Here is a 144,179-nt window from a genome sequence, read left to right as displayed (position 1 = left end):
CACAATTTTAAGTGAATTCTATGCCATCTGCCCGATGGACTGACAGTGAAAGTCACAATTTTAATTTACTAATACATAACAAATACATAAAATATGGGAATAGAAGCGATTGGTGATGCACAAAAGAACCCGGTTTTAAATATTCTACTAGAATAACAAATTCAGGAGACAATGCTTAATTACGTTGCTCTTTAAGTCTAAGTTTTCCACAGTTTTTTTTATCCAATCCCAAGGAAAACTACAGTGGAATCTATCTAGATTTCATGCTGATTTATCTCTAAGTATTGGATTGGATATCTAACTTTTACAAAATAGCGTTTTCCTGCGCTGGCAAAACTATCAGACATTGTGTAGACTTTTCTCTCAGAAGAAGTATTCACAATGATGTAAATAAACTGCAAATCATTAAACGTCTGAAAAGGACTATCTTATATATGTAATCGACTGCACTAATTTCTACTCGGGCAGACTCATTTGGCCTGAATTTTACTCGATATTGCTTGAGCCCTATGGAAATCTTAAAACATATACTCGACTGATTTGTACTTGATCCAATGCTACGTAGCTGCTAGCAATATCTATGTAACAACTAGTTTATAGCTACACGTTCAATAGTCAAAATCTACGTAGCATTACGTAGCTGCTACGATATTGACCGCGGCCCTGATGTCTTTTTCAAACATATATATAATGTCGGGTATAGCAAAGGGTGCCTTGTTTCTATATTCCAGTCAACATTTATTGTTCACTGTCAAATTATATATGTTTTGTATCTTTATTTTTATACTTTGATTGTAGAATAGAATTACATCAAATTGATATTAAATTATATCAAAATTGAATTTATTGTCAGCATAGTGTTAATTCGCAAATTGAACCAAGCTTGCTTCTATTTCGTGGTGACATATAACCCAAGTTATACGTTTCATACCCATGCGCACTGACGTCTTAGAATATAGCAGCGTAGTTGGTTATTCGTTGTACAGATGTCGTGTAGAGGCTCTGTATGGATTCAGTTTGAACATGATATTTTGGAAAGTTGGTATACCACATTGGAGATCCGTCTGCCATTCTCCATTCTCCGTTTATATATTTTGCTACTATATACCACCCATCTCCAGTCTTCTCTAAAATAAAAAGTTTAAATAGTGACTGTGTGGTATGGGCTTTGCTCATTGTTGAAGGCTGCAAGTGACCTATAGTTGTTTATTTCTGTGTCATTTGGTCTATTGTACAGAGTTGTCTCATTGGCAATCATACCACATCTTCTTATTTTTTCAATATAAAAAAGAAGATTTGGTATGATTGCCAATGAGACAACTACCAACCAGAGACCATAGAAGTTATCAACTATAAGTCACCGTACGGCCTTCAACAATGAGTAAAACTGAAATCGCATAGTCAGCTATAAATGACCCCGAAATAACAAATGTAAAACAATTCCAACGAGAAAACTAACGGTCTGATTTATGTGGCAAACATACAATGAAAGAATTACAAATAATATATACAGCAACACACGAATACCACTGAATTAAAGGTTCCTGATCTGGAATAGGCACATACGCAATATATTTGTATATTTTATAAACTTTAAGTTGGTCTGAAATTCCATTTCACAAATTCCTTAATTTTTGTAAGCTCTTAGAAGTTAATGTATTCATCTTGTTTTGACCAATTTAACGTGGATTCATGCTATAGGGATCCGAAATAAACTATTTATTTAAAAAAAAATGTATATGTTGCCTTTTAAAAATTTCTTTATTATTTTGATGATTCGTTTTAATAATTAGATAAACAAATGTGCATGTTTTACAACTAGGCTACATCCGTCAGTAGTGCAAACACCAGTATTGTTAAAAAAAATTAGGCTGGTATATAATTAATGTTATGTTGATGTTTGTTTAAATTGATTTGTTATTGAGACACATAAAACAAATGACAAAGTGTCATTGAAAGTCTAAAGATGCATATCGACGGTAATAACATTAACGGTACCAATGTTCCTGCACCAGATGCGCATTTCGACAATACATGTCTCTTCAGTGATACTCGTGGCCAAAATATTTGAAATCCGAAGCTTATATAAAATATGAAGAGCTACAATCCAAAAGGTCCAAAAAGTAAAGCCAAATTCGTGAACAAATAATTTCTAACAGTTTGCAAATTTGAATAACACAAAAAAAATCCGTATTTTCATGCCAGTACTACTAGGCGAGTGACTGTAACCATAAAATTAAATTTTTAATGCACCTACCTAACATACGGCTAAATTATATATCATTTGAAAGCTACCGATCTGTACTTTCTGTTTTGCCCGGTCGTAAAAATATCGTACGGTGCAATATCCGTCAAATCAAGATCAATGGCCAAGGACGAATAAGTGCATATTTTCTAAGATTTCAGCCTGATTGCATAATATGACTTTTATATACTAAATTCACATATGCAAACAATTTAAACTTTTAGCAGAGAGATTAACAGTCATTATTCAAATGCATTTTTTAATATTTAAAGCGTGTTTTTGACAGAGAGCACATGTTTCCTGAAATTCGAGTTAAAGTTAACAAAATGTGTGAAAACCCAAATTTTTCTTTCTGGTGCAACTGCTAATCACTTAATACTTAGTAAAACCCTGATATGACTATCAAAGAAGTTTTTGACATCCTAAAATTTCCTAAAATTATGCTTACTTCTAATCAAACAGCAAATCATAACAACTCATACAGTTGCCCAAAATACCGCCATCTGCGAAAAAACAGCTTTTAAGCATTTCTTCCTATTTAAACATTGTATGTGGTCAATATAAGATTTAATAAACAAATTCTTAAGAATCTGAAACATTTAGAGTAAAAAATTATGTGCGCGAATCATCTTATTGCTTGAAATAAAGGGGGTGAAACTAAGAGATTGCAATCTGCATTGTAACTATCAGACTGAAATAAACATATTTCGACTTTTCTAGTTGTTTGATTTGTGGCTTCATTATAAATATTAATGTAGTGAAAAGACCTTTTATTTATTTAATCTGAATTGAAAATTTAGACCAAAAAATAAATTGATGAAAATTGAACTTTCAAAGAATTTCAAAAACTAGTAAACACATTATAAAACTTGACTTCTTGGTTGCTTAAACTGCGTTGTTCATTGATTACATGCATTAATTCATCAAATATGAAAAATAATGAAGAAAAATTATCCATTAATGCGCAACAATTCTAGTTACAACTAGAATTCCTGAATAGCTTCATTTTTCATACGAGGATGACTTCATGCAAGAGTTTCTGATGACGACTGAAAAGAAGCTATCATTATCTTGAAACTTAATCTTCCATTATATAGATGATGTCATCTCACTGAATAGTGAAAAATTTGTGACAATGTTGGACTCGTATTTTCCTTTTAAATTGAAAAAAAAGACTCAACAGATATAGTTTACACTATCACGTATCTTGAAATCGACGATGAGGGTTGGTTGAGAACAAGTTTTACGACAAAAGAGATGAGCATAAAACAACCCATAAAACATCCCTTACTACCAAATTATAAACTTTTCATTTCTATGTAACAACATTATAGCAACGCCTGCATATCTATACTACTAAAGGAGGAGACCGATTGCATTGAGCCTAAACTCCTCTGAAACATAGGCACCTATAGTATACCGCTATTCAATAGTTATCAATCGATTTACTAGTAACTGAAATAAATACGGGTCACAAAGCAAAAACTAGGAAAACGCATGAACTATAAGAGGAACACAACGATATAACAGAAACACTGAACTGCTACAAAAACAAACGCCAACATACAAAGAAACAGTGTATTCGATACCAACTGCCATATGCCTGACTTGGTACAGAACATTTGACGAAAAATGGTGGTTTAAACATGGTTTTAAACCAGAGTTCAAATGCAAAGTTGATATCATCCCTTTGAAAATTTTATGGACGCCACTACGAGTTGGTTGAAAATTATTAGATATCTGTTTCGCAAGATGACCCGATAAGTTCCATCGACGTAACCAAATTGCCGTGATCTCTGCCGTGAATGTCACCAACCGAACAAGGCTTGGCATCGAGTTAGGAAATACATGAGCCACAAGACGGGTAAAAGAGAGCCGTGGTGTAGTTGTAAGTGCATCGGACTACTAACACAAAGGCTCCTGGTTCGATTCCCGTTCCGTGATGAAAATTTCAGGGACTGAATTTTCGGCTTTTTCTTGGCACCATTTGTGAGTATGGTCTTGAGGAAACGATGAAAGTCCGTCGGAAGGGGACGATAAATGGCTGACCCGTGTTAAGAGAGAGCCATATCTCTTGCACGTTAAACACACCTTTGTAGATTTCGAAAAAGAGCAGGCTAATTCCGCTACAAGGCAGCACTCGCACCCGCAAAGTGAAAAGAGATTAATTTAAGTTGCAAAACTTGTTTCCCAAACCACTATAGATAAATGTTTAAACTAAGACGGGTCATATGTGGAACATGATCTGCCTACCCTTTGGGAGCTACTGAGTTCACTCCAAAAAAAGTTTGGGGGTTTGTGTTAATCAATCTGTAGTTTTATATGTTGTGTTTTGTATACTGTTGCTTGTCTTGTTCGTTTTTTGCCTGGCTTTGTCAGTTCGTTTTTAATTATGAGTTTGATGTCCCTTTGATATATTTCGTCACTATTCAAGTAGTCAAAGGTTTTAAAATTGTAGATCATTGTAGCTAAATGTATCATGATAACGATTTGGTTCTATATATACATCACCGTGAGCAAATTAAGTTATTTTAGCGGGTATTTGTCTAATTGCGTTAATCTTCTTCACTTTACTTTGAGGTGATTTTTTGGCCGATTTTCATTACTGCAAGTTAATGTCTTTAAAGTAAAATAATACCAAAGGGACAATCAAAACTCAAACCATGAATCAAATAATATTAAAGTTCAAGAGACGAAAAGCAATCCACAAAACACAGCATACCATCTTAAAACAGCGAATGATCTTATGAGGTCAGGAAGGGTATTTAACTTTTTCATTTTGTTATTTCACAACTGCTTATAGTGTTTTACATACACAATGACATGCATTTGTATTTTAAAAGCTTATGTAGAAAATACTGAAAGCATCTTTTATTCAAATAATTAAAGCGATTAAACTTCTAAATACATTTAATATGACTTAATATAACACGATTTTAAACTAAATAAGAAGCAGCCACATTTTAGTTCGTTTACATCCCGCTTTAGACAACCAAGTGTTTCTAAACAAGGTTACTTATTTCAATGTTGCCTACGATTTAGTCGCAAAGTCATGTTTGCATTTAAACATGATTACGAAAACTAATAAAGTTTGACTTCGTAAAAAACATATTTTAACCTCAATTACCTCGCATATATTCTTTTCTAACTTTAAATACCTCTTCTTTTATTGTTGAAAATCATTCTCCTCCCTAATATTCACAATTAGCGATGTGCTATTTTAACATAGATTAACAAAATGATCGCTATTTGCATATGGCAGATTTTTGGGCAACTGCACACACTTCAATAGAAGGCTGTTCCATGAACAATAATTAATAATTGCATCTTAAAATTACAAAACAAATATTCCTTGACCTAAAACATATACATTTATATATTTTTTTAGCATACAAATATCGATTCCACAAGGTCTATTTTGCTTTTTGAATCATTTTTCATTTTTTTAGGATTTGTGATAAATTTCAATTTTCGGGAAATTTTGCGGATCGAATCTCTTATTTTTTGTTTGATTTTGGAAATTAATATGATCTTTAGAAAAATTTTATGGTACAATAATTTAAAAATGGCGTTTTATTTAGTAATCGCAAAAATTGGAATGTTTTTTCATGACCTTTGACCTTGATTTAACCAAAAATGCACCGCACGATTTTTTTACGACCGGGCAAAACAGAAAGTACAGATTAACAGCTGTGATGATTTGGTATCTAAGGCTAGATTGTTTATATTGGTTACAGTTCGGTAGAAGCCTTATTTTATGCATTGTATATATACTTTAATAAAACATAGAACAGAGTAAGATGTTTCGCGGGTAAACTTTGGGTCAGGTCAAATGTGAAGGGGTGTTCTGAAAGAAACTGTCAGTACGAGTAATGAGACACTTTGGAAAAACACCCCTCCTATAATAATAGTACGGCTACCATTGGGGTATATGAGCAGGAGAGAATCCTAGCTCAGGGTCGATTGTCATAAGTCTTCGGAGACATAAGACCAAGGTACGGTACGTTTATATTCGAGATCGCTGTCTCTTATATATTAAATATTGTGTTAATATTACTAAGTGTAATAAAGAACAGGTTGGTGCCTGTTAGAAATACGGACTTGTACGTTTACAAGTTGAACCGTATTGTACTGTATAGGACAAGTGTGAGTCTGTGTGACCACCTTGTAAAGTACATAATTGTACCAGAGGAACAAAGACGAAGTGTGTAAACTTGTAGGGTACATTATTGTACCAGGAGGACAAGTTTGTTCCTGACCCAGGACAAATTTGTAAGAGTACAAATTTGTACTAGTGTATATATTTTGAGTAGAATAGTTTATAGATAGTTTATTAAAGATTGCAAAGAGCAGTTGTACATATTTTGGTTCATTGGCGTTTATTTATGATAAGGACTGTTTGTTATATATTTTGTAAAAAGAGCAATTTTGGATCCAGTATCAAACTGGTAACGGACTCATTCTAAAATAGAAACAGACACGCTTACCCTGTGTACACGTTACATAATTTGGTGGCTAGCGCTGGGATCCAAATTGTTCATTTTTAAATCCACAGTGAAAGATTATATCCAAATTTGATCATCTAATAAACTTATATCCAAACTGTCTTGTGGAGAATTTACTGTTCACTTTTGCACAGATCGTTTTTGTTCAAACTGTTCACTTTTGCACAGATCAAAATTGTCCTGTTAACGTTTTAAATTTCCCACGGTTAAGTTACGATTATTATTTACATTAGTGATTAACGATCGATAGTGGTACAGGCAATATTTTTTGATTGACATTTATTACACTGTACATTTATGACATTGTGTTGACATTATTATATTGTATGCATGGTTAAACCGCAAATTAAAGTACAAACATGTCTTTTGATGATACAATCGACGAGTACACAAAACAAATTTATGATATGGAAGAAGGAACAACTTATAGAAACAGTTTTGTTTCGTCAACACCAAAAGATCAGGGTGTTCGTCCAAAATATAATATTGTATCAAGAAATGATTCGGGTTTGGAACCAAGAGGGTCATCATTGTCAAGAACGGAAGATAATGAAAAGGTTGATTTACCAACATTCAACAACCCGAATACGTACAAAACTGTAAAATTTTCCCAAATTGATTTGAGGGAAGGGGATACTTTGCCTTTACCCATAGACAATAGGAAAAAGACAAAACTGACAAATCAAAGTACCGACATACTGGTAACACAGATAATTCTGGTGTAAAAATCAAACCATGTCAATATGATGGTAGCACATCATGGACGGACTATTTGTCCCATTTTGAAATGTGTGCACTTGTAAATAATTGGTCGGAAAATAGAAAAGGGTTATACTTAGCGGTATCGTTAATGGGACAGGCACAAGCTGTACTTGGAGATTTACCAAGTGAGAAAAGATAAAACTATTCCGATTTAGTCAGCGCACTTGAAGAGCGATTCGCGCCATCTAGTCAAACTGAGTTGTACAGAGTTCAGTTTAAAGAGAGACGTCAGAGAGCCAGCGAATCACTTCCCGAATTGGGTCAGTCAATTCGAAGATTGTCCAACTTGGCATATCCTACTGCCCCATTGGACGTACGTGAAACTCTCGGAAAAGAGCAGTTTATTGACGCGCTCGTTGATTTGGAAATGCGACTCAGAATAAAACAATCGCGACCGAAAGGTTTAAATGATGCCGTAAGACTTGCTGTTGAACTAGAGGCGTACAATAAAGCCGAAAATAAAGTAAGAGAGGGACGAGGTTATTTACGGCAAACTATGAACGATGACGAGTTAGGTAGGGAAGAAAAGAATACAAGTAGTGACTCACCAACGAAAGACATTGCATCATGGATGCAAACAATGGAGAAAAGTCTAAGTACTCTTACGACTGAAATGGCAAAATTAAAAACTAGTGGTACAAATGTGGGGTCTTCTTATGCTAAAACTAGATATACCCAAAGTAAGAGGACAAATAAGGGTTGTTACAATTGTGGCAAATTTGGTCATTTAGCAAGGGACTGTCGCCTACCCCGAAAAAATCAGCACAATTATAATGGAAATAAGGGGGATGAGTCTGTAAAAACATTAATGAAAACTAGGAAACAAAATAACCGTAAGACAAATGAAGGTGCGGTTACAACAGCATCTGAAGATGTTGGTATGCATGTCAAACTAAATGTAGGAGACATTGAAGCCAAGTTTGTGGTCGATACAGGAGCAACTTTGACATTGGTATCTTCCAAGTTATACGATATGTTGACTCCATTAGATAAATCATATCTGAGTGAAGTAAAGACAAGTGTTAGGTCAGTATGTGGCACTAAGCTAGAGCTTCGAGGAAAAGGCAGGTTCAATCTGCACTTCGGTCCAAATATGTTGCAATCTGAAGCTGTTGTGACTGATCTGCAAGTTGATGGTATACTTGGTTTGGACTTCATGAAACGACATAATTGTTTAATTGATGTTAAGAATGGGCACTTTTGTATTGGGGATTTTAAGGTAGATTTGTGTTTTCAGGGATCAATAGGCTGTTACCGAGTGGTTTCTTCAGAAGCGGTTGTCATACCGCCAAGGTCAGAAATTGTCATTAATGGCACGGTTTGCTTAGCAGAAGGTCAGAAATTACCTGCTGACAATGCTTTGTTAGAAGCAAACGAGCATGCATGGAAAGACTACATTTTGACTGCTAGAACGTTGGTAAGGTCAGGCGAAAAAGTCCCTGTTAGATTAATGAACACAGAACTAGATCCTAAGACAATCTATCCTGGTACAACTATAGCCCAAATGTCTGGTGTTGAACAAGTAATAGATAGTAATATTAGTTCAACTGAACAGAAACATGACGGACTTAGACCAGATTTACAAGATCTGTTAGACAGGACATCAGATGAATTGACTTCGAAAGACAAACAAAAAGTAAAATCTTTGTTGATAGAAAATCAGAACTTGTTTGCTTCTTCTGATGTTGACTTAGGAAGGACCAATCTTGTAAAACACGAAATCAATACGGGAAATGCAAGGCCGTTTAAAGAACCGCCTCGTCGTACACCATATCATTTGAACAAGGTAGTAAATGACAACCTTGACAAAATGTTACAAAAAGAGATTATTAAAGATATACCTGCACACAAGTTGGCTTGGGAGCTTAAAGAGAAGTTAGAACACTCCCACAGTTTTGTCAGAGGTAAAATAAAAGGGCAATTGCGAAGACAGAAACACTATCACGACCTCAAATTGTCATATCAAAATTTCAGAAAAGATGATGAGGTATACGTCTATTTCCCAGTAAAGAAACCTGGGATGTCTTCAAAATTGACTAGTTTCTGGAAAGGTCCTTTCAAAATTCTCGACAAATATGGTGACCTTACATATAAAGTTGACTGTGGATACAGAGGGAAACCACGAGTCATGCATGTCGACAGACTTAAGAAAAAGAACAAACAGACATTAAGGACAGAATCAGATAATAACACTTTTGTTCCATTAGACACTGAAAATGATACAGCTGAAAACGACCCTATAGAAACTCCTTATGTTCAAGACGTTACTGTTCATGAGTCAACGTTGCTTGATGAAGATGTACAAGAAAGTAGTCACGAAGGGCGCCGCACAAGGCGAAAACCAGCTTGGATGGCAGATTACATTGTTAAGTAGATTTTGTACATTTATTTGAATTCATATGTGTATATAGTACTTCAATGTTTTATCCGTTTTAAAAGTTAGTTTTAGACATGCGGGACGCATGTGTTTTTGAGGCGTGGGTTGTGTGATGATTTGGTATCTAAGGCTAGATTGTTTATATTGGTTACAGTTCGGTAGAAGCCTTATTTTATGCATTGTATATATACTTTAATAAAACATAGAACAGAGTAAGATGTTTCGCGGGTAAACTTTGGGTCAGGTCAAATGTGAAGGGGTGTTCTGAAAGAAACTGTCAGTACGAGTAATGAGACACTTTGGAAAAACACCCCTCCTATAATAATGGTACGGCTACCATTGGGGTATATGAGCAGGAGAGAATCCTAGCTCAGGGTCGATTGTCATAAGTCTTCGGAGACATAAGACCAAGGTACGGTACGTTTATATTCGAGATCGCTGTCTCTTATATATTAAATATTGTGTTAATATTACTAAGTGTAATAAAGAACAGGTTGGTGCCTGTTAGAAATACGGACTTGTACGTTTACAAGTTGAACCGTATTGTACTGTATAGGACAAGTGTGAGTCTGTGTGACCACCTTGTAAAGTACATAATTGTACCAGAGGAACAAAGACGAAGTGTGTAAACTTGTAGGGTACATTATTGTACCAGGAGGACAAGTTTGTTCCTGACCCAGGACAAATTTGTAAGAGTACAAATTTGTACTAGTGTATATATTTTGAGTAGAATAGTTTATAGATAGTTTATTAAAGATTGCAAAGAGCAGTTGTACATATTTTGGTTCATTGGCGTTTATTTATGATAAGGACTGTTTGTTATATATTTTGTAAAAAGAGCAATTTTGGATCCAGTATCAAACTGGTAACGGACTCATTCTAAAATAGAAACAGACACGCTTACCCTGTGTACACGTTACACAGCTTTCGAATGATATATAATACAGCCGTGTGTTAGGTGGGTGCATTAAAGTCGTTAACTAAGCGTCTTTTTGAAATAAGTCACTCGCCTATACTGAAATGACGAAGTAAGATAGAATTATACACTTTATTTTGTTAGTTTAAAAAAGGGTCAAATCTGATTAAAATACATATCATGTGTCCAAGCTTTTCTTACGAGTATCTGAGAACGCTCCGGCCATTCAACTTTCTGTTTTAAATACCCATCCGGGATTGTCTTGTTTTGTTGAATTGATACACACTTTCAAAAATTGAAATCTGAAATTGCATTGGCTGATGTAATAACAACCAGAATAAAAAGTAAAACGGAGTGTTGTCATATCACTGTAAGCAAAGCTCGAACACGTGGTCTGTTTTTTTTAACAAGATAGAAAATGATCTTCAGTTAGAGAAAAAATAATTGCCTCCACACTGTTTTTCACATCCTCCAGAAACAGAAACTTTTGGATACGATGATCCTCTCTTGGGTTGTCTATCATGACCAAGTCACCGCCATTTGATTGACAGTACTCTCGGGCTTTTTCCCATGTGTCGCGAGAAGAAGAATACTCAACTACATCGTAAAAATGACAAGGACTCTTGGCGTATACCTCCACTGAAAAGATGACATAGTTTATTATTCATCCATGTTTTATATGATGCTTTAGTTAGAGCATTTTATTCAGTCATAACTAAACAAAAAAAAAACTTAATAAATTAACAAAACACGAGTTTTGTAATTGCTTTAAAAAAAAAAATCTAAAATATGTTCAATTTTATAAATAAAAATTAACATTCATTGTCTTTTGATAATAAGTTATCTTACACAAGTTTTTGTAATGTGTTTTAATTGGCTGTAAGAGGTCGAAATTAAGCTATCAACTTCACAAATCAATCTGGCATTGCTTACAATATATATACTATCTTAAAAGTGAATAAAACAATCGGTTTAAAGGACTTGCACCACATAGCCTTAACATCCAGGATAGTAATATATTCATTTATTTATGACACCGTGTTAATAAAAAAAAATGAAATAGTGCAAAAAGGGTGTTGGCTATTGGTGTAGAAATTCTCCGGTGAGCCAATTTGAAAGTTTGTGTGACGCCATATGTTGGCAGCTTTTTCAACGAATCTTTTGTAGTGAAAACCCAGAACCCAAAAAGTGTACTGTATTCGCACATTTAAATGATAAAACTATTTTTACAAATACGACTTACCATATAGCAATCCCGCAAATAGAAATACAAAAAACTGAAGATTCATAGTCTTTCGTCTGTAAAATCTAAATAAAAACAAACAAACAAACAAATATTTTATTTGCCAATCACGGCGCCCAAAATGAGCAGAATAATTACAATATAATTTTAAAACATAATGTAAAGTAAATTAAAAAAAAGTACATAATATGAAAAATATGTATAAAAAAGGTAAAATATGAATAGCAAGTTATTTGGTCGACACAACTGGTATCACTAGTAAAACAGAAGCTGTTGACCCTTCGGAAAGCTTCTGAGTTTTAGTTCCAGATTTTAGTGGGGACAGTATTGTTCAACTTTCACTTTACTGTACAGATTCGTTTTTTCTTCTTTTTTCTTCTTTTTTTATTGTTGACCCTTTTTGGTATTTTTTCTTTTTCTTTCACGATGTACGGAAGGTTCAAAGTGTCCGATTGAATTAAAGTGTGTACATACTAATTATTCAAAATATCATTGACACTTATTTCTTCTTTACCAAATAAGTACCTATGTACCCGTGTGTAGGTATTCGATATATTTAAACAAAACCAAAGTTATTACTAATAAAAATGATATAAATACGTGTAATAAAAATTATAACAATTACCTACATGCAATATTCACCATATATATGCATACCTGGTTATTTGCTTGTTGAATGGTCTATACTAGCTGTCTATTTATATATATTGGTATCCGATTGTCATTAAATTTTCAACAAATATAATGTAATTTGGTGTCACTTGCAGCTGTTTATATCTTGTGCAATGGAAAACTCCCTTCAGCGGTTTTTTTCCCAATAATATGAAATAGAGTATTAAATACGCTAGTATGGTAATTGGTTAAGAGTGGCGTATTTGGTATAACAAGATTTAGTATCTACAAAAGAAGAAATTTCACATTGTGGATTCTTCAAATTTAAACTTAATTTAGTACTAGACTATTTTAAGACATTGTTAGAAAAATACATCTCTCACTATTTTTATCTTTTAAATCAGAGAAAAGAACATTTCTTATTAGAAAAATATTTTATATCGGACAATCCCGTTATCAAAGTAACAGATAACCATGCAGATATATTACAATAATTACAAACATATCTGAACTTACATATGCATAGACTTTCTATTTGTTTTAACTGACTATATGTAACTGTTTGTTTGTGACAACATGTACTGTCTGGTAAATTTTTCATTGTACATATTTGAATAAAATTTAATCAAGAGAAAAAAAAGCGCATCGGACTACTAACGCAAAGATTCCTGGTTCGATCCCCGTTCCATGAAGACAATTTCAGGGACTGAATTTTCGGCTATCCCTTGGCACCATTTGCGACTATAGTATTGATGATAGTCCATCGGAAGGGGACGATAAATGGCTGACCCGTATTAAGAGAAGGCAATGTCTCTTTTAAGTACATGTAAAAGACACCCAGCATGTATAATTCGGAACAGGAGCAGGCTATAATGCCGCTATAAGACAGCATTAGTCGCACTAGCAAAGTGGAAAGGGATTGATATAATTTGTGATAACGTGTTTCCTAATTCACTACAATTAAAAATAAATAAAAAACAAACTTTACTTACGTATACGAGGATCCAGTGCATTTGATTGCTTTCTCGTTGACGTATGCACCCACTCTCATTTGATTGTAGTCTCGTTGACGTTTACATCAAATCTCGTTTGATTGCTGTCTTGTTGGCGTTTACACCAAATCCTATTTGATTGTTGAATTTTTGAATCTACATCAAATCCCATTTGATTGCTATCTCTTTGATGTATAAACCAAATCTCATTTGATTGCTGTCTTGTTGACGTATACACCAAATATCATGTAATTGCTTCCTCGTCGAAGTATAAACCAACTCTCATTTGATTGCTGTCTCGTTGACGTTTACATCAAATCTCGTTTGATTGCTGTCTTGTTGGCGTTTACACCAAATCCTATTTGATTGTTGAATTTTTGAATCTACATCAAATCCCATTTGATTGCTATCTCTTTGATGTATAAACCAAATCTCATTTGATTGCTGTCTTGTTGACGTATACACCAAATATCATGTAATTGCTTCCTCGTCGAAGTATAAACCAACTCTCATTTGATTGCTGTCTCGTTGACGTTTACATCAAATCTCGTTTGATTGCTGTCTTGTTGGCGTTTACACCAAATCCTATTTGATTGTTGAATTTTTGAATCTACATCAAATCCCATTTGATTGCTATCTCTTTGATGTATAAACCAAATCTCATTTGATTGCTGTCTTGTTGACGTATACACCAAATATCATGTAATTGCTTCCTCGTCGAAGTATAAACCAACTCTCATTTGATTGCTGTCTCGTTGACGTTTACACCAAATCTCATTTGATTGCTGTCTTGTTGGCGTTTACACCAAATCTCATTTGATTGTTGAATTGTTGACCTATACACCAAATCTCATTTGATTGCTTTCTCGTTGACGTATACACCAAATCTCATTTGATTGCTTACTCGTTGATGTATTCCCCGACTCTCATTTGATTGCATTCTTTTTGACGTATACACCTAATCTTATCTGATTGCTTTCTCGTTGATGTATTTCCCCGACTCTCATTTGAATGCTTTCTTGTTGACGTATACACCTAATCTCATTTGATTGCTTTCTTGTTGATGTATTCATCGACTTTCATTTGATTGCTGTCTTGTTGGCGTATACACCAAATCGTATCTGATTGCTTTCTCATTGATGTATTTCCCCGACTCTCATTTGATTGCATGCTTTCTTGTTGACGTATACACCTAATTTCATTTGATTGCTTTCTTGTTGTCTTGTTGGCGTTTACACCAAATCTCATTTGATTGTTGTCTCATTGACGTATACACCAACTCTCGTTTGATTGCTTTTTCGTTGACTTATACACCAAATCTCATTTGATTGCTGTCTCATTTACGTACATACCACATCTCATTCATTGCTTCCTCGTTGACGTATTTATCAAATCTCATTTGATTGCTTCCTCGTTGACGTATACACCACACCTTCTTTTATTGCCGTCTCGTTGACATATACACCACACCTTCTTTTATTGCTGTCTCGTTGACATATACATATCACCTTCTTTCATTGCTGGTTCGTTGACATATACCTCACACCTTCTTTTATTGCTGTCTCGTTGACATATACATCACACCTTCTTTTATTACTGTCTCGTTGACATATACACCACACCTTCTTTTATTGCTGTCTCGTTGACGTGTACACCACACCTTCTTGTATTGCCGTCTCGTTGACGCATCCACCGCACCTTCTTTTATTGCCGTCTCGTTGACGTATACTCCAGACCTTCTTTTATTGCTGTCTCGTTGAAGTATACACCACACCTTGTTTTGAAGATACTTTGAACGACAAAATTTCTTCCTATCTGACTTTAACATTTTCTGACGCCAAACACGCGAAACAATGAATGTGTTTTTTAATTTGATAGATGCTTTTTGTGCTTTTTTTGTAAATGTTTGTTTGTTTTGAGATTGTAACATAGTGATGATTGTTGTAACCATATTTTGACTTTTTTAACGGATTATGTCTGTTTTGTTCACGCATCGATGTAAAAATAACGGGTACATTAAATCATATCATAAACAATGTTTTCACTATTTTTCAAGTTGCGTTAATCTATTTGACCGGTCAATAGTTTCTATTTGCTCTCGATGAAATTATTTCAACTAAAACTAAACTAAAACATCACATACACTGTATCATGAAAACTATGCCAGAAATGGTGATAAAAGATGATTTTTTTACATAGGGAGTCAATTTGGAATAACATCTTTACTGTCGCAGGAAAAATGGGACACCAATATATTGTCGACCTGGGTGAAGAATAAGTCACCATACAGCACAAAGACTAGTCGTGGCAATATGTGTGGGCCATTTCTGTATTAACTGAGTCGAGTCGTCCAATTTTAATATACTTTATTATATAAATCTGCAGCGGTGACTTTAGTCTTCCGCCCTCCTGCGTGTAATATTCACCAGTGACGAACTCGAATAGTCAAGTTATATTAGTATATATGGTTAATATTGCTGCGCTTTCAGTTCATGCATAACTCATGCCATTTGAATATAAATATATATCATTTAGATAATTATCAAGAATAGCTTTAACTTTCTATTGTACTAACTTAAATATTCCGGTCCTACTCAAAAGCGCCCGAGAGCGCCCGGGGAAGAAAAATGATCAAAAATAGTCAGTACGTAAAGCAAAACATAGCGTTCATAGCTATATGTATATATAGATTTTTTCAAAATACGCAGCGCAAAACTATTGGACGTCAAACGTCAAGAAACATGAATATGAAATATGAATATGATATGAATGTGGAACATATAACACTGAAAACACAACTAACATAAAATTCTTAATAATGAAACAAAATAGATATATATCCGGTGACATTACGAATATAGTAGTTTTCATTGAAATCCTAGCACAAAGACAAGTTTTCCTAACCTTAGATTTGAAAAATAAATTACTTTTTTTCTAATTGGACACTGGCGATGTGGGAATGAATTAGAAATAGCATAATATATCTTTACATCAAATTTCATTGCAAAACTAGTAAAGGAAAACGTCAGTGATTCGTTAAAAAATTATAAGGTCTAACAGCAATTTCCGGACAAACTTTCACCGCATAATTCGATTTTTTGACACCATGACTTATGCAGTTTGGATTAAAGAATTTTGCCATCAAATCAGTCATTATAATATTTGCACTGAGTGCACACACAGTTGTTTCTTTATTTTCTTAAATTGTTTTACAAATAAAACTATAATTCTTTTCTCTACCGAAGTTAATAAGGAAATTGATCTATTTTCAACTTGAATTTGTTTGCACATATTCAAATTATGCACACCAACTACCAACTGTACATTTTTTTCAAAAATTAATGAGCCAATTTTCACACTAGAATTTAATATGCATATATATATATAGATGTATACATATATTAGGTGCACAACAACTGCGTGTGTAAAAAATAATTGGGTTCCTTCATATAATTTTGGAGTTTTTGCTTTTCAGTCAAAAATCGGGAAGTGACAGACGGGCGGACGGAAACTGTTATCAACGCGGGCGCTAATAAGATGTAATTTTTCAGTAAATTCGAGAAGGTCTACTCTCAGATGGATGTTTTTTGTCTTAAAAGTCTTTTGGTATTTTTTGTGTTTTCATGTGTTTTGTGTTTTTCATAGTTTTGTGATTTTCATAGTTTTTCCGAAGTATGTTGTGCTGTTACATTCTATGTGTGTCTGTCCTACGTTGTGAGTCTGTTATTCCTTGTCTTATCTTATCATCATATAATTTCAACCACCTTAGTTGCATGTAAGAAGAAGAACGATTTCATTTTACAAAAGGTTTTATAAAAAAAAAAATCAAAACTGAGACATATCTGAAAAATCAACCAGACTCAAGCTGGCAGCCACTTTTATCGGCCAATCAAGATAGCAGCCACTTTTTTCCAGCAGCCAATTTTGACGATATGTCTAAAAACCAAAAATCTGCGTGAGACTCAAACGTTCCAAAAATCGCTAAATCTTAGTTAAATGCAATCTAACAGTGTAAATCGACAATTTCACGGTTTCTGCTAATTTCTAAAGCATTTCATTCCGTTTTAAATATGTATGTAAGCGGTCTGTCCTTTATTTAACATTCGATAATTGATATTCAATATCCAACCAACTGCTAGCCTGCACACACAAAATTCATGAAATATATATTCTAGGGCCCTGGAGGGGTTAACAGACAAACAAGTACTTTTCCAGTGATCTGTTTGGAGTGGGAACAGTATATCGGTATATCTAAGATAACCAGAGACATATATGTCTCTGTCTCTGATAGGCTAATTAATTATATGTTCCGAGTCTGGATTAGAAAGATTTATACTAAGATTCTAAAATATGCTCAGCCGGCATTAGTTACTGCATGTTTATAGAGATCACAAAAGACGGTTTATTATATATGATGCATATGTTTGTAATGAAAGGTTACTGAACAGATATTTCATGTTAAGGAGGGGTATTTGCGAAAAATACCAATCGAGAGAATGTTAAATTTCGCGAGCCGTAAGGCGAGGGAAATTTGTTCTCAAGACTGGTATTTTTACCCCTCAAGAACATGCTATACATCTGTTTAATTACACCGAATGTTAACGTTCAAAAACGCAATGATGATCTTGACGTTACAAATACCACGGCAGAGAGGGTAAAAAAGGCATATATGAGGCTTGTAATTAGGGTATATTGGGATACGGGATATTTGCCATTTTAATTTTAGGGATACGGGATATTTGTCCTAAAAGTAAATGGGATATGGGATATTGATGCATTTATAAGGATATTGAATTTTTAACATGACAAAAAATAAGTGGAATTTAAAAGTTAAGTACAGAAATATTTACATCTCACTTGATAAAATTGCCCCAAAAAGTTTAATATTAAAGGTCATTTCAGTGCTTTGTTGATTTTAATTGAGTTAATGGTCGTTTTATTTAAAAGTCATCCAGACCCAAGCGAAAAGTATTGATCTATTTTCGATATTTATATGCTCATATGTACTGGTAATTTTAAAAGTATTTGTTTTGCTTTCCATACTTTGTTCCTTATTGTTAATTTTCCTTTTTTGGATGGTGATGTTCCTTTGACACTATCGTACGGTGCTTGTATCACAACACCTCCGCTATGCCGTGTCTGTTGTAACGTTTTGGATTTTAATGAACGAAATCAATGTATTACTGGTAAATAATATTAAGTCAGGGATTTAGTTACCACAAATCACTTAAAATCTTTACTAAATTCTAGATTTGGTTTTGAAGTTTGGTTCTACCTGTAAAAAATTTATTTCAAACGGGATAGCACATCCTCATTTTTACGGAGATGTTGTTTACCGTGCCATTGGATGTTGGATGTGTAATGATTGATAATTTAGTCTCAGATGCATTACTTTTTATTAGTTGTAATTGGCTTTGAACTAGCTGTCAGTAACTGCAAGTACTCTCAGATCTGAACTTAGTGTATTTTTGTTGATGGGATGTACAAGTACTCGGTCTCGTCCACTCTCTGTTTTTGTTAGATGTATTTCTAGTTGTATCCATCTGATGAGTTAAGCCTTTTTCAACTGATTTGTATAGTTCGTTCTTATGTTGTACTGTTACACCACTGTCCCAGGTAAGGGGAGGGTTTGGATCCCGCTAACATGTTTAGCCTCGCCACATTCTGTATATATGTGCCTGTCCAAAGTCAGGAGTCTTTAATTTAGTGGTTGTCGTTTGTTGCTCTGTTACATATTTGTTTTTGTTCATTTTTTTATACATAAATAAGGCCGTTAGTTTTCTCGTTTGAATTGTTCTACATTTGTCATTTCAGGTCTTTTTATAGCTAACTATGAGGTATGAGCTTTGCTCATTGTTGAAGGTCGTATGGTGACCTATAGTTGTAAATTTATGTGTCACGTGGTCTCTTGTGAAGAGTTGTCTCATTGGCAATCATACCACATCTTTTTTTTTTTATATTATATGCTCATATCCATTGATAATTTTCTTGAAATAATCATAGATTTTTGTTAGATGTATCCATCTTATGAGTTAAGCCTTATTGTTGTCAATGTTTTCATTTGTTTTGATGCTTTATAATTATGATTACAGGATATTTTATAGTGTTTTATCTTATTTTTTACGTGGCGTGGCGAGGATCTTCAGAAGTCTCCACGTTTCACAGATTATTCTGATGTGCAACGGCTGTTTTTCCAGACAAGCTGGGGCCGAGGGACGTCAGAGCACGTCCCATATCAAATCAAAAAGTAGATATTTCGCTGTATAAACTATGTTAATAACGAATAATTACTAAATAATCAATGTAAATTAATATATTTTCTTTCTATTACTGGTGTTGTGAGGAAGGAAATTAAAAAAAAGTAACAAAAATATTGGGATCTATGTAATTCATAAAGTTCAAGATCACAGAGTCAAATGTTGTGTTATTTCTTTGCAAAACAAGGGCTGTGCAAATTTTGCCTGCTGTAAAAAATATTGCAACAGTTAAGTGTAATGTAGGTACATTAGCAGACAGCTTTCTTGTGTTAAATTTTGAGTTATTGAACTTGAATGCTAAATATCCACTTTTTGATATGGACGTGCTCTGACGTCCAACAGTCTCAGCTTGTCTGGCAAAACAGCCGTTGGATGTCAGAGCAATCTTGGACAAGAGACAGGGTTGCGTCCTTCTGTTCTTTCCAACATAGGTTAACGTGTACGATGAAGTTTCTTATCAATGAAAGAAGAATGCTATCAAAATTATATGTTACAGTCATATGCATCACGGTTTGAACAATTAAAAAAAAAAGTCTGAAATTAGACCCCTTACACTAAATTTATCGTTTAACATCACATAAAAGAGATTGTTATACAAGGCTCTAAGATGGAACACTTCTTCTTTTGGACACATACATTGTATATTCTATTTAACACTAGAAGCATGCACTAAATTTTCTTTAACACAGTTTGAAAATCAAAATTGACGACGTTGTGATGATGAGGGAAAAAATGGGCTTGGGAATGAATTCATAATGATTTTTTGGGATATTTCAAAATAGTTTTAGGGATATGGGATATTTGTAAAAAATATTTATTGGGATATTAGGGGTAAACATTATAGGGATACGGGATATTGGGATAAAAACTTAATGGGATATGGGATATTGATACCCTCCCCCCCCCCTAAACAAGCCTCATATATATATATCTTTTTGCGTTAAAAAATGAACGATATTCATTCAAATGATAACTGTAAATTGGTGAAAAATACACTGGCTATCAACCAATCAAAATCTAGGATTCTTACATAAGGTGTAATTAATGTAAATTTTATTCCAAAATATTCAGTTTTACAAAAAGAAGCTTAGATCAATGCAAAGGAAACTTGAGGCAAGTTTAAGAATTAACAAATATCAGAAAATTATGGAACTTCACGAGGGAAATGATGCTGGTTTTTATTCTTTAGTAAGGAAACCAAGAAATCCAGCAAATACCACAACTTCTTCGCTTACTTTTAATGACATTTCTTTAAATAACGATAACTTGATTCGTGATGCATGGATGGATTACTTTCAAGATTTGGCATCTCCTATGGATTCTGAAAATTTTGATAAAGAACATTTTAGTCTAGTGGAAAATGATATAAAACATTTAACTAAAACTTTTACTGAAAATAAGATAGAAAATATTTCACCTGTAACAGAAGTTGAAATGAAAAGTATTTTAGCATCTATGAAAAATAATAAATCTGCTGATGAAGAAAACATAGCAGCTGAACATTTGAAATATGGTGGACCTATTATGATAACTATAATGACTTTTCTTATAAATGCTATTTTTAAACATTTACATATTCCAACTTTATTAAAAGGTGGGATAGCCTGTCCTGTTTTGAAAAATGGAAAACCAAAAATTGATCCGAACTCATATCGGAAAATAACTATTACAAGTACAGTAGGAAAAGTTGTTGAGAAAGCTCATTTATCTCAAAATAAAAACTCTGTAATTAAAAACCAAAATAAATTACAAAAAGGATTTACCTCTGGAGAAATGCCTATTATTGCTGCTTTAATTTTAACTGAACTTATAATTCAAGCAATTAAGACAAAATCACCACTTTATGTGGCTTTAATGGATGCAAGGAAAGCTTTTGACATTGTGTGGCATCTTGGCCTGATGAGAGAAATGCACAAGTTTGGATTAACGGGGAACAATTGGTTATTCTTTAAAAGATGGTATGAAAATCTTAAATCAAAAATTAAATGGAAAGGGTTGCTTTCAAACTCAATAGAGGAACAACAAGGTGTACGGCAGGGCGGTATCTGGTCACCGACAGCCTATAAAATATTTATAACTTCACTTTTACAAACTTTTGAAAGAAATCAATTAGGAGCATGTATTGGACCCATTTATTGTGGTATCCCAACAGTAGCTGACGATGTTGCTTTAATCTCAACAGATCCATATGAATTACAAACAATGTTAAATGTACAGGCAGATCATGCAAACAAATTGAGATATCTACTCAGTGAGCAAAAATCTACTATATTAGTATATAACGATAAATTGCCAAAATCTTGGTCTTTGAATGGAAAATCAGTAACACTTTCTGAATCTGCAGTTCACCTTGGAATAGATAGAAATATAACTAAAAATGCTGGGGTTAAAGATGTTGTGAACAAGCGTATTACTACGGCAAGGAAAACTGTATACTCTCTTATGGGTGCTGGGTTACACGGTTTGAATGGAGTAAATCCAAAAGTTTCTGTACACTTGATTCAAATATATGTTATACCTAGACTACTATATGGTTTAGATGTCATATCGCTCTCAAATACAGATATACAAAAGATGGAACTATTCTTTAGACAATTATTAAAGCAAATTCAGCACTTGCCTAAACGCACATCAATAGCTGCAACTTTACTATTATTAGGGCGTATTCCTATAGAGGGAGAAATTCATAAGAAAATTCTGAAAACATTTGGAAATATAATTAGAAATGATAAGTCTGTTGAAAGAGAAATTGCTTTTAGACAATTGGCTATGAAAGATGAAAAATCTGGAAGTTGGTTTACAAAACTACACAATTTAACTGTAATTTATGGATTGCCATCGCCTTATGATATCATTGAGAATCCACCATCAAAAATAAGCTGGAATAGACTTGTGAATAACTGTATAAATAATCATTTTTTACAAAATTTAAAGAAGGAAGCTAAAGAAAAGTCATCCTTGAAATATATTAATTTTAATGATTCCAACATAGGAACTGTGCATAATATTTGGAAAAGCAGTGGGACTGACCCGTACTCTATTAATATGGCTGCAATTAAAGTTAAAATTGCCACCGGAATAATGATTCTTCAGTATCAGAGTCTAGATTTTCAAAAAACTGTATTTCAGCAATCTGTCCATTATGTAACATTGAACCAGAAGATATGACTCACTTTATACTTAAATGTGAAAAACTGTCAAGCATAAGAAATCGCTTTATGCAAGAGTTGAAATCTCTTCTCGTAGATTGTAATAAGCCACCTTTGCTAATTCAAGAACTATTTGATGACAAGGAGAATCTTTTACATCTAATTATAGACTGTACATCATATCATTTTCTTACCTACAAGGAACAGGTCCGTATAGAGACATTAACCAGAGGTCTGTGTTACAAACTATATCACAAACGTTTACTTTTAATGTCTGAGTAAATTTGATTCGCACTTACTGGATTGTGTCAGGATTTATTCTGCAATATTGAGAGATGGATAGTGTTTGAACTGAAAACTCGTATCCAAGGCTTGTAAAATATCAAGTGGTTTTAGATTTTAAATATTTTATTAGCGTGTTTTATATGGAATAATTGCTTACCAAATGAACAGTGAAACGTTTTTTAGATTTTAAAGATGTACCAAGGACAGTGTTTTGAACAGTAAATGCTATTGCGAGGGCAGGAGTGTTTTAATTATAGACTATAACACTATGTTATATGGAGATATAATAGTGATCCGGCTATGAACGATTGGACTGTGTAATATATATAGTTAACTACGTTTACATGGTGATGGATTAGTCCGCATGCTGTATATATGTTACTGTTATATAAATTATTAGGCAGTGGCTATTTGACCGGCAACGGCAAAATAGCAAATTTGCTATTTGACCGGCACCATTTTGCTATTTAGCCGGCACTGAATAAAACTGTTCATTGATGTGATTAGTAGAGAAGAAAAAAGCTTAATAATAATTTAAAATCAAGCATTACATATACAGTACAATCAAAAATAAAATATTGAAGATTTTCATAAATAAATAATTTATAACTTTATAATATTAATTAAAAACATGAAAACACATTTGAAAATACATTATTAAATATATTTTAAAATATTAATAAAAAAGTTGATTTTCAAATCTGTGTAAAATCTATGGTTTAAATATCCTGTCAGTGATAAAAAGAGTGTTATGCAAAACTACATCATAAGGCAGACATGACGGACAATATTAATGGTTGTTTGCCGTATGAATTTCAAATGGACACATGATTTAACATTTGCAATTGTTAAAAAAAACAATTCTTTGCCTTTGGAAGTCGTTTTAGTCTAGCACAAGATAAATGTTGCCACTCATATATTTTTATATAAATAAATCTGAAGACAAAAATAATAAGAGAAACACAAACTTCTAATGTGTATTGGGTTGAGCAAGATTGGATAATAAGGAACAGCATCTGTGCAACTTACATGATATTTTTTAAATGAGAAAATACATTAATAAATACAATTACATTTCTCTATGTTTTAGTCTTTTTTCAACTTTTAATTCTCAAATATAATTCTAAAAATCAAGGACTATTTCCTTTCCTTTCTTATCCTGAAAAAAAAATGTGTCAGATGAAATTTTATTTTTTACGGTTTATGTTCAAAAGACCAAGCCAGATAATCGCTTGATTATAATTGTATTACTCAAGTCTTTTCATGGTACTGAAAGACCATTCTGCCATTGCATCGGCAACACAATCACAATACTGGTTTCGTAAATAAAAAGAGTATACTAGTTTAAATGTAGTATATCTACAAAGTGACTATTATCATATTTGCATTTTACTTTTTAATTTATCTTATTACTTCACTTCTATTCTTAGTAGATTCACCATTTTTTTTTATTTTTGTCAAGTTTTCGATGTGTACACAACATTTTTATTTTTATTTTTAGATATTAAAGAAGTTTAAGTGTTTAAATGAGCAACAGTAACAAAAGTTTTTAAATAGAAAATTTTGATATTTAAATATTGTTCTTAAATATTAATTCCAGTGAGATATAATTTAAGCAGAGCCGGCTAAATAGCAAATTTGCTATTTTGCCGGTGCCGGTCAAATAGCCACTGCCAAATTATTATAATAACTTCCTACGTATACTGATTTTATGAGTGCCCCGTGTGTAAGGGTTAGGGTGCAAATAAGGGTGCAAATTGGAATTACGCTATAGAAGCGAAGCTCCTGCTAGAGGAGGAAGATAAAGACTAGGTAACAGGTAACAGGTAAAAATATAATTTCTGGGAATGGAAGAACAATAGAAAAGTAAATTTGATTATTCCCGCCAAATTTTTATTGGAAAGGGGAGGTAATTTTATAAAGTGAAAGTTGACATCCGATCATGTGCTTTTGTATTGTAGATTATGATAACAAACAGTTGTTGGAATCGTCAACCTGGAAGTCCACGTGAAAAGTCAGAAACAACATAAAACATGGTAGTCATTTCATAAAAGGTAAAAGCTCGAGGATAAAAGACTCTGCAACAGTGTAAAATAGCTCCTACAAACATTTTGATAGCCGGATTTTGATTGTAGATCTACTTTCATTTCTGTTTTTAAATATTTTTATCACGTTCTTTTATATGGGAAATTTCTGTTATCTTGAACTTTCGTGATTTAATACTAACTATAGAAAGTCCCTGGGGAAATTAACAACAACTTGAAATGAAATAATTATTGTTTCTACCGAGATAAATCATTAAATTGTGTTTATGAACAGGGATGGAAATTGTAGCTATATAGCTGTATAGTATAGTATGAGGTAGCTGCGGAACCGTAGCTCTTAAGTCCTTATGCTACTTTTTGACTATTTGCGGACCATAGATGGTCCGCAAATAGTAAAAAAATAGCATAAGGACCTAAGAGCTACGGTTCCGCAGCTAAGTATGAGGATACTTTGAACTGCCTTTATGTTATTGCCCAATATACTTATACCACTTAACAGACATTTAAACATTTTAAGCAATTTTTATCTCACCTAAGTCCTTATTTATAATACTTGAAATATAATTGAGAATATTCAAATGGGAAATGTGTCAAAGAGACAACAGTCAACAATTATTACAACCTGTATCTGTATCTGTATGTTACATAGTGCAAGATCTATTTGCAGATATATGTGCACTGTAAGGAGAGCGGGTTGGTTAGTCTAACTGTTGAAGGGCAGCTGTGAAACCCTCAACTGTCTTTTGACATGCAATTTCCTCGTCCAGATGGTTCCACTCCACTATCTATACTATTAAACAAGAGGACCTCATTTTGTGTGTCACTTCTCTTCCTCCTACAAGAAATCAATCATCATGCCTCTGTGTCCTCTAGGCAGTGGCCGATCCAGGGGGGGGGGGGGGGTTCCGGGGGTTGGAACCCCCCTTTTTTTTGGCCGATCAATGCATTTGAATTGGGACATGTAGTTGGAACCCCCCCCCCCCCCCCCCCTTTGTCCTGGGTTGGGAACCCCCCCTTTTTAAAATGGCTAGATCTGCGCCTGCTAGGTACCATACATGGTCGCATGTGTCATCCATTCTCATGACTATTCAGTTTAAGTTATTTTTGGGGAAAAACGAAAATAATGGCGTCTGTCATCAATCCGACTTTTAAGTCAGACATGACTTCCGTTTTTGACATTGAGAATAAATTGTATGATAGATAAAAAAAAAAATAAGCCAATCAGGGCGTTGTCCATATCGTGGTTTTTAGATCGTAAGAACCACTACTATTATACCTCGGTTTAAACCTACACATAATTTTCATAAGTACTCGAACGGGGACAGAACAATTATTTTTGCATTTATCTGCATGTATACTATCATTGATATACTACTTTAATGTATAGATTACAAACGAAAGTGAACCAACGCCTGGTGAGTCTGTAGTACGGTAGAGTCCTTAAAGTGGATACATTTAATAGAGTAGAGACTCTCTTTATAATATAGCAGTGATCGCCATGGAGAAGAAACTGATAATTATTATATATTAAATACATGTTAATATTTATAATAAATATAGATACGTATGTTCATAGTATACAGAAACGCGAAAATAATGGAATATAACAGAATATAACAGAAAACAAAATAATAACGGACTTTGAAAAAAAAGGGAGAGGGCTTAAACATATTGTCCTGTCTCGATGTAATGTCCTATATGACTTTTGATATCATTACAAAACTTCATTCTAAATAATTAACATACTTCCAACCAAGTGTAGAATGCCAGGCGATTTCGCTTTTAAGTCAAACAGGACCGGTTTCAAACTTGCACATAAATTTCATAAGAGCACTCGGGGGACAGGACAATAATTATCGCGTTGATAGAGACTCTCTGTGTAATATAGCAGTGCTCGCCTAGGAGAAGAAACTTGAATTTGATAGTTAATAGCAAAAACACTTTATTCATAGTATATGTGTGTTCATAGTATACAATTACGCGAAAATAAGGGAATTTAACAGAAAAAATAATAACGGACTTTGGAAGCAAGGGAGAGAGAGGGCTTCAACTGTTTCCAATTTAGTACCTATGAATTTTGATACCTTTTTTTTCATATTTTTATGAAATTCTCCAGACAGGAAATCTTTTACACAAATTCTCCCTACAACAGTTTACATACCTTTAACCAAGCTCTAAATGCCTGCGATTTCGTGGGTGTGTTCTAGTTGTTTTTGAAAAAAAGTGTTCTTTCGAATGTCTGTTTTGCAGTCTATCAATTTGTACGATCTACTATTTCTGGTTTCTTGTCTTTCTACAATGATTATGTAATGAAAGTCACTAAAGTTTTTTGCCTTGACTTGGCGTTTGTTCTGATCTTTTGCAGGTACATGTAATTACAAATGTAGTTGGGTCAATAGCCGGCACCAATCCCTCAACCACTGTAGTCAGCCTCTGATGTTTCCCTCGTACTTGGAGAGGTGGTAGTTTCAGCTTAGAAAGCACATTGTGACACACCCGGTGTTTCTGGATTTATAATCGTGCAAGATGAAATGTGCTCCTCTTTTCTGTGTGCTTTCTATTTTTTTCTATTTCCCTGATGGTGAACGGGTCCCAGACAATGCCAGATGGCAGCACCGTATTCTAGTACAGATCTTACCATGGCTAAGTAGGCAAGTGTAAGTTTCTTCTCAGGAACCCTAGTGTGCAACTTGCCTTGCTTGTTGTTTTCCCTATGTGGCTGGTCCATTTTAGGTCATCAGATAAGATTAAGACCCATGTAAGGATTTGCTTGTGCCTGTTTAAGTATGTAGTTGTCTAGTTGGTAGAAGTGTGTTGATTTTTGTTTGAAGCTCATTACATTTTTTTGCTTTAAATCTCATTCCCCAATTAAGTGCCCATACTTCCATAGCTTTTAGATCTTCTTGGAATGTTTGATGGTCTTTTGTGTTGTTAATCTCTCGATAAAGTAGGCAGTTGTCTGCAAATAAACGAACTTGAGAGATTTTACGCTTTCGGGGAGAGTGCCTGTGTCAATTGATTTTTGAAAGATCTCCGCCGATACATGTACTAGGTGCGAGTTCTTCTGCACATGTTTTAAGGACAGTGTTTGGTATTCCGTCTGGTCCCACTGCTTTGGATGGATTTACATTTTTCAATAAGTTGTATACGACATCTGATGATATGCCCAATTTTGAATTCATGTAAGGAAAAGGTGTTGTTAAGTTAAAAAACCCACCAAAAAACAGAAAGAAAACAGTCCAAGGCACCACATTGGACCTTCAACAAAGCAAGAAAATCCCTTAAGTGCAGGCTTCAGGTATGCATGAATACTCAGTTCTGACTATATATGTACTTTATATTACATTATCATGATCATGATGATAATCAGTTGATTAAAAAGAAGCAATGTTGTGTATTTTTTTTTTATTTTATTTATTTCAATTATTTTGACCTTGGTTAATATTGTTGCACTTGTTGACCTGTATTTACATGTCTTCAGTAGCAGATCAAGAATTTTTCTTAAAAAAGAGGGGGGACAACTGACTCACCTAAAAAGGGGGATCCAGTCATGATTCAGTGATTACCTATATTTACTTATTTTTCCCACAAAAAGGGGGAGGGGGAGGACACCCCTGGCAGGCACACCCCCTTGGTCAGTCTATGCTCTTTAAATTTTAATAATGTCAATGGCTTGCATTTTTGTTTCATTGACAAATATACTCCCACATCTTTAAAATATTATCAGCTGGATTACATGTCATAAATTTCTTAATGAGATAAGATAAAAATGTATTTTAAGGTATAAGTAACTAGTAAATAAAACACTGTAACAGTATACAACATGTAAAAGTATTTATTTAGATCCTAGAGTTTCTTCCTTAATGCATACAATTAATAATCTGATAATAAACAAAAAAACAAACAAAAAAGATTTGTATAACACACACACAAGGTAGACTTATGTAAGGAAAAGGCGTTTAGTTAATAACTCTGGACAAATGTGGATTATTAACTTTTATTACTGTACAGAAATTAAGACGTTTTAGTAAGTTATAAATGATCTCGCATTCAAGTTTATATATTAATATGCATTTCTTAAGCATGTTTAGAAGAAGAATATGTACATAAAAGAAAGAAGAACTATTAATAGATATCTCAATCTAGGATTAATTGAAAAAGATATTTGAATTTACTAATCATTCTTAAATAATATATTTGTGAAATTAAAAAAGTTTACTCTGACACATTCTGATTGACTTTAATAGTCTCCTTTGTTTGTATTCATGGTTAACATCACTTCACAGTTAAGGGATTCTTCATGTAAAGAGATTATTTAAAAAAAAATATTCCATAAATCAAAGGAGTAGGTCCGGTAAGACCCCATTTTGGCCCCAAAATATAACAGTTTTACAAAATTGTTAAAGTGTAAACTTTTAGTTATTTATTGGACAGTTGAATGCTTCTGCCACATAACTATGGGCTGTTTTTGACTATACAATGCACATATATCGGGTTGTAGCGCCATTAAGTCATGCTAAATTACTAAATCTTCAAAATTCCAGCATTTTTGTTAAATTTTAGACGGTTTCCGTGTAAAACGAAAGTGGACGCATTCGTGTTCATCCTTAATATTGAAATGTAAGTTGTATTTTATGATAATACATAACATATATAAAGGTTGTGGATGAACACGGATGCGGCCACTTTCATTTTTGACAAAAGACATCTGTAAAGTGACATTTTTCAGCATATTTGGTAGATTTTTTCATATTTGAGCTGGAATCGGATCGTTTTTAATGACTAAATCAGTTAAAATCTTTCACATAAACTAATTGAATCAAGTGAAATAGACACTTAAGTGTTTAAAAAGTGGTCAAAATCTTTCGTCAGATGAAACTGAAATTTGAGGCCAAAATGAGTCCTTACCGGACCTTCTCCTTTGTTGGCTAACATTACCATGAATCCATAACTGACATGCATTGGGCCACCATTTTGTATTGCTGCATTGGGCCACCATTTTGTATTGCTTATATATATGAGGCTCTAAATCATTTATCAAGTAGTGAATTGATTTAGTAGAAACAATAACATAATTCTCCCAATAACATTTTTGATGATTTTTCATTGCAAATTAATGTTGATTTATTTCAGAAAGCAGTTATGTCTGGAAGAAAATTAGTGGAAGACGACGATGGCATACACTTTTTGAACAGTTTTGTTGACCTGCTGTTGGTTATTGGTCTTGATGACAATTCTGGTCTTATCCCATATGACGGGAAGGTAACTTATTCATGTTATTATTGTTTCATCTAACAAGGGGAAGAATTCAAAGATATTCTGTAATATTGAAAATATAAAATCCTCCTGAGTTCCTTAGCTTAAATCTGTCACATTTATCTTTTCTGTTTTGAAATTATGACTAAGTTTGCAAGTTTGTCATGTTTGCTAATGTTTATAATTTTTCAATATATTTTTAAACCAATATGAAGAAGAAAAAAGACAACATTTGCAATTGGAAGTTAATATAGTTTATGGATTGAAATCTTTGATTTTTTATTAGTTTTTATGTACATGTACCGGTATATGGAAAAAAAAGAGATTTAGGATAATTGTTGACATTATAGCAACTCAACAACACTAAAAATGCATAAATGAATGAGTCAATATCTATAAATAGTGTTGTAAAAGACTATGAAAATGACATGTGCACAGTCATGACATTGTATAATATTATGTTTGTGCTTTAGGAAGAAGAAAGTATTACATTGGAAGATTTATTTTTCATACAATATGAACCACAAGTTCTATCCGCAGCTTCGTCAAAAGTTATGATGCATTTCTTCCCTCATGCACGACAAGATTTAGACTATCCAAGAATAAGACGGCAGCCAAAAGATGACTACATCTATAAACGCACTGCATTGAGGAGCATAGATAATTTAACACAATCTAGATTTCATAAGACGGTGAATGTGTCAAGACACACTGCTCCAGTTAGTGTAAGTCGTCACATGTCTATCAGAGGCACGACTATAAAGAAAAACAAGATGACCACTTCTGTCCCAGAATTCCCTGTTTCAGAGGAAGTCATTAAAAGTATAACAACATTTTGTTATCCAGGTAATTTTTTACCCTTAAGATATTACAATTTTATTTAGTTAGTTTACTGTTACTATCATGACTATGGTTATAAGTGTTTAATACTGAATTCTACAAAATTTTGTTCTTTTCACATATGCACATTGGAGGAACGATTAATTGACCTGTATATAACACGCAATAGGAATACTATAAGCAAAACTTATTTTTAGTAAAAGTCAAAATTTTGATGGAGTACTTAGGTTTGGCTACAATTAAAAGTTGTATGTTTGACAAGCTCAAATTCACTCAAATGTCTCACTCATGATCACCCTCATCAAGGTATCAAAATATTAAACAATTTTCATCTTTTGATCAGCAATAGCCAACAAAAAACATGCTCCCATTGCTGAATAAACAGTAATTTTTATTTGTATTGTAGATGGTATGAAGGTGTTTCCAGAGAAACGAGAGAATTTTGTCCATTTCCTTGTTTTGACAGATATAATGGGGAATAAGACCTATGCCACATGTTTGACTTTTAACAGAAGATTTATCATAGAAAAGGTTGGTAAAGTCAGACTTAGGTCCATATAACTAACATTTGTCTAAGCAGTTCTAAATACAAATGTTGGGATAAAAGAAAGCCATGTTTAAACCTGCCACATTTTTGCGCCTGTCCCAAGTCAGGAGCCTCTGGTCTTTGTTAGTCTTGTATTATTTTAATTTTAGTTTCTTGTGTACAATTTGGAAATTAGTATGGCGTTCATTATCACTGAACTAGTATATATTTGTTTAGTGGCCAGTTGAAGGACGCCTCCGGATGCGGGAATTTCTCGTTACATTGAAGACCTGTTGGTGACCTTCTGCTGTTGATTTTTCTATGGTCGGGTTGTTGTCTCTTTGATACATTCCCCATTTCCATTCTCAATTTTATTTATTTATTTCTGTTTGATGCTAGCTGTGGCAATTTAGAAATTTTCAGTTAAATACAAAAAAATATATATCTGGCAGGGAACAAGCCTTGGAAAAGATGAGTTCAAATTTGGGCAGTGAGTCACTTACCATCCTTGAGTTATGCCCATATTTAACTTGGAAAATTGCAAAGCTTGAGCAGGGGCATTTGTGTCCTAGCATAAATTCTTCTTTTATTGTACATGTTTTTCATGATTTAATTATCAAAACTGTTGTTTAAAAAAAAGGTTTTTGTTTAAGATCTATACAAAAGTTACAAACTAAAATTTAATGTATGGCAGAACAAAAATGTCTTTCTATGTCTTGGGTTTCCACCTCAAGAAAAAAAATGTAGGTCAGTAGCTAAGGTTTCATGATTTCGCTGGTGATTTTTTGTTTAAAAAGATGAGTGTAAGGAGAGACTATCTATCTTATTGTGGTGCACTTTATCTACCAGAATGCAAGTTATTCTAGCCAGAACTTTATCAAGTATAGAATAAACCTTGAAGAATGTAATTATGCAAGAAAATGGTGTAATGACTTTGTCTTGCCATGACAGAGTCAAATAGCCAGACTTATGTATGTGGTGCAGCCAGTGTTAGCAGCGTATTTAAGTTTGTGATAAGAACAGTTTAAGGGGAATCACCAGTGGTAGGGCAATGATGTATGGTATGCAGTTTTATTAGCATTGGCACATCTCATTTTGTCTGGAGGTTATTTGGCACTCCCCTCAGTCATGGTCTATCGGCTTTAAAACTTTTGCTTACTGTACATGCTGTACATGTATTAGTTTTTGATTTGTTTAGTTTATGGGGAATCACTAGTGGTAGCTATAGCGATATATATATTTCTCTAATTCTATGGAAATTTATCCCTTCCCAAAACCATAGTATAAAAAAATTTAATCAACGTGTGATTGTAGGTGATCTCAAAATATCATTGGATAATTTTAAGTGTCAAAACCTTTTTAGCTAACTGAATGAATCAAAATATGCTAGCAGGGTTGAGTTCAATATCTTAGCAGCTACCTAGCCACTACATAGCTGCTATCAATATTTATGTAGCAACTAGTTTATAGCTACACGTTCAATAGTCAAAATCTACGTAGCACTACGTAGCTCCTAACATATTGAACTCAACACATGTGTTAATGCAAATTGACAGCTTCGTTGAATGTGAAAGGCACGTACTCAAGGGGATTTTCGTTTAAAATTTTTTTTTTAATCATTAGAGAAACAGATTCTTACATAGTTACTCATGGATTATCGAATTTATTCAATCGGGATAGTTAAATATGAATTTTAAAGTCCTTGCCAAGGCTCGGACTTTAAAATTGATAATTTAACTATCTCGATTGGATAAGTCTGATAATCCACTAGCATCAACATAAGAATCTATATATATTTAAAGGTCAATTATATTTGATATGTAGTTGTATTAACATTGGCACATCTTATTTTCATGGAAATTGTTTGGCCCATGTACCTTAATTCATGGTTTGACTTTGAATGTTTCGCATAACTTACATAAATTACTGTAAATTCAGAAATTATTGCATGCATCAATTATTGCGAATTTTGTAGAATAGATTATTTAATGCGATTTCAAGAAAATTTGCAGTTAAATGCAGCAGGTATAACATTCATTCACATTATTCATATTAAAAAAAAACTGGCAATAATTTCTGTCTTTGCCATGATGTTGTCAGTTTATTTTCAACTTATGTTATGAGTTTGAATATTACTTTGTTATATTATGCTGCTTGTAAACTTTGATCAACTGATAGAACTATTTCTTGGATTTACAATTTTGTAGGGAGAAAAGTCCAAGATATGGATGAACCTTGACACCAGTTCAGATGACCTTGAGAAACAACAAGTTCGATGTTATATACCACACTGCTGTGTACTCATATCAAAGTTTCCATATTTTACTGTAATGAAAGATGCATTATCATAGTGAGTATATATGAATTAGAATATGTGGTATGAATGCCAATAAGACAACTCTCTATCCAAATCATATTTTTTTAGAAATAAACCGTTATTGGTCAAAGTACAGCCTTCAGCACAGAGTCCTTGGCTCATACTAAACAGCAAGCTATATAGGGCTCCAAAATGACTAATGCCTAACAAAACAAACAGTATACATTTACAGTTTACATGTTGAAAGGTGATTAGGTACTCATTACAGCCTTCTCATTTAACAGTTTTTGTAATACAAAGGCAGGAGGTTTGAATAAACTTCAAAGAGGTACAGTCGAACTAATAGAGATAGATAGAAAATAAACTGACAATGCCATGGCTAAACAAGAAAAAGACAAACAGACAAATATTGATACAAAAGACACAACATAGAAAACTAAAGACTAAGCAACACGACCCCAATCAAAAACTGGGTGTGATCTCAGGTGCTCAGGAAGGGTAAGCAGATCCTGCTCCACATTAAACTTACTCATAACATTTTTCTCAGAACCTACTGAATGACTTCAAATTTAGTTAGCAGTTTGAAATGAAGAGAGTATTAGTTAAGGAACAAAATAAGCTAAAAATATTGATAGGTTATCATGGTTATAGAGCTTCTTTCCAAGATATTTGAGTTTTAAAAGATGGCGGTAAAAGGCTGACTCTGACTTTTGACCTTATATTTGCATTGGTATTGCTTGGGTCTCAAATTGAAAATATAGAAGTCTAGAATTTGTTTAATTTTGGTAAATGAAATTTTATGAGCTATTAAAGTGACTTCCATATTGAACCAGCAATTTAAAGTCTATCTCATAACAAACCATGACTCTTTTCTCTTGATTGTAGCATGGTATCTCGCATGGAGGCTGATCCAGAAGAAATGTACAGCCATATAAAAGATATAACCCATACACTGACCATGACTCCTATTCCACTGGCTGGCAGATTGGCACTGGTATTGTTTTAGTTACTGTAAATTCAGAAATTATTGCGATGTTTTTATTATTTGGAAAAATGCAACATGGTTAAAATTGCAATAATTGATACTCACATTTGGATTTTTTTTTGTATATGAATTAAACTGGACTTTTTTTTAATATCCCAAAATTTTAAAATCGCATTTTAGTTCAAAATGACAAAATCGCTATAATAAAGGCATACAAGAATTGTATTTGCATGGACATTTTTCAATGTTTTTTTCCTGAATAAGTCTATTATTAGTTGATACAGTCGTTCATGAATTTACAAATCTTTTTCGCTTCTGAATTTGAATACTTTTTTGTAGGAAGTTGAGATTGAAGGAGAATCTTTATTTTTGTACCCACCAGAAAAACCCGATAAACCTGTGATAGATATACCTCTTCATCTAGTCTTCCTGTGTTTCAATAGCAACGAAATTTTGAAAATTCTTTCTGCCATTTTATTGGAGGAGAGGATAGTGTTCATTTCATCAAGTTATGCTCTGCTCACTACCATCATGCAGGTAAATATTTTAAAAAACAATTGTCTTAGTTTTAACGTAGACTTTATATGTCAGATTTAAGGCCTTTTTCACAGTACACACTTAACTTGAATTTATTTTAAAGCACAATTTAAAAGAGAGCTTCCTTTAAATTATGAATTTTAATTTATTTGTCATTCCAGATAGAGTTATGGGACTTTTATATTCCAGACAGGGGTGTGGAAATAATTGTTGTGAGTACTTGTCCCTGGGCAAGTAAAACTTTAAATTTTACTTGTCCGGAAAAAAAGTTACTTGCCCTGATGGTTCCAATAAATATTGTAGTACTTTATTGTTAGCTAATATATGATTCTTAGCACTGTTTTGCATCCCTAACAAATCAGTGAAATCAATTGGTTTATATGTGTAAATATTTAGGAATGTTGGAAATGGGTTTATAACATGGTCATCAATGGGACAGAAACTCTAAAGCAAACCAACTAAATGAAATGACATTTAAAGGACAAGTTTGCAGCATTGTTTTTCCATAAAAATTGTAGCCATTAGGTACACTACAAATACCTGTATGACTTTATTTCAATAGTTTATTTTACAATGTTATGTAAAATACTGTATGTTGTATCAATTATATATGTTATGTGTATATGCCCCCCTGGGGACCTAATTTGGAAAATAAAATCTTATTTTATACTAAATTTAGAGGACAGTGAGTTAAGAAATGGAAACTAAATAATAGATTAACTAATTATTTCTATCAACTGACAGACTTGGTTTTTTCTTGATAGTTGAACACTTCTATTTACCACTTAGACAACAAATAAGGTTGCCTTTGATCTATGAATATTAAGGAAGCTAGCTGGCTTGTCATGTTTTAGATTTTTTGTCAGATTTTTCGGAATCCTCTGGTTTTATCCATTTGAATGCCTTGAAAAAATTTGCCCGGTGACCCCCCATTTTTCTTTTTGGAAATCTTTTACATGTATAATAATAAGCCAAGTCTTTTAAAATTTTAATTACTTTTAACAGTTTTTGAGACCTTCAACTTGTCAATGATAAAGCTATTAAAGTCAAGAGAGAATATTTTCCTGACAAAATTCGAATGGCTAATATCTCGAAAACAAGCACGGTGACCCAGGGATCTCCATGGATGAAAACTGAACGATGGAGGAACTTTCACCATCATAAACCGTATCTACGCCAAACAGTGTTAAGCGCGATCGAAAGTATTTCATCCCTCCACATAAGGACATAGGTGAACATGCTATTATTCATTACTTATTTAAATTATATTTATTTGAATTTTCATTATAAATACTATATAGAAGTGTATATATTTTCAATAATTGCAGTTTGTAACCCTTCAAAGGCCAAGCCCTCATGCCCCTCCATTTCCCTTAGTCGAGAATGACCAATAGCTATCACGAAGGTCCCCATGTAGTTTTCTTGTTATTTTTGGTAATTGTTATGGGGGTTAAAAATCATGTGGAGCTTATTTTTCACGGACACTGTCAAATTCAGAAGTCATGAACCCATTACGGGTATGGCTGGTTTGCAGCAAGGACAAAACGAGTCGTACGGGTTATGTAAAAGGTTAAAAAGATTTGTAAAGCAAACGTTGTCAAACGAAAAGTTTTTAATGTCTTTATCTAGCAAATCGATGCTATGCAACATGCATCTTTCAAGTCTGAATAGAAACTGGAAACGCGGATGTATCAATTTGATTGTAATCTACGAAATGAATTCGGAATCATGATACGATATTTCTTTACAGGAAATATTAAAAGTTTCTACTTTTTAACTTTTAAAGTAATTCTATATTATCGTTACAATACAGCAGTACTCGAGTTATTTGTGATGAAATAATAATTACTGTTTTATTTCTTATTTCATACTTCTTAAAAAGGGGGATGCTGATTGCGTAAGTCAAAATAAAAGCATGTGTTTGACTTGTTAAACTTTGTTACTGGATTATTTATTCATTTATCTAATCTGAATTATCATAAGCATTTGCAGAAACTTAGTTAAATAATTCGACAAATAAATCTTCAGATAATATTCTCCTGTCTGGTTTGTTGATCTACCTGTACAAGCTCAGGTACAAGTGATTAGCAGTTTCAATCCGGATATCCCTCAGACGTTAGAACTGTATTGGATTATACTAAAGCCTGAGGGTTATGCAATTACATGCATTTGATTATAATTGCTAAAAAAATGGCGTCAGGCTATAAAAACGATTACAGTTTTGAATGATGGCGGAAGACAGTTGAACGATGGCGCGGGTCATTTAACGATGGCGCAAGACATTTGAATGATGGCGGGCGCCATCATTAAACAGGCCATGGAGATCCCTGGTGACTTATATATTTTTTTTTGCTCTTTGGATTCCTTTATTAATCCCCTATCTATATAAACTAGTATTTTGAAAAGTTAATTACTTTGAACTGAGAAGCGAACTCAAGATAAAAGCAAAACTAATTATGTGAATTTCTTTTCCAAGGGGTAATCTGATATCCACGATGTCTGATATTTTCGCTTCCGTATATTTTTTATATACATCTTGACCTTCTCCGTTTGCGTTTCATGCTTTGGACTTGACTCGTCATTCTTTTTGTTATAAGTTATCTTGTGTGGTCAGAATGCTGTCTTATAAATTTCTTATTAATTAATAAAATACTTACAATATGAATTGCATTTTCAGAGTTTTCTATACTTTATTTTACCCTTTGAATGGAGATATTCCTTTGTCCCCATTCTGACAATAGAAGCATTGGAATTGTTAGAAGCACCAGGAACATTTATGATGGGATGCCATAAAATACACAGAAAAGAAGTGGAACAGGTTTGATCAGTATAAATATTTAAAAATGGTCATTTTTTTTTAGGCAAATGATTTTCTACAAAAACAGGTTGAAAATTCTTCTCTTTTCTAGAGTTTGACATTTGATATATCTCAATGTTATATATAATTTTTTATTTTGAAAAGTAGATAAGACTCACACTTAATAAAGAATAAGGAGATAACTGTATTGTATTTTAAGCTCCAACGGCATCAATTGGGGATTTGATGGTCGCAAATTTAGTTTACTGGCGACGCGTTAGCGGAGACAGTAAACGGGTGTTTGCGACCATCAAATCCCCAATTGATGCCGTCGGAGCTTAAAATACGATATTGTTATCTCCATTCTAATGAAACTGACAGAAAACAACGTTAAAACATGTAATTAAAATCTGCCATATGCTGTCTGCGCTTGCGCGTACGTCCCATAGCATCAATTATCAATTAATGCCATGTAAAAAAGTGACGTTATCCAATCAAAATGAACGTTACAACGTTGTTGCATTAGAATGGTCAGTCCAATGATTAGAAAACACTTTACTTTGGAATATCTATAAACATGCTAGTTTCCCAAATCCACAAAAATAAATGAACACACAGTTTGCAAATTTTCTGAAAAAAAAAGTATTTTAGTTGCAGAGACCTTTTGGAAGTTAAAATTTCTATACTTTAGAAATGCCATGTCCGTTATAACGTAATAACCCTCAGGTAAACTTTTGTATATGTATTTTCAGATAGAGGGTGTTGTTGTGGTAGATATAGATGAAGGATCAGTGGCTGTTAACCCTGTTATAGAAATGACAACAAACCAGTCTGATAGTATAGAAAGTTTAATTGACATACCTGAAATACCAGATGAGGCTGCCAAGTTATTTTCTAAAGTCTGTAAGAGGGCGCTGTATCAGCATGACTTAGTAGAGTTACAAAGGTAATTTTCTAAGTTCTGTAAGTGGGTGCTGTATCAGCACGACTCAGAAGAGCTACATTTTTAGCTCACCGTCCGTCGTCATCCGTGGTCTCCGTCGTCTTCTGTCTGGTGTAAACTATTTCAAACATCTTCTCTGAAACTACTGAACCAATTTTAACCATACTTAAGGTGAATGATCCTAAGGGTAGCTAGAATAAAGTATGTGTTTTATTTTCTGTTTTGTGAAAAAACATGGCCACCATGGCTAAAGTAGAACATAATGCAGTTTTTGGCTTATATTTCAAAAACTAAAGCAGTAAAAGCAAATCTGACATTGGTAAAAGTGTTCATATGGTAAAGTTCTATCAGCCCTGAAATTTTCAGATGAATCTAATAACCCATTGTTAGGTTGCTGCCACTTAATTGGCAGTTTTACGGAAATTTTGCAGTTTTTGTTTATTATCTTGAATAGTATTAATGATAAAGATAAGCTGTAAACAGCATATATGTTCAACAAAGTAAGATCTACAAATAAGTTCATATGACCAAAATTGTCAATTGTCCCCTTTAAGAGTTATTGCCCTTTAAGGACAATTTTACACAATTTGTTAATCATGTTTTCTAACTTTAAAAAATCTTCTCCTCTAAAACTATTGAACCAATTCCAACCAGATTTAAGCTGAATGATCCTTAGGGTATCTAGAATAAAGTTTGTGTTTTATTTTCTGTTTCTTATAAAAGCATGGCCGCCATAGCTAAAAAAAGAACATATGGGGTAAAATGCAGTTTTTGGCTTATATCTCAAAAACCAAAGCATTTAGAGCAAATCTGACATGGGATATAAGTGTTCATTAGTTCAAGTTCTATCAGCCCTGATATTTTCAGATGAATCTAACAACCTATTGTTGGGTTGCTGCCACTAAGTTGATAATTTTAATGAAATTTTGCAGTTTTTGGTTATCATCTTGAATATTATTAATGATAAAGATAAACTGTAAACAACAAAAATTTTCAGCAAAGTAAGATCTCAAAAATTAAAATAAACTTTGTTTGATTTTAATCAAAAGTTTAATTCGTAAGGTTCTTTGATATGCTGAATCTAACCAAAAAAACAAACTAGGATGAAATTAGACCCTTAAACTCTTAAACGAAAGATAAATGCCAAAAAATCAAGATGAGCGATTCAGGCTCTTGAGAGCCTTTTGTTTTTACAAAGATAATTAGGGAGAATCACCAGCTATAGTCAGTAAACAAAATCTACAAAGCAACAGATTCCTTACCTTAACCTTAATACCAGTTGTCTATGCTGAGGCAACAGATTCCTTACCTTAACCTTAATAACAGTAGTTTACGCTGAGGCAACAGATTCCTTACCTTAACCTTAATACCAGTTGTCTATGCTGAGGCAACAGATTCCTTACCTTAACCTTAATAACAGTAGTTTACGCTGAGGCAACAGATTCCTTACCTTAACCTTAATAACAGTAGTTTACGCTGAGGCAACAGATTCCTTACCTTAACCTTAATAACAGTTGTCTACGCTGAGGCAACAGATTCCTTACCTTAACCTTAATAACAGTCGTCTACGCTGAGGCAACATATTCCTTACCTTAACCTTAATAACAGTAGTTTACGCTGAGGCAACAGATTCCTTACCTTAACCTTAATCACAGTCATCTACGCTGAGGCAACAGATTCCTTACCTTAACCTTAATCACAGTCATCTACGCTGAGGCAACAGATTCCTAACCTAAACCTTAATCACAGTCGTCTACGCTGAGGCAACAGATTCCTTACCTTAACCTTAATAACAGTTGTCTACGCTGTTACAACAGATTCAATAGACTATTTTTATTGACTTTTGCGATCCCCGTTTAAATGCTGTTAATTTTAAGGAAAAGTAACGTCGATAAAAGAGAGATACATATTTTCATGCGTGAATGATAAATTGTTTGCTAAAACATTAGTTCGTACTGTACATTGTAGGAAAATAAAACAAGTATTTTACTCGCTATGAAAAAGCTCGACAAACATTGCCTTCTCTCGCATCTAAAATTAAAAATTATACAAATAGATGTTGCAGATTCCGACCATGAGCGAATTTTGTATTTTTGATTTTTCAATGACAACTGTAAGGGAGGCTGTAAAATTAGTGTGAATGGCAATCTACACCAATTATCCAAATATCGAATTGCTCTGTATTGTTAAAAAATCATTTTACATGAAATATAATATTTTGTGACACATAAATTATCTTTTTAGCAATTATTACGACCATGAGCGAATTTTGTATTTTTGATTTTTCAATGACAACTGTAAGGGAGGCTGTAAAATTAGTGTGAATGGCAATCTACACCAATTATCCAAATATCGAATTGCTCTGTATTGTTAAAAATCATTTTATATGAAATATAATATTTTGCGACACATAAATTACCTTTTTAGCAATTATTACGTGGTGGGTCTTCTAAATTTAGAACCAGTCAATTAAGCATATCGGTAAACTATATAAGCATACTAGCTTTTGCAAATAAACTATTTTTTAAACTTGATGTTTTAATCTCTCGAATCTTAGCCTTTTGGTCCATCGCATTTTAGCTTGATATACCATCGAACTTAAGCGAACAAACAACCGTCACACTTTAGCGTGAGACACCATCATACTTTAGCTTAGACCATAGCACTTTAGCCTGACCATCACACTTTAGAGTCCTACATGTATATTGACAGTCAATATAAAAAAATCTTGTTATAAATTTTGATTTATGATGTCACACATAAAAACCAAGGAGGTAGGGCCCCTAGCAGACAAAAAAAAAATTTGCAAGTTTATCAGGAGATTTCAAGAATTCTATGTTAAATGCATATGCTAAGAATACAAAAAAGTTAATGCAACAAGCTATGAAGTTGTTAAAAAAATATTGATTTTTTTTTCAATAACATGTTAAAACTCTTGCAAAATACAATTTGAAAATACACAGAAAGAACATTGAACGCCATTTTCCTAATACATTAATTACATATTTATGTAATATATAAATTAAGGACTTTCACTCAGTTAATACGTTATATAATAATTTGGACCTGTAAGATTATATTGACACTCCGACTTCATTCTCGATCAATATAATCTGAGCATGTCCATATTTAGTGTATTGACCTCGTCAAAAGTCCATAATTGATAATTATTTATAAAGTCTGAAATCTATATTTTTGTAAATTCAATAGTTTTGTCAACTTTGACTGATTTAATTCATGTTTTGTTTTATTAAACATCTCCAGATTTGCCAAATGAGTAGAAAATGGCAGTTTTTAAAAAAAATCTGTATTTTAAACTATATATGAACATACATACAGCCCACAATCATATTCATACCTATATGTCTCCTTGGATTTAAATTTTGATACATTTTCAATTTCTTCATGGTTAAAGAAAAATTAAAATGTGAAAAAGTTCAAGGTTAAAAAATCATGTGTTGACTGATCAATAAGAGGCAAGATGTATGATGTAGAATGTTATAATTTCTTTTCCAATAATGAATTTTATTTTTGCCAAAACTTTATTTTTTACAAAGTGCAATAATGGCCACCCATTAGCAGAAACCATGTCTCAATCATTACAATAAATGAATGGAACACACAAAACAAGGCATATACAAATCAGAGATAAATGAATAACAGCCTGTATCAATTTGTATGCTGACATCAGAAGTATTTTCATTTTAAGAATTTTATTTTACTTCTGAACAGGCCAGTGTGCTTTGACATCAGAAAGAGAAGAAAGATGGAGAAACTGAAAGTACAACAGCTGAACTCAAGTATCACTGCTGGATGTTTGGAACTCATGGTTAATTTATATAGGTAACTATTGTTAGTACAACAGCTGAACTCAAGTATCACTGCTGGATGTTTGGAACTCATGGTTAATTTATATAGGTAACTATTGTTAGTACAACAGCTGAACTCAAGTATCACTGCTGGATGTTTGGAACTCATGGTTAATTTATATAGGTAACTATTGTTAGTACAACAGCTGAACTCAAGTATCACTGCTGGATGTTTGGAACTCATGGTTAATTTATATAGGTAACTATTGTTGGAAATACCATATATATTCGGGCAAGAACTACAGGCTATCGACCGATGACACAAAAACAGTACATGCTCAGCAAAAACAAAACCATCCTGTTATGAAACTTATACATAACCATGAAACAAAATCAGTACATTCACAGGAAAAAAAACCCATTCTGTTATGAAACACCATGCTTTTTACCACCTAAAACAGATCAAGTTTGAATTTTGCAATTTTTGGTTGGCTTCACTTCTTTAATAGTCTTGGTCCTATATAACATGTATAAATGGAAAATTTGCTGAATTTTCCATATAAAATTGAGAATGGAAATGGGGAATGTATCAAAGAGAAAACAACCCGACCATAGAAAAAACAACAGCAGAAGCTCACCAACAGGTCTTCAATGTAACGAGAAATTCCCACACCCGGAGGCATCCTTCAGCTGGCCCCTATACAAATATATACTAGTTCAGTGATAATGAACGCCATACTAATTTCCAAATTGTACACAAGAAAATAAAATTAAAATAATACAAGACTAACAAAGACCAGAGGCTCCTGACTTGGGACAGGTGCAAATATTTACAAGAAGTAAACACTTTAATTAGTTACTTGATCTACATGCATATGTGTGTTGATGTTTAAAAAACATAACCTACCTATTGACCCCGGAGAGGCATGGACAGGCAACAATAACCAATATTTTTTTTAATGATGGCCTGGACAATGGTGGGGAAAGAAGGGGAGGTGTTGTTGATTACTTTTAATTACATAAGTTACAATTTATGAATATTGAAAGGAAGCAGTTTTATTATTTATGACCATACTTTTTTTTCTCTTTGGTAGAGGTGTAATGTCAGAAATCCGATTAGAACATCAGAGATTTAACAAGCAAGCATTCCTGGACAGCATACAGGGCCTAGATAAAAAGTTTTATGAAAGAGTAAGTAACTTACTGTTAGTTGTTATAGGTGTAAATAAATCCACATTTTTAACAAATTTTGGGTGCATATGATACTGTAAATTTTTCAATTCTTGGATGAATTTATTGTTGCAATTGTTGAAAAATGGATTAAAATGCTAGATTAAAGTATGGAGAAGACTTTATAAGTATGATTTACTTGTGTGTACTCCATTTTGGTTTAATCCAGCAAATAAGTTTTGTTTAAACTAAACTTGAACTTTGTTCAATAGGTATCTAATTGGCATTCAAACCACATTTTCAATAGTTGGGTATAGATGCGTATAAGTTTCTCCATAGGCAGTAATGTTAACTTGGATATGTGTGATGGCTTGTTTCGAAGCTGAGACATTTTGACATATGTTGTTAAATTTTTGGGGTACGAAGTGAGATTACTTTTTCCATAAATTACCAAACCCCAAGTATCCTTTTGTGATGCGGCTCCTCATGGTAAAAATTCCCATTTTGAACACAATAAGTTCTTTGAAAATTTTATACTTTGAACACATTAAATAGCTCCATAGATTTTACACATGTATTTATTCTGTGTTCCCCTACTTTCTAAATTAACTCAAATGGTTAAGCTCAGTCATTTGTTTATCATAGAAAAGTGTCAAATATCACTACACAGAGAATTTTTGTTTACACATGACTTTTGAGTTCCTCATTTCAAGGTGCATTAGGGATATTGTCCCTGTTAAAATCTTTCAGTAAAAATGAAGTAAAATATTTATTAGTTCTAAAACTATACAACAATAATTTATTTTAATTATATTCTGTAAAATGAAATGTACATACCTGTTTAATTATAACAAAATGACAAGATATAATACAACAACAATAATATGTTTTGGCCCCTCCACATAGAAATATGAGAAATATAACCAATTATAGTGACATTATGTGTGACCTTTCTTCACTATTTTTTTAAAAAATAAAGTAATGTTTAGTTTTTAATATAATTAACATAATTTTGAAAGATGATTTATAGGTTAACTATTTTTAGAATTTTGAAGGCCAGATAATGGCACTCATCATTCCTCCACTTGTATTATGACTACAGGGGATTTACCAGCATATTGAAGTGAAAATTCACAAATTATCAATACATTTATTAATTATTATCTAATGGCTATACTTCTATGTGGCAACCAGTGTTAACAGTATACTCAACAAGTCAGACAACCTTATCAGAGTTCAGACAGTTTGCATGCAGCACTTGATACATTATACTTATCTCTCTGTGCAGCAAGATAAAAATAATGTCTTGCTCTTTCTTTCTCGCCTAACATCTGAAAAGCTATTCCCAGTGAAATTAATTGATTACAATGAGAATAGGTATCTGCTATTTCTTCTGTTTCTGATAACTTATTTACACAATCTAGACATGATCTATAGTCCTGTAGATGGTAAGAACATAGAAAATGGAGAAAATGTGCAAATGATATGGAATTATGTATAATAATGCAGCAAAATAGTCCCCCAATGGTATTACAGAACTGAAATTCCTTTGGGATGTCTGATGAACTTGAAAAAATGTCCCTAAATTTAAAAAATTGAGATGACATTGTCTTCGACAATGAAAAAAACTTCAGTTTCTGTGTCTGTTTCAGTGTAATTTTTGAAAAAAATGACTCACCTGCACATTTTGACAAACTGTAATTTATCATATCTATTGATACTAAATATTTTTTATGAACATAGAAGAAAAATGCCAATTTTAGCCACCCTGATATTGCATCTGAATTTACACCAACCAACAACTGGCTGAGCTCATATTTGTAGTTTTTGTATTGCATTTTATTGTTTGGGTTATTTATATGTGATTGTGCAATAGGTATTGATTGAAATGTAGTTGCGATTGACTTTCCAAAGATACATCTAGATAATTCTGTTTTACAAGAATGTAGCAAAGTATTGAAAATGCTTAGAAGGCTTGAAAAAGGCATATAATGCACAATGTCGGCTTTCTCATTTATCAATCTCATTATTGAATTAATTTCACCAACTGATCTTGTCATTTTACATGTAAATCTTTTGTAATTATGCAAAGTCTGGGATGATGAGAAAATCTGAACTCCTACTTGATAGGAATTTTTTAAGAGGTTGATTAATATGTTCCTGTTATTTTTGTTGAACCTTTGATAGAACAAGTTATTTTCAGGAATAAAATAATGTAACAATGTTGAATATTCTAAACAGTATAGTAACCGTTGTAAACAGGCCATAAAACAGGGTATTATATTGTCTGGTCTCCATACTGAGGTTTCAGTTTCTTCTGAAATCCAAAACATAAGGGTCTTCAGAAAGTATGAACACAATAAACCTTTTATATCTTCATTTAGATCGATTATTTCTTTCAATAGTATTTTTAATAAAGCATAGCATAGTAACTGGGTATGACTAAAAGAATATATGAGCACTTTTTCTGCTATGGAAAATGATATTCGCCACTGAAGATTCTCATTTATAGATCCCTTGTAGCCTACAGGAACAAATAAAACGCCACATGAAGTTATTTTAGAAATAAGTTCAGGTGTCGGCCATAATGAACGTGATCTAGAGATCCATGGTTGTGCTTGAGAGACCCACTGATCAGCTTTAAGGCATAATGCCACATCAAATTCGTCATCAAAGAGTGAGATGCAGGGACCATGAATTTTAGTGTGTATTCCCGGAACAGAACACAATACATGACATACACAATTCATGTTATTTAATTTAAATAGTTCACTTGACAGTAGGTTCTCTCCTCTGTAATGTTGTAGATTTGGTTTAATTACAACCAGTTTAATTAGACATGGTGTAGTAGCATAATTGTCACGAAAGCGTAGATGTGTAAAACAAGGAGGTGTGTCATCAGTATCCATGACGAACACTATCCTCCCATTCCTGACACAATCGTGTTCTGATTCGTATACTGCATAAAATTGCATTATGTACATAACATCAAGATCACTACCATTAAGATTGAGTCCCTCTGCCTTACTTCCACTGCTTATTTGTAATACGAGTTTGTAGAAACGAGGGTAACTGAAGTCATCACTTAAAAATTTCAGCCGTCTAGCTTTCACTACATCTTCTGTTCCAATCATCTGACACAAATATTTATAAAAATGCAATGATTTTATTTTACTGTGAGACATAATTGTCGATTTTGTAGGAATTCCTTGTCCTCTATTCTTGTAAAGGTTTCTTGACTTTACTTTATTATTGTGCAGGTGGTCTTTTATCTATTATTGTCTGGTTAATGGTTCTGTTTTATCATCTAGTCTTTTATCCTTCCAAATGTTCATGTTGATTTTTCCTTGAATAAATAAACACTTGTATATTTTATTTTTTAGTATAGAACCACCAATGTGGGCCTGGTCAGAAAGCAAATAGTACAAGAAAAGTAGTATATTGTTAACAAAGTAGTTCCTATGTACATGATGTATAGCTGTAGCCTTTTCAATCAGTAAAATATATGTTTATTTTTTGTATCAAATAAAAGTTTAAGGACTGTGTAGATCTTTTGTTAAAAGTTTTGGATAATTAAAAAAGATATAGGAAATTAAAATATGAGGGTATATGATGCCTTGTTCCTTTTACTATCAAACTTCATAGTTGGGTTGGCATTTTGTTTTATTATATCTACTGGATCTGACAAAGTTTCAAGTGTAAGGTTGTGTGTTTAGTAAGGGAAAAGCTGTAGAGCACAAAAACACATAAAAAAACTGGCTGTCAAATCACAAACAATTACTCTCTGTTGCAATTTTGATTAATATTTGTTATGTTTTGTTTTTCATATCATGATATTTTTAGAATACTGGTAATTTGAATTGAGAAAAGTATTATTAGAAATTTATACTTTATCTAAAATGAAGGCATTTCTATTAAGGTTCTACTTACAGGGTGTTTTCCAAACAAAATTGTCTCTAAGTATTGATGATTTTTTCTCTTAAGGAAGAAATAATTAAGGAATCAGAAAAGTACCATAGTTTCAGTATAGTATCATGTCATAACTATACTTAAATAATTAGTATTGACATGCACTATCTATTATACTAAAATAATGAGGTCCAATTTAGAAAAACAGTAAATGAAATATTAAAAATAAATTGTTAAAGATGTTTTTGGTAAAAATATTTCCTACATCCTTTAAGAAATTTTCAGGTATATTTCATTTATTTAATTAAAATTTTCCTCAATTTCTTAGAAAAACAATAAATGAAATATTAAGTTAAGGTGGTACCTAACACTACAGGGAGATAATTATGTAAAGTCAGCTAAACGTTTTAATTACATTGTGTTGTAAAAGGAATATTAAGCTTCTCAATGATCAAAATTGGTGGTTGTCAAATTGCTATATAACCAGTGTATTTTTTCTGACAAAACGGTTGGTTCAAAATTTTTAAAATTTTTATATGGGGACAGAGTCCCCAATTACGGTAGAAAAATCAAATCAATAAATTTTATTTTTTTTTAAATCGGGAAAATTTCCCGAATTTTTCATTCTACTAATGAACTCAAAATCGTTAACTTTTTATTCCGATCTACTTCCGTTTCCGGTCTTCTTCCGTTTGAATAAAATGTATATTTATCAACATATCAACGAATATATATATATAGGAAGGAATTTATCACCCAATCATTTTTAATAATTGTTTGATATGAAAAGACGTTACCTGGATAACAGCATTTCTTTGTTTACATTGAATATGACGTCATAAATTAACTTAAGTAACTTCACAACTAAATCCCTTACAACAGAACCAATATCGGAAACGTTACGGTATTTCCGTTTCTTTTATCAACATGTTTAAATTAAAAAAAAAATAATACAGATTTCGTCCCCATTCACAGGTAATGCCTGCCTTATAATAATTTATAATAGAGACCATTAATTAAGATAAGATCTCTTGGAAATTTTTGGTTCTTTAAAAACCAGCAGTGGCATTGTATTACCCCAGTGGTGTAAATAGTTATCATAGTTAAACAGTGAATATTTCTTTTCTTTGGTTTGTTTTATAATAAATATCGATCTACAATAATAATAATTGATTCACACTTATTTTCAGTAATGAATTTTATAAACCCCAATTATAATAAAAATCAGTTTAAGATAATATGCTCCTACAATACACAGGTCAGTAAGACAAAGAGAGCAATGTCTCCTTAAACATTTTAAAGTTTGTCAATACTTAATATCCATTCCTTATTGTTGTTTTTCATTCCTCCAAAAATTGAAATAGATTTGAGTTTAAATAATCAGCATGCAAAAGTTAATAATAACCATTACCTCTTTATTTGACAAGTCCTTTATCTAAGTTCTTTGTATTAACCCTCTATATTAATCAGGAGATAAAGCCCTCTGGCTGGTTCAAGGAATAGTATAAAAATTAAATTGGATAATCAGCTTTTATATAGAACTTGACAAACTTTTCATGAATGTTATACTAGATAGAAACCCTACTTCTTCAAAATATTCAGTTAATATTTCCTATTTGTTTAGGAAATTTCCTGGTATATTTTATTCATTAAAGAGATAAATACCTCTGGCAGGTTAAAGGGCCAGTATAAACATGCAATTTGATAATTGGTTCTTTTATATAACTTGACATATATACTCTTGAATGTTATGCTAGATTGATAAAACATTTGTTCAAAATATTTAGTTAATATGTCCTACTTCCTTCAGGAAATTTCCTGGTTAATTCCACCTTATAATGCTTACAGTATGTAAAAAATGCTGTATTTTGATTGAATGAGAAAAAAAAATAATTTTCAAGGATTTTCTAGATATTGAGATTTTCTCTTCTCTGCCAGTGTATTTGGGATTAGGGAATTCCATATGCTAGAGTATTTGCTAGCAAAAACCACGGCAGATAGGAAATACCATGTCTGAAATAACACAACTTTTGAAAAAACCTCTCGACTTTTCGTTGAGATCAATAGAAAGAGCATTCAGTCAAATAAACAAATATAATATGCTTACTTTTGGATATTTGCCATAAATACCCCTTGTAAGTATGAGATAAGGTATAATATTTTCTGTCTTATTTGAACAGTTATATCATGCTATAGATGGGAATAAAAAAAAATACCAGTCAAGTCTTGCCCTTGGAAATATTACCATATTTTAATTTGACTATTTTAAGGCCCCATTTAAAAAAACAGCTCCTAAACTTTTAAGCTTTTAAACATTTCTGGCTTCATATTTCTAGGTTTGAACTTTTTTTATATGTTGGTTTGGTTAAGTTAGCATACTTTTAAAAGAGTTATCTCTCTTTAACCAGTCTTTGGGTTATGCAGATTGCATTTTGTAATTGAATTGTATATTTGTTTGATTTGTTCTCTCAATATATTGTTACCAAAGATGTACATGTGTTTGAAAAATAGAACTTTATTAACTTGAAGAGTAGTTATATTATTTATGCCAAAGTAAAGTTCTATGAAACATTGAAGATGAAGATAGATCAAGAACATGATTTCAGATGCATGGACATTATAAAGTGTTTTTACCATTCATTATATATATTTTTGTTGTCTTTATTAGGCATTGAATACAGACATGTTTAAGATTTTCCTGAAAGATAGAATGTCGCAGAAACAGGACTACTGGTCACAGCTGGAAGTGTTAACTAGACCACAAGTTAAAAAAGCCGGGGGAACAGATAAACTGGCTAACAGGTAAAAAACAATCATCTGATAGTCAGCAGGTTAAAAAAGTCTGTATAAACGATCTTATAAATGATGGTACTGATCATAGCATAAATACAATAATATCAGTTTCTTATGATTAAAGGACATGTGGGGATGATCATCAATAAACCAACAACCCATAAAAAAATAAACACCAGAAGACAACAGAATGCTTGCATCATACAGTCTGTTTTATTTCAAATATTTGTTTTCTGTATACATGCCTATTGAAAATTTATACTTTTAAATTTGTGAGAAATTTACCTTTCCCAACGAAATACACAAAAACTGGTATACCATTAACAATAATTCAATGCACAGTGTTACATATTCCTATAGTATGACTAATTATTGAATACACCTTATTATTCATTATAGGAGAGCTCAGCTAAAGAAACAGGTATCAGTCACGTTCTTACCAGGTTTACTAACAAGGAAAGAAACAAAGATCTTCAAGTTACCACGGATACAACGCAGCTTAAGAACATACATAATCAATACAATAGATCAGCTATCTGATTGTTGGCAGGTAAATAACTAAAGATCAGATATACACATTTTTATGCCCCACCTACGATAGTAGAGGGGCATTATGTTTTCTGGTCTGTGCGTCCGTTCGTCTGTCCGTTCGTCCGTCCGTCCGTTTGTCCGTCCGTTCGTTCGTCCGTCCGTCTGTCCCGCTTCAGGTTAAAGTTTTTGGTCGAGGTAGTTTTTGATGAAGTTGATATCCAATCGACTTCAAACTTGGTACACATGTTCCCTATGATATGATCTTTCTAATTTTAAAATTTTTTCCAAATTAGAGATTTTACCCCAATTTCAGGGTCCACTGAACATAGAAAATGATAGTGCGAGTGGGGCATTCGTGTACTGAGGACACATTCTTGTTTACCCTTTTTTGTGGTTTGGGCAAAGAATAAAGAAGATAGAGAGAAACTGTATACAGATAAAAATATCAGCCATTCAAATCAACATAAAAAGGAGATTTTTGTCAGGGAGTATTCTATTGTAGTTTTGGAGCCTCTGGCCTTTGCTAGTCTTGTATGATTTTTAATTTTAGTTTCTTGTGTATAATTTTGGAGTTTAGTATGACGTCCATTATCACTGTACTAGTATACATATTTTTTAAGGGGCCAGCTGAAGGACACCTATGGGTGTGGGAGTTTCTCGCTACATTGAAGACCCATTGGTGGCCTTCGGCTGTTATCTGATCTATGGTCGGGTTGTTGTCGCTTTGACACATTCCCCATTTCCTTTCTCTCTTGTAGTCTTTAACTTAGGAAAGTATCCATTAACTTAGTAGTACACAGACCTAAGTGAACAACACATACTCTTTAGAGCCTCTAGTTTTGATAGCCTTATTCATATGTATCATTCCCAGAAATTGCAATCATTGAGATACTGTTTGTTCATTTTTAGGCAGTTAAACTGCCTTATGCGAGCGCCCTGGATTTGTGTGCTACCCAATAAATGCTGAAATACGTGCCATTGTTATCATCTAGCTGGCTACTATATTATTTATAACTTATTGGACAGTTTTTTCATACTTTTCATTCTGGATTACAAAAAATATGACCAGAAAAACCTTAAATGATCGTCGATTTTCCCAAAAGTTTTGAAGTTGCACATAGGAAGTAGAGCACATTAGGAATCCTTATGTAGTTTATTATCCCCTGAGCTTTTGGCTAAGATGTCAAAGAACAAATGTATGAAATATTTAATCGCCGAAAATCTCTAAAGACAAGTAGTTAAGATTTCCCAAATTACAAAAGTCGTAGGAATATTGTTTGTCGTCAATACGTAGTCAACTACGTATATATACGTCAGTAGTCTATTAATATAAGTTCAACTGATCACGCTGTTGGCGGCAATTTTGAATAGGGCTCTTCACGGTTAGTTTGGCCATATTGGATAGGGGGCAGATTTTCATAATAGAGGTAAAAATGGTGTGAAAAATACGGGAAACCATCATTAAAACAGAGCTGTTGCTTGGAAACACACATAGGATTTCCATACCATTTCCACCTTCTTCCAAAAAATCTGCCCCCTATCCAATATGGCCGAACTAACCGTGAAGAGCCCTATTAGAAGACGAAATTTTCGTATCTTTTCAATTTGGACGCAGGGGTTCAAATTAGCGGTGGTCCGAGGTCTGCGACCTTCCACTTTTGCAGTCGGACTTTCTACTTGGTTACTAGCTACGCCCGATGGACATTGAAAGAAAATAAAACAAGAATGTGTCCTCAGTACACGAATGCCCCACTCGCACTATCATTTTCTATGTTCAGTGGACCGTGAAATTGGGGTAAAATCTCTAATTTGGCATTAAAATTAGAAAGATCATATCATAGGGAACATGTGTACCAAGTTTGAAGTCGATTGGACTTCAACTTCATCAAAAACTACCTCGACCAAAAACTTTAACCTGAAGCGGGACAGACGGACGGACGAACGAACAGACGGACGGACGGACGAACAGACAGACAGACAGACGGACGGACGCACAGACCAGAAAACATAATGCCCCTCTACTATCGTAGGTGGGGCATAAAAATAACTTTGCAAACATTTTTACCGAAGTTTCCTAATAAACGATCTCAAACTTATTTTCATCATTACCATTCATGACAGCGATGTTCAATTTGTTCAACCGCTAGCTTTATACAGAAAATCGCCGATAAATAATGTGTAAATCCAAGTAAATTCGTATCTCACTATCTGTCAAAAACAACATTGAAAACAAAATGGCTGCCGCGAGATTACAATATCGAATCCGATTCCGGAAGCGGATAAGGGTAATCCCGGGTTTTGGCTATCAACTAAAAAAATCCAGACAGGTGACAAAATACATCTATGCCTGGTAAATAAATAATATAAACACTAGAATTTAAAACCAAAAGATATATGTAAAAGAAAAAAAAGCAGAAAATATTTTGTACACCAATTTTAATGTCAAAATCCAATACAATGTGACAGCTGGGAACAGTATCTAACAATATATATGTTCCTGGTAACAGTATAATTTTTTTTTTATCAGTGATAAATGTTGGTAATGAATGTTAAATGCTTTTCAAGTTAAACATATTACTGCAATTTCAAGGGGTATTTTTTTTCTTCTCAATTTTTATAGGTCAGTTAAAATAGCTGGAAGTTTCTTATATATAAAAAAAAAGATGTGGTACGATTGCCAATGAGACAACTATCCACAAGAGACCAAAATGACAAAAACTTGGTAATGGTCAAGATCCCCACCCCTAAACCATATATATTCATGTATGGGACAATATAACAAATCATATGAAATATAGGTGGAGTTCGTTGGGCCACTCTGACTACCCCTTTCTGTTTGAGAATTTATAACGGTCGAGATCCACAATCTTAAACAATATATATTTATGTATGGGACAATATTATAAATCAAATGAATTATAAGGGGTCCCTATGGTCACTGTACACCCTTCTGTTTGAGAACTTGGAAAAATTCGAGATCATCACCCCTTAACCATATAAATGATATATACTCATGTATAAGACTATATAACAAATCAAATGAAATATAGGGGAAGTCCCTGTGGTCACCCTACCCCTCATGTTTAAGAATTTTGAAACAGTTGGGATCCCCAACTCTAAATTAAATGAAATATAGGGGGAGTCCCTGCAGTCACCTGATTGAGAAATTGGAAACAGTCGAGATCCCCACCTTTAAATTAAACCATATATATTCATGTATGAGAACTAATCAAATGAAATATAGGGAGAGTCCTTAGGGTCACCCTACCCACTCCTGTTTGATAACTTAGAAACAGATGAGATCCCTCACCCCTCAACCATACATATTCATGTATTGGACAATATAACAAATCAAATGAAATATAGGGGAAGTCACTGGGGTCCCCCACCCCCTCCTGTTTGGAAACTGGATAACGGTCGAGATCCCCACCCATAAACCCTATATATTCATGTATGGGACAATATAAAAAAATCAAATGAAAAATAGGGGTAGTCCCTAGGGTCACCCCACACCCTCTTGTGTGTGTTTTGAGAACTTGTAAAAGATTGAGATGCATTTTCTCATGAACCGTGCATCCAAATCTTTTAAAATTTTAATATGTTGTTACTGACAACAAAATGAAGGTCAAGTTCAAGAATGACGATTTTGACTTTAACTGTTAAGGAGTTATGGTTCTTGAAAGATTGAAAAATGGTGTTTCCAGTCGTGTCCATGCATTTACGCATGAACTGTTCAACCAAAGCTTCCCAAATTTTAATATGTTGTTACTGATGAAAAAATGGAGGTCAAGATCAAGAATGACGATTTTGACTTTTACCGTTCAGGAGTTATGGTTCTTGAAAGATTGAAAAATGGTGTTTCCAGTCGTGTCCGTGCATTTACGCATGAACTGTTCAATCAAAGCTTCTCAAATTTTAATATGTTGTTACTGATGACAAAATGGAGGTCAAGTTCAAGAATGACGATTTTGACTTTCACCGTTCAGGAGTTATGGTTCTTGAAAGATCAAAAAATGGCGTTTCCATTCATGTTGTTGCATTTACTCATGAATCATTCAACCTAAGCTCTGTCAAATTTTAATATGTTGATACTGATGATAAAATGCAGGTCAAATTTGATATTGACGATTTTCACTTTCACCGTTCATCAGTTATGGTTCTTGTGATATTGCCAGGAGACAAATAAATGTTAATAAATCCGGTTTGCTGTCGTTGTGACAGCCCCTTGTTATGTTTGCCTTGGTTTTTGGTTAACTGCCTACAGTGCTTACAGCGCTTTGATTTTAAAATGGCAGTAATGAATGCAAACATTTCTGAATTTACAGTGATTGATAATAATTGTTTCTGAAAAGTAATGACCTTCAAAATAATTGTTTCTGATTGTTTCTGAAAAGTAATGACCTTCAAAATAATTGTTTCTGAAAAGTAATGACCTTCAAAATAATTGTTTCAGAAAAGTAATGACCTTCAAGATCGTGCCTCTTACCTGTATTTACGAGGAGCATTTTACTTAGCTGATCATAAGGCTGTAGAGGCTCTAGGTGATTTAACCAGACTGGCAGAAATAGATATATCCTTAGTACCAGAATTGTAAGTTGTATTCAGTTAAATTTGATGGTTATAAAAAAATATGTTTTTGACCTGTAGATCCAATGGTTTGTCCATCTGTCCCACTTCAGGCTAAAGATTTTGGTCAAGGTACTTTTTGATGAAGTTGAGGTCCAATTAACTTGAAACCTCGTGCACAGTTTGTCCTATGATATGATATTTTTAGTTTTACTGCCATATATAAAGTTTTGACCCCAACAGTATGGTCCACTGTCCACTGAAATAAAAAAGATTGTACGAGTCGAGCATCTGTGAACTATGGACATAATTTCAAATAGACAGGAAAATATGACTAAATTTCATTTTAAACCAAAATAAATCATGAAAAAGATGATGTCATGAACACATGACAACATTATGTCTATGAGCTGATAAACAAAACACTGTCAGCCAATCAGAAGACTTGTTTCATCTAAAATTAAATTAATTTCAGAATGGTAAAGCAAGCCTACCAGAAGATACCTGAGGATGAAAAGTATGAGATTTTAATGAGACCAGGGATACAGCATCTCTCTGAACTGTTACATCTGGAGAGTGATGGGAACCAGTCACCAAAAGTACATCATAAGTTTGAGGAACCAGTCAAACTTCCTGATCATGACCTCAGTTAGTAGTTTGTAGCATTTAGAGAAATATGATAGAAAGTGTTATGAAAAAATGTTTGTGAATATATATCAGTGTTCCAGCTAGCATGAAATGGAGGGGCGCCGCGCCCCGCCCCCGAAATTTTGCGCCCCTCTGCCTTTTTTATGCGCCCCTGCGCCCCTCTGTGCCCTTTTGAAAAAAAGTTTAAAAAACGATCTTTTTTCCTCATGTCGTCGCCATTTTGATGAGTTCTTTATACACACGCTTCATTAAGACAACAGATTAAAATTGTTGACACTTGTTACCTGCATATAATCACCTATTTGATTAGAGTCAATTACTTAATCAGGTGAAATTTACGACCCTGTCTAATCCCTTTGCCCTGCAGCACCAAACATCGAAGTTAAATGAATTGATTATTTTTACACCTGACGATGCAAAAGAGAATTTATAAAATAAATGTGAACGATGTTCATTTCTATTGTATTTGTTATTTATAAAATAACGTTCATTAAAAAAGAATCATTCCAATAGTATATTGTAAATCGTGAACACGCAAAATGCCGACGAAAAAAAGAAAAATTGACCAACTCGAAAATGACAAGAAGAAAATATCAAAGACTTGCCAGTCTATTACATCTTTTTTCAAGAATAATGACCATCAAAGGTAAAACAATAATTTAATTCTTTACTTTTATGAAAAATCGAGAAGATGAAAGGTTTCTATCAGATATCGCAATTGTTTCTCTATTGTAAATTCCGCCGATTACGGAGCACTCTAAAGTCCGATTTTTATATCCTTTTTCTTGAATTGAAATCTGTTTTGACTAACCGTTAATATTGATATTATTTAATACGCTCAACATGAAATATACTGAAATATACTGAGATGCTTGTTGAATTGATAATAAACTTTCAAAATTGAATTAATTTATTATTGTGCCGATTACGGAGCTCTCGAAAGTCCGATTAAATTCAGTCAGTGTAAATTTTAAGTTACCCCACTCTCCCTATCTTCTTTCAGTAATGATGGAAATGAGACCCCTGAAATTGTAATTGAGACAGCCGAAACTCCTATACAACCACAAATACAAGAAAATGAAGCAACTCAAGAAAATCCTAACCCTACACTTCGTTCCTCCATACGAACAAGAAATCCTAGTGGGAAACACAAAGTTGGTATAAATAATAATTGGTTGACACAGTATTCCTGGTTATATTTTGACAAAGACTTTAGTGAGGATGGAACATTAGTTGATGTCATGCTTTGCAAACTTTGTAACAAGCATCAATCACACGGAAGTAATGGAAGTCAGACATGGTCTAATGTAGGTTATAAACTGTTGCGCAAAGATAAGATACAAATCCATCAAGACAGTGAACAACATAAATATGCAATAACTTTAGATATGGCACACACCGTTGATGACATGGCTTCTAATATATCTACTGGTGCACAAAAAGCAGTGAAGGATGCTCTGAAAGTTCTTTTTTTTATTCTGCGCCATCACTTGCCACTTGACTTATTTGGATCAACAGTTGATCTCTGCATTGATGTTGGAGCAACAGATTTATCTAAACTTCGTTTAGCTAAAAATGCAACTTATTCAAGCTGGGATACAGTTCATGAGTTGTTAGAAATCTTAAGTTCAAAAGTACATCAACTGCTGTTGGATGATATGAAAGCCAGTCCATGTTATGCTACAATGGTAGATGAAGTTACAGATAACAGGACAATCAAGCATTTAGCTATTTGTACACGTTACATTAGCAAGGATGGTAAAGTTCAAAATGGATTCTTAACAGACATTGAATTGCCAAATGCAAAAGCAGATAACATAACTGAAGCTATAACAGATGAATTAAGTAGCCGTGAACTGTCAATTCAAGATATGGCAGGATTTGCATCAGATGGTGCAGCCGTTTTTACAGGCCGCATTAATGGTGTTTCCAAACAACTGAAGGACCTTAACCCTCACCTTTTGACACATCATTGCAGAGATCACCGTTTAGCCCTTGCCTGCAGAGACAGTTTTAAGCAAATTCCACTCATGAAGAAGCTTGACCAGGTGCTTGAAGCTTTATATAAGTATTATAAATATAGCTGCTGCAACACTGATAGACTTAAAGAAATACAGAAAGCTTTTGATCAGGCACCTTTAGCTATTAAACTAGCAAAACATCATCGCTGGCTAAGTCATGATCAAGCAATATCCTCAATTGCACGATCATACAGGTCTCTTGTTGTTCATTTAGAGTCTGCAGAAATTCGAACTGATCCAGTGGGAAATGGCCTGCTTAAAAATCTTAAAGATCCTGCCATGCTGAAAGCAGTTTTGCTACTTGCAGATGTGCTGCCACACATTTGTAGCCTCTCACTTGTTTTTCAGAAGAGGGATGTTCATCTTGGCAACATTAGAACAAGTGTGGAGAAAACTGTCAATTTGTTGACAACAAGAAAGACCCAGAATGGCCCATGGCTTCAAAAAGAGGAACATTTGAGAAGCACATGTAACATTACTGACCCGACCCCAGTAGATTTTGACACTAAAGTCAGAGAGTGCTTTCTCAATGGATTAATTGAAAATATAACAGTTAGATTTAAGGATGCTGACACAATCGATCAGTTGGCCATTTTAGACCTTACAGGAACAGACAACATTGAAACAATGTATGGTTATACAGAGATAGAAGCTCTGGCAAATACATTTGACATGGACCCTGAAACTCTCCTTATTCAATGGCAGGACTTTATAGCTCTTGTGTCATCAGCAGAACTTACAGATCGTTCCTTACCTAGTCTGCTAGAGTTATTTCATTCACCTTGTCATAAGGATAAAAACCTATTATCTATGTACCCTCTTGTTGCAAAACTATTCAGTGTTGCAATAATACAACCACTCAGTACAGCAGAGGTGGAGAGAATATTCTCTCAGGTCAAATTGATTAAGACAAGTCACAGGGCAAACTTGAAAACACAGACATTAACAAAAATATTAACTGTAAAATTAAACTGTGATGAAACTAAATTTGAAAAAATTCTTGATCAATGTGTTGCAACCTTCTTCAAAAAGAAAAACAGAAGACTTGTCAATGTTGTATAATATTTATTTGCATTTGAACTCTTCTTTGAACAATCTGTAGTTCTGAAAGAGAAATGGATATACATGTAGTAATGACTATTAGTGCTCTCAGTTTGATTTTAACTTATATGTTCTAAATAAATGTTTTTTAAACTTGTATATTCATTATGTGGTAAAATTGAGTATTTGATTTTTTTTCAGTGAGAACGCGCTAAAGTGCCCTTTTTTAAAAACGCGCCCCTCTATTTTCAAATCCTAGCTGGAACACTGTATATATATAGGAATTGCTTAGGTAGGAAAAATAAAATAAAAAAGCTACAAAAAAATTTCAAGATAAAGTTGAAATTTCTTCACTTCAATATGATTACAGTAAACTATATTTAATTTTGATAGATCAGTCAGAGGTTTCACATTTTGAAAGTATTTCGAAGATTTTTTCCTGATCTGATTTTTCATATTTATTTTTGAAGAATTTTCATAGTTTGTGTATACGATTAGATTTTAAATGATTTTCTGATTCATAATAATGTTTAGACTTTTAACAATTTTTCACTATCATATTGTTAGTTTATTCTAAATTGTTTTGATTTTAAAGGAGCCTTCTTATGTAATTATGAGACAAAATATAATTTCTATTATTTGTTTGTATGATATAGATATCAATGAGACAGAATTGTATTTTTTTAGATTTTGAAGAATTTAGACGTTTTGTGACTATGTTGGAGATGACACAAGATATGGAGACTGTGATGAGACTCTTCCAAGCTTTAGAACTTAACCAACATAATGGATGTAAGTATAAACAAACCATTATTCCTAGCATACAGATTTCCAGTGGTTTTCACTTTTGAATGGTTTTACACTATTCCTTTTTTGGGGCCCTTTATAGCTTACTGTTTGTTGTGAGCCAAGGCTCTGTGTTGAAGACTACTTTGACATTTAACCCTTTGCTGATGAGTCCCGGTTTACCGAGATTCACGCTTCAGACAGCTGACTATGAGCCCCATTTTGCCGGGATCGGAATACCTGTGTTATATTTCCCGCTAAAAACAGTGCAAACATGAGTTATCTTTCTTTGTTGAATACATTTTTTTGAACGAATATGGAAGTATTGAAGCAAAACTAGTATACTTTTTTGACATAAAATGTCGTTTCATGTACAAAACACTTGGAATGGACATCGTTCAGTGTAAGGAATTTGTACAGCCTTATTAAATTTTTCAAAATTTTGCCGTTTTGGGTAAAAATATTACGATTTGGGGTCACAGAGCAGAATTTTGAGAATTTCATCTAGATAATGCGGAAAATTTGCAAATTTTATAAAGAAAAAATTATCAAAACATGAACAAAACTGTGAACATGGTGTTAGTGAATGAAATAAAGACACAAATAACTACAAACAAGTTTTTATTGACATTTATTATGAAGATCTCCCACTTGAGTAATAGTAGCCAGGGAAGCCATCGTCTCAGCATAGCTTCTGTCTTGGCAGCTATCAGTGATAGGGTTAATGATTTACTTTACAAATTGTGATTGTGATAGAGAGTTGTCTCATTGGCACTCCTAACACATCTTATCACTATTTCATGTACATTCAAGAAATTTTATTTCCTAACAAGACAATCTATTACCAATTGGAGTTGGAATCTTGAAACATAATTATGGTCATTACCTAAACAATTTACAAATTGTTGAAAAATGATCAGAGTATTTTCTTCAGTTAAGGCATTTTTTTAAAAATAGATGTGTACTGTAATTAAGAAAGTTGGACGTACCACTGTTCATTTTGGAAACTGAATTGCTCCAATTTTCAAATTTTTTATATTATACTGTGTATTCATTAATACTCTTTGGATACCAATTTCCGTGGGTTTCGTGGGAACAGGTGAACCACGAATTCAAATGTTCCACGAATAACATATTTTCAAAAGGCTTTGAACTTTAGAGATTGGCATAACCACGAAATCAAATATCCATGAATATGCAAGTTTTCAGAAATCCATGAAAATTGATACCCACGAAATTATATGAATCCACAGTACCCCGCTGTAAATTGTGGGGTATACTATTTTACATCTGTCTGTCTGTTGGCCAGTCCATCTGTTAGTCCCAAGAATATTTTTCATCTCATCTTTCTCAGGAACTACAATACTGGTATACGAATTTCTGAAATTTGGTTTCAGGATTTAAACAAGTAACCTACAATGTGTGTAGCTGCTAGAAAAATGAAGATAGCCCAAACATTCATATTGTCATTTGCTATATAATTTTAGATGATAAAGTGGACATTGGAACATTTGAGACATCTAATCATTTGTTATATAATTTTAGATGATAAAGTGGACATTGGAACATTTGAGACATTTAATCATTGTTATCAAGAGAATCTGGAGCACTGTCTCAGGGTAGAGGAATCCATTTTAGATCATGAAGAATATGTACTGAAGTTGTCTTTACTCTGTAAGACTGATGTGGGGTCTGGTAGAATTGTACTTACCAATAAAAGGTAATATATAGTCCATGTTATCGCTATATTTTACTAAATTTTCTTTTGATCTGACTGACAAAATATTTCCTTTCTGAGCACAGTAGAGTGATATCAAAGATTATCACTAGAAAGTAAGGGCACACATGCTGTTTTCTATGTAGATGTCAGCGTGGTCATAGGTAAAATAGTGATAAACATGATCATTGGTCATCTTAACTTGATCGCTTTTCTCACTTTCGCTGTACCTACTCAAGTGAGAAAATCAATCTCTTTGAAATGATCAAAGATCATCTATGATTATATACTTAACAAATAATCATTTGGTGTAATCATGGGTGCAAACATTTAAAACTACTAGGGGATATTTTGAGCGCAGACATTAAAGCCCATTTTAGCGCCATATTTATCCATTCAACTGTATTTTCAATAGCCCTAATATATATTTGCTCAAAACTCTTTTAAACTGAGTTTTACTTCACACTTATCTGAAACAATAGTGTAATATCACAAAATAGAAAGACACGCTATAAAATATCAATTGAAATGGCTTAACTCAATCAAAAGACAAATTAACACAAATGAACATACCCTGAAGAAACAAATTTGATCTATGACTCAATGTAAATACGAAATCAATAAAAAGGGGTTAGATGTTAAACAATTTCAGTTCATTTAGTTCATTTATGTGTTTTGGAGTTAAGTATAACGGTCATTTTCACTGAACTAGTACACATTTTTATTGAGGGGACAGCTGAGGCCCACCTGGGGTGTGTGATTTTCATCCTGGGAAGACCCATTGAATGGTGACCTTTGGCTGATATCTGTTCTTTGGTCAGGTTGTTGTCTGGTTGACATATTCTCAAATTTCAATTCTAGATTTTATTGCCATTTCTAAACACTGTAATCCATATTACTGGCACCAATTGCATTGTTATTATTTTCAGGTTATTGTTTATGAAGGATGGTTCAATGGAGTGCACAGAAGTTACAAAGATTAGAGATATTGTCCTAATTGAACAGAAACAACTTAAGTCTTTCTTTAAAACAATAGATGTGCTGAGAATTCACAAAAAAGGTTTGTTGTTTGTTTAACACTATTCAAAAGATGAAAATAAAGAATGTTAAACAAAATAAAATCAGAACAAGAATGAAAAATTCAAGTAAAAAAAATCAATTGTTACATTTAATGTAAAAAAGAGTATGTGGAATTATAGCCAATGCAATGAGACAACTCTACACAAGAGACCAAATGACACAGAAACTAACATCTATAGGTTACTGTACAGCCTTCAACAATGAGCACAGCCCATACCACATAGTCAGCTATAAAAGGCCCCGAAATGACAAATGTAAAACAATTCAAACGAAAAAACCAACGGCCTAATTCATGTACCAAAGAATGAACGAGAAAATAAATATGTAACACATCAACAAACAACAACCACTGAATAACTGGCTCCCTACTTAGGACAGGCACATACATATAGTATGTGGCGAGTTAAACATGTTACCAGGTCCCAACCCTTCCCATAACCTGGGACAGTGGTGTAAGCATGTTCAACTAATGTATTTCAACTTTAGTCAATATTTGTTTTCAAGATGATGCAAAGTTCACCGCCTGGTTGAAGGATGAGAGGGATCATTGGTTTATACTGTTACAAGAATTATGGGCTGGCAAGGTTGTTTCTATGGGAACCAAGGACATCATGGCTGCCAACAAAGCTGCCAATAATGTGCAACTTGTTGATGCTTTTCTGAAAAGGTATGTTCTATAGATCAGTGGGTCTCTGTTTCTTTGACATTGGATGTCATTGCAGAGAATGATACACCTATAAATGGTGTAAAAAGATATTTTAGGAGGTACTGCAATTTTCAGTATTCACTCTAAAATGTCAACTTTATTTTGTGGAATTTTCTAGGGCAAACATTATGTAAAACAAATGTAAAAAATATTTCTTATTTTTAGATTTATTTTGTTTGAAAGACTTTGCTGTTGAATACAAGCACTGGTTTTTAACCGGATTTTTGTGACAAAAATGTCGGTTATTGATTTGGGGATGTACGGCAGGCAGCCGGGCGGGCGGCAATCAAATGTTGTCCGTGCATTAACTCATGAACCGTTCAACCAAAGCTTTTAAAATTTTTATATGTTATTACTGACAACTATACGAAGATCAAGTTCAATAATGGCGATTTTGACTTTTACTGTTCAGGAGTAATGGTTCTTGAAAGATTGAAAAATGGAGTTTCCAGTCGTGTCCGTGCATTTACGCATGAACTGTTCTACCAAAGCTTCCCAAATTTTAATATGTTGTTACTGATGACAGAATGGAGGTCAAGTTCACAGGGCTTTCCATTGAAGCCGGTAGCCGGCGGAAATCCGCCGTTTACGGTGGCTTCAAGTGCCGGCTACTTCACTGAAAAAAATATAAATTCAAAAAGAAAATAATATTTTTTTCAAATGCTGAGAGACGTATTTTCGCAAAGTCGCGGTCATGATAAACAAGGATGAAAAGTCAGTGTTTACCTTGGGCTAAATATAGTTCACATGAATTCAGGTCACTGATTGGTTTGTCTATTTAAAGTCAGAATGCATCGTTTCTTTTCAAAGATAACAAGGGAGACGTTCCGGTGGTCATTGAAGGATAACAATAGAGACGTTCCGATGGTCATTAACTCGTTGGCTATTTTTATTTTTAAAACGTGAAGACAATCAGATAGGATGACAATCTTATGTTATGGAATAATATCAGTTAAAATAAAGAAAGTGTAGTAGATCATATTGTTCAGAATCTGGAAAACAGTATCTTTTGAAGTTCATTTTTCAAAGCCCACGTGGTGTTCAGAGAATCAAGGTCAAAAACGAAAGTAGAATATTGTCGACTCGACCTCAAATAAATAACATTTCCAAATGATTTATGTATCTGACTTATTGAACAGTTTACAAAAAAAGAGAAAATCAGAGGATATATCAATTTTCTGTCAATGCTTGAGAAATAGTTGTATGATTTTAGTTACGCGTAACAGTCTTTAGAGAGAAAAGGGGGGTCATTTGTTTACAAATGCACATAGTTCTGCAAAATAAATCGATCAAGATTTTCAACAAACCGGATTATTATATAAATAAATCTCCTTTAAAAGTAAATGAATTTTAAGCATTAGGTAATGAAAATAAAAAACTATAACATAAAAAAAAATTAGATTTCTTTGAGATTTTTTTTCTTTTCTTTAATTTCATACATATAAAAAATGGTCATTTGAAAGATGAAATTAGGTGCCAGGAGATTGTGAGAATGCAGGATTTTGCTCTATTTATCCCAGACCCCCTGCCGTAAGGCACCAAGCTTACAGCTTGGTGGGCGTTCGGCGAATGTTACAGCCGCCTATAATTTTAATTCAGCCTTCTACTTCAATTTCAATGGAAAGCCCTGAGTTCAATAATGACAATTTTGACTTTTATCGTTCAGGGGTTATGGTTCTTGAAAGATTGAAAAATGGAGTTTCCAGTCGTGTCCGTGCATTTATGCATGAACTGTTCTACCAAAGCTTCCTAAATTTTAATATGCTGTTACTGATGACAAAATGGAGGTCAAGTTCAATTATGACGATTTTGACTTTTACCGTTCAGGAGTTATGGTTCTTGAAAGATTGAAAAATGGTGTTTCCCGTCGTGTCTGTGCATTTTGTCATAAACCATTCAACCAAAGCTTTTGAAATTTTAATATGTTGTTACTGATGATAAAATAGAGGTCAAGTTTAATAATGACGATTTTGACTTTTACCGTTCAGGAGTAATGGTTCTTGAAAGATCGTAAAATGGCGTTTCCATTCACGTTGTTGCATTTACTCATGAACCATTCAATCTAAGCTTTTCAAATTTTAATATTTTGATACTGATGACAAAATGGAGGTCAAATTTGATATTGACGATTTTCACCTTCACCATTCATCAGTAATGGTTCTTGTGATATTACCAGGACACAAATAAATGTTAATAAATCCGGTTTGCTGTCGTTGTGACAGCCTCTTGTTATAAATTTGATGAGGTCTAGGCAAAAATTGCAGTCATTAAAACAAAAATATGTTTCTTTAGTTGGTCCAAAGTTTTATACCATGTTGAATATAAATGAAATTTTTGCAACTTATATTAAGTAAAGTAAAACCTGTGTTAAGCAGTCACTCATGGAAAGTTTGTGAAGAGCCGTGACCCTTGTTTATAAAAAAACAATACTGACATCACCTATAGCAGGATCACAGCTCATTGTTGTAGACTCTAAAATCAGTAGAATAATCGTTCTTATGAGCAGTCAAATGAAAAATAATGGATACAGTGTTGTAAAGGTGAAGATTGAAGTTGAATTATGCTAATAATCATGGCCTAAGTACTACTACTGTAACTAGTTGCCAGTCAACAGGGAGGTTGTGAGTTTGAACCCAGCATGTCAGGGATCTCCATGGCCTGTTTAACGATGGCACCCACCCTCGTTCAAATGTCTTGCGCCATCGTCAAATGACTCACGCCATTGTTCAATTTTCTTCCGCCATCGTACAAACCTGTGATCGTTTTTATAGCCTGACGCCATTTTTTTAAGCAATTATAATCAAATGCATGTAATTGCATAATCCTCAGGCTTTTTTATAGTATAATCCAATACAGTTCTAACGCCTGAGGGATATCCGGATTAAGAACGCTAATCACTTGTACCTGAGCTTGTACAGGTAGATCAACAAACCAGACAGGAGAATATTATCTGAAGATAGACAATTCATCAAGTTGTCGAATTATTTAACTAAATTTTTGCAAATATTTTAATATGATAATTCAGATTAAATGAATAAATTAATAATCCAGTTACAAAGTTTAACAAGTAGAACACGTGCTTTTATTTTGACTTACGCAATCAGCATCCCCCTTATTAAGAAGTATAAAATAAGACGTAAAACAGTAATTATTATTTCATCGCAAATAACTCGAGTACTGCTGTATTGTAACTATAATATAGAATTACTTTAAAAGTTAAAAAGTAAAAACTTTTAATATTTCCTGTAAAGAAATATCGTATCGTAATTCCGAATTCATTTCGTAGTTTGCAGTCAAATTGATACATCTGTATTTCCTGTTTCTATGTTCAGACTCGAAAGATGCATGTTGCATAGCATAGATTTGCTAGATAAAGTCATTAAAAACCTTTTCATTTGACAATGTTTGCTTTACAAATCTTTTTAACCTTTTACATAGCCCGTACAACTCGTTTTGTCGTTGCTGCAAACCAGCCATACCGGTAATGGGTTCATGACTTCTGACAGTCAGTGTCCATGAAAAATAAGCTCAACATGATTTTTAACCCCCATAACAATGACCAAAAAAATAGCAAGAAAAATACATGAGGACCTTCATGATAGCTATTGGTCATTCTCAACTAATGGAAAGGGAGGGGGCATGAGGGCTTGGCCTTTGAAGGGTTACAAACAGAAATTTTTATTGAAAATACATGTATATATACTTCTATATAGTATTTATAATGAAAATTCAAATTAATATAACTTAAATAAGCAATCAATTAGCATGTACACCTATCCTTATGTGGAGGGATGAAATACTTTCGATCGCGCTACACTGTACGTCATAGATACGGTTTATGATGGTGAAAGTTCCTCCATCGTTCAATTTTCATCCATGGAGATCCCTGCATGTGTAGTTGCACTAGACCCAAATCTTAATTGACTTAGACTAGAATTGTCAGTTTTCCTTTAGAAGGTCTGTGGTTTTTTTGGGGCACCCCAGCTTTCTCCAACTCTTAAAAACTGGTTGCCACAAAATAGACCAAAATTGACATTTAAAATTGGCATTAAGACAACAATCAATCAATCATGGCTTATAAGTAAGTTGGTTATACAGTTTTAATGGGAACTAATAGGAGTGTTACACTTTTTAAAAAAATGTTTAGAAATTAAAAAGAAAGAAAAACAAATATGAGAGTGTTAAAAAAATATTTTTTGTTTCAGTTCTCAGGACCAAGATACAACTCATCATGATAACCCTATGCAGGCTGTGACAGAACTCTGTTTTTACACACGTTACATGAAGGAGAAAAGACATGAACTTCCACGAGAAACACTTGAGACATTGGTCAATAGGATTGACCCTTGTTCTGGAGAAAGTCTCAGACAAACTGTCCAATCATTATTGTACACTCCTGGTGGTAAGTAACAAAGTATTATTGGTCATCCTACTGTCTTTATCACTTTGCTCAGCTCTTTATAAAATTGCATATCACAACTTTGTGACGTCAAAAACGTTGATAAGTATAATGACCCGGACATATCACAAGGGTGATAATGGTTGAAATAACGTTTATAAGATTAGCCTTAAGGGCATACGATACAGTTTTGATCCCGTATTTACAGTTTGATGAAAATTTCCATATGGGCTATTTTTTGCCTGATTAAATCAAATATGTAATAAAAAATATACCTTCATGTGCTACTTTTTGAGTTAAATGAGGTCGAAATTTTGTATATTTGCTCAAAATTCAGATTTGTGGCCGATTTTTCCTTTCGAAAGAAAGACATAACTTTTTTGTTTTAAAAAATAAACACAAATTGTTTTTTGTCAAATAATTTGTAATTTCTGTATTTTATAAGTATCCTAAAAATTTAGGCATTTTTAATTCAGAAATAACTCATATTAATCAAATGGTCATGAATTGAGAAAAAAACGTAATTTTTTGCTGTATATCTATCAAAATTAAAAAAATTGCACTATTTACAGTTTTATAAAATTTGGTCCACATAATCTCCCTGCAAAATGAAACAAAATGTCATTTTTAAAAATAGGGGTACATGCACTTGTTTTCAAATTAAATCAGTTTGAATGATAAAGATCAGTCGAAAAATGCATCTTTTCCCGATAAGTCATAGTTTGACGTCGCGAAAATAACATTTTACGTTAGCAACGTCATTACCTCCCCTGTAACTATATCGTATGCCCTTAACTTCTGGTTTTGCAGATGAGACAAAGAAAACACTTCCAAAAGACGCAAATACAGCTAGATAAATCTATTATCAGGTTATCTGCATATAGATATTATAAAATATCAGCTGCTAAATATGTATGAAGGCTTTTTGATCTCGTTCTCTGGGCTCACTCGACAAACAGCTACATATTGTGACTCCCAGCTGATATTTTACTATATCATTATGCAGACCCTGATAATCGGTACTTATTAGTCAATAGGATATAACCTTGCTCTGGAGAAAGGGTGTGAAAACAACATTTCACTCCAATGACTAAAAGCAACTGCTACAAGCCCATCATAAAGGTCTGTAATTGTTTGTATGTGGCTCAAATCTGAAAAGACTGAATGTCATTTACAATGATTCATTTATTTCCTGAGATACCAATTATTAGCTCACTTGTCCCAAATTGCCTCGTGAGTTTGTCTCATCACTTGGCATCCGTCCTCCATCCTGTTTACTTTTACAAAAATCATTGGCCTAAATCATATTTAGGGTAACTTATTTCAAAAATGTATCCGAGGACCCTGTCTATCAACTTAGATAGCAGGCATGGCTTAAAAAAGAATATGGGGGTAAAATGCAGTTAATGGCTGATATCTCTGAAACTACAGCATTTTAAGCAAACCTAAATTCTAACTTCAGTGATCATACTGATGAGTCTCATGTAGACAAAATGCATGTCTTGTGTACAAAATTTTAAGCCTGGTATCTTTGATGAGTTTTTAACTGATGTCTTACATTATTCTTCAGATCCCCAACAGCATGTTTTACCAAGACTCTGGTGTGGTATGGGAGATGGAAAAATCAAAATATTTGATGCAATGGCATGGAACTTAGAATCACACTTTATACAGACTAAAACTGCTGTGGTAAATACCTATGTCAAATATCATAAGGAGTGATATGATTGCTAATAAGACAATACACCTTATCACTATTGTCTGCGATTCCTGGACAACACACAGGTTCCTGTAATTGTTTTATGTCATAATACAAAATATCTGATGCCAGAATGAAAAAGTGATTGTTGTATGATGTAAAAATTTCGAGTGAGAATAATTCAGGGATCAGCAGGGATTAACAATAAGGTGAATTGTCCACCAGAGACCAAACAACATAGAAATCAACAATTAAGGCATACCTGCTAACCCACCCATTTTAAGTGGGAATCTCCCTCTCAAACAAAGAAATTCTGGAAATCTACCAATTACTGGTTGACTCCTGGGAGGGAGTATAGAATATCCAGCGTTTGACCTGGAATAAGCCATGTTCATAATTCTCTAGCTTTTTCATTACTTTCAATAGAAATAGATAAACAATAAACATTTATAGGTCAATGTACAACGTTCAAAAAATGAACAAAACCTGTAGAGCATAAAAAGCTATAAAAGGCCCTTGTTGCATTTTCCTAAGAAATTAAGTAAACTTTAAATTAAAGGATTTATTGTTTATTTTATTTAGGTTGTCTAAGTCTTAAAAAAGTGTCAACCATCACTCTCACCCCCATGCAACTAATTTTTGAACAGCTCTAAGTAAAACTTATTATTCTATTGTAGATGTGTCTTGCTGATGTTGGTGGGAGACAGATTTGGGCAGGGTCTTATTATATATACATCATTGATGTACAAACCCTCAGATGTAACAGAGCTCCACTGACTGACCATGCTGACTCGGTCGTCAGTATTGTTGTTGTTAATGATGGCAGGTAAGGGGAAGTAACTTTCTATCATGTATTTATAAGTATATCTGAAAATCTGTACTGATTAAGTTGTTTGCTTTTTTATTGTTGATGATGAAATGAAAAGGGAAGTAACTCAGATTATTATTTTGGGGATTCTTATATGTTATTTTAAGTTTGGTGAAAGAACACAACTATGCTTTTGTTGTGTTTTAATTTTAAGTTATTTACCTTTGGAGGTTACATATATTACTACTTGCATGATTTGAAAAATCTGATGATTTTGCTTGTCTCACAAAAGTACAGAGAATATCAATTAAAATAAAATCTGTAAATAAATGTTGAATAGAAAATATCTTTATGCAAAGTCTGTTACTATTTGAAAATTGAATTGTTATAAGAACTCTACAAAACTGACCTAAATTAGTCTTTTATTTCGTATTTAAGGTGGTACCTAACACTACAGGGAGATAACTCTGTAAAGTCAGCTTAACGTTTTAATTATGTTGTGTTGTAAAGGGAATATTAAGCTTCTCAATGATCAAAATTGGTGTTTGTCAAACTGCTATATAACCAGTGTAATTTTTCTGACAAAACGGTTGGTTCAAAATTTTTGAAATTTTTTATATTTTTGTTAATGGGTCAAAGTAAACACTTTGTCAAAATTTTATGAAAATTAAACGAGCCAAATCAATTTTAGTGAAAGTGTTGGGTGCCACCTTAAATGTTTGAAAATCAATAAAAGTCTGATATATGGCCATGGACATGTACACATGCAGGTCGATTTCTATCTGACACTGATTTATTGCCTCATAAGATTTATGGTTGGGTATTATTCTGACATTGATACGTTTTTAGATATGTTTACACAGCCAGTGCCGATGGTGACATCCTGAAGTGGGACGTTCAGACAATTACAGTCGTAGATAAATGTCGGGAGAAAATCAAAGATCTGAGAAGACTCAAATTCTATAATGGTTTCTTATGGTGTGGTATGTGGTTTATCATTAATGAATTGAAATGAATGGAGTATACTGTAAATTACAAGATTACTGTGTGTATTCGTTATTGCAGTTTTAGAAAAGCAAATGAAAATGTGATATCTAGGTATAAAAAAAACCACAAGATGACACTTGATATTAGCTGATTCTCCTTTTTAGCTTGTAATTTAAAATACTATAACTTGTATTAAGGTGCAAAAAAATCGAACATCATGTTCTCAAAATTTCTGTTCAAAAGATGTATTAAAATTGTTGATATCTAAGCAATATCCTGTCATCATGATTAGGAAATAAGGTTGCCAAGTCCTTTGCTGTGAAAAACTACACAGATTCCTGTAGATATATTCTGTTTGAAAGATAAATAGTGATTAATATTATGATTTTAGGAACCAAGGTTGCTGTGTACAGGATTGACTTGAGTGGGAATTTGTTACAGAAATATCCACTTATTCAGAGTAAAGCTGTCAATTCTAGTGAAGTATCTCCAGAAATTGATAGTTTCCATATAAGTGAAAGTGGAGAGGTAATTTTAACTTATAGCCAAGATTTATTAGGTGAGATTATATGACCTGAGGTCAAATGCAAGTTGGTTATAACATCCCCTTGGTGTTTGATCACAATTTGAATTTTTTTTTTAAATTTTAGTTCATTTATATGTTTTGGAGTTTAGTATGAAGTCCATGAACTAGTACATTTTTAATTTTGGGGTCAGCTGAGGCCCATCTCCATGTGTAGGATTTTCTCTTTGCATTGAAAACCAATTGGTGGCCTTTGGTTGGTTTCTGACATTTTCCCCATTTCCATTCTTAGTTTTGTTAACTCGTAATTCTTAATGTTTTTGATTTTTATTACTGGACCTAAACTGGAGATGACCTTCAGAATTCTTTGTCAAATGTCTCTTTGTACAATGTTATAACAAATTTAGTATGGTATATATTGTATACAGGGAAACACTGTTCAAACTGAACTTATATATATGTATGAAGAAGCAAATGATTAGTTTATTGGGAAAGGTAATATTTACATTATTTCGTACCTTGCTGTACGTCAATATAATTTTGATGCCCCATTTATGGGCATTATGTTTTCTGGTCTGTGCGTCTGTTCACGTTAAAGTTTTCGGTCGTGGTAGTTATTGATGAAGTTGAAGTCCAATCAACTTGAAACTTAGTACACATGTTCCCTATGATATGATTCTAATTTAAATGCCAAATTAGAGATTTTACCCCATTTCCGTTTCAGGGTCAACTGAACATAGAAAATGATAGTGCGGATAGGGCATCAGTGTACTATGGACAAATTCTTGTTCATTAATGTTTTAGTACCAACTCAATTGAAAATCCTTCTGTGATTTTAGATATGGGCTGGCTATAGACGGTCTGGTATTATATTGATATGGGACAGTACACAGGGGACACTAAAAGAAATAATAGATATACCCAAATGTGAAGGAATTAGTTCTATTGTACAACAGGAACAAAAGGTTTGTTAGAACGCTAAATGTACTTTAGGGAAAAGATCCTTTATTTCATAACTTCATACAGATCTTATGTAACACATCAACAGCACAAGGTGTTTACTTCAAAGTATGTTAAGAAAACTGTTCTGTCTTCATAACACTCGTTAATACTAGTACTAGAATCAAAGCAGAAGAATTTCAAAATCAACTAAAAAGATGAAAAACATTTAAATCCCAATATTTTCTAAATGTTGTGTCTGGCTTATGCCTGTGGGAAAGAGAAACCTTTAAATTTAAATTTCATCTTCAAACATCATGAACATAAAACAATTAAGTTATTGAAAACTGATATTTAAAACAGACCTTTGGTGCCAAAAAAATAAGGAACATTCATAAAGCAGTGTTAATTTTTTTTTTTTGAGTGTTAAATTTATGTGCATTTTCATTTTGTCAGTCCTGACTTAATTATGGTAAATAGGGGTTCAGAAGAAAAAACTAAAAACATTGAGTAAGAACATACAGGGTCATCTCTTGTTATCATCAGTAAAGTTCATAAGTCAAATTGAAAGCAGTGTATATTCTTCATGAACAAAATAAACAGCAGGTATAAAAACATATACTTTAATTTTGAACAGTATATTTAATAACAAAATAATAAATGCATTCAGAGTCAATGTAGATTTTAAAATGAAAGGAATAATTACCAAAACAAGTCATTGTAAATTCACAAATTATTGCCTGCTTTTTTTTATTGTGATTTTTGACAAATGGACAAAAATCCAAGATTATTTATTGTGTTATCAGAAAAATCTGCATACATAGTTCTTACTGTTGGGATACCCACACAGGTGTATAGTTAGCATTTATAAAAAGTCTCACAATTTTTTCTGAATTTACAGTAATATTTCATGTACTTATATGCAGATGAAGACAATGTGTTAAAACTATACAAAACATTGAAAAATATGAGTATCAGTAACAAATGTATTTTTCCTCATAGGTTTGGGTTGGGAGCAAAGATGGCATCATACATATTATCAACACAGAAACCAGAAAAGTGGTCAAACGTCTTCAGGCTCACGATGATGCAGTCAGGGCTTTGTGTTGTGCACAAAACAGATACATTATTAGTGGCGCAGGAAGTCGGGATGGGCGCATAGCAATGTGGAGTTCTACAGACACGAAGACAGCTTCAGGAAAATTTATACTCGATGAATAAATACATATTTCTTCCTTCATTTATAACATAATATTATCTAGTCAAGAAATGAGCTGTGTCTGTTAGAAATCAAACTTAACCCAAAGAATATCAATACATCTGTGAACCAACATGTATTTCTGTTTGAAAAAATCTTTATGCAAAATCTGTTACTCAATGGAAATGAAGTTAATAGAAGAACCCTATCAAACCAAAATTCATTTTTTATTTTGTATTGAAATGTTCCTTACAATGTACATTTCATACATGCACTCGAATGAGGTCAACTGCTATATTAATGTTAGATTTTCAACATGTAAGCTTTTAATATGGTGCATATTAGAATTTTAATACAACAATCAAATTGTAGAAATATTGTAACCCAGGTGCAAATTGAGAGTGAAATTATGTTTTTCTGTCTTTGTTTTCAAATCTATGATTAGATAGGACAACAACGATGGTAGTACCAGGATTCTATTAATTAACATAAGGTCATAATGAAAAAGCTATAATCAAAATCTATATTATACCAGTTTATTGCTGAGCTTATATTTTATTTCAGCTGCTTATTGGGTATCTTATACCATGTGACTAAGGAATATTTGAAAGCACTCAACAATATAGGCATATAGGCGGTGAAATATGTTCACCCAAGGGAAATATGATTTTTGGATGGTGAAAAAATTCTTCATATCAACTTGAACCAATGGAAAAATTTTAAACTCCACTGCCTTTACTTTTTTAACAAAGCAATAAATTAACATGTAATTTTTCTTATCGGTTACTTTTATAACTCAACATAAAATAAAAGTTGATAAACAGCATAAGTCAAAGTTTATGATTTTTTTTTATGACGAGTTTTTAGTTTTATGTATAAAATAATTTTGAATATGATGATGACACAACTGGAAAAATATGTACATTTACCATTTGTATCATCCAATGTGTCTGTATTCAGGAGAATATGATAGTGGAAGTGAATTATTAAGTTTTGGTCAATGTCACATGGGATAACCTCAACCAATGAAATGTTGATTTTGCATTCAATATTTATATACAATAGAATGATATATTATGTGAAATGTGTTCTTTAAAGGTGCTATACATTTCAATATACATGAACATACTCAAACAAATGTGAGTCTATTTTGACAGTCTTCTTGAGTCAACACTTGCCCTAGGCTTATGGATCAGGCCAGTAAAAAGTCTGCTGAGGTCAGTAAAGTTTTCATTATATAAGTAACAATGCAGTAGGAAAAAGTTATTGGGACTGTTTAATTGTCAAATATAATGTTTACATGGAGAAATGATACGGCATGTTTTCAGTGTGAATTCAAAAATATTTTTTCAACCTTTCACACTATAGACTAAGGTAAGTTCTGTTCAGGAACATATATATATATATAGACATCGTGATCATATTGATGAAATATATCTGTTATCTGAAATATTTAACATTTGTTCATTTTATTGTTATTTTTGGGGTGATGTTGTTCCCTTTAAGACTGGTTATAAATTATATTTTGTAGTGTACTGTATCATAATTATATGATCCATTACCCCATAAGATTTTTCGTTGGCTATTATTCAGTCATTTTATATATATATATATTAGATATACTGTTAAATCTTTAGCTTCAACAAGATAATACTCCCCACCAAGATGATAGTAATAATCTAGATTATCAGATTTTACATTTAAAAGATTATTTTACATCTTTTTTCATTTTGTTATTTTTAATTGAACATTTGCTTACATTGTTGGTAGCATATATTAATGTTTTTTGTTAAGTCTAGTTTTTAAAGGGAACGTACCAGAGTAAAAAATATGAAAATAAATATAAAACACTGCAAATTTATGTCAGTCATATTCCAGGCCTAAGTATTCCCTTGATATTTGCAAATAAAATATGAAAATTTCAGTATAAACCCTTAACTTGAAATTTTGATGATTGTGTTTTAAAAATTAAATATTTCAATTTTTAAAATTTGTAACCTACTAGATGGTTCCAGCCTCAATAACATAAACTATTGTCTGGTTTCTGTACATTGAAGCTTTTACAGAGGTCAAAGTAACATGGTTTCGTCATCCATGTTTATCTTAGAAAAAAAAAATTGTGTCTCAGAAATCTTAGTAAATCACTAAAAAAAACACATATTGCCAAATAACCTTTAAATTCAGAAATTATTTGATGGTTTATTATTGCAAAAATTGCAACACAATTGATGAATAAAAAGATAAAACTCGCATTTTATATTTTGATAAAATGGTGTTTTCCATTATTTCCTGAAATTAGAAATATTTAACTCGCATGTGTGTTCATTATTCAACAAAGAAGATACTAATAGCAATCATTTAAAGTATATAGCAAATTCTATTTTTAACATTCCATTTAGAATTGCAAATATTTGACCGGACAATAAAATTATCAGTTCATATGGTTAATATAATTTCTTTTATATGTAATATAATACTTTGTCCAAACCCTTATAAACCAATTCTAAACTTTCCTTATCCCTGAATCTTACAGTAACTCATATAATGTACCTTGCCCTAACACAAGCATTAACTCTAACATAGAACATCCTCCAACCTAATCATAACCATAAATGAACCTTAACCCTAAAACATAAGGACCATGGGCTCCCTCCTTTTAAGGGAAAACAAATTTTGCTTTATATCAGTCAGGGGCGTTACTTAAACAAGTAACTTTTTTTAGTTACTTATATAGGTAATTTTTGTTTTTAAAAAATATAAAATTACTCAATAGAGTTATTTTAAATTTCAATAAAAGCAGGGACTAAATGTAGTTTTCATGAATTTTTACATCATTTTATATCACAAATTTAAGAATTTGTAAGATTTGAGAGGAGAATAGACATAAGGAGTTACTTTAAAAATAATGACAAAAAAGTTACTTGAATAAGTTATATTGTACATCTTTGAAAGAATTAGTAATAACACTTATTTTAGGAACATATGTAATTGTTTTGGGTTTCAAATTATAAATAACTTCAAGTCTTAATTAATTCATATGTTTCTATCTATTTATATATGTCTACCTTCAAGATTTTGTAGGAAAACGATATTTTAATAGTCCCAAGAGACCAATCTTTGACCAAGAAGCGTCGATATCAAAGATAAGTGCGTCAGAAAAGCAATTAGTGTTTCAGAAGTATTAAATTTTATATTTCATGGGAAAAATAACCAGAGGTCTGTAAACAATTGTTAAAACTAGTAAAATTTGTATAATTAGTCACCTATAAAAATAATATTTAGAAAAGTTACTTATATAAGTAATTTTTAAAATAGCCTCGTTTTCAACATTACATATATAGGTAATTTTAAAAGTTACTTGTTTAAGTAATGCCCCTGACTGTATATAGGGAATCAATGGAGCAAAAATGGAGCTTAGGTCAGTCAATGGCCCCCTTATAAAAAGTTCTGGATCCGCCACTGCCTTAGGTAATAAAATACAGAAAAAAATAGACACATTTATATGTTAATTTAATCATATTTTAATAGTTAAATCCAGGTTAAGTAATAATGTACACAAATTAGCATTAATACAAGTGAATAATTTATAGGATCCAGAACCAAGCTGTTAGCTTATATTAACACATTTCCTATGATATTATGTAAGGATTTAGTTGTTGATTATTTCTTCTCTCTATTTTGTTTACACATGAAAATGTTGCATCATATCATAAGAGTAAATTTTAAATTTTTGTTTGACTTAAGAATATGTAATTTGTTTTGTTGTAAATCTATGTAATTATGTTATATTTAGAAAATATAGTTTGTTAATGATTTTAATGATGTAAATGTATATAATTTTTTTTATGAATCTGTTATTTATTAATCATGTTAATGCAAATTTATTGCTAATTTATGTAAACTTGTTTTTAGTCTATGCAAATTTATTACTAACGTATGCAATTTTATTCAAATTTGTTACTAATTTAATATAAATTTAATATTGTTGTTTTGATAAGACTTTACACTTGTTACATGTATATTTCCTTGGATTTTACCTTGATTTGTAATTTTCTGTTATTTATGGAAGGCCAAAATTACATATTTGTTTTGAATTGGTATTAAATAATGTATCAAAAATATGAATTCCATATACATTGGGTACGTATTGTTGTTAACTAGATAAATTTTATGTTTGTACCCCTGCTCTGTCCATTAGTCTTTCTTATCTCTCATTTTTCTCTTTAACAACAATTCATTATTTGTTATATGGCTTCATTTTAGGGTGGTACCTAACACCTTGACTAAAAGTGATTTGGCTCGTTTAATTTTCATAAACTTTTGACAAAACCTTTACATTGAACCTTTGACTAAAATATAAAAATTTCATAAAATTTTAACCAGACATGTTATCGGAAAAAAATGGTTGAATAAATATCAGTTTGACTAACTAATTTTGATCATTGAAACTTCCTTAACAATACAATGTCATTAAAACATTTAGTTGATTTTACAGAGTTATCTCCCTGTATTGTTAGGTACCACCTTAATTTTTATAATGCCTTCGTCCTATAGTATATTCCAAAATTTGTTCTGTTCGGTAATTGTAGTTTTCCATATGAGCCTTATACACAATGCTTTTTACCACAAAACACTGATCAAGTTCATTAGTGGGTGGCATCACATTAACAGTTCTCCAGTTAATGCTCGTCATATCATTATAAACAAGTGGGAGCATCATTGTTTTTCCACAATCTCAACATTTGCTGTTGTTAAATAAGACTAGTAGCAGCAGAATAAATTAGTTGGGTTAAAAAATGGCTTTTTGGATCATAGATTTATTGTAAGAAATTATTATAAATTAAGGAATGTATCTCTGATTCCTTTCGCGGATTTGGCTATACTTTTTGGACCTTTTGGATTAAAGCTCTTCATCTTTTATATAAGCTTTGGATTTCAAATATTTTGACCACAATCATCACTGAAGAGACATGTATTGTTGAAATGCGCATCTGGTGCAGGAAAATTGATACCGTTAATGTTATTTTATTCTTATGAGGAAGCTCCAATTATACTAGGAGGATGGTCATAGCTTTTTAAAAAGGCTCTTCTCAGCAATGTATGTAAAAATCCTTATTAAGTTTCATGTAAAAGTAAAATAAGAAAAATCCTTATAACCGAGCAAAATTCAAAACCAATTTCCTTAATAAACAAATGGCAAAATCAAAAGCTTAAACACATCATACCAATTGATAACAAGTGTTATATTCCTGACTTGGTACAGGCATTTTCTTATGTATAAAATGGCGGATTTAACCTATTTCTAAAGCTAACTAAACCTTTTGCTTGTATGACAGTCACAAACAATTCCATTTTCTTGACAGCAGTGTGTGAACAAAACAAGCAGACATAAAAGGTAAAAATGTCATAGATAGGGGCACAGCATTCAAAATTGTGTTATAATTTTAATCACTATAAAATCAAACAAATATATATCAAAAACAGCTAGATATGTCAACCAAATCTATACCAACCTCAGATCAGGCTTAGGACTTCATTGAAAGTATAAATTTATGATCTCTTAAACATGTCATTGTTTTATGTCTTGAAGCACATTGCATTGAAACTTGGTAATGTAAGGGTTGTCTTTTAGAGAAAAAGACCTATCTTTCTGAAAGGAAGTAACTTCATATAGGAAAAATATAAGTGAAAGGGGTTTAAAAAAATTTAAATATTGAAAAATATGTTCTTTTCTACATATGAAATAGTAAGGCACACAAAACCCTTGAGTAGACATAGACATAAACCATTTGAAAATAAAACACATTCTTCAAAAAAGACATATTAGTTTCTTTGTTTTTCAAATATTTAAGAATTGAAAGCTTCTTTTTGTAAAAGCGTTGTTTGAAGTACATTTTGTATGAAGCACAGAAGTGCATCTTTCAAAAATATAGGCAGAGTCAACGCTTTTACAACCCTATGAAACTACTTAAAGAAGCATTTAATACCTATAATTACATTTTTGGCTAGGATCACATTAACACAATTTTTATCAAGTTTTTCTTTTATTTACCTGTGCACTTAATTGTAGAAACTGGTGTCATTTTGAAATTTACATTCATTTTGAAATGAAGATTAATTTCAGAATGACATGAGATTGCTGTTAACCAATCAAAATTATGTATCATGATGAAACATACATGTAATATAATTATATATATATATATGTACATTACCATTAAGTTTATCTTGTCATTATTATATTGTTAAACTGCCAATATTATGCGCAATGCAGCTATGTTTATATAATATTTGTTTTAATTTTAAGAATATTTTGTATTATTAATATTTCTATTTGTAACATATCATGTAGGTACTGGTACCTTTTAACAAATTATCTGAATAATACATTTCTTATATGAGTTTTTACTTGTATATTTTAAGGTAAAGACTTATTTTTACTTTTTTACTTAAAGAAAAGGGGTTTTATAAATATAAACGTTCTTTATAATAAAATATAGTTATTTTATATAGGGATGTTATGCATATGGAAAAGTATTTAAATTTTTACACCAAACAAACTGTTTTAAATTTGAAATTTGTTCTACATTTGAAAATGCCTGTACCAAGTCAGGAGTATGACAGTTGTTGTCAATTCGTTTGATGTGTTTTGCCATGTGATTAGGGACTTTCCCATTGAATTTTCCTCAGAGTTCTGTATTTTTGTGATTTTATTTTAAAAAAAAATGTTTTCATTGGTTTGTATTTAAAAATGTCTAAATTAAAAAACAAATTCTCACTTATCTATTGAAATGTTCTTTACAGTTATTCTATATAGGGATGTTATGTATGCATGGTATATGGAAAAACAAACTGTTTTAAAAAAAGTGTTCCTATGATTTGTATTTGAAAAAGTCTTAATTTAAAAAATTTAATACTTAATTTTTTTTCTCACATTTCTATTGGTATTAAACTAACAGCTTGGAAATATTCATCATCTGATATGGATATCAGTCTCAAAAGAGGAAATCAAATATCTGTTCATTTCTTATTCTTCTTTATTTCATTGTAAAAAGTCTCTATTTGGAAATTAATTTCAAGCATACTTAGATTATTGTAATGATGTACTTTTGTTTGATGTTATTTTTTTTTAGAGAAGATCAATTAGGCATTTATAAGGCTTACATGAACATTTTATATAAATAAGGCTGTTAGTTTTCTCGATTGAATTAAAATTGTCATTTCAGGGCCTTTTATAGCTGAATATGCGGTATGGGCTTTGCTTATGATTGAAAGCAGTACGGTGACTATTATATTTGTGAATTTCTGTGTCATTTTGATCTCTTGTGGACAGTTCTTTCATTGGCAATCATACCACATCTTTTTTATATGTATTTAACAACAAACTTATGATCCATTTTAAGGTAAATTCCATTAGGAACACAATGTTACTTAATACATTGAAATGATTCAGTTCATATTTGTAGTATATTATATAAATGTTAATAAAATAAAAGTTAAACTCAATCATTGTTGTTATGGTTTAATGTACAGACTTACAACAAATTTAGCTTGTTAGAAAATGGTAAGAAGTTTTAATTGGTGATACCACATTTGGAAATCCCCTATGAGTCATTGTTAAAGAAGACTTTTTCTAAAAAATGTAAGTGCAGAAATTATCTAAAAAGAATCCCTTTTTTCCTGTCCAGCTATTATTCAGTGAAAACTTCACCTAACATTAATAATAAACATCACCAGAAGTTAACTGATCCAATTTGAACACAAAGTTTATAACCACAAAATGAAGGTTGGGATTGATTTTGGGGTTTTATTATCCAAACAGTTTAGTTATTAGGGGCCAAAAAGGAGCCCATATAAGTGGGTTTTTTTTAGTTTCCAGACTATAATTTGTGAAATTGTGTATGGATCTCTCTGCAATTATACCACAAGTTTCCATCCCACAAAGAGATGGTTAAGTTTGGCTTTGAGGGAGTATTGCTCAAACGGTTTAAGAATATAGGTAAAAAGGGGGTAAAACAAGGGTTTACTAGTAAATGGAAAATTAAGATAATTAAAAAGCAGTGTAAGGCAGGTAATCCAAACAACATTGTGATTACTTCCTTTACACTGCTTTTGAATTATGTATATAGAAATGTGATATTGTCTGGAGATAATTAGCTGTGAATTTATTTTTTAAATATTTACTATAAAGTATGTCTACCCTTGAATTAATTTATTCTTGTACCACACAGCTTCACCTCCAAATCCGAGTCTCAGATTTCCAAAAACATTTATAGAACTAATATTTTACTCAGTTAAATTTAATGATCTCTTATGAGTTGATGTTGCAAACTTCACTGGAGATTTATGAGAGAATGAAATACAATAGGAAAAATCTAAGACACAGGTTTTGAGGTCAAACTATGTTGTATAAAAATCTATAAAATATTTTGGAATGCTATGAATAACAAAGAAACTTAATTCATTCAAGTGTGGACATCACATTTAGGCAAATAATTACTTAACAATTAATTATGTAATAATTATGTCATAATGAAATTTTCACAGTTTTAAAGATTTATCTTTCTTCTTTTTTTTTTGGTACTTCATTTATAAAATTTAAAGAAGGATGAGAGGAATTACATCAGTTTAAAGTTATCTGATTGGGGGTGAACAAATCTTTGTATTGTGCTACCTTAAGTAGGTCTCCATCAGCATGATTATAGAAATAACACTGTACACTGTTGAATCTTCAACCGTGTATTTCAAGCATGTTACAATTGTAGTTAAATAGATAATTTACACAAATAAGTACTGTAACAGAATATCTTTATTAGGAGTAAATCAAATTCAATAAGCCTTCAAAATTGCAATAGACAAGTGTTTATTAGATGTCAAGAAATTTCACGTTACCAAGACAACCTGTGTCCTTGTCGACATATTGTCATATTATACTCTAAGTATGCCAATGAATCAATAATGCATTCACTGTCATAAAATAAATATAATTGTCTAATCGATATACACAATGATATGCCGTCTGTTTGTTTGTTCGTATCATCAACATGTTACAATTTATAAGAAAGATTCTAGAAATATTTAACCCAGTTATGACTTTAAAACAATCAAATTCCTCAATATATAGCTGCCATCTAATTTAGACTTCCTTATTTGTGCTGTACTATATACTCCATTATCACATTGCAAAGCTTCTCTGTAGCGCTGATAGGCTGTGGTTTGAGCACCTGATATCTCATAGCATAATCCAAGAATTGTTATTGAATTAGATAAGTCTTTTAAATCAATAAAACATTTATGTTTAACTGTTAAATATAAATCTCGTAAAGACTTTTCTCTATTTAACATATCACCAAGATGATGATAGCATAGAAATCTAAGACAGTGTGACATTACAACAGGCGGTATGTCTATTTCTTGTGTTTCAACCTCCAACTGTAGTTCTTTTGGTATTAATGATGAATTTGTACAGTACCTGACATTTCTTAGTATAGCCATTTTCATCCTGTCATTTAAAGTCATTGAAGAATGTATATTTTTTTGTATATAATTCTTTGCCCACAACTGGGTTCACTACATCTAAATATCATATCAGGTGAACATCTCGACATAACATAATCCAGGAGTTTGAGCGTTACATTGTATTGTCCCGTGACATAATAAAACGTCGCGTATAACAACCAACCCGATACAGCATCTGTCTTGATACCGTTTTGAAAATGTTTATGATAACATTTTTGTATTTTGTACGTGTTACCTAATGTGTTCGTCGGTGGTAGTAGTTGTGCTACATATTGACTGATTTCGGCATAATGATGTTTGCATACATCAATAATAAATGTACACGATGCTGACGTTAGTAAAGATTTAGCAAATACAAGTCTTTTATACCAACTTGAAAGGTCCTTTAAACGCTCCTCATACAATTCCTCAATAATTCTGTAAAATAGGAAGTCTAACATAATGGACGATGATTCACTATGTGTACTTAATAAACGGTGATTTTCATTGTCAGGTTTAAATAAACCAGTTATCAACCCATCAATTTCTCCTAACTTGATACTCTCATGTACAACTAAAAGAATCTTATTGTTACTCTGATTGATCTTTCCTAGGAACATATTGTGTTCAGGTATAAAGTAATTCGGACAATATAAAATTTTTACCCATGATATAATCTTACGAAAACAGAGAGAAAAACAATAATACAATTGAGATAATTGAAATATGTCAATATCCAACTCCTCTGAGACCCAGAATAAAGCCGTTTTCAGGAAGTAGGAACATAGCAACTCTTTGACATCATTATGTGTGTTAACAATACACTTTAAGGTTAATTTAAGTAAACCGTAACATAATAATTGAGTGTAGTTAAACGAATGTACAAGTATTTTTTCTGCCACAGAAAACGATAATCTCCATAATAAGTTACTATCTGACATATTCTTGGGTCCAATATGTACTATCAAGCATCCATAATTTATAATCCTGTCAATTATAAAATTAGGAGGCCATTGGTGTCGTTGACGGGATGCCAATGGAATTGCGTTGTGAGGTAAATATTTACTCCGTATGCAGAATGCCATATCTATCGTTTGGTTTTGGTTTGATAGACATGGACCGTGTAAAAAAACCGTACCTGTCATTGCTCCAATACATAAATCGTGAAAAGTGTTAATGTCTAGATAGAGCGGTTCACCGGTACATGTTCAGGGTGGACATTGCACACGAAAAAAAGATTCCCTATCCGCTAGTGCTACCAATCTGAGTCTAGTAAATCCAGGATTGTCCATATCTGTCTCCATAAAACACGTATCACGGTGAACTGGGTGTTTAACATTGATTACATTCTGTATAACGTCGATCCTACCAAGTACGTACATTACATCTATGTCACTGCCTGGTAAATCCAGTCCTTCTGATAAACTTCCACTGAATATTTGGGAAGGATCGGGAACACCTGCATAGTGGGTCATATCTTTTATGATAAGCAGTCATTGTCTCTTTCGTATATCTATTTCAGAACCAATTATGTTTACTAAGTGTTCGAATAAGTATTTTTGTCTAGGATGATTCCTGAGCCAAACCAAGTGATCTATAATATATAAATAGATATTTACTTATTATATCCTTTAACAGTACACCATTTCACATTTAATGACAGTGTGTGTACTACAAATTACTAAAAGATTGATTTCTTAGTGTGCATGTGAAACAATAATCTGGCTTGCCGATAATACCACAATAGACAAAATACCCAACTAAAAAAGTATTGTTCCATTGGTTGTAATATTCCAATCATGAAACTTTGATAAATATTTACGACGCTAGACTTCAATTTTGTCCACATAGCAGTCAACTTTCACGCTCTGGTCAGAACGATATTGTTGGAAAAATAGCGGAAGATGAGTTTTAATGAACGATAGTCAACATGATATATCCTTGATATGAAAATAAGGAGATCTAGTACTATGGACCATAAGAAAATTAGTTACCAAAGTTCAAATGAAGTGGATGCAATCAATTATAGGTAAGCGTAGGGCCTTCTACAATGAGAAAAAAAATACATACCGTACAGTCGGCTATAAAAAACTTAGACATGAAAAATATGAAACAATTTATTTGAATAAAGTAACTGCCTAATGTATCACAAAACAATTTACGAAAATAGATATGTCAGATATGAACCAACGAAAACCACCAAACGACATGCCACTTGGGAAAGCAACATGAAGAATTTGTCGGGGTTAATCATATTTAAAGGGGCCAACCTCCCCAAACTTTTAAAAGTGGTATACCGACACAAAATAAAACAAAAACAAAACTATGCAAAATCGTTATTCGACGTTTATATTTCAATTTATATAGCAATTATTTTGCCAAAATAAAGACTTGTACTATTATTCAATATCGTACTTTTGCATAGCAAATTTAAATGTACTAAAATTGAAATTAAGTCTTTATCCTTCAAAGACATTATTTGTATTGTCCATAGCTCTCATCCCATCCACTGGTTTTCTGTTGTAAAATAACCAAATGTGACTTATACCAGTTTGTCTTGCCATGAAGCAGCACGGCATGTAGCATATATGGAAGATCATGATCTGTTACACCCGGAGAGCCTGAGTGCAACCCTTTTTTTTAGAAATATTTCTCTTTTAGCCGACATTATAATCCTGTATAGTATTTTTTGTAGTTTTTTTTCTAGTCATGTTAATGTCTATTTGCCACTTCCCTTTCGTGGTCATGTTGCTGTCAATTTGTCATTTGTTCCCTCGGTTATGATGTTGTCTTTTTATCATTACCCTTTTTGTCTTGGTATTGTTTGTGTCTCGTTTTCCTAATGTTCATTGTTGACTTTGGCCTATTGTGTTAAGATTCAGATATTGAAATGTTTACCATTGTAAAGGCAATATCTCGATTCATATTATATAAAAACCTAGAAGCCACATGTGATCGTCTAGAGATTGAGATATTGACAGAGCAAAGTGATTACCTTTGTAACAGTCTGTGCAGTTCTCTAAGTATTAAAGATATTCTTTTGAAGATTTGTCTGGATATCTAAGATTTATTATCCACTGTTCCTGTCTTTTTCTTCTTCCCAAACAATATTTATACATTCGTTCAAATTGTCTGATCGTTAGCCCAAAAACACGGAAAACGTTTGACACCGTTAAGTTCCCAGAACGTGATTTTCCTCATGCTAAATGAATTTCCATTGTCATGCTTTGCTTGGTTTGTTGCGTTTCCGTTCATTCTCACTGTAAGAAAGTAATGAATACATAATTAATAGGTTATTCTATTTTGACCTTTGAAAAAAACTAGTACAGTAGTGGTGCAAATGAGCTTTCCATTCTAGGATATCTTTTTTTTTCGAAATTTCATAGTAAAGGTGGTACATTTTTAACTGTAAAAGGAGTTCATATGAGAAATTGCATTGTCTATATTTTCATAAATTCAATCTATAGTAGATGAGCAAAAGGGAACGTTATATGAATTTATCATGAAGATTTATAAATCCGTGGCTTTACAATGATGACTGAGCCTAAATTCACAAGTTACAATATGCATAGTTTACCTAAAGCCCTGTATGCAAAGCAAATTTATTGTATATCCTCATTTGTAATTTAAATTGTTAAGCAGTGCTAATATTTTCTCTTCGCAGTCATGTACACTCATAGATTTTTGGTGCATATTGTTGTTTGGGTGTTTCGTCCTGTAAAAAGCACAAAGGCTAACCGTATTTTTCTTGTGATACGGGCATAAAAAAATACAAGCAAAATATACAAAAAATGCACCAATAAAGCTAACAATAGTGTGTTCTATACTGAATTATTTTGCAAATTTGAGGCTCCATGGATGAAAAAGGAGAAAAAAGAGATAATTACGCCCGTAAAGGCTAAAATTTTATTATTTAAAGGTCTTTAGCATATTAAACAATCACTGTACTTTGAATTTATAGAAAAGACAGATGCCAGCAGTCAATTCTGTAAATGTTAGAGTGAAATCATATATCAGACTGGTAACTTCAGACATAATTTTTTTGCAAATATGACTTTGTTTCAACACTTCCAGTCATATATTAGTCAAATTATGTTATGTTATATAGTAAGAGATTATATGATAGCGACAAGGAATCTTTACTTACCATTTAAGGAGAAATTGTGAATTTTTTAAGATAAAAAGGCATACAGTAAGATGTGGATTGGATACAAAGGCAGGATTATTTACGTTGTATAATCTTAAATGTCGTAATGATGAACTACTAAACTTAACGTTTTATTATTTTTAAATGATTTCAGTGTGATGTCAGAAAAGTTTCATATAGGTTCCGTATATTTTATGTAAGACAACATACACATAGGGTAGCTGACATTAATTTAAGTCCTGTTTTTAAATTAGAAAAAAATGAAACAGATGTGGGGGTATAAAATGAACTGTTAAAGAAAAATTAGAGCAAATGCAGTGATTTCGCTCAGGCTATGATTAAGACGAACAAATATTGTTGTGAAAAAAGTGTTTTTTAAGAGTTTTATCTTTGCATAAATGTTAGTTTAGGATGCTCTTTTAAATGCAGCTGTTTCACAAATCATGACTCTTTTAGGGATATATATTATCCATAGATTGGTATGTTTACGTACTGGTTCCAAAATATGATCTCTATGTTTCATCTCAAAGGGAAATAACTTTGGGGAAAAGTTACCAGTATAAATGGAAAAATAAAACGGCAGCGTTGAATTCCAAGGGATACCAAAAGTGAAGGTAGGGGTAGTACAGGATTTAAATCCAAGTTTAAACTCTTAGATGTTCAGGGCATATACATGTTGAAACTATGCCGCACAGCCATATATTTTGACCTTTGAAAAAAATAGTAGTGCTAATGAGTTTCTCATTTGAATTGTTTTACATTGTCATTTCGCAGCCTTTTATAGCTGACTGTGCGGTATGGGCTTTGATCATTGTTGAAGGTCATACGGTGACCTATAGTTGGTAATCTCTGTGTCATTTTGGTCTCTTGTGAAGAGTTGTCCCATTGGCATTCCACATCTTCTTTTTTTATATGTATCTACATTTCTTAAGTTCATACAACATGATGGCAAATATAAACAGATCACATATATCTGTTTGTACGTCTTTGTTGGGTAAACAATTGTTGTGTAGTATATTTTATATCATTTGGGCTTTCAAAACTGTATGAACAATATTAAGTGATTGCTGTATTACATTTTTAGAAATTTGAAAGTTTGTATTACGAAAACATGTATTCGAGGAACATGTTGAAAGAAAGTCAACCAGCATAAAAACACAATATATTTGTAGGTTTACATGGTGTATTCGTTCATATTTAATGGTCTTTATTTACGGATGAACTGACAAAAAGGCTTCTAGCAAATATCATGAATATATGTATATTCCTACATTCGATAATATTTTTTTATGATACGGATTGATATTCGATTGATACGATAACAACTAATGAAGAAAGCAATAATTATATTGTTACATCCGCAGAAATAATTAGTCGGCATAACGTTTTTTTTATGTTATGATCTCATAGTTTTCGATGATCACATGAATATAACTGAGAATGAAATGAGGAATAAGTAAAAAAACAACAACCCGACAAAAGAGCCAAACAAAAACAGCCGAAGGCCATCAAAGGGTCTTCAATGCAGCGAGAATATCCCGCGACCGGAGGCTCGGTCATATGTATGTATATTTCTTGTCCGATATATAAATGCGATAGATGTAAATTGATTAAGAAGAAACGAATAAAAGTACGAAATAAACACTTAATAGGTAATCATCTGAACCGGTATCATCTGAACACCAAAAAAAAGCAACAACTGGTGTGATGACAGGATAAACATATCATGTTATGTATGCTTTACCAAATATATACAAATATATTTTACATTTTTACACTTGGCCGCTGAACATACACTTGTTGTTTTGCTATATGGCTTGAGGGATTAAAAGTTATTGTAAAGGGAACCTGAAACAAAGAAACAAAAACTTCCTGATAAAATTCTTGGAAATACTTGTACTGTGTTCACATCAAAATAAGGATTAGCGGTCACTTACCTAAAGTGTTAAACTCTTGTATAAATATGATTACGAGGAAAATGAAACACAAATAAAAATGAATCATAATTTAAAATCTTAATTTTTATTACATAAATTATCAAATGGTCTTTCTGTCCGTACATAGCTAATCAGTTTAATCATCACTTGTTCAAAGGTAATCAATCATGAATAGGACAAAATTAGTACCTATTGAGATTAGACGCTTATTTGTGTATGTAAATAGTATCCTTATGATTGAAAAAAGCAGACATAGAAAGAATGATTCAGACAACAGATTATGCCTCTTATGTTAATTAAAGTTGAAGATGATTACACTTTACCATGAAATGTACAAACTCGAGGATTTCAGGAATACATTTTTTCCCGAATATTTCATATATTTTATCATTTTTCAATAATCTTTCAGATATTGATAGATTCCATCTCATATTTAGAAGTTATGATGTAAAAAGTGGTAAAGGGGAATGACAAATTACATAATTTAAATGATTTAAATATCAAAATTTTGGATTTAATTTGACTCTGATTTGTATCCATAATCTAAGTACACGTACAAGTCAACATGGTTCTCATTGAAAGATAAGTAGGATTACGATTTCATCAACTTTGAATAGTCAAAAGTATACTTTATGTATATTAAAAAGGCAAATGTGAATTATCAAAACCATTTGACTTGACAAAGAACGGCGCATACCACATACAATCCGCTCCTCTGAAAAAGTAACAAACGAAAACAATATGCCATGATCTGTTTCATGATAACTCACAAGGCATCAGCAATACAATAAAAAAATATACAAGAGATCCTTTCATAAGGAAAAATAGTCATCAATAATACTTTATATTTTAAAAAGGATTGGAAAATGTTGATCTAACAGAACCAACATATGAACCATGAACATATCTTACCACCTAAACCTCTTAGATTATGAAACAGCAAATAGCCCAATGTAAACCTCAAGATACATGACAATGAAGAAAAAAAATACATGATAACGCATTAGAAGACACTAAACAAACACTTAGCTCAGTTATTCGGGGTTAGGCCGGGGGTTGGGTTGGGAAATTGGAGAGGGGGTTGGTGGTAACTTTTATATACCTTTGAATGTATATAACAGTTCATATATCGGGTATATCAAAATGTTAGCATTTCCAACATTATGATTCATAATGTAATGTCTACTAACGGCGAGCGTTTCAGTCCTGGTATCTATGATGAGTTTATTTACAACCACTGGGTCGATGTCACTGCTGGTGGAATTTAATTCCCCGAGTGTATCACCAGTCAGCATTTCTGTGTTGACTTTAGTTATCATTGATATGGTAATAATTATAAATTAACTTTTGACAAAGGGATATATTACTTCAGCTGTATTTTGAGAAAACTGTTTGGGAAATTATGGTCCTTAATCATTGATTATGGTATTCAACTTCGTACTTTTTTTTTAAACATTTTTTATTCGAGCGTCACTGATGAGTCTTTTGTAGACGAAACGCGCGTCCGGCGTTAATAAAACATTTTAATCCTGGTATCTTGTAAATGGACGTGTGAGTTTTTGTGCAGTGGAAAATTAATTTAAACTCCTTATATTGGATATTTCTGGCGCCAATTTTTTCAAGATTTTCATATATTTGTTCTTCAAAAGGATTTAGAAAACAAAGATAATGACATTTTGCACAGTATATGCATAATTTGACTTTGTTTATGTGTCTTGTTGGGACATCCTGATTTCAACTCACTGAAAAATGTCGAGGGTAAGCAGACAATTATCCATACATTTTTACACCAAAGGTTTCAAAGGGATAAAACACGATGAAATTTTAACGGAAATAAGTAAATAAATACATATAAACAATGTTGGATCTATACAAATTACAGAAAAAGCATGTATTGTGTCTCTTAAAGACGTAGAGTCAAAAGATACGTTGGTAGTAAATGGTATAACATTAAGGAACAGGTCAGTTAACTTTTTAGATGTAAAAAAGTCAATAACACATGTTACCATAAAAGATGCTCCATACGAGCTTGACGATCGTTATATTGTTGCACAAATGATTCGACTTGGTCAAATTGTTCCCGGCTCTGTCATAAGAGGTTATATAAAATGGACCGAAATAGAAAATGGGGCACGGTATATTGATATATTGAACTGCGATCCTGTCCTTCCTCTCAGAACTAGCCTAGGCCGCTTTGAAGTTCGCCTATTTCCTGACAATAACCGTACACCATGCTTTCATTGTAAGTTGATCGGTCATTCCTCGTATCAATGTCAAGATCGTCCAAAAATTATGAATGAGCGAAGGTGCTATAACTGTGCTGCTAATGGTCATTTAGCTAATGCTTGTCCGAATGAAGCGTATTGCTCTTACTGCAACATAGATGGGCATTCTAGACGAGACTGTGAAAGTTTTAAGCAAGACCAGGTAAATCAAGGTTATAGTAAGCATGGTCCGGAAATAATTGAGGGTAGACAAGAAACCAAATTAGATGCACACTCAGATACACATTCAGTTGGTGATAACGACACCTTTCCCGAAAGTGCGAAAAATGACACTACAGATACTCTAAATGTCCTTATAGGCGCGTCCAATTGTACAAGACTCGGCGAAACCGATGAAAATTTATTGAATGCTTCAAAATCAGGTGCAAATTTTAGACATTGCTGTTCAGAAAACAGATAGTTTCAAAGTGGATAAGGTTGCTATTTGTCTCGGTACAAATGATATAAGTAAACATAAGGATGACAGTGACCAAATAAATTTACTTGTGACAAAAGCAGTGGCTCAAGTGAAATCCGTCTATCCAGAGTCGCATGTTGGTCTTTGTAGCATCATACCACGTAAAGGTAACAGTGCGCAAATAAACAGATTAAACCTATCGGCAACAAGCGTTAACAAGTTTATGAGAAAATTGTGCGCTCGTGAAGACAATGTAGATTATGTTGATTTAGAGAAATTGTTCTATAAAAATGGAACAATCATCAGATCCATGTTTGACAAAGCCGACAACAGCGGTGTGCATATAAACACTGAAGGTGCACAAAATATAAACAGACAACTTGACGATTTCTTTCATTCGCCGAAACCGTGCGTACAGGAACTACACACACCAATGGACCCAAAACGTAAGAGAAGCGACGGAACATCGACACCTACCTCCGCGGATAGAATGAGCAAGCGGTCCAATACTGAACCTAAAAAAGCTTAACTCAAAACATGTCAAATCAAACTGTATTATTTTAATAAGAAATCAAAAACCCAAAACTGAAAAAAAAATGCATGCCTGAGTTTTTAAATTTTGTATATATGTCCACTACTTTCAAACATCATATTTGTATATTGTTTCTATTGATTGTAGACTGTAGTTTTTATTTCATATATCACATGTATAAAAATAACTGTTTCAGGAAAGGTGAGCAGTATAAAGTCAAATTATTTAATATTTATGATAGATTGTTATGTTTAGCCAAATACGGTTATGTAAACGCATTATATGTGATATGTAATGTATATAGTGTACATGTATGTGTAAAAGTTTACGTAAAGGTAATTACTCTTTATGAAGTTAAAAGTCTATTGTTTGGAAACAAAGTTAAAGATCATCACGTGTCATTAAACGTTACATCAGAACTAAACAAAATACCTTTGCAAATTTCTATAATGAGTATAAAAATAGCATCAATAAACGTAAATGGATTAAGAAATGTTAATAAACGTACATTAGTTTTTAATTGGATTGTTTCACAAAACATAGATCTTGTCTGTTTACAAGAAACACATTGTACACAGGACCAAACTTGGCTTTGGAGCAAAGAATGGAAAGAATACGGGGGTGGTGAAAGTTTCTGGAATTGTGGTTCAAACGAATCAAGAGGTGTGGGAATTTTATTAAATAAAGATTTTACGCTTAGCTTTGATGTCTCAATGATAGATGATAAAGGTAGAATGCAAATTGGTGAATTTAAAACTAACACTGCGGTTTACCATATATTTAATTTGTACACCCCAAATAAGGGTTCTGAAAGGAAACATTTTTTTGAAAACCTGAAAAACTTTAAAAATGAATTGTATTCAGATGATGGCATAGATCATTATAATATTTTTTTAGGAGATTTTAATTGTGCGATAGATAGAAAACTAAATAGGTCCCCTTCACACCAAAAGGATGATATAGGCTTAAACGAGTTGAAAAGTCTTCTATTGAATTTTGATTTAGATGATATATGGCGATCTAAATTTTCAACAAATAGACGGTATAGTTTTCAAAGAGGCAATTCAAAATCACGAATAGATTATATTTTTTGTACGAAATCCCTAAGCTGCGAAATTTTAAACACACGTATAATCACATTTCCATTTAGTGATCATGACATAGTTACTTCAAAAAAAAATTAGATGATATTGAAAGAGGACCGGGAATGTGGATCATGAATCTAAATACAATTAAGACTGATGAATTTTCAAATGCATTTAAAACGTTTTGGGAAAATTGGGTTAAAAGCAAAAACCGATTCAATAGCATTCAAGAGTGGTGGGATATTACAAAATCAAAAATTAAATTTTTGACCATGGAAATTAGTCAAAAAATAAACCGTTTATCAAAACAAAATAATGTCATTGCTTTAGAAAAACAGCTTGAAGAATTGAAACTTCAATTAAACGAATCAAATAAATCATGTGACAAAATTTTAGAATTAGAAAATAAAATTAAGGAATATTATACTAAAAAAAACTGTATCCGCAAAAATTAGATCACGAACTAAATGGGCCGAAGACGGGGAGAAGTCGACAAAATACTTTTTTAATTTAGAAAAGAAAAATGGACAGAATAAACTATGGCAACGTGTAAAAACAGAAAACGGTGAGTATAAATGTGACATTGATTCAATCTTAAATGAACAAGTAAAATTTTATACTAAACTTTTTGCCACGGAAGGGTGGGACAAAACAGCGGGCGAACAACTTTGTCAATTTATGGTAGACAAGGTAAGTAAGGATGATCAAGAAATGTTAGATAGAGATATAAATATCTCTGAAGTAGAAAAGGTACTAAAATTACTTAAACAAAACAAATCACCTGGCGAAGATGGAATAATATCAGAATTTTATGTTTTATACTGGGATATAATAAAAGACGATTTCTTTAGTTTACTACAAGACATATTTAATGATACTATATTGAGTAACTCTCAACATACGGGGGTCTTAACCTTATTACATAAAGGAGGGGAAAGGGAAAATATAAAAAATTGGAGACCACTAACTTTACTAAATTGTGATTATAAAATTGTTGCAAAGATTTCATCTGAAAGACTTAAAATAGCCAAAAATTATTCATACCGATCAGAAGGGGTTTGTTAAAGGTAGGAATATAAGCGAGGCTAACCGAATGATTCCGGACATTATAGAATATATTGACAACGAAGATGAAGAAGGAATTTTATTATTTTTGGATCAACAAAAAGCGTTTGATAGGGTTGAATGGGAATGGATAGATTTTGTATTGGAGAAATTTGAATTTGGTGGGAAATTTAGAGCATGGATAAAGATGCTATTACACAATGCTACTACGTGTATCAAAACTAATGGGTTTGTATCAAGATACTTTTCAATTACTCGCTCCGCTAGGCAAGGGTGTCCAATAGCGCCTCTCTTGTATATCATACAAGCTGAACCCATGGCATGTGCGATAAGGGGTGACATTAGAATAGAAGGATTAAAATTACCAGGAGGGGGAGGGAACTTTATAGAAAACAAATTATGCATGTTTGCAGATGACACCCAGGTATTTAATAAAAATGAAAAATCTGTAGAAAATACTTTTATAATTTTGTCCTTATACAAAAAAGCTTCGGGTTCTAAAATAAACTATGACAAAACAAAAGGCTTACTATTAGGGGCTTCTAAAAGAAAACGATTTAAATTTGATAAAATCAAATGGATCACAGGCAATGTTAAAACATTAGGGGTGCGCCATGGTTATGATACATGACGATGATATTTGGAGAAAAATAATAGAAAAAGTTAAAAATTGTATACATGTATGGAAAAGTAGGAAGCTTACATTTAAAGGTAATACACTTATAGTAAAAAATATGATACTTTCTCTTTGTTCTTACGAGATCGAAATACGAGGAATTCCGGATAAATACAATAAAGAGCTAAATAATATGATTTGGAACTTTATATGGGACGGAAAAATGAACCAGGTAGATAGAAATGTCTGCTGTTTAGATGAAATAAAAGGGGGGATGGGAATGGTAAGTATAGATACGTTTATAAAAAGTAAACAAACAAAACTTGTTTATCGTTTAATTCAGGAGCCATTGGAAAGCTGGAATGCGATCGGTAAGTATTGGCTTCGGAAATTTGACGAAAAATATAATGATGCCTTTTTTGAAGGTTAATGTTCAAGTTTAAATGGTTTATATATGAACCAACTACCTCAATTTTATCAGAAAATTATAGAAACGTGGTCAGGATTCATTCAAAAGGTTGATTCACCTCCATATAAAAGTGCTATTTTAAATACGAGGATATTTGGAAACTCTTCTATTCGTTTCAAAAATAAACCATTGTTTTACTCTTCTTTTTTTAAAAGCGGTATCACAACTATCCAGGACATTTGGAATTCAGAAACTACAGATTTCATTAGCTGTAATGAAATTTATAGGAAGCTGATTGATCGGCGAAATTGTATTTCCCAATTTTCAAAAATAAAAAAGGCAATTCCTAAAGATTTCGTGCAAATTTTGAAATCTTGCAGAAACCAGAATTTGCATTATGAAAGTAAATTAAAGATATCAAATGACCTTGAGATCATTAATTTAAACAACCAAAAAATCAAACCTTCAAAGTTAAAACTCAATTATATTCGTACGGTTGTAAATACAGATGTATCTCCAAAATGTCAAATTAAGTGGGAGGAAATATTTGGAACAAATATACCTTGGGAAAATATGTGGTCGGGATTAAAATATTTAAAAATTGAAAATAAAGTAAAAGAATTCCAATGGAGATCCTTGCACAATATTTTATATACTGAAGAAAGATAAAAAAAAAATGAAGATATCAAATGGAAAATGCCACATTTGTCAAAATGACAATAATATAGAAACCCTGCAACACTTATTTTTCAGTTGTAGTACATCACAGTTAATTTTTAAAAACCTCCAAGAAATACTTATCAAATCAAACATAGGAATAAACAATCCTTTTGGTGAAAAGTTATGAGGAGGACAGATTAAAATTGACACTCCGTAAATTTTATGGACACCATCACGATTTGGTGGATCCATACGATGTGTCGTTGACCAAACTAGCTAAGGACATTTTTACCACATGGTAGATTGTGATTTGTCATAATGTCGTCTAATTTTTTTAATTACCAAACGTGACTTATTCCCGATTGTGACTGTTTTGCCGAGTGTGAACTCGCATTACTATAAGACGTGGTACGGTACTTGTCTATCCCAAATTCATGTATTTAGTTTAAATGTTTAATGTTATATTTGTAATTCTCATCGTAATCAGTACGATATTTTACGTTTGAAGTTAGATTCAAAACAAACCGGACATAGTTTTATAATATAGTTAATTGCTACCTTAATTTGATATTAATAAGTATTAAAATGTGCTTTGTTATTAAATGCAATATCAGTATTTAGTTCAAATATATAATCTTAAATCAATCCTAAGTCTATCTTATTCATTCTTATGTGACGTCATTTTTCATTTTTTGATGATCTGTTTTACAAATTCAAATGACGTCATTTTTTCGTCATTTTTCAGTTTCAAATAGGACGTCACTTGGCGTAGATGTTTAAACTTATTCGGATGTGTCTACTTTTGTGTTTCAAATGTCTGGTTATGTAAATGTATTTCAGTTGTTTCCTGTAATTAGTCAATACTTCAGTTTTATCATGTACATCTTTTGAATATTCATTTTATAAAATTTACTGTTTGCAAAAGTATAAATTATTCTAAATTATAGGGATTTTCTGGTAACTAACAGAAAATCCTTGCCGTTTTTGGCACAACCTTTTTGATCTTTTGGTCCTCGATGCTGTACTCGTTTCGGATTTCAAACTTTTGTATCTGAGCGTCACACGTAGGTCTTGTGTGAACAAAATACACTTCTGGCGTATTAAAATTTTGAACTTGTTGCCTTTTGTTGGCTGTTGTTCGTGTGATTCTTTGTCAATTGTGTTCTCCAATTTATTTATATTGTAGTCCTGTGTTGTCATTTTGATGTTATATTTCACATGGCCATATAAGTGCGAGGTTTGGCATGCCACATAAACCAGGTTCAACCCACCATTTTTTCCTTTAAAAATGCCCTGTACCAAGTCAGGAATATGGCCATTGTTATAATATAGTTCGTTTCTGTGTGTATTACATTATAACGTTGTGTCGTTTGTTTTCTCTTATTTGTGAGTGTAAATTCACATTGCGATAAGACGTGTCACGGTACTTGTCTATCACAAATTCATGTATTTGGTTTTAATGTTATATATATATGTTATATTTGTTATTCTCGTGGGATTTTGTCTATGTGTGTTACATTTTAGTGTTATGTCGTTGTTCTCCTCTTATATTTAATGCGTTTCCCTCGGTTTTAGTTTGTTACCCCGATTTTGTTTTTTGTCCATGGATTTATGAGTTTTGAACAGCGGTATACTACTGTTGCCTTTATTTATTGGGTAAAAACACGGGAGAACTAAAATATGATAATTTTTTCAACATAATTATCTTATATTTTAAATGGACACTATGGAAAATTAGGAATTCAATAAAATTTAACAAAACGCCTAAAACACCACAAGATATTTATAAAATCTGGAAACAAAACCTGAAAATTAATTTTAAATTTGTTCTTCTTTTGAAAGGCGTTGATATCATTGATAAGACAAAATTGGAGTCTGTAATAAAGAAAACATGGAAAATTTAGACATTTAATATAGTATAATATAGCTTGAGTCAAAGTACATTTTTTATGGTTTATAGTATTAGAATATCGATTGTATCATAAAAAAGTGATAAAAAAGTATTAGCTTATCATGTTTATTGTAGTAAATGCACATCTTCTATGTGGGTATCTTATATTATTTACTTACTATTTTGTATTAAAGTATAGAACTGTTAGATGCTTCTAACATTATATGGTTATATTTTTTACACTAAATGTAAATCCAAGGTTAAAAGTTGACTACTTTTTTATTGCCTTCTATTTCCCCTGGATAGATGGTTTCACTTTGTAAACAGGGACCCTTAGCCTGATCCTGGACGACTAAGGTAATTGTACACAGGAAATATTTAGGAATAAAACGTTTATATGTCTTAAAAAAAAAAAAAAAAAAAAAAACTGGCAATAATCATTATAAAAAAAAAATAATCCTGGTATCTATGATGAGTTTATTTATTGATTGTGACAAATCACAGTACTTTTTATATATCAATTGACGAGGAAATTTTCATATAAGGCAGATAATTTCCAACCAAATATATATTTTTAAGCTACATCATTTAACCTATTTTGGCAACACTTCCAACCAACTTGTTAAAAAAGACACTCCAACACTTTATAAACCTTACCTTTATTTTAATGATGAAACCTTTACAGGTCTTACATATGCTTACTTAGCCACTTCTGTGATTTTACATCTCTGTATCAAAATGAGTTAAAATGAAAACAGAAACACTTCCTGAAGGAAATTAACAATATTTTCCTGACGAAATCTATATATCTATTCATTTACTTATCATGAGATCGAGTCACATTATTAACTGCACAATAAGGGAATGGAATGGGTAAAATCAGAATTATTCATAACTTCCGAAGCACTTTATTCAAAATTTATATGAAATCGATTTTTTAGAACATATATAAGATTTCTCGTTTTTTCTGATTTTGTGTTTTGTCAAGCTATTTATCATACACTTAAATTTCAGGATAAATAAAAATGAAGTCTTAGATGCAGGATTGTTTTATTAATCGTGGCCACTGTTGACAACTACGACATCAATCTGTCGATAAGGTTTGTTATTTTTTTTTCCAATGATTTATGATACAGCATTGCAAAAATTGTGATATTCTATAAACTGAAATCGTATTAGTAGGGTGCCCAGTAGATCATATTCGTTTTATTGTACCTTTTTAGTTTACTGGTACCTACATTTGTACTAATACATTCGTTCCCAAACCGATCAATATGACTTGAATTTTTTTTTAAACAATTGTAAAAAAAGATAAAAAAAAAAATTCGAAGAAATGACAAGCCTCATTGAGATATTGATGTCGTAGATGATTACAGAAGTCTCGATTTGACTAAATGCTATCTGAAATGTCCTGAAATGAAAACCAACAATCTTATCCCAAGAACATTGTTAGAACTGACATGTTGAGCTTGTTAGGTTAAAAAGGAATATATAGAAGCATCTTACATTTTGTTTTATTTCGGTTTTTTTCTCTTCCCACATATATTTTAAGTTTTTGGAGATACAATATATTTAATTTTTTATAATTTAACTTTTATCATGTTTAAATGTCACTTACGCCTAGTAGTAGTCCCAACAATGATTTAATGGTTAAGCGGGAGGACTGGTATGTCATTAAACCTTGTTCAACTCACCACCTTTTCTCAAATATCCTGAACCAAGTGACAAATATGGCAGTTGATATCAAATGATTCTTTTCTTTGATTGTTTAAAAGAATGGCAAACGTAGACAAAGGTATCTTGTCTTGGGAAGGGATAAATCCCACTTGGTAAAGAATCACTCTGATTCAAACAAAAAATTCTCTGAAACTGACATTATCAAGATGCTTGATTTCTTGATTGACAACATATTTGTTACGATTGGAGGACGTGTTTTTCAATAGACTGTCAAAATTCCAATGAGAACCAATTGCGCCCTCTTTTATTGCCAACTTGTTTCTGTATTATTAAGAGGCTGAATTAATACAGGAACTTCTTAGGAAAAAAGATATAAAAAGTTAGCAACATCTTTTAACTTTACGTTCCGCTATATAGATGATGTTCTCTAACTAAATAATACAAAATTTGGTGACTATGTTGAACGAATCTATCCCATCGAACAAGAGATTAAGTATACTTCAGAAACAGTTAAGTAAATTGACAATGAGGGTCGGTTGAAAACAAAATTTTACGACCAAAAGATGATTTCAGCTTTCTAATTGTGAACTTTCTATTTCTATGTAGCAACATTCCATCAGCGCTTGCATACGGATAACATATCTCCGAATTAATACGATATTCCCTAGCTTGTATTTCCTATTATGATTTACTTGATAAATGATTGCTGTCACAGGGAAGCTATTAAAACAAGAGTTGCAAATGTTGAAGTTTAAATCATCCCTTCGTAAATTTTACGGACGCCATCACGAGTTGTATGTTTTGTCTTCTGTTCTATTATTTATATTTTATTTTAAGCCATGGCGTTGTCAGTTCATTTTCTATGAGTTTGACTTTACCTCTGGTATCTTTCGTCCCTCTTTTAATTGAACTTAGTTTTAAACCTAACTATATTTGATTAAGATGAAGACATTTAAAGCAATCAATTGTGTATTCCAACTTTCTGCACAAAGAAATTATTTATGTAAGACGTTTGGTATGAGTCAAACAATTTCTCTGTAAATATCACAGTGCGAGCAAGAAAAAAAAGAGATGTATCGAGATTTCTTCAATAGACGAAAGATTCACCATTTAAGCTATCAAAAGCCACGAAGTTGTTTAAAAAAAGGAATCTTAAGCGTTATTACACTCTAGGTAACTGAGGTCATGGAATACAATTTCGGGGAGCATCAGTTCCACTTAGTGTGCCCTCAGGCAAATTGGCTTTAGATGAATTTGACTATTTATTTTAGGTATTTTTGACATATAGCTCTTCAACGATTTTCGGTACTTTGTACATCTTCGGATTTGAAATTTTGGCTTTGAGCGTTCCTGATGAAGGAAAATCCAGAAAAACGCTTCGGACGCAATGAATTATTAAGCGCGTTGTTTTCCATGTTTTTCAAGAGGGCCACAAGGTGGGGAATCTAAAGTTATAGTCGACCACAATTATGCTTCATATAATGATATATCAATTAGTTTTAATTATGTATTTCACAAAGTGATAGTGATAGTTTCTTTTAAATCGTAAACTGGTGTGATTGATCAATTATTGATCAATTATTGGTTACTTATTATCCAGTGGCAAATATTTTATAAATTTAGGGATATTGGTATTATTCAAAACGTAACAGAAAGTTAAATTCTAAATATTTATTCAAAATTTATTGTATCGCTTACCATTATAACTCCACACAACATATTCATAGATAAACAGTTTAGATCCAAGTTCCTTAATTGATTATGACATGTGTACAAAAATTTGAATTTTTCGAAAAAACTAAGGATTTTCTGATCCCAGGCATAGATTACCTTAGTCGTATCTGGCACAACTTTTTGGAATTTTGCTCCTCAACTTTGTACTTGCTTGGGTTTATAAATATTTTGATATGAACGTCACTGATGAGACTTCTGTAGACAAAACGCGCGTCTGGCGTACTAATTTATAATCCTGGTACCTTTGACAACTATTGAAGCATTCAAATGGTCTACATGGAATGTGGACTATTGATTTGTTCAGTTTGTGCAGATCATCATAAAGCATTCAAATGGTCTACACAGAATGTGGATTATTGTTTTGTTCAGTTTGTGCACATCACAATAAAGCATTCAAATAGCTTTAAAATTAAAACTAGCATTACGAGAGTAGAACATTAAATAATAGCAAGCTGTAAAGTGTTAATGTTATTTGTTAATGTATCAGTTCGATAACGTCACGTGCTGAAGTCCGTCCGTTTCAACTTTAATTTTAAAGTATAAAATGCAGGTGACTTCAATCATACTCCAACCTTTTGTACGTGTAAAAGTAGCCTTACTTACTATTTCAATTTTCTTCATATTCTGATAAAAAGTATAATGATTATGATCGTAATAGCAAGTATGCTGTTCCTTCGTCTTGAGCAAAAACTGGTTATAAAACCGTATGTCAGTCAAAGGTGCATATTATTGTCGAATCTTTGGCAAGCCATAGCAATGTTTTACTCAACGAGATTAAATAGATCTTTTTTTGGCTGACGACATCTGTCAAATATACGGCTTTGACAGATTCTAAATATAGTATTAAACTTGAAGCTATATATTGAGAAGATACGTTAATTACCTACTGTGTATACATAAAATAATTAATTAAATATATACATGATATATTAAGTGACGATAATATAAAACTAGAAACTGAGAGAGCCTGTGTCATTCACATAAGCATGAACATTCCATTTGGGTATGTCTTACAAACTTTTGGCCCTTACGATATAGAAGAGAAGAAGTTTGAATAAGTTAATTACGACCGACGCCAATAGATTACAAAAGCTAACTTTACCCTTATGATCGGGTTGGCTAAAATCAAATAAAAAAGATGTACATATGTTGTCGTATAATAATCCAATTGAATTAAAATCACAATATTTTGTAAAGTTAAAACAGAATCATAACGAATAAAAACATGAATAAAAGGATAATTTGATGTCAGATATATTCACAGCTTGAGTATATATCACACTTATTATGAAGTGCTGACTTTTATGAGTGTTACGATACACTTTATTCTATTTGCATTCGATACCGACATCTTCCAAATGACCACAGTTGTGAGCGCCCCATTCAGCATGCTCACATTCTGTCATTGAAATCTCATCCCCATTGCATGCCATATCATCCAGCCATATTCGTCCATCACCATCTCCCGCCGTATAAGACGCTACTGCTGATCTACAGAAAAAGATCTGATCAATTAAAAACATTAAGATAATTCCGTAGAATGATAAAGGTACTCCTAATGTCATATCAAAACAAAAGCAACACCTTGATAAAGATATCAATAGCAAGTTCACAATGAAGTTGTTTTAAAGTTTACTAGTTTATATCATACTACGTTTGAAAATATAGGGGAATGGATGTTCCTTGTATGATAAATGACGAATCTTTAAGATTGTTTTTTCTAGGTTTTATGGTGCAATGTATATTTATATATATCTAATGCATAACTGCCTTTTCAGGCATTTTAGATGTGGAATAGTTTACCAATGGTATGGATATCTTATAAAGAAACGAAACATATTAATGAGGCTTCAAAACTAATTTGGGAAAATTGTACTAATCTTGCATCGAATATGACATGTAAAATCAATACAATGAAAGGTTACATATATATAATAAGTTAATTAAAAAGATTAAAAATGTTAATCAATTATCTGCTCGTTTAATAAAGAGTTATCCTCTGTTTGATGAATTAACTAAAGCTATTGAAGTACGATTATCCCTACGTTGCATATGGAAAACGATCAATGCTTTCACATGACTATAGAATTAAACGAGGACACACTATACTCTTTCAATTACATATGTTATGCGATGGCATAAATATATAAGTTATATCAGACTGATCGCCTATATCTTTACGATATGTTGCAGCACAGCTATGGACAGTGGATAATTTATATGTAAATGAATTAAAAAATGCAACACAATAGTGATTCTAGTAAATGACTGTACTTTTTCATAAAATACTTACTCGAATCCCAGCATTCTACATACTACTTGTGCATCATTTAAATCAAAGCTGTCATCACACACAGTTCCCCATTCTCCACCGTAGAACACTTCAAGTCGGCCTCGTCGTAAATCACCAACAAGACGAGCTAAAAACATCACTATCAATTAATTCCTCTATTCAAATTGTGTTCCTCATGGAGGATTTCATTTTTAATATTGAACTCATCAAATGTTGTGGTTAATGGAAGCACATAGAGCTACGATTCACATTTCAAACCAATCGGTTCAGTAATGAAGTTACTACTATGGGTTTTGATAAAATATTTTACAAGTGTCAACCTCATTATTGTGTGATTATCAAACTCGTGCATGGTGTTGATGGGTGGAGATCCTTATTTATATCTTACTAAATAAAATCATGGATCCCTGTAACTTTGTTATGATTGATAAAATAGATTTCGATCAAAATATTATAAGGTTAACATGTTGAGGCTCTAACGGATTTAATCCATAAGGTTTAATCCACCATTTTCTACATAAAAGAACGCCTATACCAAGTCAGAAATATGACAGTTTTTTGTTTTTTGTTTGATGTGTTTGAGTTTTTGATTTTGCCATTTGATTGGAGACATTCAGTTTCTAATTTCCTGGATGTTTTGTATTTTTGTAGTTCTTTTCACGTGTAGACTTTTTAGATCGATATCACTGGCAATGAGCAATTTTATATCCTTAGAATAATTATTAATTAATAGAAAGTAACTCGAAAAAAGTCATTGCGTTTCCATATGAGAATAGGGAAATCTTTAGTTTAAATATTTGTTGAAACATAATCAATAGAAAGAGCTGAGGCTAGATGAAGAAAAACTAAAAAGATTTAAACAAATCTGAATACAAAATGACAATACCGTTTTTTGATTTTACTAACCTCCCTATGCAAGTATTGTTTAGATACCAATTGACGGAAACACTACATACATGTTGATTGTTTCGTGCAATTGTAAATTTATCTACTTCAGATTGCATTTCAACAGTAATCGTGCATTCGTACCTTTAACACAATAAACTCCGATGTCTTCTCCATGATCACAGTTATGGTCAGCCCATAATGTATGAGTACAGTCCGTCAACGAGTATTCATGACCTTCACAATCCATATCATCAAGCCATATTTGACCATCCCCATTTCCAATCGTGTAAAAACTTTCTGCTGAACTATAACAAAACAATATCGGGAAACGTATATTGCATGAATTGTACAACATATGTCGTGTATATGTGAAAGATAATAAATGAGAAATGAAAAAAAATTATTGTACAACTCACTTTCGTTGACATGTTTGTGTTATATTTGATTATTCCTTCTATTTTTTATAACTTTGTATTCAACAATCTTTTCTTTGTTATTTTCTTTTGATTTTGTCATTGTTGTCGTTGTTTGTTATACAAACAGGTTATATACTGTATCAAATGATATCATCAAATTTTTAAACGAGTAACTACAAACAAATCAGACGATCCAGTACATGTAGCAAACCGTTTTATTTAACATGAAAATATAAAGCTAAGGTAATTGCATTAAAAAGATTATTTGGCACAGAAATTTACCAAAACACTAAAGACGCATTTTGATATAGAAAATAAACACATAATGAGCATACGGAGGTAATACAATAATGTAAAATAGGGAAAGGAACGGCAAATGGACCTTGAAATATCAAGGATTTTATTGTGAAATCTTCCCTTGCTATCATTGCTACCAGTATGCATATTATTTTTCAACTAGTATAAAAGTATTTTCCTATTACCTTCTGTGGGGAAACTCACAATCATAGTTTATTAGGTTAGAATACTTAATAATATGTGTTGACTATTCTCCTGGTTGTTACCCATGTACATGTCATAAAAGACAAAACACCCTTACATAAATAAACAAAATGAGAAAACATTTGAGGTTAATGACATGTGTTGTAAAAATAAAAAAATTACTTTCTTTTAAAATTTTGTACAATTTAAAAGAAGTGTTAAGCAATATTTGGTATATGTTATAACTTTTGTTTTTGTATTGTAAATATTGTAGCATGATTTGTTTGTACACTATTTATGTACAAGTTATATTGAAACATCAGCTTTGTATGCCGTATACATAAATGCATGCATATTCTTTTCAGTGTAGTGTGATTTGATAAAGTCAACAGTGTTCCGCTGTTAAATAGTCATAATTCGAATAAGGGAACAAATCTGATTAATTTACTATTAATTAGTAATAAATTAATAAAAACTAGAGCATGATCAACGATTCGCGGGATTTTCTATCACATTTGGAGTGTTGACCATAAAAGAAATAGGGTTCAGAACTGGTAAGAATTGGATATTGCCTGATGTCAACTATCATGATTTAATTCTCAATATGATAATAATCTTAATTGATAGTTTTCTATCATATTGATATTAGATAACTCTAGTTAATACCAAACGATTTTTAAGTCTCACTTATTATGAAACTGATAAATATCTCCCTACGTTAATTATTTGAATACATACCTGAATCCTATCATTTTGCATGCTACGTGTGCATCATTTAAATCAAAATAGTCATCGCAAACAGTCCCCCACTGTCCATCGTAATAAATTTCAAGTCTACCACTATAAGAACTTCCAACAATGCGAGCTATTTGAAAATTTAAAATAGTATAAACCTAATTGATAACAATTTGTTAAAATGCATATCTAGAATGATATATTTCAAATACACCGAAAGAGCATTACACTTATGTTTTTTAGCTTGTTGAAAGATTTATCCGAGCTTATAGTCATGATTTATATCAATTAATTGAGTTTCAAAACCAACAAATAAAATTAATGATAAGCATTTTATTGGACTCTTGCAGTGAAAGACAGAAATGTGTTTAAAAAATGCATTCGATTTCGTCAACTTATCTGACAAGCTTATTTAAACTGATGTGTTCATGCTGAACACTGTAGACCGCTATGAGGCCAGTATGTATACTGAAAAAGGTACCTTCTACACAATAAACTCCGACGTCTTCTCCGTGACCACAATTATGTTCACCCCATGCCGCATGAGTACAGGTCGTTAAAGAATACTCATGTCCATAGCATTCCATATCATCAAGCAAAATTTGTCCACTTCCACCACCAGCTGTATAAAAGCTTTCTGCAGAACTAAAAACAATTTCAAGGAAACTTTTTAGTAACTGAAACAAAATACAAATAAAGATACTCCAGAACCCAGGCTGATGATACGGAAACCAATACTAGCAATAGACTAAAAGTAGTAATAAATTTAATTAACACATGATGATGATGATGATGATGATGATGATGATGATGATGATGATGATGATGATGATGATGATGATGATGATGTGTTATCTATATTAAACAAAAAGAGAAAAACTCACAATTTACCGGCATTAATATCGTCCTAGCGGTTTTAATACCACCAAGTGTATGTATGTTGTTGAACCTGATAAATGCACGAATTATCAATAGTGACCAAAGCCGTAATATTTAGATATCAATAACCATATACTTACGTTTATAAATCTAAAAATAAAAACAGTAAAGCCAAGCACAGCTAGCGTTGTATTTGTGGTTTATATATTTCTTAATTTAATGTTATGTAAAAGCCGCGCAACGATCTGACAGGTATATTTATAAACTTTTATTTTCAGTGTTCTTAAGTGGATATTTGACTCTTTGTCTTTTATACGATATAAAATAAAGGAAATGAAGGCGAAGTTCAAAATACCTGAATCCAATCATTCTACATGCTACATGTGCATCATTCATATCAAACGTGTCATCGCAAACAGTCCCCCATTGTCCATTATGATAAATTTCAAGTCGACCGCTGTTTGATTCTCCAACAAAGCGAGCTGAAAAATATGAGATTGAATATACAAATGTTTTGTCATTTATTGTAGGCGGTCCATTTATTTTAGCTTAGTAATAAAAAATTTTTCATAAATAACTATAGTTTTGAGATCAATTAGTGTTGAAATAAATCGTCGTAATCACAATTGTGGACAATTCTTTACATTTTTGTCGAAAATGAAATTGAATTAAAAGAACTTGATTAAAATACCTTTAGTGTATGTTTATACCAATTAACCGATAACATTTTGTCTATACGTATAATTGAAATTGACTACAAATTTTGTCCTGTTTTATAATAATTAAATTTCTAATCAAACATATATATTAAACATTCAGGTATTTATAACTCAGTACTAATTTTTGAGTTCAAAAGTAAAACGGCAATGTACCTTCAACACAATTTATTCCCACGTCTTCTCCATGGCCACAATTATGTTGCCCCCAGGTCTTATGCGCACATTCAGTCAATGATAGTTCATGTCCATAGCAAGCCATATCATCAAGCCATATTTGACCACTTCCACCTCCAGCTGTAAAGTAACTTTCTGCTGAACTAAAACAAATATTTTATGGTACACAGCTACTTGGAACATGGAATATTGTATTATTTCTGTACAAAATATTTAGTACAAATTAAGTACTGTAAAATACAGGTACCTAAATATTACAATAATTGTAAAGTAACAAAATTGTACTGAATATTGAAAGTAAATTTCCAGTACTACAGATTTTTAGTACAGAAATAGTACCTATGCGAAAGTAGCTGTGTAGAAGGCATTTAAATATTCATAAACAATATATATATAGCAGTGTCGACATCAACAGGATATTTCGACTATTGCAATATGTCAAACTTGATTGTTTAAAAAATCTTATAATATTAAAACAAGGATAATTTTGTATGATTGTAATTGTGACAAAAGGCATATTTGTAAACTTAATTTCATGTCAAAATTTAAACCTTTGCTTTTAACTGTTATAAATGTATGATCTGAACATTAGAACGTTGTGACGATATGAATTTGAAAACCCATCAACCGATACCTTTAAATGTTTACTACTAAAATTTAAAACCTCGAACTCAGAACATATATATGATTGCATAGCTATCATGTGATATCCATAAGAAGATCTTTGAATGTTTTATATTTGTTTTGATGTACAAGTTTCCAACATGTTCAACCAAAGTTATTTACAACGTTTCATGAGGTACAGCTATTTTGCGATATTAAAAGCCTGTCAATTATTTATATTTTATTTAGAAATATACTTGGTCTTTGAATGATCGCCAATTGGGTTTCATCGCAGGTAAAAAAAAAAAACTCAGAGGCAGATATCAGCTTGTCCACAAATAATATTAAAAAGAAAACCACACTGAAGTAACAAAGGCTATTTTTTCCTGACTTTTGGCAGGCCAGAAACGCAGCGGAGTTCAACATGTTTCGTGATATCTCAGAACCACTTCTATGATTTTAACCTCAGAAGAAACTACAAACATGTAGCAATAACCACACATGAAACTCGCTATTAAATGAAACCCGAGTGCGATGAGCACAATACGTAACAGAGTATATAACAGAAATGCAGAGAATCGAAACAGAGAATGTGAAACAAATACCCGACAAGAGAGCAGAAAACAGCAGAAAGCCAAACTTGGGTATTCAATGCAGAATGAATCAATATATACCTGAATCCAATCATCCTGCATGCTACATGAGCATCATTTAAGTCAAAAGTGTCATCACAGACGGTTCCCCATATCCCATTATAATTAATTTCCAGTCGACCACTGTTTGAACCACCATCAATACGAGCTGTTGTTGAAATAAGATTCAAAATATTAGGGTAAGATACATAAGAAAGACATGTATATATGTTATTTTTGATAGTTTAAAATTACTTTTTCCTCGAAGTCATGTCAAATAAAAAATAAAAAAATATTATCTTATGTAAATAAATATTCGATATTAATTGAAATTCTTTCGAATTGTGTACCGATGGAAAGAAGGGAAGTTGAATGAATCCGATCTATATGGAATTATTTCAAAAATGATAACAAATGACGTCAAACTTTAATAGATAAATCAGATGGAAACAACATATAACATATACAATACAGAATTAGCCATAAGTTCAAAGATGTATATGCTACCTTCCACACAATTAATTCCCACGTCTTCTACATGACCACAATTATGTTGACCCCATGTTGGATGTATGCAGTCTGTCAATGAGTGTTCATGTCCATAGCAAGCAATATCATCAAGCCATATTTGACCAATACCGTAGCCAGCTGTATAAAAACTTTCTGCGGAACTAAAACAAATATTGTATGGTTGAATGCATTTGACAAAATGTATGTAAGAATATCTAGTATAACATAAATTCTGAATGAAGTGTGATTTATTTCAAGAGGGACGAAAGATACCAGCGGGACAGTAAAATGTGTACACAGAAAATAACCAAAAATGCCATAGCTAAAAAGAAAAAGACAAATAGAAGTACTTAAGACACGAGACAGAAAACTGAAATCTAAGTAACACAAACCCCAGCTTGGGATTTTATCAGGTGCTCCGGAAGGATAAGCAGATATTGCTCTTCATGTTCCATCCGTCGTGTTGTTCATGTTTTGACAAACCCCGACTTATTCGTAGGTCACATTCGTGATAAGAGGACGGGATTCTAGTTACGACATTAGGAATATATCAACTAGCATCTGTGATACTGGTTAACCAATGTTGTCCGTCAAATTTACGAAAGGATGATTTCAACTTCATCATTTCGAACTCTTTGCTTCCTTGAAAATCATAATAGGAAATACCAGCCAAGGAATATCGTATTACAAATGATATATTCTTCGTATAATCTGATTAGTAGAACCAGTAAGTATCGTGACAAAAGATTGTTTGTAAAACACAGAAAAGACAAGTGTGTATTATGCAAAAACAAAAAAAAAATGCAAATTCAGCAAAGAATACATTGTACACTTTTTTTTATTAAGCAATATTATAAAGCTCAATTCAAACTCAATGTATCTGTTATCGTATTTGCTGTATATTTGTATGGTAAAATATCAATTGCTGGACACAATATGAAGCCTTTTTGAACTCGTGTTCACTCGACTAAGCGTGATATTTGACTTGCAGCTGATAAATATAATATATTTGTAGGAGTCAAATCTATGGTGAGTTCCAGATCTATGACAGATTCATAATCTATGGTAAATATGACGTAATGCCATCCCAAATCTATGGAAGATTTTTTAAAACCCTTATCTATGGCAAATTTTGTAATGTCCTAATATATGGCGGATTTTTTTTCCAAATCTATTGCAGATTTTCTGCAAATATAGATCAAGGTAGTACATAAACAATGAAATTGTTCCACATGGAAAAGGGAGAGTTAGTATTGTAAACACGGGGCTTCTGGAATGTTCAAGAGAGCCAACAACTTTGCCGAAGTCGGCGACGACTTACATGATTTACATAACGTTATTTTTATTGTAATGTTATATTCTACTCTATTTCCCGGAATAGATTTGGAGAAAACAAAAATCTGCCATAGATTTGATTTGATTTGTTTGTCGTTTGGAACGTCATAATCACCATAGATTAGGAATCTGCCATAGATTTGGAACCCGCCATAGATTTGAGTCCTACATATTTATGCATAAAACCTGATAATCGATACATATTTAGGACGCTGCAACGATATTTTGATCCATATATGAAAACGTTTACAAAATAAAACGAAAATAAAACTTTCAAAATTGTATGAATGCGTGCGACATTGCAGAATTTTCAATATATCAGGAACGTTCACAGCCAAATAAAGTAAAACTACTTTTATAACTTAATGCAAATATTGATCCTTTGTTATACTGTTAGAGTACAAACATGAATATGAATGATATCCAATAGACACGATAGATATCCAGATATATAAAAAGAAAAAAAAAATCATTGGAAAAGAAAACTTAAATTAATTTCACGACACAATTATAGATTTGATTTTCATTGAAAATACGTTCAATATTTGGTACTAGAAACTTTTGAACATCAAATTTGTTGAATGGTTTTATACTGAAGCAGCCGGTTTATCCTTAGAATTGATTCACATTTAGTTTAAACATGAAATGTACCTTACTTTAGGGTTTGTGTTTTTGTGTTTTCTATTGACGTACAATAATCTTAATATATGCCTTTCCTTATCATATGGAGTCTTAATGATAGTTGTTTCTATATAAATAAAGGCAACAGTAGTATACCGCTGTTCAAACTCATAAATCCATGGACAAAAAACAAAATCGGGGTAACAAACTAAAACTGACGGAAACGCATAAATATAAGAGGAGAACAACGACACAACACTATAATGTAACTAACACACACAGAAACGGACCAAGCATCAGACAAAATTCCACGAGAATAACAAATATAACATCAAAACCAAATACATGAATTTGGGATAGACAAGTACCGTGACACGTCTAATCGCAATGTCAATTTACACTCAAAAATAAGAGAAAACAAACGACGCAACGTTAAATTGCAGTTATACTATATCTTTATATATTTATATGAGTAAACAACTTGTCAATAAATACATACCTGAATCCGATCATTCTACATGCTGCGTGCGCATCATCTAAATCAAAATTATCATCGCAAACCGTTCCCCATAGTCTATTATGATACATTTCAAGTCGACCACTGTTTGAACCTCCAACAATGCGAGCTGTTAAAAATAGTATTATCTTTTTTAACTATATACATGATAAATGCTAAAAATAAATCAGCATCTCGTCTTTAAATCTTGAACTAGAAGAGTATTGCATCAAATAGGCATTAAAAAAAAAGTTCGAAGACAACATAAATAAAGCATATTTTTGTGGACTTCAGCGCATAAATTTATCATTAACATATAGAATCAAGCAACAGTTTCAGCAACTATAATTATTTTTACAAAATGTGTTTGTTAAGTTAGTGTGGGTAAAATGTCTTTTTGTGTAGGGTTGTTGGTTGTTCGTCTTGAGCAATATCTGTGCATAACATTATCTTTATGGGGTAAATTTCGTGTTTTTAGTGTCAGAACCTTTCTCATTTGTGGATTTTTCACACAAGAGTTTTCAGATTTTATTACCGTTGTACATTTTTTGAAGACAATATGGTGACCTGATTTTGGTGACAACTTTTTTTATTTGATCAGTATGGATAACATCCCACTTTTTCTTTTTTTTATACATTATCACTTGCATTTTGTTTACGGACGTTCTACACCTGTGAGGAGCCAAAAGTTTCTGGAATTATCCTTTTTTTCTTAACCTCATTTTGGTGTTTATATGACTGCACATGTAAAAAAATATTGGTGAAGAAAAAAATCATATGGTGGTGCACTCCTTGTTTTTCTATGGCTCTTTAAAAATACCCACATGATGATTTTCCAAATTTTCATCATTTTTTATCTATACTAGTCAACAAAAGAAACGATACACGACTTTGAAATAAAATTGATCAAAAAGCAGTAAATATAAAACAAAATGAGATATACTATTTTAAAAAGCTTTCATTTGCAATGTATGCACATGTAATAATGAAAATCAAAACTTGTCGGAAAGTATCTAAATTCCGTATAAACGAGCATAGGGTGCAAATTAGTTTTGCGGAAAGTTGAATAAAAAAACGACAGTAATTTTCTAAGTACTAAATAAAATTTCAAGTTTGTTTAAAAATATTCAATATGCTAATCAAGTTATGTTCATGTTGTAATTAATGGGTTGAAATATTGTTTTTTTTTCAAATTTGTGGGAAAAAAGTGTTTTTTGAAATCTCAAAAAATACAAAAAAAATGTTTTTTTATTTTCTTCTCAAATCAATGCTTTAGATATGGTAAAAAACACACAGTAAATTTGGAACCTTTCGAATTAGTTAAGATTTTTACCGCTTTTTGAATATCACTTTACACATACTGTCTATGGTAAATCAGTTGATAATGTATACATTTTAACAATTTCTCGTGGGGCCGAACTTTGCTTAACAAATAAACAAAGAAACTGTATGATTTTTAAAAACAAATTGATGGCAAACATTGTCTTTACTTTTAAATGAGAGGTTGGCATCATTAATTGGAACTTCTGTTTTTAAAATTGTCGTTTTATGTAAATTTTGTAAAAAGAAAAAATCGCGAAAAAACGTCACGAAACCAAAAAAATATTTTTTTTAAACGGATTTATATTTCCATAATGATTAAGTATTACTACCTGCAATATTGGTCCAATGAACGGAAAACTTTATCTTTAATTTGAAAAAAAGTCTTATATCGTTTCTTTTGTTGACTAGTATATTTTTTGGCTATTATCGCGAAAAAAATCTATAAAGAACAAAATGAATCAAAATTGGAGGAATCAATAAATACAATATCATACCTATTTGTGAATGCTCTGAACCATTCCGAGGTACACATATGACACCTGCAATACACAGTGTTACTAAAAAGAAAGTAAGCATGGTTCTATGCTGCACCTGTAATGAAATAATCAAATTTATGTGATTGTAAGTTATTGTAAGATATTGTATATCTTTTTTTCAGTTGTATTCCTGTGTTATAGTTAAGATAATTAATTATCCAGTTCATTTATTAGATTTCAGTTTGAATCAACGAAATTTATACGAAATATTTGGTTTACAGTTTGATTCAGAAGAAACACCGACATAGCTAGATAATACAATTCATTATCTAATTACTACCACAATTTGATACTAATTAATATTGTAATTTTCAAGTATTCAAAAAAATCCTAATTCTATCCTATTTTGGGGAAATTTTTTAGAAATTCAAATGTGACGTCTCTTTAGAAATTCAAATGTGATGTCACTGCGTTGATGGCTTTGGCGAACTCAGCTGTGTATTTTCATATGCTAGTTTAGGTTGTTTTATGTAATGTATCCGTTTTTATTCTGTTGTTGGTCACCACTTCGGTTTTATCATGTATGTTTATTATATAGTCATTTTATAAAATTTACTGTTTGCAAAAGTATGAATTATTCTAATTGATAAGGATGTTCTTGACCCAAGCAGAAAACCTTAGCCGTATTGGTCGCAACGTTTTTTGTACTTTTGGTCCTCCGTGCTCTTCAACTTTGTACTCTTTCGACCTTTTTTTATCTGAGCATCACTGGTAAGTCTTGTGTGGACGAAACGCACGTCTGGCGTATTACATTTTAAATCTGGAACCTTTTGTTATCTATTATTCGTGTGTTTTTCTGTCCGATATGTTCTCCCGTTTATTTGTATTGTAGTCCTGTCATGTAAGGTTGCCATTTTAATGGTATATTTAACATTTCCATAAAAGCCGGAGGTTTGGCATTCCACAAATTCAAGTTCAACCCACCATTATTTTTTTCTTAAAATGTCCTGTACCAAAAAAAGGCAACAGTAGTATACCGCTGTTCTTAAATCGTTAGTCAGGAAATTGGCCATTGTTATATTATAGTTCGTTTCTGTGTGTGTTACATTTTAATGTTGTGTTTCTTTTGTGTCGTACATGTAGTTCTCCTCTTATATTTGATGTGTTTCCCTCAGTTTTAGTTTGTAACCCTGATTCGTTGTTTCTAAATCGATTTATGAATTTCGAACAGCGGTATACTACTGTTGCCTTTATTTATGATTAATTTACAGATCTGATAATAAAACAAATCCAATTCAACCCAATTTTCTTCAATTAATCTTAAGACATATTTGCATGTTAATCGCATTTATACAAGCAAATCACAACTTATAGACTTATGTCTTAGCATGCCGTAAATTAATTTTGAATACAAAACTTGAATTGACCAAAGATTCAATTCATCAATATTTGTAGTGAACCAATTATTGTGGAATTTTAGGAAACTATCTAAACAAAATTTTCAGACAACCTTGTATATGTTGTATGAAGAATTAATATGAATTCTCTTGACTCCTTTGCCACTTTTCCGAATGTATTCACTTGAAACCCCAATATAAGACTTAAGTTGCATGTCTTGAGTTACTTTTCTGATCTAATAAAATATCAACTCTTAATTATTTTTACTGTTGTGAATACATTTTTGCAAAATCGACATATGCATCATTAACATCAGTTCTTACCTTTCTCAATTCAATTGGACTGGAAATATAATTCAACTTAAAGATGATAGTCAGTTAACTTAAGCTGTCAATTTGTTATCTGTTGTCGGCCGCTTTGGTATTTATATTGAGTGAAACGCTATATGGACATATCATTATACGTATACTAATCTAAAATTATTATAAAGATTATATTTTTTTTATAATTATAATATATTTCGTTGTTTAAAATGTTTGTGATGTTAGTAATAATTGCCATGGCACTTTGATTGGCTGATTACACTTACATCTGAATATGATAACTTTACTATTGACCAGTGTGGGAATTTAGAAATTCATATAAACATTATTAATTTAGTTATTATTTCTAACATCGCAATAAGGTTATTTGTCAATATTTATACTAATTCATGTTAATATTAAAAATAAAGATAATTGCATAATAATCAATTAGTTTTATGTAACTACAAACATGCAACGATCTATTGTATCCAAAACCACTGCTTTTGTATATATCAATAATTTAAAAGACCATAATGAATACTAGAATAATCGTTTAACTTATTTTGTTTTTATATAGATGTCATTTAATATGTTTACGTCAATATCGAATTATTCTGCGTTGTAAATTTTATTTTAAATAAAAATTCCTTTCCAAGTCTTCCTGAATATCATTTTGAATATAATACATATCATACATATAATTTGACGACTTTGAATAACTAAATTGTTTGAAAATGTTTTGACCAACCACATATGTTTATAAAGCGAATCAAGAAAAACAACCGATTATGCAAAGGGTTATATATTTGAATAACATTTGTTTCCATAATAAACCGACATAACACACATTTCCTGTACTCATTTAAATACAATGTACATTGCAACATCTAAACAAGATTGTCCAAAATTTTCTGAAATCTAGTGTTAAAAAGTGTTGCCGACATGATATTACTTTCGTGACACAAATAACATTGTATATTGGGAACTAAACGGAATATTTTAATAAAGCAGCAGTAAAAAATGTATTGAAAGACATGTTGAGAAATACAAACCTCACACAGGAGGTTTTTTAATAGACAAAATTATAATTATCTAACGCAACCGTAACACTGAAAAAAGAAACAAATAGCAATGTGATTAAAAACAGAACATCAATATGAATCATCGGTTATATGTCAGTCATACATGTAAAGTTGACTATATGCAAATAAATTTTCTCGTTTTCGGATAGAAAGCTTTTATTCGAAAAAAAAAACTTCCACATGTTCCACGTAAAATTTTTCATATTACTAAAATTTTCACATGAAAAGACATCATAGGTATGACTGGTTTGAAGAAATTTTGTAATCCTTGGACTTAGTTGTTGGTAGATATATACATAGTTGCATATGTTATAAATGGAGAAGTTTAATTAGATGACAATGCAAAGGGAGCATATCTCTATACATAACAGATCTATTTTAACTTTTGCGTAAAGTAGGAGGTTCTGATTACAAGTGAAAGTATCTTGTATATGGGGATACTTTTTTTTTGTAAAAAACACTCTGAATACAACTCAAAATGTTCTGAATTTCAAGATCCTTGATTTTTATTTTTAATAACATATGTATTTCATTTGGAGGGCAATTTAAACAATTAACAATCCTTTTAGAACCAACTTTTAATCTGCTATTGTCGACTTGTTCCTACATTTAGATGAGGCTGACCTCATACAAAAACGTCTGAAAAGGAAAAAAAGAAGTAAGCAGTATCCTTTAACTTTAGTTTCCGCTATAAACATGGTAAAGATGGTGTTCTCTCACTATACAAATAAAAAAAATTATAACTATTTTGAATTTTAAAATGTCATGGGATTGAAATTGGTACTTGGAATGGACCCTAAATAATATTTGTTTTAGGTAAAGATCTATATTAATTCAAAATACTCTATTGTTAGTTATTAATTTGATTTCGTCCATAATTTACATACAATAATTGCCTTTATGTTGTCGTTAAGCACGCAATCATGGTACTGTTTTTGTGTAAAACAACATAATGATCACAGTCATGACTTTTGATCTTTAAACAATTCGGGTGACGGTATGTTCTGATGATCATGTCTCAACAACTAACTAGATTTGAAATTGAAAAGATTTTTAAAATATTAATTTCGTATCGTTTACCATTGCTTCTATAGAAGACGTAATTTTTACTTTATCTCGAAAGTGTTTACCATTCGATAAGTACTGTCATCTTAAATCGGTTTTGTTTCGGTTTTTGTTAATATATATACTATCAACTACAAACACTTATTTGTTAGTTTAATCGTCATTTTGTTTTAATTGAAACAATTATATATTATATCAGTGTTGTGTTTTATTATGTCTAATTTGTTGCTCACACACTTTGGTCAAGATGACGGAATTATGATTATTTTCATACACATGGGAGGTTCAGTTAGATAAAAAAAACTGATTTAACACACCATATCTTCGGAAAATGTCTGTACTAAGACATGGATATGACAGTTGTTTTGCTGTTTTCTTTGGTTGAGAAAATTTGCGTTTGTCAGTTTTAATGGACGTTCTCGTCTTTGTATTAATTTTCGTAATACGTTTACCACAATCGAGGTCCATACCTTACGGTTATCAGTTCAAATGCAAGGAATAAAAAACAGATACAGATAAAAATTGTAATAGTGTTCAGTGCAGTAAGTCACTTGCGACTGCATGCAGATTTTTTGATTAAGTCATTACTTGATAATCTCTTACATTACAGGAGTAACAGATATGCAGATTAGGGTAAGCTTTTAGATTTGGATTCTTCAATATCAATGTGTAATTCTTGCAAATCATGCTTCACACAAAACATAAAAGAGTTTTTAGTCGTTACGCAAAACATCTTTAAGTCTTTAAGTTCACGACATTGCTGATTTTGTTAGTTACCATAGACTCTACATCACGGAAAACCATACAAATTGTAGAAAAATTCGAAATAGTTCTGTTTTTGTTAACATCGATGACATGTTTTAACGACACCATCCTGTAGTTTATTGAAGTCCAAGACCAAGACTTCTCTGTGGTGTTTTCTTATTTCGAATGTGTTATGTACCAAACAAATAGTCCACATTGAATTCACTACGTCACAGCTTTATTTATAATATTATCTTCTTGGCAATATGAACCAGGTTATACGGCCGAATAACGGCAAGAATGTTAAAATCAAGCTCTACTTATTTCCGAAAATAATTTACTTTCATTTAATGCTTGAATTAAGGAAAATTATTATGGATTTTCCGTAAAGAACATTACACACAGATTCTGTAAGATTCCCAAAACGAAATTCACTAAGAACTAACTTTTACAGATTGAAGCAAACTAATGGCGAATGAGCTGTGTAGGCCTGGGTGATCAAATCATGATCATTGATTACATACAAAGGTTAAAAACAAGAACAGTTTAGATGATTGTTATAATTATATAACTATTTTTAGTAAACTTCAGTACAATTACATAAAGTATCATGCTACGATATTAAAGGTGATTTATTGTGGACAAGCCAGAAAGTTCTTTTCTGATTGAATGTGGCAAAAAAAAAACCCAGGTAAAACGATGAAAAATCGTTCACCAAGTAAAATTCAAAATAGAAAATGCCTTATCAAACACTAAAACAGTTTAAGTATGGACATTTTGAGTTCGTTATTCATAATACTAATGTCATTTAACTTAGAAATCGTCCATGACAAGTCTCTTAATGATATCCATAATCCAGTATTCAATATCGGGATAAACCACCACATGATTGGATGCAGGCCTAAACCCTGCGTCTCATCCTTCCAGTTAGTCGCTGGATTTCCAGCTGTGGTATTATCCGCCATTCTCGGTGCAACGCTGCTTCCAACTGACGTAATTTTTGTACAGGTGGTTTATTTGCCTGTACCCGACAACAACAGGTCAACTTTATATGAAAGAGTAAAAATTTGTTCATGTCTGTATAGCAGGTATTGTCTGAAGTTGACTTCATTTTCATTGTTCATAGGTCAATGTTTAGTTTTCATGGTTTGTTGGTCAACAACAGGATCGCAAGAATAGGTCTGTTTATTTTAGTAAATGATTGTTCATCTGACCTTGACCATGCTGACCTCATTTATATTGATAATTGATGACATAAAATGTGTGTATTACTTGTCATCTTGTATAAAAAGACACTTTTAGCAAATCAATCATGAACCGTAAAACAGCGGAGGCATTTCAGCCTATATCTTTAATGAATGCAACGAAAAAGACAAACAGCAGTCTACAAAACACAACATAGAGGGTTTAAGACTGAGCTAAACACACCCTGACAAAAAAACTGGGATTAAAAGTAGGTGCCTGTCCCAGGTCAAGAGTCAGTAATTGAGTGGTTGTTGTTTGTTACAGTTTCTTATATTTGCTTTTTTTATTGTTTAGTATATTGTGTTTATGTGTCGTGCTGCTGCAATTTTGTTCCAAGTTAGAGGGAGGGTTTTGCGCCAGCAAAATAGCTTAACGCCGCCACATTCTGTATGTAAAAAAACAGAATATGTGGTATGATTGCCAATGAGAAAACTCTCCAAAATGGACAAATTGACACAGAAATAAACAACTATAGGTCACCGTATGGCCTTTAACAATGAGTAATCCCATACCGCATATTCAGTGGTGTAACAGTACAAAAAGGAGTCAACTTCTCAATTATCAATTTCCCATTTCTCAGCAGTAACATACCCTCTGTCCCTTCGTATGGTGTTTACATATCTCAATTAATACGTTATTCTCGTGCATGTTCACACTATATGCAGTGCTCCTAACGCAGAAACTGCTCCAACAAAGTAAAGAAGAGGATAGATTAAAAATGACACTCCGTACATTTTACGGATACCAACAGGAATTGGTTGATCCATACGATGTATCTTTGTCCAAACTAAGTATGGACATTTTTACCACGTGTTAGATTGTGGTTTGTCAATATGTCATATGATCTTTTTATTACCGAACGTGACTTATTCCCGAATGTGACTGTTTTGATGAGTGTGAATTGGTATTGCTTTAAGACGTGGCACGGTACTTTTCCATCCCAAATTAATTTGTTTGATTTTGATGTTATGTTTGTTGTTGTCATCGGATTTTGTCAAATGTCTTAACGTTTGCAGCTGTAAATCGTATCTGTTGTATTCGTTATTGTGTTGGGGATAACTTCTAATCCGGTTCATTTGGTAGATTTAATTTTGGATCAACGAAATATACACGATATATTTGGTTTGCAGTTTGATCAGAAGAAACACCCACAAAGCTAGATAATACAATTAATTATATAATTACGACTACAATATATTATTAATAAGTATTATAATTTTCACTGTTATTAATATAAGTTAGATAAGTCATACAAATCTAATCTTGAATTTCATCCAAATTCTTTCTTATTTTTCGGAACACGTTTTAGAAATTTGAAAGTGACGTCACTTTGGGATTTGCATTGACTATGGCTAACAGGGCTGTGATTTTGTAATGTATTCGTTTTTATTCTATAGCTGGTCACCAAATCAGTTTAATCATGTATATCTATTTTATAGTCATTTTAAAAAAAAAATACTGTTTGGAAAACTATGTACTATTCTTGATAATAATGATGTTTTTGTCCCAGGCGGATAACCCTGGCCTCACAACTTTTTGGAATGTTTGGTCCTCGGCGATCTTCAACTTTGTAGTTGTTTTGGCTTTCAAACTTTTTACATCTGAACATAGTTTTGTGTGGACGTAGCGCACGTCTGGTGTAAAAACTATTTTTTTACCTGTTACCTTTTGATTGCTATTATTCGTTGGTTTCTCTGTCTTATATTTATTTTCTCACATTGATCTGTTTATTAATGGTAACCCTGTCGTGTAATGTTGTCATTTTAAGTTTATAGTTAACAATGCCATTAAAGCGGGAGTTTTGGCATGCCACAAAACCAGGTTTAATCCACCATCTTTTCATTAAATGTCCTTTACCAAGTCACAAAAATGGCAATTGTTACATTATAGTTCGTTTCTGTGTGTGTTACATTTCGGTGTTGTGTCTCTGTTGTGTCTCTGTTGTGTCTTATATTTGATACGTTTCCCTCAGTTTTAGTTTGTAACCTGGATTTGTTTTTTCTCTATCGATTGAAGAACTTTGAAAAGCGATATACTACTGTTGCCTTTATTTATATCAGATCAGTGGTCAGAAGTTACTAATTTAGTAATTTTATACATTTGAAAATGCATGTACCAAGTCAGGAATACGACAGTTGTTATCCATTCGTTTTTGATGTGTTTTGTCATTTGATTATGTCATGTGAGTAGGGACTTTCCGATTTTATTTTCCTCAGTTCAGTATTTTACTGATTTTACTTTTTAGTAGTTTAAACTAGATATCATTGAGATGGGAGCCATCTCTGTGGGCCCCGCTGTCAATAACGTGGGGTAAATAAGTTGTATGGATAATCTGATATGAAGCATTATTTGAAGTTATTACATAGTCTCACTGTGATTTTAATCTAAGATTTTAAGTTAAAACTGATAAATATTCTCAACTTACTTTCATAGTATAATAGTGATATGACTGCATGATGTGAACTCATTGTTGACTACTCTAAGGTGTCTTCTGGATATATGGATTGATGTTTGAACAATATGTTTAATGATGCTGCCCAATTGATATTTGTCACATATTTTTAGAATTATGCCTTCAATATATTATGACCCACCAAGTATAAAGTATGAAATATTAACGGTTCCCGAGAGGTAGAGCGGACACAATTTGTTAAGAACAACGAATGGATGGACAGACCGACGGACTGACCTTTGACCTAGGATGCATACATTATGACACATTCTCTGGTGTTGGTTAATATATATGTTAAGTTGAAAATGTTTGTCAGGTATAAAGTATGAAATAATAACAGCTGTCCTCTCAAAATATAGTGTGGATCAAATTTGTTAGCGATGGACAGACCAACAGACAGACAGACCTTTGACCTAGGAAGTGGTACATACATCATGACACACCCTCTGGTGTTGGTTAAAATGGATGTCAAGTATAATATTTGAAATCATAACGGTTCTCAAAATATAGAGCGGACACTATCTTCACAACAGGACACGGGGTTGTCAACTGAAACCAAAGTTTTTTTGACGTTGACCTTTGACCTAGAAAGTTGTACATACATCATGACACGCCCTCTGGTGGTGGTTAAAATGGATGTCAAGTATAAACTTTGAAATCATAACGGTTTTCTAGATATGGAGCGGACACGATCTTCACCACAGGACACGGGGTTGTCAACTGAAACCAAAGTTTTTGACCTTGACCTTTGACCTAGGAAGTTGTACATACATCATGACACACCCTCTGGTGTTGGTTAATAATCATGTTAAGTATTAAGTATAAAATCATAACGGTTATCTAGATATGGAGCGGACACGATCTTCACCAAAGAACACAGGGTTTTCAACTGAAACCAAAGTTTTTGACCTTGACCTTTGACCTAGGAAGTTGTACATACATCATGACACGCCCTCTGGTGGTGATTAATATACATGTAAAGTATAAAGTATGAAATCATAATGGTTCTCTAGATATGGAGCGGACACGAAAGTGTTACGGACGGACAGACGGACGGACAGACGGACGGACAGACTGATCACTATAGGGCGACCCGCCTATGGCGGGGCCCTAATAACTCATTCAGTAATTATAGTCAAAGTAAATATGAGGTAAAATGATTTATTAGTTATAAAAATATATAACAATATCCATGAATATTAGATAATAATTAAATGCTGAATTATGGAATCATGCAGAATTCAAAGTACATAAGTTTGAATTATAAAATAATTACAAGATATAATACAACATCAAAAATATAAAAGGAGGAGGTTTGTGCAGGCAACATTTTATCCCATTCAATAAAAAAACATAGAAATAATAGAAATCTACATAATGTCTGTCAGAAATCAGTAGTTATATTTAGAAAGTTGTCATACATCATATTTATTGCACAATTGATAACACCCATGCTATAATACATGCTATAATAGCCTCGTTTTGGGATCCTTCCATTAAACATTTTGATATGAGCCTAGGCGTTAACCTTCACATATTGAGCTACAAGATATATTTTACAAAGATTTTATTGTGTGTACAAATGCTTCTAGAAAAAAAATCTGCCCACACAAAGTATATATAATTTATCAAAAAATAGTACAAGATGGCCAATTTAGATAAACTCAAATCAATATCAACATATGACATTATAGTGACATTACGCATGACCTTTCTGAACTGAATAATTCTTATTATAAATTGAAGTTTATTTTTAATACAATTAACATATTTTGAAAGATATTTAGAATTAAAGAGACAATATAATGGCGTTTATCATACTTCAGCTTTTAAAATTACCGGTATTTATTGGTAAACTTACGAAATTATCCAAACATTTAATGCCATTTTGTATCCGATGGAATGTTCTGCATTGAAAGGTACTACAGGGTTTCTATGCAAACAAGAATATACAAATTACACTTTAATATAAAAAAGTGCATTTCTTAACAAAACAAATTTTACTGCCGAAGAGGTGTATTTTTACAATTAATGTCTGTTAAGTGCTGATCAATAAAAATTTTATTCATAAAACAAAAAACTAAATGGGTGAATAAATAAGAATCATATCCACCTTTTTTTTTTACCACATATAGACTTACTGTAAAATGGCGCTTCTCCTCTAAAACCATTTATAATCTGTTAATGAATTTGACTTGAAATCTTCATGGTTTAGATTATTCATTCAGAATGATCACCAGTTGAGATACTTCGAGTCCTTCAAGCCTCCTATTAATTCACAACAATTTCAAGCTATGTATAACTTGTTACTGTGGATTTAAAGGAATATTTTGATTTATATGTGACAAATTGTCTTTCTAGTCAACACCTCTGTGGCAGTAAACGTCATTCGAACAATTAATCGTACTATGAAGCATTATAAGCCTGTTTGACAATATGTTAGTATAATCTTATTTCCTAAAAAAGTTAAAAATAAATAAAAAAAAGTTAAGCTATAATTTAATGTGGAAACTAGTGTTAACAAAATATTTCATCAGTCAGGCATACTCATTAGGGATAGAATCAGTCTGAACGCAGCTCTTGTTAATCTATTCATTTCTCCCTGTTCAGCAAGATGAAAATAATGTCTTGCTCTTTCTTTCTTACCTACCATTTGAAAAGCTGTTCCTAGTGAAAGTAAATGAGAAGAATGAATAGTAGTATCTGCTATTTCTTTTGTTTCTGATAACTTATTTATACAATCTTGGCATGATTCAAAGTCCTTTAGATGGTAACAACATAGAAAATGTAGGAAATGTGCAAATGATATGGAATTATGGGGAGTACTTACGATTAAACTTGTGCCTATTATGGAACTAAAAGACTTAAGTTCCATTGGCATGCCTGATGAATTTGATCCTAACTTTTTAAATATAACACATGGATATGGCAATGTCTTCAACAATGGTAGAAGTTTCAGTTTCAATATCTGATTCAACGAAAGTTTTGACAAAAAAGATTCACCTGTACTTTTTGACAAAGTGTAATTTATTATATCTATTGATGTTAAATAATTTTTGTGAACATAGAAGAAAGAAGCCAATTTCAGCCACCCTGACACAGCATCTGAATGCACACCAACCAACAACTGACTAAGTTCACATTGGTAGTTTTAAATTGCATTTTATTGTGTGTGTTATTAATATGTGGGAGTGCAAAAGGTATTGTCTGATATTCATTTGCAATTGATGTTTTAAAGATATATCTAGATAATGCTGTTCTACAATGATGTATCAATGTATCGAACGTAATTAGGGTGTTTTTGAGAGGCATCTGTTGCATTTCACCTTCCTCTATTATTGATGTTATCATTGAACTAATTTCATACACGGGTCTTGTTATTTCAAATCGAAACCTTTTATAATCATGCAGCGTCTCAGATAGTGAGAAAATCTGAACTCCTAGTTGATATGAACTTTTAAACATGCTAATTAGTGTCTCCCTGTTTTTACTGTTAAACCTTAGATAGAACAAGTTATTTTCAGGAATGAAATAATGTAACAATGTTGAATATTCTAAACAGTATAGTAACCTTTGTAAACAGGCCATAAAACAAGGTATAATATTGTCTGGTCTCCACACTAAGGTTTCAGTTTCTTCTGACATCCAAAACATTAGAGTCTTCAAAAAGTATGAACACAATAAACCTTTTAAATCTTCATTTCTCTCTACTATTTCTTTTAATAGTATTTTCAACAAAGCATAGCACAGTAACTGGGTATGACTAAAAGAAAATATGAGCAATTTTTCTGCTATGGAAATGATATACGCCATTGAAGATGCTCGTTTATAGATCCCTTGATGCCAATTGGAACAAATAAAACACCGCATGACGTAATTCTGGAAATAAGTTCAGGAGAGGGCCATTCTAAACGTGATCTAGAGATCCATGGTTGTGCTTGATATACCCACCGATCAGCTTTAAGGCAAACTGCAAAATCAAACTTTCCCTCAAAGTCTGAAATGCAAGGACCATGCATTTGAATGATTTTTTCCCCTAACCAGCGTTGGCAGCGTTTTATACGCCTGCAAGTAAGCATTTCATTTGATAGTAGGTGTTCTCCTCTGTATTGATGTATATCTTGTTTAATCGTGCTTGGTGTAGAAGCATTATTGTCATACACGCGTAGATGTGTAAAACAAGGCAGTGTGTCATTAGTATCCATTACGAGCACTGTCTTCCCATTTCGAACACAATTTGTATCTGAATCGTATACTGCAATGCAACGCATAATGTACATCATATCATGATCACTTCCTTTAAGTTTTAGTCCTTCTCCTATACTTCCACTAGTTATATACTGAATGAATTTGGTAGAATTGGTAAAGTCCTTACTTAACAATGTTAAGCGCCTAGCTCTCACTACTGTTTCTGATCCTATCCTCTGACACACATATTTATAGAAATGCAACGATTCTGTTTTACTTTGAGACATTGTCCTTGATGTTGTAAGGATTCTAAACTCAGTCTGAAGGTTTTAATGTCGAAAACTTTTCCTTTATTCGTGCAATGTACTGTCCAAACTCTTTCTTCTTCTTTGTGGCGTTTTTAATGTGACGATCGTAACACCTTGATGCAACGTTATCTACGAATAGTTTATCGACAGTATTGTATAACTTTTGCAGATATTCTTTTTATCATTGCTATGGTTTCTGAGCGGTACTGTATAATTTTCTTGAATTCTCTCGATCCTTTAATTGTTTCTTGGTGGCACTGTATTACTCTCTAGATATTTATAATGATTTACTGACGGAACAGTACTATTGTATAGTTATTATTTCTATCCGTGTAATAGTTTCTGGGTGGTATTGCATAATTATCTAGATATTTTTCCTTGTAACAATTTACTGATGGTACTCTATGCTTGTCAAGATATTCCATATATCTATGTATTGGTTTCTTAATGGTATTGTATAGTTATGTAGATATTTCTCTCTTCTCTTGTAATAGTTTCTGGAAAACTGTATTAATATGTAGGTATTTTCTCTATCCTGGTACTGGTTTTGAGATAGTTCTGTTTTATTAGTCGATAGTCTTTCATCTGTACTATTGTCTCTACTTAATGGTTCTATGTTTTTATCTAAATAGTCTGTTATCCTTCGAAATGTTCATGTTGACTTTCCTACAAAAAAAAAAAAAAAAAAAAAAAAAATGGATATTTTACTTATTAGTATAGAACAACTAACAAAATGACTAAGTTGGACCTCGTCGGAAAGAAAATACAAGAAAAATAGTACATTTTAAACAAACTGTTTTTATATATTGCTGTACCTTTGTCATTAATTAATTTTCGTATCAAATATAAGCTTAATGACTTAGGATCATTGCCAAACTTTCTTTAAAACTATTGGTAATTAAAGATATCTATGAAATTAAAATAGGAGGGTATATATGTCTTGTTTTCAGATTTGAACCAGTGCACTCAAATATTCTATCAAAGATTACAGGTATGCTGGGCGTAGTGTTCACATGAATAAAATTAACGGTACCAATTTTCTTGCAACAGATGCGCATTTCGACGATACGTGTCTCTTCAGTGATGCTCATTTGGTAAATCTAAATATGTTATTTTAAATAGTTTAAGCATGTCACTTATTCAGTTGCTCCGTTCTTTTACGTCAATTTAACAGTGCGTTTATTTAATGGAACGGCAAAATGAAATGATCATCGCTTTATTTGATTAGACGAAATAGCAATTAATGCTTTAAGCTGCAAAATTTAATATAAAATTTTAAACAGATATATCATGTTAGGGAGGGGTATTTGCGAAAAATACCAGTCGAGAGAATATTAAATTTCGCGAGCCGTACACCATGTACACCGAATGTTAATGTTCAAAAACGAATTGATGATCTTGACGTTACAAGCGTCCAGTCGGATAGAGTATTTTTCGGCAAATACCACGGCAGAGAGGGTAAAAAAAGGCATATCCTTTGGCAAATACCCCGGCGGCGTTAAAAAATGAACGATATTCATTTGATAATAGGAAATTGGTGACAAATACACTAGCTATCAACCAATCAAAATCCAGGATTCTTACATAAGGTGTAATTAAATATAAAAGCAAAGGGACTGTGAATTAGGTTATGTGTTTCCTGAGGTGTCTGTATAAAAGAAATTGTAATTTTGTAGACAAATTTGATCAGTAAATTTCTTTTATAAACTGATCTATTAGAGCATAGTACAGTTTCGATTGATGAATATATCTGATGTTGAACTGGCATTTTCGATACGCCCTTCCCTAAACACACCCACTTGCCAAATCCCTTGACTTTTATTTCAACTGTAAAATAGATTACACATTTTTTTATGAATGTATCTTTGGGCTGAACAGTAAGGTTGACATTTTTTTTTTATTAAGCTATCTACTGTATCTGACAAAGTTTTTAGAGTAAAATTATGCCTATAGTAAGGGGAAAAAGACCAAAAACACACATACAAAGACGTTATTCTGGTTGATCAAATCATTCAAAACAATTTTTCCTTGTTGCTGATTAATATTTGTATGTGGTTTGTTTTTCATATCACGATATTTTTAGAATAATTTGAAAGGTTTTTCTAACTTCGTCATTAAGTAATGAAGAATTTTTCTATCACGGAAAAAAAATAAGCTAGGAATCAGAAAAGTACCATAGTTTCAGTATAGTATCATATAATAACTATACCTAAATAATTAGTATTGACATGAAATATTTAAGAAATAATTCATGGTGGCTTGAATTATCAGGATTTTACCAAGGGTTGGCCCTTTATGACAAATATTTTACCCTGAGCGATAGCGAGGGCTAAAATATCGGCATAAAGGGGCAACCCGTGGTAAAATCATGATATATTCAAGCCCCATGAATTATTTCGATTCTAATAGGACAAATACGGCAACTGTTTTGGATTGAAGCCCTCTAGGTGAAGGCATTTTTTGCCGTTCCATTAAATAAACGCACTGTTAAGTTGACGTAAAAGAACGGAGCAACTGAATAAGTGACATGCTTAAACTATTTAAAATAACATATTTAGATAGGTTTGGATGAATTTAAATGATAACTTTACTTAAATGTCTGATATGCCTGTAATTCAGTGGTTGTCGATTGTTTTTATATAAAAATACGGCCGTTAGTTATCTCGTTTGAATTGTTTTACATTGTCTTATCGAGGCCTTTTATAGCTGACTATGCGGTATGGGCTTTGCTCATTGTTGAAGGCCGTACTGTGAACTATAGTTGTTAATGTCTGTGTCATTTTGGTCTCTTGTGGACAGTTGTCTCATTGCCCTTCCATTAAATAAACGCACTTTTAAATTGACGTAAAAGAACGGAGCAAACTGAATAAGTGACATGCTTAAACTATTTAAAATAACATATTTAGATAGGTTTGGATGAATTTAAATGATAATTTTACTTAAATGTCTGATATGCCTGTAATTCAGTGGTTGTCGTTTGTTTTTATATAAAAATAAAGCCGTTAGTTATCTCGTTTGAATTGTTTTACATTGTCTTATCGGGGCCTTTTATAGCTGACTATGCGGTATGGGCTTTGCTCATTGTTGAAGGCCGTACGTCGACCTATAGTTGTTAATGTCAGTGTCATTTTGGTCTCTTGTGGACAGTTGTCTCATTGGCAATCATACCACATCTTCTCTTTTATATTACAAAAATGGCTTATATAACACATTTTAGCATTGTTTGTTTACATTTCCTTGTTGTGATGATTTTCGGTTTCACAAGCGTGTATTTATCCGTAAAAAGCTTATAATCTGACGTCAACGTTCTATGACGTCGGGTAGCTCATTCATAAAGAAACATATGACGTGCGAGTACGATAGGAACAGTCCAAACAATATATTCATAATTTACCACGGGTGTGTACTCAAAGCGTTTGAAGGACGTCATGTTGGAATTATAATTAAAAATAAATGAAACTGTAGTACACATGTATGATTGACAATGACGAAACTATCCACCAACATGACCAATATTCGTTTTCCTAATTGGTAAATTTCAATTAGAATATGCTAACATATTATCAATATATTATTTTTTTTTTGTATCATTCGGATGTTGAATGCTTCTTTTTTATCCCTTGGAAAGAATATCTGATTTAAGTCATTCGATAATGTACATTTATACGGGTATTTTTTTCTAAACACCTCCACATACTGCACTTACCTTTAATATGTTAGTCAACTATGATGAGTTACAGATCAAGTTTATATTTGGTTCAGCTCCGCTGATTTTAACCCGAAATAACGGGCTTTGAAAGTTTTATGAACATAGCATTTTATACAGAATTATTTTTTGAACGCCTTATGACAATATCAATTACAATCAAGGAGTACAAAACCAAAGGACATTTACATCAGCAGTTATAAATAAAAATAAGATAAAACACGAACTTCACTAAAAACCGGGAGTGAAATCAGGTGCTCCGGAAGGGTAAGCATTTCCTTCACCGTATACGGCACCCGTCGTGTTATTTCTTTGTTCAGTTCGGTAATGACAACAAATTGACCTGAATTACGTGTTTGAATCTATTATGATGAGGTGTAGATGTTTAAAAGGGTTTTGCTACTTGTAAATATTGATTACTAGTATAAGAAAAAATGTATCATGTTAACAAATCTTACCAGATTTTTGTGAAAATTTATAATTAAGGTTTATATCAGCAATGGACAGGACGAGTTCGAAAATCAATGCCTATCAACTATTTAAAAAAAGTTATGCCCTTTGAAAAAAATAATTAGGTCACACCAATTTTATTTTTTGTTTGACGGACCCGCCCGCACATGTTTTTTTTTAACTGATTTTTTTAATATTTACGCTTCCCGCATCTGGAAAAGTAATCGTGTCTTTTTTGCGCGCCGTTTGTTTGTAATCAAGCGATCCAAGCATGTTAACATTGGTTTTCTTTCCCTTTTCTTACATTCTCCTGCAAAATCATGCTGATTATCGTTTACGCAGAACTTCTCAGGAAAAGTGTTGCCTTCATTTGCAATATTGTTTCCAGGCGGAACAACACTATCGATACCCACTGCATGTTTATGCACTTGTTGCAAGTCAGGGTCCTTCATAGCATGCTGTTTGGTCAGGGTCTAAGCCCTGTGTTGAAGGTCATATTTTGACATGTAATTGTCTTAACTTTGAATACATTATCAGGAACAATCCTTTAAACGAATAATCCCTCACGTGAGGGACTGTCCTTCAGACGATGTTTTTTTTTACTGTTGTAGAAAATAAAGAAGAAAACTTAGATTTTTTAACTTCAAAAGTAAGGGGATTAATCATACTTGGAACAACTTTTCTAAAAGAGGGTTCCACTTATTTTTGATAAAAAAAAGATATATATTTAAAAGTCCAGGAACAAAATTTTCAAATCGCTCGCTGTTCCCAATTGTTGGAGTCGAAAAATACGTAACAAAAAATCATATCGGTGTGGCCTCATACAAAGAAAAAAGCATTAATAGCACTCTCTGTGTACAATTCTTGCCTCTTCTTTAATGGAACTTCTATTGTAGGTTGATTTGATTGACGTTTTCATGATGCCATTTGCTTTGGGACTTTTCGTTTAAAATTCTCTTTGGAGTTTGGTATTTTTGTGATTTTCTTTTTATGTCAGGAATGTCTCCCACTAGTTTTAAAATCAATGTCGATCAGCTAGATTAAAAATTTGAAATCCTAATTATATTGAAATTGGTATCGTCAGCGCTCTCTTGTGTATTACTTTTTTAAAATCTGTACAGATCATCTAGTTTAAAAGAGTTATGTACTTAAAAACATATATTTTGTGAAGTGCCCTCACATATTAATTTTTTCCAAATTTTAATCAAATTCGTATCAAAGGTTAATAACAGCAATGTCTTGGACAATTTCGAAAAATAAAGTGCCAATCAAACATTTTCCCTTGGAAATATTTAATTTTTCAGAAATCCCTTTCAAGTCTTCAACTTTATTGCCCTATGACAGAATAGATAAAATATGTACAACGCAGGGACTTTGGAACTCTGTTCTCTTATACATTTTTAATTTCTATGAAAAATGGTAATAGAACATTTAGGTTAAGATGAATTAGCATGTAAAAGTTATTAATTATCATGACCTCTTTACTTGGGAAGACTCACGTTGAACATGATCATCCTTCATATTTCATTGTATAAACCCTCTATCTTACAAAGCTCAAGAGATTAAGCCCTCATAGTTTTTCAAAGGCATTAAAAAATATAATTTGATAATCAGTTGTATGACATGACAAACTATTCCTGAATGTTATGCTCTATTGATAACACATTTTGCTAAAGATGATAAGGTAAAAATATTTTCTACTTCCTATAGGAAATTTCCAGGTATATTTCATTTACTGAATTCCAAATTTTCCTCAAAGTCTTAGAAAAACCGTAAATGAAATATTTAATTGTTTTTTACTATATTTACAAGACTGGCTATAGGCGTGATTTCCTTGCTTTGGTTATGAAATATTATACGAATAAAGAAATAGTATGACTATTATTATGTTAAGTTTGTTAGTTAAAAGTCAGGTTTACACATCGATTAACTTTGCTAGATAACCTTAAATTTTATTTTTAAAGTTTGCTAGATAAAATAAAATAGAAATGAAACAAAAGGCATAAAAGCTTATTTCCACAGACTTTTTTTATTCGATGTTGTTTTTTTAATAGATATTCTGAATTAAGATAAGATTCCTTGAATCTGTTGGTCCTTTAAACAACCTGTTATTAGGCGCTGTATTTAGAAATCATTGTGTTGTTTGGTCACTCGTTGTATGTTTTCCTTGGATTTGTTTGACAATAAATGTCGATATACACTAATGCCCTTTAAGTGTTTGATTCACACTTATTTTAAGAAATGAATTTTATAAACCGCAATTATAATAACAATCAGTTGAAGATAATGTGCTCCTCCCATACACAGGTCAGAAAGATAAAGAGATTAATGTATCTCCAAACATATTAAAGCTGGCAGTAAACACTTTTTAAGTCCCTTTGCCTTTTTTGTCATTCCTAAAAATAAGAGGCTTACAAATGATGTCTCGAACATTTCTTGGTAAAATCTAATGTATTTTATACAAAGAGGGGGTGGGTGTCTAAATGTACAAATATGGGTACAGACTTCAGGCTAGGGCTTTAATCCCCCTATTCATATATTGAATTAAATAAAAATTCCTACCCATTTGACAATTATATATTTCATTAGAAAATCATAACCTATTTATGTACATTCCCCACATATCATGTTGTTCTATTTCAAAGAGATGTCATGATGTTAGTAGCATGGAACCTTGGATTCGTATAAGACAAGTTCTACCCATGTATATATCTCCTCCTTAAAATTGCACCCCTTTTTGGCTTTTGCTGATTGTGGCTACATAGATCAAGGACATATAACTAACTAACAAGGACGTATAACTAACATCTAAACTACGTCCTTTCTTAGATATACATATAAATAAAGTGCAAATATGGTTGAATTTGATAGGTATTGGAATATATATTCAGTGCCCATAATCATTGTAACCAAGATCGTTTTTTAATTTATAGATGGGCAGATCACAGATAAATTTGTGTTACAAGCAACGTTTTATGCGTACTTTATTTTCAAATATTTGTATTAAATCCTGTTTATATAACGGAAGTATTAATTTTACTTTATTTTCGATGTTTATACTACGAAACAAAGATATTATTTTTTTTTAATCGATGTAGAGCGGTCCTGGTTACAAGTTAACTTAGTGTTGAGCAGACCAGTCAAAAGTTAACTTGGGAAAAGGTCTGGTTTCGATCGGATTTGTCAAAGCAAAATTTAAATGATGTTAACTTTGTGGCAGGACTGGTCTCGAAGTTAACTTATGTTAACTTTATGGCAGGACTGGTTTCGGAGTTAACTTATGTTAACTTTACGACAGGACTGGTTCGAAGTTAACTTATATCAATAGCGGACCTGTAATAGTTTTTTTTTAAAACTTTTTGGCAGACATAAAAACAGTCCTAGGACCAAGTCCGCTTTTCAAGTTAACTAGATTTTGGTCCTAGGACTGGTCAGAGCAGTCCTAAATCCGGTCACAGGTTAACTTTGACCAGTCCAAATGACTGGTTATCAAGTTAACTTGCTGTACAGGTTAGGACTGCACCCATCTGTATATTTGTTATTCCAAGAAAGCGGCCTATACCAGAAGCAAGTCAGTGTATATACCTTCATATAGAAAGAGACTTCGTTTATTTTATACAGTTGGAAGACACGCTTTATCATGTGATGCTTTTTTTTAGATTAATAGCTTATTAACTTTCTGTTTATCAATTGCTTTAAGCGGGCAATTCATATATTATTTTGTTAAGCACACGAGACATTATAGAGTGGGCGCTCCTGTTGTATAAATATTTGTGCTTTATATTCATAGATGATCCCTCAATCCAAATAAGAATATAATATAACATAATCTCACTGGTAACAAGAGACCTTTATCATTATAAGCCCAGGAAATTAAGCCCTCTCACTGGTACCCGGTTCATTCATTAAGCCCAGATAATTAAGACCTTTTGCTTGTATCAGGAGTCATTTGTATTAATGAGCCCCGGATATAAAGTCCTCTAACTGGCACCAGAATCCCTCTATTATGAATGAGCCTAGGATATTAAGTCCTCAGGCTAGTATTAGGAGACCAGCTCCATCTTATTACGTCAATGAAAATAAGCCCTATGCTATGATTTGTACCAGGAGCCCCTAATCTTGATGAGAAAAAGATATTAAGTTTGAGTGATTGTACCAGAAGTCCTCTATCTAAATGTGTCTAGGAGATGAAGACCTACATTTTCAATTCTTTGAAAAAAGGAAATATATCATTTGAGTTTAGATTAATAGCAAGAAAAAGTTAATAATTACCATTACCTCTTTATTTGGTAAGTCCTTATCTAAGTTCCTCTATATTAATCAGCACAGAAGATAAAGCCCTCTAGCTGGTTCAAGGAATAGTATGGAAATTCAATTTGATAATCAGTTTTTTATATAGAACTTGGGAAACTTTTCCTGAATGTTATATTGTTAAAAATATTAAAAAAAAAAAATCCTTCTTCCTTGAGTAAATTTCCTAGTTACTTCCACCTTATGTAATAATGCTTAATTTTGATTGCATGAAAAACATGATATTTTTCAAAGATGTTCTATTATTACTTTTTTTGTTCTCTATCGGGTTATTTTTAATTAGGAAATTGCATGTGCTGGGGTTTTTTGCTAGCATATACAACGGCAGATGAAAAATTTCATGTCTTAAACTAACAGGATTTCTGAAAACCTCTAAACTTTTTGTCGAGATGGATAGAGTAGCATTTGGTCGAATCAAATGAATAAATATCATGTTAACAAGGGCTATTTGCAAAATACCCCTTGTAAGCATAATTTATTTGTATAAATTTTCATTTATTGGATTTATTATTTCCCTGTAAATAATGAAATATTTAAAATGTTCCTGAGGGCTGGTATTTTAAAAACAAATAAATAATTCAGTTATATGTATACTATTTTATAGTTCCTTGTATTTTATCAACCCATAATATTAATAAGCCCTCAGGGTTGTTAAAGTGCCAGTATAAAAAGTGTTAATTGATAATCTGTTTTATAAATCTATATAAAGCTACAAATTCTACATGCATGTTATGCCTTTAAGTTAGAAAAAATGTAAGAAATGTTTATTTATTCCCTATAATTATGTAAGGGAATTTCCTGGTATATTTCATTCATTGAAAACAAAATTTCCCTAAAAAACTATTACTTTCTAAGAAACAGTAAACGAAATATTTAGCTTATGTTAATTAGTGTTTACCTATTGTGTCTGTTTGTTTTGTTCACACATCGTTGTCAATATAATGAAATTCAATGCAACTGGCATACAAGTGAGAGATTAAGCTCTATAAAACCAGGTTTAATTCACCATTTTCTACCTTTGAAAAGGAAAATTCATGTATCAAGTCAGGAATATGACAGTTGTTGTCCATTCGTTTGATTTGTTTTAGCATTTGAGTTTGACATTTACTTAGAGAGTTTCCGTTTTGAATTTTCGTCAGAGTTCAAAAATTTTGTGATATTACTTTTTAGAATATAGTTAGGACTGGCTGCAATGTGTTTTAATTGCTCTCAGATTAATGAATAATATAGAAATAAAGTATATTACGACAGAGTGTATTGATATGTTAAGCCAATTCACTCCCAAACGAAAAACTTAATGTTGATATACAAAAAAAGATGTAATACAATTGCTAATGAGACAACTCTCTACAAATACAAATAGAACATAAATTAACAACTGCAGGTCACCGTAGGGCCTTCACAAATTAGCAAAAATCAATTCCGAAAATTCAGCTATAAAAGATTCCGAAATGACAATGTAAAACAATACAAACGAGAAAACTAACTGCCTAATTCATGTGCAAAAAATTAACAAAATATATAACACATAAACAAACGACAACCACTAAATTCCAGGATCATGACTGTGAACAGGCAAATCCATACAGAATATCGCGGGTTTTCAAATGATAGCGGGATCCCTCCTTTTACCTTGAACAGTTGTGTAACGGTACACCATAATCAGTTTATAAGTTAACAACAAAGTTTACATATTGATTAACTTTGCTTGATAAAACCCTTTTTCCTTTATTTTATAAGTTTGCTTGATACAGTTTTGTAAGCATAATTTTAAAAAAATGCACCAAACGTATGTCCACATACGTGTATACTTAAATGTTGTTTACAGTATTCTTAAATTAAGAAAGGATTCTTCTGAACTTTTTGGTCTTTTAAAAACCTGTTATTAGTTGTCAGGAATTAACGTGTTTTTTGTTACTCGTTCAATATTTGTTCTAAACTCTTTGATTTGTTATACAGACATATCAATGTAAAATAATGCTATTTAATTGTTAGAATATCACTAATGTTGATTAATGATTTTTATAAACCAAAATGTTAATTAGGTTCAGTTTTTAAAGGTAATGTGCTCCTCCAATACACATGAGAAGGAAAAAGAGAGCATATCTCCAAAACTATCCAAGCATGGGCTTTACTCATTGTTGAAAGCCGTACGGTGACCCATAGTTGTTAATTTCTGTATCAATTGGTATCTTGTGAAGAGTTGTCTCATTGACAATCACACCACATCTTCTTGTTTTAATTCATACACTCAAAGTGAGCACAATACCATTACGTCAATGAAACATAAAATCTCCAGGGAAAACAATCAAACTTTAACCACAGCTTCTACAAAACCTTCACTTTTAACAATGACCCATTGAAATACTCCATTATCCTTTTTGTCAGTTTTATATGAGAGAAAATGTCAATTGCAATGACCACATTGCTTATAATGACCATTCAAACCAATGTTATTATTTTGGAATGTTATGCATATATATGTAAAACAAGTAAAGGTATAACATAGTTTATTTCAATTGTAAGTATAACTTAAAAGCAAGATAATTTAATCTGACATACAATAACCTATTCATTCATACCCTCATTTTAACTTGTGCGATACATATTTTTTGTGTGGATGAAAGTTAAGTATCAATTGAAATTAACACAATACCTGATTTTACAACACCTTTTTGATACATGTTATATTTTTCAGTCCCTTTGTCCTTTTGTCTTTCAGTCTTTCAAAAGCAAACGGTTAAGTGATGATTTCTTTTGCATTCTAAGCTTCCAATTATTGTTCAAAAATCCCTAAACATTAATATATTTAATAAGAAAATCACAACCCATTTATGTATATTTCCCAGCAATAACAACATTTTATTTCAAAGAGATGTGAACTACATGGGATTTGGGATTCATAGTATCAGATACAAAAAATATAATCAACAGAACACATTTTTCAACAGACTTCTTAATGAAGGAGAACATGTTTGACATGTTTGACATATTGACAAAAATACATTTCTCTCCTTTGATATATATTACCTCCATGATATTGCACAGCAATGAAATATTTGACATTCCAAGTGAGTGGCCCATTCCATGATGTGCAAGTCTATTTACCTTTGTATAGTTAGAGACCCCTTGGTGATTATCTACAGATTAAATGCTTTACCTTGTGGTGTGTTTTCAGATTCATAGCTTTCATAAACTTTTTGTTGAGCAAATTGTCAAAATAATTACTATATTAATCTATAAAGCAGGCAAGACTTAATAGAGTTCTGTTATCATAATTAATATTGATTATATGATATCGCTACCATATATATCAATTTAAAAGATATAAGAAAAGGGGAACATTATAAGTCTTTGTGTACTTTAAGCGGTAGTACAAAATGTGATCAACAGTTCATTAGAAGTTTCAAATTGTGCCTCGTATCAACTTAACAAACATTGGAGATTATGCCATCTTGCCTGTACCAGGAGCCATCCATCTTATTGAGGTCTTGACATTAGGCGGTCTGGTTAGTACCAGGAGCCCTCCATCTTAATGAACATTAAGCCCTATGTCTGGAACTAAGAGTGTTTCCCCTAATGTGGTCAGGAGGGTGATGAAGCCCTTTGTATGGCATCTGCAGTCCTATATATCAACGTGCCTATATAGCTAGGACATTAAGCCTTATGGATTGTAAAAGGAGCCCTCCATCTTAATCAGCAAAATATTTTCATTCCTATTGCTGTTACGCTGATACCTCTGTCTAACTGTGAACAGGAGATAAGCCCTCTGACTTGTACCAGGACCGGAGTAGAAATTACAAATTAATAACCAGTTATATGTTTTAAGTGATATAATGTTTCTGCATGAATGTTAAATAAAGGCAACAGTAGTATACCACTGTTCAAACTCATAAATCCATGGACAAAAAACAAAATCGGGGTAACAAACTAAAACTGAGGGAAACGCATTTAATATAAGAGGAGAACAACAACACAACACTACAATGTAACAAACACAGAAATGGACTAAGCATTAGACAAAATCCCACGAGAATAACAAATATAACATCAAAACCAAATACATGAATTTGGGATAGACAAGTACCGTGACACGTCTTATTGCAATCTAGATTTATGAATATAAATCAAATATATGAGGTCAATTCCATACTTCTTTTAAATTAATATTTTTTTGTATATTTCACTCATTGAAAGAAAACCTTTATTAACAATTTCAATTTCCAAGAAAAAGGATAATAAAACTTTTTAGTTAAGTTGATTAGATGTAACAATTAAAAATTATCATTACCTCCTTATTTTGGAAGACTGACTCTGAACATGATCATCCTTTATAGTTCATTGTATTAACTCTCTCTCTTAATGAGCACAAGAGATTTAGCCTTCAAAGTGGTTCAAGGGCATTAAAAAATGCAATTTGATAATCAGTTGTATAACTTGACAAACTATTCCTGAATGTTATGCTTTATTGATAAAACATTTTGCTAAAGATGATAAGGTAAAAATATGTCCTACTTCCTATAGGGAGTTTCCAGGTATATTTCATTCATTGAATTCAAAATTTTCCCTAATTTCTAAGAAAAACCGTAAATGAAATATTTAATTGTGTTTACTTACTTTATTTACAAGACTGGCTATAGGCGTGATCTTCTTGCTTTAGTTTTTAAATAATATATTAATAAAGAAATAGTATGACTATTATTATGTTCAGTTTGTTAGTGAGAAGTCAAGTTTAAACATCGATTATCTTTGCTAGATTACCTTTTATGTTATTTTACAAGTTTGCTAGATAAACTTTTCTGCACAAATAAAATAAAATGCACAAAAGATTATTACCATATTCATGTTGTTTTCGGTGTTGTTTTTTAATAGAGATTGGGAATTAAGATAATATTCCTTGAATCTTTTGGTCCTTTAAACAACCTGTTCTTAGGACCACCATTTAAGAATCATTGTGTTGTTCGGTCACTCGTTGTGTATCTTTTCTTGAATTTGTTTTACTATAAATATCGATATACAATAATGCACTTTAAATGTTTGATACACACTTATTTTAAGTAATAAATTTTATAAAACACAATTAAAATAACAATCGGTTTAAGATAATGTGCTCCTCCAATACACAGATCAGGAAGATAAAGAACATTTTAAACCATGCAGTAAACAATTTGTAATAGTAGAGCGGCGAATATCGAAAAAGTTGCTTAGTTAACGATTTTAAATTACCTAAAACCTCATGGAATTTTAAGGTCTTAAATTGTCTATCGATTATTCAGTTTTAGAAAAATGTTTGTTTTGAATATCAAATATGGTACAAATGATGTTAAAAATAGCCTTAACTGATCAAGTTACCCAATTTGCATCGAATACCCCACTACTGATTCGGTAGACAAATTTCATAACACACCCGTTCTAAAAGATAATGTGTGAACGAAATTGGTAAATACAGTTATTCCTAAACTTCATACAATATAAGGGCATTTCCAAATAGTCATATATGTAAAGCACAATGCATCTGAAAATGGTTGAAAATAACACTGAAAAATCATCGTTTTTCACCTAGCATTATTTGCACGTGCACTATAGGTGTATTTGAAAGGCACAACAGTAAAGCCGTCTTATAATACTTCAATCGACCCGATTTACTTTTTGAAGTTTATTCCTAATAAGATAGATTTTTGGCTAAATATCTGCTTTTTATCTATCCAGATTACAAGTCCGAATACTTGTCACAGATTTACCGACATCGCTGTGGTTTCTAGTTATAGTCCAACATTCAGCGATTTAGCGAAGGTCATTAATAGTCATTATCAAGCATATTTCTTGTTCATTTTATAATTTCCGAAGCCTTGTGATTAATTTATGTTGTTTGGTATTGTTGTTTGTTCGTTTTTGTTGAATTTAACTCGGAAAGTAAATATCATTTTAGAGTTTGTTTGGTTTTCAGGTGTGTTTGATTTTTTTTTATCAAACGGATAAAATTACATTCTCGTAATAGTGCGGTTACAGAAGTGTAAAAAGTAGTCCAGATCGCGAGTTTAATCTCCCCAAATAACACACGGCTAAAAATTTTCTTAACTTAAAGACAAATATGTCTTCTTTATTTTTTGCCCTGTCGTCAGAGTTTCGTATGGTCACAATTTTCTAAAACGTTTTTATGACTAGTAGTATATTGGAGAGTTTCAACACCCCATTTCAAAATTAAAAATTGTGTATGTTTGCTTACATTTAATTGAGATAGTTTTTTCTGAAACTATTTTCATATGTCAAAATATTCCATTCAGTATTTTCTTTTCTTCTAATCTATAAAATTTGCTAAAAGTTTGGACTGTTTAAAATTGAGGTAATTTCAATTGACAATTCAGACACAAACTTTAGTTTCTTCTTTATAGTAGTAATAAAAATGATCCCATAATATTTTAAGCATATAGTATTTCATAAAACTAATAACTGATAAAAATTTCGGAACCTAAATATGAAAAAAACCTTAAGAAATCAATGGAAAGAGAATGAAGTAAAAAACTTCAATTTCATTCCGTCACATTTTGTGTATTAGTCAATAATTTGATATATGAAATTACTACTTTTTTATATACAAATATTTTCAATTGTAGTACACTAATATATGGCACAAACTTTGTTTGTATATGTTTATATTCTATGTTTTTTGTTATAAAACATCAAATATACTATTTCAGAAAAGTCTTATTGTAAAAATCAAAGTAATTGACGAATAGTTTCAGTAAATATTCCGTGACATATCAAGTCCCTTCGAGTCCAAAGAAAAGACAAAAGTCGTTAAATTTTATGCAGTGCTTAATATGTCAAAAAACCTCAACTGAAATTTTGAATCAATTTACCAGTGTAGGGAAGTCGACTATTGTATCTGCATTGAATAAAAGATTGGATAGATGAACATCAAGATGTTTCATGCCATAGCTGTGAAGTTGAAGAACTCCATGCAGGCAGTTTATCATCGTTCATGCTACAAAAATTACACAAGTAAACATACTTGTTCCCCCGTTTAGAACAAAGAAGCTTCTAATCTGATATTTAATTACGACATACAATTATCGGACTGTTGTCCCTCAGTTTCGGATGTTTGTACGCGTTCTAGAATGCAGTCGTTCAACTGGAGCGCTTGTATATTTTGTTACAACAAAACATTTGAGAAAGATAAAAAACTACGCAAGTTTGAATCAGATGAACGTATTAAGAAGTTTTATCCGTGTCACATAAAGTTAAAGTTGAAATAGTTTCTCGTCCATCTTTTAATCTTCAAGCACTCTGTCATTCTGGTTGCATTACAAAATATTTGTTAAAAAACGAAAAAAAAACAACAACAACAAAATCTGCAAACCCGTGGAAGCAGAAATCTCAGATCACGATACTGCTTTTACTAATTTCATTTTGGCTATTGACAGCGATTCAATAGTGAAAAAAACATACCTCAAGACACCGTTTCTTGATTCATACAGATCTATTATTTTCTA

At 32.1% G+C, this 144,179-nt stretch overlaps 3 protein-coding genes across 4 annotated transcripts; 2 read left to right on the top strand and 1 right to left on the bottom strand.

Moving 5' to 3' along the window:
- The first annotated feature begins 25,260 nt into the window (after window positions 1-25,260).
- On the top strand, window positions 25,261-120,679 carry LOC139499552 (DENN domain-containing protein 3-like). Of its 2 annotated transcripts, XM_071288277.1 has the most exons (27): window positions 25,261-25,397; window positions 30,522-30,650; window positions 31,118-31,490; window positions 31,891-32,015; window positions 34,218-34,360; window positions 35,213-35,321; window positions 35,652-35,849; window positions 38,527-38,667; window positions 39,399-39,592; window positions 43,322-43,432; window positions 44,493-44,589; window positions 51,146-51,279; window positions 51,670-51,820; window positions 56,255-56,391; window positions 56,843-57,015; window positions 60,765-60,869; window positions 62,409-62,583; window positions 63,510-63,640; window positions 64,165-64,327; window positions 68,572-68,768; window positions 70,336-70,454; window positions 71,142-71,290; window positions 72,122-72,255; window positions 72,651-72,787; window positions 73,622-73,747; window positions 119,893-119,915; window positions 120,481-120,679. In XM_071288277.1, the coding sequence occupies exons 2-26, from the start codon at window positions 30,531-30,533 to the stop codon at window positions 119,896-119,898; spliced, it is 3,648 nt and encodes a 1,215-aa protein (XP_071144378.1). In that variant the 5' UTR covers window positions 25,261-25,397; window positions 30,522-30,530; the 3' UTR covers window positions 119,899-119,915; window positions 120,481-120,679. The 2 variants fall into 2 exon arrangements, with proteins under 2 accessions (XP_071144378.1, XP_071144377.1); XM_071288276.1 differs by lacking the exons at window positions 119,893-119,915; window positions 120,481-120,679 and adding an exon at window positions 74,724-82,425.
- Window positions 57,077-60,342, top strand: LOC139499554 (zinc finger protein 862-like). Its single transcript, XM_071288280.1, has one exon. It carries the CDS (start codon window positions 58,257-58,259, stop codon window positions 60,096-60,098), a length of 1,842 nt encoding a protein of 613 aa, XP_071144381.1. The 5' UTR covers window positions 57,077-58,256; the 3' UTR covers window positions 60,099-60,342.
- On the bottom strand, window positions 103,983-117,227 carry LOC139499555 (scavenger receptor cysteine-rich domain-containing protein DMBT1-like). Its single transcript, XM_071288281.1, has 10 exons — window positions 117,154-117,227; window positions 115,451-115,547; window positions 113,637-113,763; window positions 111,179-111,342; window positions 110,714-110,840; window positions 109,416-109,579; window positions 108,899-109,025; window positions 108,146-108,309; window positions 105,146-105,272; window positions 103,983-104,343 (listed from the first exon to the last, which is right to left on the bottom strand). Exons 2-10 carry the CDS (start codon window positions 115,530-115,532, stop codon window positions 104,181-104,183), a joined length of 1,245 nt encoding a protein of 414 aa, XP_071144382.1. The 5' UTR covers window positions 115,533-115,547; window positions 117,154-117,227; the 3' UTR covers window positions 103,983-104,180.
- Window positions 120,680-144,179: the final 23,500 nt, after the last annotated feature.

Source organism: Mytilus edulis, chromosome 12 (genome assembly GCF_963676685.1).
Source record: "Mytilus edulis chromosome 12, xbMytEdul2.2, whole genome shotgun sequence".
Lineage (NCBI taxonomy): Eukaryota > Metazoa > Mollusca > Bivalvia > Mytilida > Mytilidae > Mytilus > Mytilus edulis.
The sequence above is the reverse complement of the archived record's forward strand: the minus strand, read 5'-3'. Positions and strand labels throughout refer to the sequence as shown.

Bases quoted from the DNA above. Each gene is read 5' to 3' on its own strand.
- LOC139499552 (XM_071288276.1), top strand. From the start codon at position 30,531: ATGTCTGGAAGAAAATTAGTGGAAGACGACGATGGCATACACTTTTTG. The intron at 39,593-43,321 runs GTAATTTTCTAA...ACTTCTGAACAG, and splicing joins GACTTAGTAGAGTTACAAAG to GCCAGTGTGCTTTGACATCA. The intron at 70,455-71,141 runs GTAAATACCTAT...ATTCTATTGTAG, and splicing joins TACAGACTAAAACTGCTGTG to ATGTGTCTTGCTGATGTTGG.
- LOC139499554 (XM_071288280.1), top strand. From the start codon at position 58,257: ATGCTTTGCAAACTTTGTAACAAGCATCAATCACACGGAAGTAATGGA.
- LOC139499555 (XM_071288281.1), bottom strand. From the start codon at position 115,532: ATGCTTACTTTCTTTTTAGTAACACTGTGTATTGCAGGTGTCATATGT. The intron at 105,273-108,145 runs GTACCTTTTTCA...TGATGTTTTTAG, and splicing joins CGGAGTTTATTGTGTAGAAG to CTCGTCTTGTTGGTGATTTA. The intron at 104,344-105,145 runs GTAAGTATTTTA...CTTTTTCTGTAG, and splicing joins TGTAGAATGCTGGGATTCGA to ATCAGCAGTAGCGTCTTATA.